This window comes from Hordeum vulgare, chromosome 5H (assembly GCF_904849725.1).
Source record: "Hordeum vulgare subsp. vulgare chromosome 5H, MorexV3_pseudomolecules_assembly, whole genome shotgun sequence".
NCBI classification, from domain to species: Eukaryota; Viridiplantae; Streptophyta; class Magnoliopsida; order Poales; family Poaceae; genus Hordeum; species Hordeum vulgare.
In genome coordinates, this window is record NC_058522.1 from 536,982,414 (window position 1) to 537,126,592 (window position 144,179).

Here is a 144,179-nt window from a genome sequence, read left to right on the forward strand (position 1 = left end):
ATCTACTCCTTTTTTTGGTGGGCACGCAAAATAATTTATTACCCAGTTCTAGAAAATGAAGAATGTTCAATTGGAAGCTCTTGAGCAGTGTCCCAACTATTTTTGTTGATCGGTAACTTGATGACTGAAGGAATGGTCCGGACCACTGCATAATTGACATTGTTGCAGTGTCGAAATCTAGCGAATGAGTCATCAGTCATCACCATGTAATAACAGACATTCTTCAATAGTGCTTGCATTAACTCTGTTCAACTCTTCATCAAGTGCACGCTCAGCTACAAAGAATGAAAGACCACAAACCACTAGATCCAACCTGTCACTGATAATGTTGTAAGTTCATCGAACTCTGACAGTGGGTAGATTGCAAGGTGAGGTACATTATGGTAACGGTATAATTTATGTAGTAATAAAATCTGACGAAACGAACAACACGGTTCATTTGTTCGGGCAAATGCATGGAGGCAGTCAAAATTTCTAAGATAACCCTGAATGAGGGGCATGAATTCTCGTGGGGGTGAATTGTGCTGTGACTAAATAACCCTGAATCATGGGCATGAATTCTCCTGGGGGTGGATGAAAATGTGATTAACATGCAGTCGGCTTAAGTAATTAAGCATCGTTAGTTCAAGTTGATAACTAGATCATGTGACTCGATGCGTTGATTTTCTTGACCAAATCATATAATCTCTGCAAAGACACTTTTTGATATTAGGACCGGATCGTAGTAATCTGTCTGGGGCAGAATGGTCAATCCAGCCATACGGTGACCTAGAAGTCACTATATCAAATATAATCTTGTGCCGGGAGTCAAAATTTGACAACGCAAAGGTCTTATAGTAGTACAAAATATTCAACCCCTTTCCATTTGCCTAGTCAAAAGTAGAACTATTGGGTAGTTATCTGCATTTGCTGCCCCTGAATACTTAGCTATCATCTTCCAAAAAAATAGGGCCCCTCGTGTTGGTCTCTTTGCTTCCAGCGATCGACGGCGGCTAAGAGATCACAAGAAACAAGGAACATAACATGCATGCATTACACGACCGACAGTGACGCAAATTTATGTAGCGTGAGCAGACCTGAAAACGGTCACATGGTTATCTCACATCTCCCTTGGCTACCCTGTTTCAGGATACTATTCATGGAAAGATATTGCCGGCCAACCTGAAAGGAACATTTCTGTCACTGGACCTCGAGGGTGATGGTTGGAATGGATCTTGGCTGCTTGACCTTGTAGATCATACCGAATTTGAGCTGGGTTGTAGAGCATGCTTCCTGGATATTCTCTCTGTCCAGGACTCGGTACAACTGTCAGTAACAATGCTCATGATGTTGTTATTATCTTGTAGCAGTTGCTCTTCTGACCTAATAGTATCCATTAGCTAGCAGCAGAACAGCATTTCTGGCTGCAAGCAAAAGAGAGAACAACATTTGTAATAAGTCAGGGATCATCACATGTACGCATGTTGCCTCATTTGACAGTATGAGCAGCACTACTATACTGCATTTGTGAGGGGTGTCTCCAATCTCTTAAATGATGTTGCTAAGAACTACAGTCTTCAATGAATTATTAGGCGCAAAAGTACATTTTCTTCTGTTGATGTTGAGTCTTTCGGCCCTGGTTTTAGCTCCCTTTTTCCTATAAGTTGGTTGGACTGAAAGGGGCTAACGGTTGACGCGCTGTACATTTTATGGACGAAATACAGGGAACTGCTATACTGAAAGGAGTGAGCAATTCAACTTCTACTGATGTATCTGTATGGTCCAGAGAGGAGATAATATGCCCATCTTTTTGACGAAATAGGTTACACAGAATTCCACAAGCATCAGAATACTTGAAGTAAAATAAAATCCGACACCGTATCAGAAGTAGTAACCAGATATCTAACACATTCGCGATTTTGCTGCGCGGTAGTCGTCTGAATAGTAATAGGATGGGACATAATTTTCTTATAAGTTCTGTTCACCAATCAGAATCTGTGAAGAAACGAGTGATAAATTTCAAAGCTCACCAAACATCATCTGCGGCCAGGATAATAACCAACGTGCTTAAAACAAACTTGTCGCCTTGGATGATCACATGATCTTTCCTTGTTTGGGTTTCATTCTGAAATCTAGCATGACAATTCCAGAGCGTCGATATCACATCCCAGAAAATAGATGACACTTGCCTCTGGTCAGTGCTACGTGTTACAAACAAAAGACATGCATTTGACCACATCCCAGAAAAACGAGTAGATCACACACGTCTCTGGTCACCGAGTATGTAAACAGAAACAGAAATTGCATCAACCCTAATCTGGTACCCATTTTTCCCAAGTGTAATCAAACTCTAATACGTTAACTAGGTATTAGCGTGGACCGGTTAAGCTGATCTACAGTGTATTAGCAGCCAAGCTGGGCAATCTAGGAACGACTCCTGCTCTTGATCCTGTCAATCAATCAATAACCCCACCAGTCACTTCTGTCGACCCATGGTTAATTATCCTTAAAAAAGGTGACAAGAGGCGGTAATATGCTGCTTCCAGGTGAGAATTCACACTAGCTAGTTTACTCAGTCATCCCAAACATAAACAACCAGACACTTTGATTAGTTCTGCCTATACAGAGATATATATATAGGATCGTGTGACTATGTCCAACACCCAGTAAAAAAAACTCACCACGGGTGGCCTTTTCTCCCGTGCCAGTTCCTGTTTTGTGTTGAGATGTGGAGCATCGATCCGATGTCGACTCTTGAGTAGAGGACAAGATCCGTTCAAAGGCGCCATTTTTCTTTCTCACTCTCTTGGAAGGTTCGAAAGGATGAGATGAAGCTTCTGCAAATAGAAAGGTGAAAGGTAAAAGATCAAAGAGTAGGAGAAATGTTCTTCCCGGTTGTTGGTGCATCAGTAATATTATTTACTGGTGGGCGTACGCGTGCGCACTGACGTATTGTATGTCCATGGGAAACAGCAGAGATTCCAAAGCTTCCAAAGATTTTAATTGGTTAACGGCACCTTCCGAGAAGAAACGAATGGGATGCCAAAGGTCATGGACTCAAATGGTCATGTGGATGTTGTCTGCATAGCCACGTAAGTCAAACGGGGCTTGTTGTTTTACTGACCACTTGCAACGTTCGACATGTCACTGCATTTTTCATTGCGTCCGGAAGGCGGGTATGATTTAGACAGACGATGTCTACAATGTTCTTTCCCTGTCAATTGTCGATAGATTGCTTAAGTATATAATCTCTAAATTTGTGAGTGTAAAGAACAGTTAAATAATTGCAGTATATAATCTTCAGATCTTCAGATCCGGTGGTTGTCGTCGACAGTGAGATGCAATCTATGAACGATAACTCGACGCAGAGGGTATGGTTGTATAGCAGCGACGGTCGGTTTCTAATCCAGATCGTGCGGCTGCTAGGATCGTGGAAAAGTGGTGGCGACGACACATGTTTGATTTCGATGATGGTGCTCCTCGACTACCAAGTCTCGAGCCGCGGGGTGAAAACCTAGGTGTGCCACAAGTTGGTTGTACCTGTCAATGGCAATATTTTTGTATTGTTACCTTATTGAAGACATTGATCGAGTATGGTCTGACTGGTTCTTCATGGTTTTCACCTAGACTCTGGCTTTTTGTGATTAGATCCGGTGACGGGGTGTTAGAACATCGTTCCCTTCTTGAAGGCGTTGCCGTTGAAGAACCTCGTTGTCCTTGTGATGTCATGAAATGGTTGGCGCGGATATGGTTATTTGTTGTAGATTGTAGATCGCGGATTTCATCACTTTGTTTTTTTTTCTTGCTTAGGCATAGCTTTGGTCTTATATGACTTTGCTATTTGCCAGCGGTCTTTTGTGTGTGCAGTTTAGTGTTGGATGTGTGCATCGTAGCTATGCAGAGGCCGGGTGTGCGCTCATTTCGATTGTACTAACTTGATACTTTATTTGAAGTAATAAAATCCCCCCCGACTGAATTTTAGGGATTTTCAGTACAAACAAAGGTGTGTTTGACTGAATTGTCTCATTAAAAGCCTGGTTGTAGTGGATCCCCCCACATCCATGAATTATGTTGTAGTGGAGACTTCAACTGCATGCTACAAGGCTATATTCTGCCCAGCTTACATGCACTTTTCCCTAACATAGTACAAACTCATGAGGTTAAACAAACACACATAATAAAAGCATGTCCACATATCATATCCCTATGAACACCTCTGAAAGATCGAGTCAACATTATCTTGAGATTCACAAAGACACCACATGCGTTTTTGTAGTCAATGGAAACGTATCCTTTCACTGAACGAATATTGCGGAAAGCTTGAAATAAATTCAGGAGAATGCGAGCACCGGTGCCATGTTTAGGACATGAACCCTGATGGGATGATTTTACCATAAAGAACATAACCATCTGAGATTGGCTCAGTTCGTCATACTACATGCACTTATTTGTGTTGGTAAAACGTTGTAATGTGACCCACGAAGAAGAAGTTGTAACAGTGCTTGAAAAGAAACATCATATGAAGGTAAGTTTTACGCAGAAATCTGCAAGGGCACACACCTGTCAAACCCTGTTCGGTTGCCTGATTGCCTCACAATTCATGAAGTAGTTGGATCTCACATGAGGGCATAGTAAGTTCTAAGTTTTAGTCGTTGAAACTTATGATTTTTCATGTGAAAATTCCTATTTTCTCGGTTGCAAGTATCATGTTTCAGAGTTGGAATTTTAAGCAATTTTCTTTGTCAGTCGCAGGTACTAAATTCCTGATTTTATCAGTCGTTTGTACTAAGTTTCAAGAGTTAAAACTTAACTATTTTTTTCCAAAGTTGGACGAAACATATTTATTTGTAAAGCCCTCGTCACCAAAAACCTATTCCGGATTTTATTGTAAAGCCCTCGTCACCAAAAACACTAATATGAAAACAGAATTTAATTTGGATTTTTTAATCAAAAGATACGGAAGATTGAAAATCGAAAGCCAAAACAAAAAGCACGGATGAGGGACTCAGCCCTCTGCACGTGCGTGTCCCAAATCATTTCCTCAATTTTACGTGGCATTTTATGAAAACGTGTACATGCAGTAATGAATGAAGCAGAAAAAATAGACCTCTTGATGGTACGTGTACTAGCACTCACCACGGATAATAATAATAAGTTACTATACTAAAGCGAAAAGGCTTTGGTTTTTCTGATTTTTTGGACTATTTTGGGAAAGTTACTGTTTAACTACGTGGCCAGTGTGACCAGCGACGGTGAACAACAACTCAAGTACCCCACACACCATAAACAGTGTTCGCAATGAACATTACCCCGATCGTGAACAGTACCTAACATTTGTATCCCTATAGCGTCGCTAATAGCATGTGTAAAGAATTGTCTCGCTAAATATCTCCATCGATGCGTTCACCTATGAGGGGAAAATAACTGATGTCATGCAGAAAAAATACCAAAAAATGGAGACTCCTTCTCCCTCGATGGTTCACCTACTCGAGAAGAATAGCCGATGTGTTGCCATCGTCTACCTCGCGTTCTCCTTCTCTGTGGCCAACCATATCGAGGCTTCAACCACAATGTTGTCACTGGAGCTACCTCCATGACGCGCCCTATCACGACAGCCTAAGCAACCAACGAGAAGAGACAACATGAAAATAAAAATGTTCGCTCGACCAACCTCTTCACTCCACTCCCTATTATATTTCTTTGACCGATTCAAAGATAAATACAAGAACATTGGCTTATCCATAGAGGGTAGTGTGTGCTAAAAAAACTATTGTAAAGTCAGTTATTCCTTACCCACCAAAATTCTCTCGAAGTATGGGGATACTACTCATCCTTTATCATAGTTTAAAAAGCACATTGGGTAGAACGTCCTGTTATCACATTAATCATTAATAGATATTCTGTTAAAAAATCTCTTTGCCAATTACTATCAATTTTTACGCACCGACAGATTTAGGGATCAAATTTCTTGCAAAAATTTAAATTTAAATTTATTAAATAAACACATATATATTCGAAACATAATGAAAGAGCACCGACTAGGAACTGGATATTAATAGGTCAGCCGGTTTGTTTAAGTTGTTAAACCGTTAATATTTGTCACTCCGTACATGGCTACACAAATTATGGAGCAGAGATAGAGTTTGTGCTCTCCTTTTTATTTTATATTCGCATGTAATACATGATGTTTTCCTGCTTATTTAGAAAAATGACGCGACCGGTTCAGCCAATAACACGTACGTGACGAAGTAGATACACATTTACAGACGTAACAGGAATTAGCTGGAAATTACCCGCTTAGGTCCTGATTGGATTGACGTTTTACAATGCCATATACCTGTAAATTATACATACCTACATTCATCGTGTATTTTTACAGACGAAAATCAACTAAGACCAACATAATACCCCTGTGAAATATATGCAGACCTTGTTTGGTATTTGTGTTTTTGAAGAGATTGGTGGGGATAATTCCCTAAGGCCTTGTTTGGTACTAGTGTATTTGAGGGAATTTGTGGGGATTATCCCGGTCAAACCCCTCAATCCCCACACATCCCATAACACCATTTGGTTCTAGTGTATTTGACATGTTTCATCCCCACATTTCCCGTCAAATCCCCAAATTATAGTGCATTTTTCTCAATACTCAATACACTACCCCTACCTAGTGTATTGGGGATTATCCCTACCAATCTCCTCAAAAACACTACTACCAAACAAGGCCTAAGGGATTGGATGAAACCCCAATCTTCATCCAATCCCTCCAAATCCGCATTTATTCCCAATACACTAGGTAGGGGTAGTGTATTGAGTATTGAGAAAAATGCACTATTATTTAAGGATTTGAGGAAAAATGTGAGGATGAAACATGTCAAATGCACTAAAACCAAATGGTATTATGGGATGTGTGAAGATTGAGGGATTTGACCGGAATAATTCTCATAAATTTCTTAAAATACACTAGTACCAAACAAGGTCGCATGTGTATAAAAATACACGGATGCCAAGCGGGGCCTTAGCCGCCGCAGAAATCACGCTTAGCCTCCATTCGTGGCTGCCGGCGTGGCATGCATGCATGCAGACGAAGCGGCGGCTAACCTGGTCCGACGTTGGCCATGGATAACGACCGTTAGGTGAGCTTGTTTTTGTGTGTGCACGCACGTTCGGGAATGCGTCCCTTTCATCTTTCAACGTTGTTCCAACATTCTTTCACTGCAAAAAAAGGGTTCCAACGTCCCCACAAGCCCGGGATTTTTGTGAAGATTTTTCTTTTGTGATGGCATAGATTGAGAAGAATAGGGATCTTTCCCCCCTTCATGAATTCGTATTTTAAATGATCCTGTGCTAGCTCAGCCATTGCGTATGGCGTTTCAGTCCAGTCCAGTCCAGACCATGTGTTGCAAGAGCATGCTGCGTTGCAGAAATACAACATGACTTCTTTGGATCGCTGGAACTGTAACTTGGCCACGAATGCAATGGGCGACGTGTCATGTTTTTTTGACCCAGGAAACGATGGCCTTGACGTTGTCGTGTGTTCTGTTACGTAAACGTGTCACATTTTCGTTCCGAAGGAAGGAAAAAAAACAGAGCCTTGTGAGAGAAATGTATGTACTCTACGCAAGTGATTCCACGGCTTTACTTGTGCGGGAGCGATGGTAGGTGCCAGCGGATTCTCTAACGAGTAGATGTTCCCTCCTATGAGAAATTTACTGCATGGATCAGTCGGCGTGGACACATATTGCGTCGACCCATTGTTTCTAATTTCCTCTAAGCTTTGTTTCAGTGCTAAATATCTCCAAATCCGGACTCTCTGTTGGCTCCAGATCTTATCTTAAAAGTGTTTCCCTTTTCAAGTATTGTGTTTCACTGCTTCATGCGCTGCGGTATGAATGTGATCCCTGGTGACATGATTGTCATGGATGATGGAGAAGGAGAATATTACGGGTAGCATCAAATTCAAAACAAAATTGCCTTTCTGATGATATTTTGCTAGCTTGTCATTTTTTTTCTAGTTTGGAAAGGGAGTCCTCCTTCAGCCTAATGTGTGCCATCTTTTGCAACAAAATTGTGATCGTGCGCACCCATGCGGATGCATGGATGATTGTTTTTCCTTTTAGAAAAAAAGACGGGCATTCACCTCACAAAGAGATGGCAATAAAAACATACTATGATGCATGGTTATCCCTTGGTATTATATCTAGTAAGTAATCAATCCACTCGTCTATTTTTTTTATGATCAAAATCATCTTACATTATGAAACGGAGGGAGTATAAGATATATGACTAACGAATCATTTGAACAATGGAGAAAAACATATTATTTTAACGGTTTAAAGTTCATCTCTTGACTAAAAAAAAGACAACCTCCTCTCGCTTATCCTCCATCTTTAAACTCAATAAAATCCAATGTCACATTCTATAAAAGAAAGCTGGCATCACATCATTGTATGTGCCTTATTCATTGATTCACATTAGAAAAAATGATTTTGATAATTCTCATAAGCAAGAAAATTCCTTAACCACAACAAAAATGAATAAATGTCTATGTTGCACTCCCTCTAAGTCAAAATATAGCACATATTAATTTTATCTTAAGACAAACTTCACAAAATTTTATCAAGTTTATACAAATAATCACCAACACGTACAATACCAAATCTACACCATTATATCCATCACTAGATAAAATTTAATCTGATACATACTCGGCATTGCAAATACTGATATATCTTCTTTAAACTTAGTCAAATTTTATAAAACGCGACTTGGAAAAATCGAATATGCAGTTATGCACTATATTTTGCTATAAATGAAGGTACCAATAGGCACAGTTTTTTTAGAGGTAATTACCCCATTGGTGCTTAAACTTGCCTCGGATTTGCACTTTAGTGCCTGAACTTGCAAAATACATCGAACTGATCTCATAACTTGGCATGAACACGCAAATACGGTTCAAATCGCATTTGTATACATCCATGACACTGATGAGGCACGTCAGCCTAGTAAGGGGACCACTGTCATTGATCAGACGACGGGAAGAAAGACGCGGGGCCTAGTTTTTTGCGGAACCCTCCTCGAATAATTTTCCTCTTACAAAAACCTTTCGGATAAAAACAACACAACTTGTATAAAATTAAAAACTGGTCAACCACGGGTTCGAACCCAGGGTGTGTCGCTCGGTTGTGGGTGTGCCTAGCCATTGGACAAAATCACATGTACATGATTGAACATATTTGCATACGGAGTACTTTAGATACTAAGTCTGATCAACATAAACGAAGAAATTTATTTCAGAAAAATAGTACTAGATCAATGATTCGAACCTGCACTCTAAGGACAAATAGCGACCACAAATACCAATCCAACGCGCAAAATGTTATATTACAAAGTATAATTTCTCTTCATAACATAATGTGCTGGTGTGGGTAAAACGACCGTGGTGCGGACCATTTTTAATGTGTTAATTTTTTCCATTTCAAAAATTTGTAAAAAGTTACATACATTATAATCTTCTGTTGTAAATAATACAGACACAATTAAAGTAAAATAAATTTATAATTTTCATATGATTTCATAAAATTAATACATAATAATTTAACAAAAATAAGCATTATTAAATTACTATAATTATGATAGTATTTTTATAAATTTAAAAGTGCTAGAATTTTAAATCAAATATTATATTAATTTCATAAAGTTACGTGTATTTTAATAAATTCTTATATATGTTTAATTTTTTTCATGTTTGTAATTCATGTAGTATTTAAAGTTTTCATGCTTTAAGAAAATGTTTGTATTGTTTTAAACTTTATATAGAATATAAAGGTTTGTGTGTTTTAAAAAAAGGATCCCAATGCGCCCTTTAATTACAGATCTTCACATGAATAATATTTGAATTATACAAACATTTTTATAATTCATAAGTATTTCAAGTTATGTGAATATGTTTTAAAATACAGTAACATGTAAAATTTTAAATCATAAATACTCTTATACTTTAGAAACATGAGACCTTTTGGTTGGAGTACTATCTGAGGTTGCTATATAACCATTGGTCGGATGTATGAGTCAGAAATCCGACACTATATTTTGCTGGATTAAATTCCTTTAATTTATGTTGTTTCACATAGTGTGTATAAAACATATGAATCCTTGTAAGACATGGCGTGTAAATGTTTGATTGGCTAGTCATGTCTGCATGTTAACTGCAAGTCACAAGTTCGAACTCCTAGCAGACCAGTTTTATTTACTTTCTCTAGGAGGGCCTACTTATAAAAAAAAATCAGGTGGTTTTCTAAAAAAACTAGGCCACATGCCCTATTTCCATACGTATACTCATTGATAGCGGGCCACATGGCACACTGGAACGTCTCGTGAGCATTGTGGATGTATATAGATGAGATTTGAACCGTATTTGCACACCTATGCCAAGTTATGTAACCAGCTCGATGTATTTTTCAAGTTCAGGCACTAAAGTAAACATTCATGGCAACTTCAAGCACCACCGGTGCATTTACCTCTTTTTTTTTAAAGCAACGGGAGCGTACTAGAATATATACTTGGTCAGAACCGACATCAATCGATCACCTTCTTGAAGATAACACATGCATACGTGTCATGGCAGTATTGCTCACATTTGCTCCGCCGTCAACAAAGGCAACATATATACATATCCTGCTGCTCTCCCTCATCGGTTCTTTTTAGTGTGTGGCAAAACGACTTTACTTTTGATCTTACCAAAAACAACATACTTTACGTTGCTTCCCTACTCCACCGGACTGTCCCCCGAAGGTTTCTTCTTTTTTCCTTGCCCAGTCCCATCTCCGTACATACGGTTTTTTCAGTTGACATGCACAAACTGGGCACAACATCATGCCAAGTCAGAGAGAGTACAGTGGATTCGTGCCTTAGCCCGGTGGTGCTTAGCACTTAAGCGCGGCATCGCATGCGTCATCACAGAGAAATTAGGGAAGAAGTCGTCCAACCAAAGATCTCGGTACCCTTGAGCCTTGAAACCCTTGACACCAACAAAACCGAATACGTTCGCATATACTCCTTTCTCTCTTGTCAGAGGACCCAGTCCGAGGTTATGTGTGAGCTCATGCCTTTTGATTATTTTCCCGTCGACCTGTTACACTCGCAGGGACTCTTCTCGATTGGGCGCCAAGTTGCATGCACTTTGCATGTTATACTAAGCTAAGTAAGCTTTCTCATTCGCACACACAGATTAACCCTCCTTTTAACAAAAAATAGTGAATTACAGAAAACATCGAATTGAAGGTTAGAGTTGCAAAAACGAAAATTCTATAGTTTTGTCAAAAATGACAAATTTCGAGGCTAAATTTTTGCAGTAAACACTAGTTGGTGACTTAGACCGATTTAAGCTTAATTATGACAGGTGGGTCGACCCGCAAAGGGTGACATGGCATAACAGCTCATGTTAGGCTTCGTTAGATGAGGAATAATCTATATTTATAAAATAGTTCCTGTAATTTTACAGTGCCACCCTTCACTAAAAATAAAAAAAGCATTCAGATCATTGGGATTTGGGAGAGCAGCACCACGTAGGCCATGGGTCACATTGCCCGCGAGGTGACACATCGTAGGACTCTTCCCCCTCCTCTCTAGTGTGTGGCGCTGCCTGCCACCATGGTTGAAGCCTCCATAGATGGGCCACTTCAGGAGCGGGTGGAGGTCATGCGGTAGGGCGGGCTTGAGGGCCTCCGGTGCTGCGGTTGAAGGGGAGGTCTTGCCGGCCAAGATGTAGGTCGCCGACCCTGTGTAGTCGTGCTCAGGTGGATAGGGGCGGCGCCTGGGTCGTGCATCGGCGGACATGGACATCGCTGGAGATGGATGGGCGTGGAGCGACACCACGGAGCGACCCACTGTTGATGGCGCTGGGCGGTTGACCTCCTCCTCTGAGCTGACATTGATGCCGAAGTCCATGTCGCCCGTGCGTGTGAGGTCGAGCGAGCTCAACAGCCAGACCGGCGAGCGCTCGGACTCGGAGATCGACCACTAGGTGGCGGATCCGGCTTGGATACGGCAGCAAGCCGGGGAAGGAGGGGCGACGGGGCGGGGAGGGAGGGCCAACGACGTGAGCAGGCCCTGACGCCGACGCCGAAGGGGTCGGTGGGAGAGGCCTGGCTTCCTGCTTATGTTTGCGCCACCGCGGAGGTAGGGTGGTTGGATGTTTCGTTTTTTAAGGAGTTTTCGTAAGAACAAAAGTCTAACAATGTTATTCCGAACCGTTACACCACGTCAACAAAAGTGGGCTCCACCTGTCATAATCATCATCAAATGGGCCAAAGCATTTGTAAGATATCAGCCTCGGAATTAGTAGTTTTTGGCATAAAATTATCGTTTATGCAACCCAACACTTAATGTCGATGATTTCTGTAATTCATTCCAGCGAAAATGCCGGGCTTGGGATGAGCTGGATCTCCGTTCTAAAGGATGAGTCCCCGATTGATGGCGGAGGCACCGATCTAGCCCACGGCGGCCTCCATCTGGAGTGTGGCGGTGTGGCGGTCGGCCGGTGACCCAGTGGCAGCCAGGGCGGCTGCGGCGGCAGATCTGGAGGTCCCCTTTCTCTTGCTGCCTCTCTCGTTGTACCAATGGTTTGCGGCTGCAGGCTCCGATGATGGTGAGACCTGGTACGTACCTTGGGTCCAAAGGAAACTTGGCCGGTTTGTCCGTCCCGATGGCGCGTCGTTAATGGGTGCTACTTTCCTTCGTGAAGGCACAGTTGAGGGCCCAACTTACCCACCCCGATCTCATGCTGGTGAAAATCTTCAATCCTCTTTGGATTTGGCGGCAGTGGTGCTGTTCGCATCGTGACCTTCCTGGAGGTATCGTCAGGGGCCTTGGAGCTCGGTTGGGAGTATTGAAGATCTACATGTGGAGGGGATGAGACCAGTGGCTGCAGGTGGTGTTCGCGAAGGAGGAGCGGCGTTGCATCTGACACGTCGACAACGGCGAGTCTCAGCGGCATGGAGCAGCGGGGTCTCGTTGTTGGGCGTGTGTTGATGGACGAGCGCAGGATGATGGTGTTGTTTGGCGTCGTTGTAGCACCGATGACAGCTAGGCCGGGTAAGGTTGATGCGTCAGTATAACTCTGAAGATAAATTGATGGCAGGTGGCAGCGGCGGCCTCTATGTTTCCGTGAGACCGGTGGGCGCCCCATACTCGACAAGTGGCTTGGTTTGGGCCTCAGGTCTTATAGGCTTGGCTGTGAGATCCGTTTGATATTAGGCCCTAACTATCAGCATCCCTTCATCAACTGAATATGAGTAACGATAGAAGTTACCTAGACGTTGGCCTCACATTCATTGTTGTATTGCTTTGTAAGGTCTTTTATGAATAATCAATAAAGTGGTTGCATGGGGTCTTCCTCCTTTAAGAAAAACTCCAGCGAAAATGCTACCCCCTGCAGGGTAACACATGCAATGCAAGCAGGGCTATAGCGAGTAACCAAGAAGCTGCGAGAGTTGGTGTGAAGAAGATTCGTCAAGATCGAGTGTGGCGAGAGAAGTCCGACCCAACGACTTGGACCGGAACTATGTCACATCCTTAACTTCTTGCAGAGCTCTCGACCGGCTCATTTATATATAGTCCTAAAACTCCAAGGCCACCAAGAGCTTCCTATATATACAGCCCATATGCGCAATACAAGGAAGAAGATCCATAGAAGCATTACTAGCAGTAGCAAGCAAGACGTATAAAGGAGAACAAAAGCAAGATCCTAAGAGGAGCTTTACGAGATAGCCTTTCTTTTGGGGTCTTAGCTAGCTAGCTAAGATTGACCGATCCAGGATGGTGGCCAAGGCCAAGATGAGCGCCATGGAGTTGGAGATGGAGAAGGCGACGAGTGACGGGGAGGTGGTGCTGGGCGGCGCCGGAGACGAGGAGGAGGAGGAGGACGTGGTGCTGCCGGGGTACCGGTTCCACCCCACCGACGAGGAGCTCGTCACCTTCTACCTCCGGCGGAAGGTGGCCAGGAAGTCCCTCAGGATCGAGGTCATCCGGGAGATGGATATCTACAAGCATGACCCGTGGGATCTCCCCAGTAAGTTATTTCTTAATTTCTCTCCATGCATCATCATGCCCCAGGGCTTGATAATCAAGTAGAGTTTCTTTTGTGGAACAAGACTTTTTATCTGATATAGTGTGACAAATCATGCAGAGGCGAGCACGGTTGGTGGGGAGAAAGAGTGGTACTTCTTCTGCCTGAGAGGGAGGAAGTACCGCAACAGCATCCGGCCCAACCGGGTCACCGGCTCCGGCTTCTGGAAGGCCACCGGCATCGACCGGCCGATCTACGGCTCCGGCTCCGGCGTATCGATCGGGCTGAAGAAGTCCCTCGTCTACTACCGCGGCAGCGCCGGCAAGGGCACCAAGACCGACTGGATGATGCACGAGTTCCGCCTCCCGCCGGCCGAAGCCGCGGCCACAAACTCCTCCCCGAGCATGCAGGAAGCCGTAAGTCGTCCACGTCCACGCGCGCATTCCATTTCCACAGAAAGTCACTGACCGTGGCACGTACGTGTGATGTTGACCCTCTGACGTATGACCTGAAAATGTGCAGGAGGTGTGGACCATCTGCAGGATCTTCAGGAGGACCATCACCTACCGGAAGCAGCAGCAGCCGTGGAGGCCGGCACCGGCGGTGTCCGCCGCCGACTCCAGCTCCAACACAGGGAGCTTCGAGTCGTCGGAGGTCAGCGACGAGTACATGAACTGCCTGCAGGCTCCCGCAGCCGCTGCTCCGTTCATCCACCAGCAGCACCAGTACGTCACTCAGACGGGCACGGTGGACAGCGGCAACGAGTTCTTCTACAGTGACACCATGCAGCACCAGCAATTTCAGGGGCAATGGAACGCTGCACCCGCCGCGCCGGTGCCCGAGCAGAAACCGCAGAATCCACCGTCGACGGCCGTCACCTTCCACCAGAATGACCATAGCCTCGCCGTCGCCGCTAACGATTTCGACAAGGTCGAGGCCTACTTGGAGGAGATCGCTAGGCTGATGGAGGTCACTGATCCTGCAGGGTTCTACGACTTTAGATCATACTGTTGATCGGCAGGGAATTGAGGGCCGAGTTACGGTCTCCTATAAATGTCATAGTTCCTCTGTGTCAAAATAAGTGTCTCAAGCTTAATACAACTTTGTATTAAAGTTAGTATAAAGTTAAGACACTTATTTTGGAACGGAAGGAGTATGTGAATAGAAAAGTCATAAAAAGTGAGATGACATGCATCTCAATTACTGTAGGAAAATAGATGTCATTTGAAATATAGGATAGTAATTTTTTCATTGAGCCAGGCTTATGTTCTTTGCCTTTTGAAATGTAGAGGTGGTTTCTATCCTGCATAGGAATAGGAATCCTTTCATACAAACAAAATGGCTCCAAAAAATCCCATGAAAATCCTAATATATACATAATTTCTATAAATATAACGGTTTTGCTAGAACTCATCTAGCTCAATTTTAGTTATGTCTCATTTATCTTTTATAGCCGTTGGATATAATAGTTGAGCAGTGCTACACGTACGACGATTCTCATCCGAATCACGTACGACCATCAAATCAAGCCGTATGTCTTTCAGTGGGTTAGCTAGCTCACGATGCGGATGCATCGTCGTACGTGCTTCGGACATGCATCGTCGTACGCAAATCATTTCCGATAATAGTTTAACACGCGCGTGTGCTTATGTGGTTGCATCTGTTTTTATTTTTCATGTAAATGAGACCGGTCCCTCCACGGCTTGGCTCCATAGGCTTCCGTGAGTTTGCCGAACCCAGAAGGGCCGGTCTTACCGCCTCACTTGCCGACGTTGGACCCGACAACTTTGGTAACACTATAAAGCTCAAGAGTAAAACACATTTTGCCTACTTATTAGTCTAGTAGAAACATTATGAGAATAGTGTTTTGGCTCTCGGCCTTCACGAAGCACGGATTTTTGAAAAATCCAAAATTTAAAAAATTTGGTTTCAAGAAAAATCATAATGAAATTGTACAACTAAACAAGGGTGTGATCGGTGTGTATGTAAAAATTCAGGCCGAAATACTTTGAGACGCGACCTGTACAAAAAAGACAAATTCATGGTCTAAATGAATGAGTAGTCATGTCTTAAAAAACCTTAAATTTGTCTTTTTTTGCACATCCCTCACTTCAACATATTTAGTCCTGAAAATTTACAAACTCGTGTATTATACCTTCATCTATCTATGTATTTTTTTCAGAATTTTTGGAAATGTTAAAATATGAATTTTCATAAAATTTGAATTTGGCATTTGGAGGCCTTCATGGAGTTTGGTCTTCAAAAGCATTTTCCGCAACATTGTAGGTTATAGCCTACTATACTATATGAGGGGTAAATTGTAAAATATGCATACCTTCCCGCCCTAGCACACTTATCCCAAATCGCATCACGCCTCCTTCCCGTCCTAGCTCACTTCCCCCATGGCCACCGGCGGCGACGGAGGCTTGGCCGATGACGGTAGGGACGACGGTGACCTCTCCATCACCCATTCTGTTGGCCGCTCCACCCTTCATTGCTCTCCCACAGTGCTCCCTGGTACGGTTGGCGTCGTTCGATCCGCCGTCGGCGGCGGATAAGAGCACGGCGATGATGGCAACATATTAAATGAAAGCTCCGACGATATTGGGGTACGGGCGGCCGGCAAATTGGCCCAGGTCTAGAAGTCCAATCCAGTGCAGAGCCACCGCTTCACTTCCGGCCTCGGCGGAGTGGAGTGAGTGTTTTCCTTCCCCATTTCATTTTCCCTTGTGATTATGCCAGTGTAATTGTACAGTTGGTGTAATTTTGTTAGTGTAGCTATATTATTTCCTCTGTTTGTATATCAATTTACGAATTAAGGTTTGTATCTCAATTTAGGAATTAGGGTTTGTAGTTCAGTTTCGGAATTAGGGTTTGTAGCTCAGTGGACTGAATGATATTTACTGTTAACTGAATTTATTGTCAAATGAGCTCAGTTGACTGAACTGGATATAATGTTGTCTGTTATCTGAATCTGATGTTCACTTTCCTGTTTGTGTGAATGATTTGTTATATCAATTTATGGAATATGATGTTAATTGAAAGTTCTCTGAACTCAACCTGCTGTTAACTGAACTTGCACTTTGGATGAAGGTGAACCATGGGATATGAGGTTTCATTTCCATGGCTGTGACAATCTGGAAAGGACCTTATGTGAATCAGATATCACATGTATCAAGATGTTAGCTATTACTGGGATAGAGGACTATGATCAAAATGATTCCATGTGCTATGTGAAGCAAGAGGGTGTACGAATGACTGTCATGCAGCTAATCAAATCTGAGAAAGATGTAGAAGAAACGCTATTACAGGTATCAAGGTAAGAAATTATTGACTGCTTTGCAAGTCAACTTTTCTTTTCGTTAACTATTATCATTAATACACCGCTTGCATGCAAGGGAGGAATGGTAATGAAGTAACCGAGTGTCATTATACCTACATAAGTACAACTATTAAACACGTTGCTAGTATGAGTAAACATTATTAATTTTTGCCTTGATTACTGTTTTTGGTCTTATATATATATTTTTTCATACTAATGGCCTTCTATAAAAGAAGAGAGTGGATTTTCAGCACCCGGGTGCCTAGACACCCTCCATGAACAGTAACACCGAAACAAATAGAAAAAAATTCGAAAAAATCTGAAACTTTGCAAGATCAAAGATGATCAAACTTTCTTGGTGCTTGCAAGTTTTCATGCAAAAAAAAATATTTAAGGAGCTCTACATAGGAAGAAAAATTAGTACTTCAAATTTTGAGCACTTTTAGCACTGAAATCTGAAACTTGTTTGTTTCTCTACATGATATTTTGTCATAAAAACTTGTAAGAACCTATAAAGTTTGACCATCTTATATGTTGCAAAGTTTTAGAATTTTATTAACAATTTTCTATTTTTTTGATTTCACTGTTCATGGAGGGAGTAGCATAAAATATTCAACGCACGTCTATTTATCCTTTCAAAAGTAGAACTATTGGGTGGTCATCTGCATTTGCTGCCCATGAATACTTAGCCAACATCTTCCAGCCTAGTTCCCACCACTATACTCGCGAAGAAATGACAAGAAACAAGCAACATAACATGCGAGCATAAAACGACTGACAGCGATGAGGATTTTAGCTTGAGCAAACCTGTAAACAGGCACATAGTTATCTCACATTTCCATTGGCCCTTGGTTCCCCTGTGGCAGGATACTGCTCATGGAAAGATACTGCACGGCAACCTGAAAGGAACAATTCTGCCACTGAACCTCGAACGCGATGGTTGGAATGGATTGTGGCTGCTTGACCTTGTCGATCGTATCGAACTTCAGCTGCCTTCCTGTGTAATGGTTGGAATCAAGAGAGAATAATCCTAAACGTTTTGAACGTTTCCATGTCATATAAGTTGTAATAATAAGTCACGGGTCATCACTGGAGCAGCATTACTACGCTGTATTTGTGAATTGTGAGTGTCTCTAATCTCAGAACTAAAGTCTTCAGTGAATTATTTGGCGCAAATGTACATTTTCTGTCTTTTCATGTTGAGTTCATTGGCCCTGATTTTTGCTTCGTTTTTCCTATAAGTTAGTTGGACGAATAGGGCCTAAAGGTTGACCCACTGTACTGTTTCATGACAAAATACAAGAAACTTATGTACTGAACGTGGTAAGCAATTCAACTTCTACTGATGTATACGTATGGTTCAGAGGGGAGGTGTGTTTCATAGAATTCCACAAGCATCAGAATATTATAAAGAAAATCTGAGTCCATCTCAGAAATAGTAACCAGATATCTAACACATTTGCGATTTTGCTACTCGGTAGTCGTCTGAAACTCTGAATAGTAATAGGCCGGGACATAATTTTTGTATAACTTCTCCCATAAAAAAAAATCTGAAGAAAAAACATATAAATTTCAAAGCTCACCAAACATCATATCTGTGGCCAGGATAAAAAGCAACGTGCTTAGAAAATAGATATGATGTTTCAGTCTGAAATGTAGCAAAACGATTCTAGAGCCTTGATATCACATCCCAAAAAATAGATGATACTTGTCTCTAGGCACTGTGCTACGTGACAGAAAAAAAAATACATTTGACCTAATCTACGCCCTTCGTTTCAAAATATTTGTCTTTTTAGATATTACACTACGAACTACATACGGATGTTTATAGACATAATTTAAAGTGTAAGTTCACTCATTTTATTATGTATGTAGTTCATAGTTGAATCTTTAAAAAGACAAATATTTAAAAATGAAGGGATAGGGCTTGACCAAAAGCTCGTAGCTCGTGAGCTTAATGGGGGCTCGATAGTTCGGCTCGTTAAGCTCGTGGCTCGCTTCTTAATGAACCGAACCAATCGTCGATTTCAGCTCATTAAGCTTAAAGAGCTTAACGAACGAGCTAACAAGTTTCACGAGTAGCTCGTTAAGCTCATTAGTAACAATACAACATATTTTTATCTTACGTGACAAAATTTACGTACCACCTCATTCCATCTATTCAATCTAATCTACTCCCTCCGTAAACTAATATAAAAGTGTTTAGATCACCGTTTTAGTTATCTAAACACTCTTATATATATTAATTTACAGAGGGAGTATATAGGAAGTAAGAAACTAGTGAATTCCTTTTGTACGTAGGCATCATCTTTTCTTCTTGAAAACCACATCTACACATTTATCATATAGATGGTCACCATCAAAATCTGTTAATGAACACTTGCAAGTGCTCACGAGCTTAACGAGTTTCAAACGAGTCGAGCCAAGCAGGGTTTTCTGCTCGTTAATCTTAACAAGCCCAACGAGTCGAACCTCAATGAGCACGAGCTTAACGATCAGAGTAGCTCGTTAATCCACCCCTATGGAGGGAGTAGCTAGCATGAAAATATCACATCCCAGAAAAATAGATAACACATGTCTCTGGTCAGTACATAATATAAACAAAAATTGCAACAAACCTAATCTGGTTCCCATTTTTTGAATGCACAGTCGAACTATAAAACGTCAACTAGGGATTAGCATGGACCGATTAAGCTAATCTACAGTGTTTTAGCAGCGCAATCTTGGAAAGACTCCTGCGCTTGATAAACTGTCACGGTCGGCCGACAGATACTGTCAAAGTGTCAATAACCCCACTAGACACTAACCTAAAAAAGGTGACAAGTGTTGCTTATTATGACAAAAACGAGGCGGTAATATGCTGCTTTCAGTTGAGAATTCACACTACCTAGTTTACTCAGTCATCACATCCATCCCAAAGTCCAGCGCTCTCGGGCCACTCGGGGGCGACCCCCCCCCCCCCCCCCCCTCCCACCACATGCGTAGCCACCTCCTCTCCCTCCCTCCCTCCCACGCCGACGCATGAGGCTGGCGTCGGGCAAGCCCGTGGCGTAGCCGAGGACTACGGCGGAGGGGCCTTTGCTGCCCCGCCTTGTGTTGGAGAGCGATTGGATCTGGGGCAGCGGTCCTCTCGACGAGGCCCTTTCGTGCTGCGGCGAGCGACGGGGTTGGTGTGGTGTTGGTTGTCTGGTCGGACTACCGACGGATCTTTAGTGGACCAGGGCATGGCGTGGCTGCTCTGGTGGCCGGCGGCGTCTGATCTGGTCGTTGTCCTCTGGCCCTAATCGGTGTGCTTCTCTCCTGTGGGTTCCTGGCGGTGCCGGTGTGGCTTGCTGGGACCCTCGCCGGCAGCCGTGGGTAAAGCTGCTGGAGGAGATCCAGATTGGGGGAAAACCCTTGGTCGGCCTCGGCCGGCTGCACCGACGATGACGCTCAAGGGCGCCGCTTTTCTTTTTGGAGACGTCGGTCTCCGTCTGCTCCTCCACTTCCCCCCTACCTGCCTATCAGGTGAAAACCCTAACTTTGGTGGGCGGCAGCGGCATCTTTGACATCCTGACCTTCCTGAAGGCGTCTCTTTGAGGGCTGGGTGGTGGTGGGTATTGTGTGGGTCCTTGACGGTTGCTGATGGTGGGCACTGCTTTGGGTGGAAACCCTAGGATCTGGTCTTCCAGATTAGACTATGGCGGTACTGCGGTGTCGTTTCTCTCTTGGAAGCATCGTTTGTGGAGCAGCGCTGGATGACAGATGCAAGAGGTGGAGGGGCTTTGTCTTGTACGGAGCTTTGGTGGAGTTTTCAAGTCATGCATGGCCGACAGGTGCTACGCTGAGTCATGTCTGGTTGGCAGGTGCTACGCACAACAGTTCTTCCAAAGTCTTCATGTCTGGACGGATGAGCACAGGGTGGTGATGTTGTTGGGGGCCGTGGTGGCGTCGACAGATGTCCGAGCTAGCAAGGAGGATACAGATCTCTCTCTTGAAGATGGGTCAATGGTCCGATGATGATGGTGGCTTCTAAAACGTGTGCAAGTGATGTGCGCTTTAGGTTTGCTACACCAACTGTTGGCCCCGATGCGTTATGTGGGTCGATTGGCGACGACACCAGTTTTAGATATGGAGAGTGAGAGCACTCCACATTATCGAGTTTGTAGGTGTGAGTGGTGACTTAGGATTATATATATTTTTTTTTTAGAAAAGGAGGATATACCCCCGCCTCTGCATCTGGACGATGCATGCAGCCATTTTATTAGTTATTCTCAAACCTTACAAAGCAATACATCAGTAAGCCTGAAGCCACCATCTTGGCAACACATGCCTCTACTCCTATCCCCATGATGAAGGTGTGCCGAATGTCTGAGCCAAATACCAAACAGACATCGCACCAAACCCTAACATCTAAAGCCGGATGCCTCAACCCAGCCACATACCGGGACTGGGTCCAAACCGGTCCGGCACACAGGCCGTCGCCGCCGTCTTCCACCAACCCATCTCCAGAGCTGGTACTGATGCATCGACCTTGTCAGGCCTACCGTCGACGCCACCACGGTGCCAGGCAGCTCCACCATCCTGCACGTATTCATCCACACGCGTCCGTCGGTGAAACTCCGCAGCACCATGCCACCGGGATCCGCCATCGGCCTTGCGGTGAATGTAACACCGCTCTTCCTCTTGTCCCCTCCAGCCAGCACTTGCTCCAAAACGATGCCCTCAGGAGGGAGAATGACACCGAAAGCGTCGTCATCGTCCGATCCGGTAGACCCAGATCTAGGGTTTCCCCCGGAACATCCCGGTCAAGTTGATGTGACCTGCAACGATGATGCCTCGAGAAGGGAACAACGTTCGAGACGCCGCCATGGTCCGCCAAGATAGCAGTCAGGCACGATTTTCACCGGAGCCTCGCGGCTGGCTGGAACTGCGCGGAGCCTCGCCATGAAGACGTACACCATCGTCGGTACTCCGGCAGAGAACCTTCATCCGCTCACCAGTCCCTTCACGCGCCGCCGGTCGGCGCAAACCCACGCCGCGACGGATCCGATCGGAGCGTTGGATCCGCAGCCACCGTCGCCACCATCTCCATACAGATCAGCCAACCCCGCCGGAAGGAGCACTGCCACCACCGCCGTCCTTCAGGGCCGCCGCTCCGTCGGACATGAAGCTTTGGCCAGCGCCGCGTAGCATAGGACCGCCGCCCTAGCTGCCGCCCTCGGACTCCCACGTGAGGTGCCCCTGCCGCCTCAGATGGGATCCCGCGACAACTACCCGCCCTGGTGCCTTCGGCACCGGGGCTGCCGCCACCACGGCCCACGCCGACGGCAGCGGCGGCAGGAGGAGGCGCGAGGGGCGGCCTGCGGTGCTAGGGTTCAGGGGACCCTAGCGTCGCCCAGGGGAGGCGACGCGAGGGGTTACCAGGAGTATAGTATTTCGGGCACCTGTGGTGACTTGGGATGGATTGATGTATATTCTTGTCAGACATTTATGAAATATAATTAATGAAAATGACTGCATTCATTGATTGATGCAGAGGCTGGGGTTTAACCTCCTTTTTAAAAAAATCTCAAACATAATTCGCAAAAAAAAAATCAAACATAAACAGTGAGTGACTTTTATTAGTTGTGCCTATACAAACAGGCATGATCGTGACTAGTATGCAGTGCAGCACCCAGTAAGAAACTCACAGCGGGCGTCCCTTTCTCCCGTGCCAGTTTTGTTTTTTGTGTTGAGAAGTGGAGTATCGATACGACATCGTATCTTGACCAGAGGACAAAGAGCCGTTCAAAGGTGTCGTTTTTGTCTCCCTCACAAGATTGAGAAGGATGACGGTGAGATGGGGCTTTCTTCTGCAAATAGACAGTCGGTGGGAGAAATGTTGTTGGTGCCGTAGTAGTGTTATTACTGGTGGATGTACTGGTGGTGATGTGTGTGTCCATGGGAAACGGTCGAATTTCCATAGCTTCCAGAGTTTTAAATTGGTTTTTTTTGGCGGGTAAAGTTTTTAATTTGTTAACGGCACCTTCCGAGAAGAAACGAATCGGGTGCCAAAGGTAGGTCATGGTCATGTGCAGTACTGGTCATATGGATGTTGTTCTGCGTGGCCATGTAAGTCAAACGGGGATGTCATGTCACTGTATTTTTCAGTTTTCACTGCGGCCTAGCATGTAAGATTTAGACGGACGATGTGGATAATATTCTTTCTTGCCAATTGTCGCTAGATTGAAGTAGTTTATTTGTCAGTGTAAATAAATGACACCGTTTAATAATTACAGTATATAATTCGATTGTGAAAATCTTACAGCTTTTTTTTACAAGTACACTATGGCCCTGTTTGGAACCATTCAGATTATATAATCCAGTTTTTATAATCTATTCTGTCTCCAAACAGGACAGCTTATAGTGTAGATTATAAAAACTAGATGGATAGATTATTAAAAACTCATAATCTACTCTATACCAGCTAAAATCAGATTATGGATTGCTAATGACCCATTATCCTTGTAAAGTTGGAGACAATTACATTCCTACCACCGCCACCCTCCTCTTTTAAAAAAAACAGAGGGCAAAAAGGGCATTATGCAATGTAAAATCTGGATTACAGTTTATATAATCTGACCTCCAAACATGTCCATCTAGATTATTTTTATAAACCAAATTATATAATCTATCTTCATAATCCAAATTATTATAATCTATTATGGTTCCAAACAGGGTCTAAATCTCGCTTTTTCGTTTTTCTATGCCAAATTTGTTAGCGTAGCACCTGTTGCGAATAACTGAAACAACGTTGTTACAATGATGTACCGGCTGATTTTAGGGATTTTCAGTAAAAATAAACAACTCAACCATCCCCTACTCTCCACCCTATTCCTTATTTTTGGGGATTTTTAGCAAAATAAACAAGTCCAACCCTCTCCCTATTGCTCTTAAATGTCACTAGGGTAACGTGTTGCCAGTGACGGAGTAGAACCAATATAGTTAGGATTTCTCTTCTATTGATCAAATCTCACAACAGAGTGATCCATACATTTTTTGCCCTGTCCCTACTTTTATATTAGGCCCCCGGGAAGGCAGGTTTGGAGATGCAAAACCAACAAACTCACATGGCTAGCGTATAACCAACCGACAACAGCAACCCGCTAGGTAGCCCCACCGATGAGCACCAAGGAAGATCAACACGACAATGAACGATCAGTCACCAGAGATGGAGAAGATGAAGACAAAAGTTATCTATTGGAGGTGGCTAACTTTAGTTCCTTCGGCGATCGGGGTCAAGGCATGGCACGCTAAATGGGAAGGGTCCCGCTAATGGCCGCCATGGGTTTATGCATGGAAGGGGCTGCGGGAAGGTCGCTCTTGTTGAATGATGTGCATCGGAGAAGAGAACAATGTCACACGCATGGCTGGCTCTCAGGATTAAGAGGAGTCGCTCAAGCAAGGCGGGCCAGCGGAAGATGGAGGGGTGTTTGACTGAATTCTCTAGTTTAAGATGTGTTTGACTGAATTCTCTAGTTAAAAATCTGAGTGGAAATCGGACCTTGTAAAAACTTTGCACAAGACACCCGGTTGGTGGTGTATGACCATGGACAGGAAAACGCTGCCGGTGTACTATACGGTTTAGCTAGTCAAGACTTATGGTGTGCACGTAGCGCTAGAAATGTTCTATCCGCGGGGGCATACGTGGATCCCCACACATCCGTGAGTTATGTTGTAGCCAACTAGCCAAATGTATGATACCCAACGTACATGCACTTATTTGTGTTGATACAAAAATACGTATTCCTTTTGTTTATAAATATAAGTCTGTTTAGATGTTTTTATGCATACTTCACACGAAACAAAATGAATGAATATGCACTCTAAAATGAATATGCATACTTCACACGGAGGGAGTAAAAGTCAAGACCTGAAGAAGCACGGTACAAGGTAGGTTTACATCATAAAAATGAACAATCTCATATAAAATAGAATATACTCCATCTGTAAAAAAATGTAATGCCTTTTTTATGCGCTATGCAAAATCAAAAAACATCTTACATTTTGATACAAAGGTAGTACTCTAGGAGTATACCTAGCTAGGGGGCCGTGTCGCTCCCTCCCCTAGTCGACATTGGTGGCGGCGGATCCTCCCATCTCTCGCCTCCTTCCACTCCGACCTTTCCCTCGACGTCACTGGTGCTCTTCATTTGGCGAGGAACAGGAGAAGACGGTGGCGGCGGAACATGCTTCATATCGCCTTGGGAGGTTGCCTGCTTGCGGTTGGGGATCATCTACGGGTGGTTACTAGGCTACCCGTCCACTCTTTCGACGGCACATCTGTGTGGCTGGCGGCCTGGGATGCACACAGCGGTGGCAGCGGTTGCCAAGCGCGGGCACGGTGTCCTAGATCGGGCAGAGCCCGAGCTGCTCACTCCGTCGTCGGGCCTGTGACAGGTGGACTTCTGCCTTAAGCGGAGGCACGGAGGCACACATTGGGTGTAGCGGCTCTGAGCGCCATGGTGGTGACCGACGCGATTTGGGTCTCTGTGAGCCATGGTCGAGCTCGTGGCCGCTGTGAGTTGGAATTCGTGTTGTTTTGTGGGCTTTTAGTGTGGTGTCGGCGGCTAGATGGACGGCGCGATGGTCAGACTATATTGGCCACAGCCAATGGCGGAGCCAGAAAATTATGATTAGGGCAATGTAGTCAAAATAGCTTGGGGAGGGCCAATCCATAGGAAAATAGGTTTTAAGCAACAAATAATCACTCATTGTACACCGTTAATTAGCAATTTAGCAGGACATCTTAGATTTTAGGGGGGCGGTGTTGGTCCCCGTGTCTCCGCCACTGGCTACAGCTTGGCCTCATCCTTCGTTGAACTAGGGAGGTTGCCCTGATTCAGATAGATTGGTGGTTGGGATACAGAGTCGGACGACCGGGTGATGATGACTGCACACTGTGGAGCAGTCGACTCCTACAGCTCCACGATGGCGCAGTAGTCACTGAAATGTCTTCGGAAGGGTTCATCTCTTCAGATGTAGTGCTTGACTTCGGTGGTGAGATGCAAAAATATGGATGATAGCCTAAAGAAGAGGGGTGTTTGTGAAGCGGCGACGAACGCACGTCGCATGTGTCTGGTAGGATCATGGAAAATGGTGGTGACAATACATGAATGACTTCGATGGTAGTGCTACTTGAGCACCTCGTCTTGAGCTCCAGGGTGAAAGCATGTGTCTGACCCAAGTGGGTTATACGTGGCAATGGCGATATTTTTTTACGTCATTACCTTGTTGAAGGTATTGCTCGGATTTGCTCAATCTGATTATTAAGGATGAAACCCTAGATTGTGGCCGTGGTGGTTGGATCTGGTGACAACGACGCTTGAGCACCGCTCCCTTCCTTAAGACGTTGTTGTTGAAAAACCTCGTCGTTCGTGTGGTGTCATTAGATGGTTGGTGCGGATATGGTCGTTGCTAACATATCGTCTTGAGATTTATGAAGTCATCGTAGACGTCTCGTCATTGACGGAAACATCTCCTCCCACTAAATACGCATCGCCAGAAATCTTAAAATAAATACGAGCAGCAGAGCTTGAACTCCGATGGATTAGAAATACGACGATCACTCTAATTAACTATTCAATCACAAATTGGTTTACATCCATAACTATAACTACTCACATCGTCCGAAATTATTTGTCGCAGAAAGGAATATATCTAAAATTAAAGAACGTATAGATATATCTATTTCTGCGACATGTAACTCAGTGTGGAGAAAGTACTTCCTCCATTCTTATATATAAGTCTTTTTAGATATTTCATTAAGGAACTATATACGGAACAAAATAAGTGAATCCATGTCTATATACGTCCGTATATATGTAGTTTTCCAATGAAACCTTTAAAAAGATTTATATTTAGAAACGGATGGATAGTTAATTACACATCGAGAAAAACGCAACCAGATGAGTCGGTAACACGCGACCAAGTACATACATACGTATGTGGATTAGCCGCGGCAGTAATCGTACTTGGCCTCCACGAAACGGTGCTTAGTCCCGTGGCTGCATGCGTGGGTGCGGACGTGGCATACATGATACTGTACATGCATGCATGCATGCAGATGAGTGGGCCTCGCATGTCTGCATTGTGGGCCCGCCCTAGCAGACGGCTGGCCTGGTCCGACGTGGGCCACAGAAAACGACCGTTAGATGAGGGAGATTCTCTCTTTTCTTTTGCGTGCTGCGCTTCGGGGATGCATCCTCGCCGTCGCTTTCAGCGTTCCGACATTCTTTCACCCCGTGTCCCGATAAAGAAGCTCCAACGTTTTCTTTCCGTGAGAGCGTGCGGCCGTTTTAGTCCAGTCCAGAGACCCTGTGCTGCAGGACTAATCTTTGTCTTTCTCATGCCCATTTGGTTACTTGGCCGCGAATGCAACCGGCGACGTGTCATGTGTTTCGCCCCAAGAAAAGATGGCCTTAACGTCCTCGTGGCTTGGGTCTTCCAGCAAGTGAACGTGTCATATTTTCCTTTTTAAAGAAAAAATTGAACCATGTGAGAGAAATGTATGTCGACCTAGACACGAGTCGTCGTCCGGCTTTGCTTGTGCGGGAGCGGTGGTAGGTGTCGGTATCGGTGGATTCGCTGACGAGCAGATGTTTCCTCCTATGAGAAATTTACTGTCTGAATCGGTGGGCGTGGATGTACTGCGTCGGTCAATTGTTTCTGATTGGCTCTAAGCTCTGTTTTAAGGGTAATAACTTCAAATCCAGACTTTGTTGACTCCTGCGATCTCATCTTAAAGGTATTCTTTTGTAAGTATTGTGTTGCCTACTGGTTCGTGCGCCGTCGTGGCAGTGAATGTTGATCCATGATGACATGATTGTTAAGATGATGAGGAAGGAGACTATAATGGGTAGCAGAAAATTCCAAATTTTTTTCCCTTACGATGATATTTTGCTTGTCATTTTTTTTCTAATTTGAAAATGGAGTCCTTCGGCCTATTCCATGTCATCTTTTGCAATAATATTATGACTGTGCACACACAAGGATGTGGATGCATTGAGGCTGGCATTTCCTTTCACAAATAAGACGTATATACACCATAATGGTCATCTCTTAGTATTATGACTAGTAAGTAATCAATGCAAGTGTCTCCCCCGCAAAAAAAAAATCAATGCACCTGTCCAAATTTGTGTAATTCTTTCCAACTACAATTATTTAAGTACAGAGGGAGTACAATACATGCAAAACCAAGATGTCGGGAGAGCCACTGGATATACACTTTCCAGTTTCGATTGGCAACATATGAGTGTGAGTGTGCCTCTGTGTTGTTCTCCCTCTATGTCAAAATATAGTGCTTATTAATTTACTCCCTCCGTTCTAAAATAAATGATTCAAATTTGCATTAACTTTAGTACAAAATTGAGTCATTTTTGAGTCACTTATTTTGAGACGGAGGGAGTATATCTTAAGCAAAGTTTATGAAATCTTACCAAGTCTACAGAAATAATCATAAAAATTTACGATACCAAATTATATATACCATTAGATTCATCATGAAATGTATTTTCATGTCACACATATTTGGTATTGTAAATTAATATTAATATATCTTCTATAAACTCGGTCCAACTTATGAAGCACTTAGGGGAAAAAACTAATGTATACTTCTATAAACTTTGTAGTAAATAGGAAGCCAGAACCGACGTTAAGCGCACCTTCTGGAAGGATATCACATAATATCATGCCATCTCTAGTTTTCTACGCGTTGCCGCAGCATTGCTCACATTTGCTCCGCCGTCAACAAAGGCAACACCCACATACATATCCTCTCCATCTTCCACGGCTCTTTTTAGTGTGAGGCAAAACGACTTACTCCAACAACCCACTTTACTTTTGATCCTAGCTACTTTAATCTACTTTGCTCCTCTACTCCGATCCACCGGAGTGCCCTCGTTGCCCGATTCACCTCCGTACCGTACGTTTCCTCAGTTGACATGCTCAAACTGAACACATCCTTTAAACCAAGTCAGAGATCAGTACAGTGGATCCGTGCCTTGGCCCTTGGCCCAGTGCAGGAAGGAAGAAGTGGTTAGCATTACTTTTTTTCCAACTTGTTATTAGCATTACTTAGCACATCGTGTGCGTCATTGCAAAGGTAGAAGTCGTGCAAACTAAGATCTCCCTCTCTCTGTCTCTAGATCTCGGGGACAAAACCGACTAACATATTCCTTTCTCTTTGTGCAGGGACTCAGTCAAGGGCTAGCTAGCTATGTGCTCATATGTATGAGCTCATGCCCTTTGATTAATCAGTTTCTCTACTAAACTATGCTGCGCACACGCGGTGACTCGATCGGCCGGGGCGTGTCCGGCTACTCTTCTTGCATGCAGTTTAACCTGTGCTTTCCCATGAGCAGAGACAAATTGAGGGTAACACATGTATGCAAGCACAGCTATAGCTAGCCAGTAAACCAGAAGCTGCTGCTGTGAAGAAAGATTCGTCAAGATCGGGTGTGGTGACAGTAGTCAAACCAAGCGATTTAGACCGGAATTATGTCACCTCCTTAACTTCTTGCAGAGCCCTCGCCTGTCGCCACCTCACCTACTTAACTCCAAGGCCACCGAGAGCTTCATATGTATATATACACAACGCATATGCGCAACACGAGAAGAAGATCCATACAAGTGTAGAAGAACTACGCAGCGAAGAAGCAGCAGCAAGTTGGACGTATAAATCAACGAGAACAAAGGCAAGATCACATCACAAGAGGAGCTTAGCTAGATAGCTAAGATTGATCGATCCGCGATGGTGCCCGAGGCGAAGATGGAGAAGGCGACGAGCGACGGGGAGGTGGTGCTGGGCGGCCCCGGAGACGAGGAGGAGGAGGAGGAGGACGTGGTGCTGCCGGGGTACCGGTTCCACCCCACCGACGAGGAGCTGGTCACCTTCTACCTCCGGCGGAAGGTGGCCAGGAAGTCGCTCAGGATCGAGGTCATCCGGGAGATGGACATCTACAAGCACGACCCATGGGATCTCCCCAGTAAGTACCAAGTACCATGTTCATTTGCATCATGCTCAGTTGCTCATGCAGATTAGTTGATCTTGTTGTTCGTAAATATGTAGTGTACTTCTCATCAGTTTCGCTAGTTTTGATGCACAAACTAGTCCATGGCGAATCAAATTTCTTTTCTGGAGCAAGCCTCTTCTTGTCTGACAGACTGTGATCATCCACTTGTAAAATCATGCAGAGGCGAGCACGGTTGGTGGTGAGAAAGAGTGGTACTTCTTCTGCCTGAGAGGAAGGAAGTACCGGAACAGCATCCGGCCTAACCGGGTCACCGGCTCCGGCTTCTGGAAGGCCACCGGCATCGACCGGCCGATCTACTCCCCAGCCGCCGCCGGCTCCGGCTCCGGCTCCGGCGTGTCCATCGGGCTGAAGAAGTCCCTCGTCTACTACCGCGGCAGCGCCGGCAAGGGCACCAAGACCGATTGGATGATGCACGAGTTCCGCCTCCCGCCGGCCGCCGCCGCTCCGGCCGCCAACGCCTCCCCGAGCATGCAGGAAGCCGTAAGTGCTGGTCGACGCGTGCATTCCATTTCCACGCAAAGTCACGGTGCCCGGTCACGTGTGACGTGACGCGGTGCAAGTGCAACGTTACTGACCCTCTGACGTGTGACCTGAAAATGCAGGAGGTGTGGACCATTTGCCGGATCTTCAGGAGGACCATCACCTACCGGAAGCAGCAGCAGCAGCCGTGGAGGCCGGCGCCGGCGATGTCCGCCGCCGACTCCAGCTCCAACACGGGGAGCTTCGGGTCGTCGGAGGTCGGCGACGAGTACATGAACTGCCTGCAGGCTCCGGCACCCGCCGCCCCATGCATCCCCCAGCAGCAGTACGTCAACCAGATGGACGCAGTAAACGGCAACAACTTCTTCTACAGGGACACCGTGCACCACCAGCAGTTCCAGGGGCAATGGAACGCTGCACCCGCCGCGCCGGCGCCGGAGGAGAAGCCACATGATACACTGTCGACGGCCGCCTCCTTCCACCAGAATGACCATAGCCACGCCGTCGCCGCCAACGAGTTCTACAAGGTGGAGGGGTACTTGGAGGAGATCGCCAGGATGATGGAGGTCACCGACACCGCAGGGTTTTACGACTACAGATCATACGGCTGATCGGCAGGGAACTGAGGGCCGAGCTCCATACGTCTTCGGAGTTGTTTCAGGGTAGACATACATAATTCGCCGACACGCTAGAACTGACGCTGTCAAGTGAGGATCTGACATGTAGGGCCCGCACCACAGAGTGCTGAGGCCTGGTCAGAAGAGCTTCGCTATGATCTGATCTAATTGATGTGTAAATCACGTGTGTCTGTGATACATAATTTGAGTTTTGTGTGTAACATAGTAATAGTGCCATATGAATATTTGCCCCAGGCGTCTGTTTAATTGAGCCAGTCATGTGTGATCATTTTTGTACCTTGTTCTGGTCACTCAGATATGCACAAGTAACTTGATGTTGCTGATTGGACAGTAAAATCGAAACAAATGAACAACAAAATAGAAACTTCGTTTTTTTTATTGTGCGCACATTCCTGTTAGTGTTTGATTTGTTCGTGAAAATCTTCATGCAAAAAGGATCTATTAAAGAGATGAAGTTCAAAGCTCTAAGAAGGCGGTGAACATTGGCACTCAACTTTGTTTAGCACGGGTCTCAATACTTGGGTTTTTGTTCATATAAACTTTTGCAGACAGCCAGAGGACACGAACATGTATATGTCTAATGTTTTTTTGTCGGATGTATATGTATAATGTTTTTCAGATTTTATTTGAGTCTGTAAAAGTATTCTTGGCAAGCAGGAGCATATGGGCCCAGGAAGCAAACTGAATATCTGCTACTTCCTCTGTTCCTAAATATAAGTCTTTTTAGAGATTTTACTACAAGACCATATACGGATGTATATAGACATACTTTAGAATATAGATTCATTCATTTTGCTTCGTATATAGTCCCCTAGTGTAATCTCTAAAAAGACTTATATTTAGAAACAGAGGGAGTAGGTAACAAGTATTCTATTTTGTGAATGCTCGATAATACGGTCACATGTTTCCATAATGAACAGAAAAAATGTAGAAGTGTTTTATTGCATGAGATTTCTTATCACTTTCAGAGTTAAGAGAGCAAAATAATCGACTTTGTGCGCATCCATTCTATCACTCCTAGAATGATCCCCCCCCCCCCTAGTCATACAAAGCTGTGCATGATCTTCACTTGCGTGCGCAATCTAAACATTTGATTGTTTGCAGTTTGTCATTTACCGAAGAAAAATGCATTCTCTAGTATGTTAAATTCTCACAAGGTGACCTAAGCGTCATTTTCAAGATTTCTTGTGCTGACCCCCCAATTTGACTCCCAGGTCGATGCTGTAATTCAATGTTCTTGACTCACTTGAAGGAATAAAAATTTACATGATGTCAAACTATCAAACTCAAGAACTCATCTTTGCTTAGGCCACTGCCACAAACAGTTAACGAAAAGGATGTACCATTCTGGGGGCCGAATGGGGCTTCCTCGAGCATGGAATTGTCGTCCATAAACTCCAAAAACTTGAATATTTACTCATATTAAATAACTACCTGTTTGGCTTAAATATTCGTCAGTGCGTTTGTATAATTGCAAAAGCAGATATGGATATTTGCAGGTTGTCTGACAAGGAGTCCATAGAGTTGTTGTTCAGTGTTCCGAATGCAAAGCTAATAGAAGGGCCTAGCAAAGAAGCATTGGACTAGAAACAGTCAAACCAAAACCTACAGAATTAGTCGCAGACAAGGATGTAAAGGCAAATTCTGGTTGAACAAAGACACCATCGAAGAGTGAAAACAATAGCTTAAGGATGGTAAGAAATAAAAAGTCCTCATCGATACGTCAGATTTATTCGCATCTTTTTTCAAGGTAAACAGAAAAGAGCGATAATTTCTCTGCTGCTTACAAAATAGGAGTAGATCATTTCTCTGTTGTGGCAGTCGTGCTTACAAAAGGTAAGACCACTAGTATCAGGAACTAAAACTGCATATCAGGAACGAAATAGAAGAAAGTACCACACAAAGACCAGAACATAACATTCTGAAGTACTAGTTAAGAATCTTGATGTCAATTATATTTGAAATCAACAATGTTGATTTGTCTTGGAACTAGGAACATTAGTCCTTTAATATAAAGCAGTTGATAGAACGATCGCTTCTAGAAGCTACATACTGGAGGACAGTAGAGGTTAACAAAACTGTGCAGAAGCCATTAGGAATGTGGCAGCAAAAAGCCAAATTACTTCGAAGCTTCATAACTCTTCGCAGACCAAGGTATCATGTAAAGGCAGCAACGCGTAGATGGTTAGATGCAGCAGTATCACTCTCCTCAGCTTCTACACCTGAAAAGTGAGATGTGTTTCCACTGGAGCATTTCCTGCCAAAATCAAACAAGAACATTACATTACATCACTGAAAGAAGGAATGATTACACACTTCAGAGATTTTTAAAAATGTTGGGCCAGATAAAACGTGATTTGATCTCAAATAGAAGAAAATACTGAACCTTTGGGAAATCTGCTTCTCTTCAGATAAAGCCTTTTCAAGCCTCTCCTCGAATGACATCGCATGCCAACTAACCTTCTGATCCTGATCATGTAATGCATTATTCCTAGGTAAGCCACTTTTACATAATAAGAAACAGAAAGTAAGAGAATGAGAAATAGACTTTACTTCTTTGTACTTATTTGTTGAGTTGGGAATGCCATTTCCATCCCACCATTTAGGGGTAAAATTATCTGGCTCTTCAGATTTCCAGTGAGCCGCAACCATTCCAATGATAGGTCTATCCTCTTCAGAACTCTTAGCAGAATTAAATGTGTCACTTGTACCGCTTTCATCTCTGATCGCCTTTCTATAACTTGGAGGCTTCAACCACTGGGACAAGCTTGGGAATTCCACATCTGAACCGCTATTTGTTGTAATCACCTTCTTTCTGCTGCTATGAACTGTTACATCAGTGGCCTGGCATTTCTCCACAAAAGATGTGCTATCACTTGTCTTGTTACACGATGATACAGAACCCTCAGAGTTCTGGAACAGGGAACATTCATCAGATATTGAAGTTTCAACCAAATCCAGACTGCCATTCTTTGCACCCTTGATATCCTCATCAGATATATTAGGCTGGCAGGGATCTTCTCTGTACACTCCACAACGTTCAAAATCTCCAGGGGAATTCAGAGCTTCGTGCAAATTATGCAAACAAGCCCTAGTACGGTTCTCGTCTGTCAACTCTTCCAAATTAGGTACTTGAGTGTTAACTGGAGTATGTATCCCAGCATTCACTTTGGAAGGAGTTGAAAAGGGTGAAGACTTGGATCCATCCAGATAGATATAATCATTACTGGCGACCGAGCATGAATCTAAGGTGGTTAACTTGATCTTACAGTCAACCACAGGCTCATTAGTCACACCGTCAGAATCTGTGCTCTTGCTCACAGGTTCAGTATCATGCTGGTTTGATGCATCGCAACCATTCCGAGAAGAGCTGTTAACAAGAAGTTAAATACCCACATTATTTAATCAACCCACATATTAAAGTGAAGAGAAAATCGCAGACTCTTCAGAAGCTGTGAACAGACTAAAGGCACTGGTATATCAGCAGATAGCATGAGGTTTGCATACCTTGTGGCATCTGGTACATAGGAGCTTTGATGAGACCCTGAAGGAGTTTGGCATTCATCAGCCTTCAGTACTTCCATTAAATTCATGTTTTCAGGCAAGGCAGTTAGCAGTGCTGAATGTGCTGCGCTCTGAAAAGCTGAATCCGTGCTTTCAGGCCCTTGAACGATTTCATTTGAAGTTTCCGACAGTGCACCACCATTTTTGGGGAAATTGGCCTGTTGGTACCATCAAAAATCAGTCGGTTACTGAGAACATATATGCAGATAATTAACAGAAATGCTCATCCTCACTTGAGTGACTAATAATGCACAAGAATAACAGTTAGCTACAAACAGCAATGTAGATTTAAGAGAAGAAAAGGCACCGATCGATTGTCATTATAAACAGAATTATAGAACATATAATAGCTGGATCTATTGAACTCGTATATCAGTGCAAAGTGCAAACAAACAACTGAACAACAGCAGGCTCACAAGTGCAATGCTGCATCTTTGTGCTGTTAATGTCAGTGTGAATCACGACGGCGCTACCGCCACAAGAATCAATTCATCATGCAGATAAAGACATAATCGCTCCTTTGTGTACTGAAAACGCCGCGTGTGTTGAAACTGATGCACATGCGTCACTAGCCAGACAAAATTCAGCTCTCAAGTGGCAAGACACAGCTCGGAATGGACTAGCAAGGAAGCAGATCTGAACGGGGCCAGATTCGCAGGACCGATCACCATACCTCCTCGCGCGTGAGCTCCGGATCCACCGTCGTCCTCTCTGCGTCCCGGTCCGACCCCGAGCTCGTGGCCTGCGATCCCTCATCTACACCGACGGCACAAAATCAGAACCTCGGGTCGAGAAGGAGAGACACAAATTCGGAAGGGAAAAAACGCGGACCTTCGCGCAGGAACACGGCGGACAGCGCGTTCCTGGACGGCGCCGCCCTCCTCTCGCCGACCTGGTCAGCAGAGACAGACAAATACGCAAAATTAACCAATTGCGGATCGAATTCCCGCACCCCCACGGCTAGCTGATCCGTGTCGCGGAACGGCGCACGCGGGCTCCGCGCGGGGCGCGACGGAAGAGGGAGGAAGAAGGAGAAAACCTTGGGGTTGGCGGACGGGGCGACGGCGGAGGAGACGAGCTGGGCGCGGGCGCGGCCGGCGCGCGGCTCGCCGCCGGCCGCGCGGAAGCAGTCGAACAGGCACCCCATCCGCGTCCTCCTCACCGCGCCTCCCTCGCCGAGCGCCGAGCCTTGGAGCCGCGGATGCGAGGTTTCATACGCCTCGCGAGGAGCCGATTGCGTGCGCGTGCGCGTGCGTGCTGCTGCAGGCCTGCGGGCGCCCAGTGGCAGGCAGGCAGAGGAGGCGAGGTTTAAGGGGGGAGGAGGGTTTCGAAATTTAAAATCGGAGCGGAGGAGGGGGGAGGGGGAAGGGGAAGGCGGAGTCAGCGGGTGGGGGTGGGGTGGGGTGGAGGCGCGGGCGGGCCGGCCCCACCCTCCCCTGCCTGACTGCCCTCCTCTGCTCCCGTGCGCGTGAGCCTTTTTTTAGGAGGCTTTTTGAATGGGGCGATTCTAGGGAGATTTTGGGGGTGATTCTGGTGGGATACACGGGTATTGATTACATTTATGGAGCACGATTTGGTTAAAAATACGATTTGGTTAAAAATAGTATAGTATTATCAACTACTTTTTTTTACTTAAATATTTGTAGTTGGAGAGAGAACTAAGGGCATGTACAATGGTTGATAAGATAGTCTTATCTTAAATCTTGCATGTAATTTAGAGATGACAAAAAAAAGAGTCTACAATGGATCATCTCTGAGTCGTATCTTCTATAATTAGTTATTCCTAAAAACATGGTGAGACATATTGTGCTAAGAGATCACCTCTTGTCTTCTCTTAAATAAGAAAAGGCAAAACCTTTTTTTTGAGTTCTCTCTCTTCCATCTCATCATTTATCTTATGTGACACTTTTAAGATAGCACCATTATATATGCCCCAATCTAGTTTTCTCCGACTACAAATATTTAGGTACAGAAAGATTAAGGGTCTTTTGTAAAAGATGCATTCCTAAAACAAAATCTTATCACGTAACCTTTCTCGTCATGTCGCGTCGGCGTGCTTCTTCGGGTTAGTGGGTGTCCGTGATTGCTTTTCCTTCTTCTTTCTTGTCAAGTCTCTAGTACCATTTTTGTTCCCTCCCATGCAAGGAGAAGGACCAGACGCCAATGACATGCCCAAACTTCCGCCCATGAGGTTGCCTATGATGTTTTCTCCAACTGGGTCGTTGTACAATAGTTTCTCTCTACAAAGCTTTTCGGCTAGGGGTTACATGTGTTGGGCTTGGGGTCACTGAACACCAAGTCACACAAGAAGATGAGACACAACATGTCTAGGATCGCTAGAGAGCTTGATGTAGGCGTCAAACGCAAAATCAACATATCCATGGCCAGCGAGAGACAACTTCCACTCACTATGATGTTGTTAGGTTTCACTCGAGAATCACTCCATTACAGAGAAATCGAGCTCAGATGCAAGGAGTTGGGGAGGAAGTACACGAGGTAGGAGAAGATAGGGGAAGGAGGGAGTCGCCTTTGCCTTTGCCAGATCCAAGCCCAGAAAAGTTTTCTGCTCCTTTCCTTGTGGGTACTTGTAGTCGGGCTTGCCCCTCGAGTGGTGCCCAACAAGGTCGGCCCATGTGCTAGTTGCATGGTGGGCTTGCTGCTTCGGGTTACATGGAAGCGGTTTGGGCTGCTATGGTAGCGCTTTTGGTCGACGCAACAGTGTTCGTATTTGGGTCGCTGACATCCCCTCCTCCTTAACAATCGGCTTGCCCCTAAGCCGGTATTCGTGCTCTTCTGGCTCCATAAAATTCACTCCTCCTGGATCCGATTGCTCGCGGGAAGAAGTTGCATGTGAAACTGACTACATTCCATGTTTTTCGTTGTTGTATGCAGTGTTCCAAAACTCCCATGAAAGTGAGTTTCCCAAGCGTGTGCAAATATTACTGCAGCAGGGCATGTACCACCGAAGAAGACCCACAAATAGCTTGCCCGCGCACTTGTATGATAAACATTTTCCCAAAACTAGGTCAATTCCCAAAGAAATTCAGTGAGGTGTGTACGCTCTGAATTACTTCTCTTAGTGGCTCTGAATCTCAGAATAAGGCTTGGTGGAATAATTAGTTGCAGCTCAATCAGAAGGAGCTTACTCCCTACCATTGGGATGCCAAAGCATATGCAACATTTGTAAGTGAATGTGTTGCACTCCCCAACATCATATTGGCTTCTCCACTTCTGACCCAAGTCAATAGCTGTTGGGGAACGTCAAGGTTTCCTGGCCATAGGCAAGTGTTGTCACTTGATAACGGGATCACATCATTAGGAGAATCATGTGATGGACAAGACCCAAATTATATACGTATCATCTTCATCGTGTCATTTTATTACTATTGTTTTCTGCGTGTCAAGTATTTGTTCCTATGACCATGAGATCATATAACTCACTAGCACCGGAGGAATACCTTATGTGCATCAAACGTCACAACGTAACTGGGTGACTATAAAGGTGTTCTACAGGTATCTCCGAAGGTGTCCGTTGAGTTAGTATGGATCAAGACTCGGATTTGTCACTCCGTGTGACGGAGAGGTATCTCGGGGCCCACTCGGTAATACAACATCACACACAAGCCTTGCAAGCAATGTGACTAAGTGTAAGTCATGGGATCTTGTATTACGAAATGAATAAAGAGACTTGCCGGTAACGAGATTGAAATAGGTATGCGGATACCGACGATCGAATCTCGGGCAAGTAGCATACCGAAGGACAAAAGGAATGACATACGGGATTATATGAATCCTTGGCACTGAGGTTCAACCGATAAGATCTTCGGAGAATATGTAGGATCCAATATGGGCATCCTGGTCTTGTTATTCGATATTGACCTAGAAGTGCCTCGGGGCATGTCTACATAGTTCTTGAACCCGCAGGGTCTGCACACTTAAGGTTCAGTGATGTTTTAGTATAGTTGAGTTATATGTGTGGTTACTGAATGTTGTTAGGAGTCCCGGATGAGATCACGGACATCACGAGGGTTTCCGGAATGGTCCAGAAACGAAGATTGATATATAGGATGGTTTCATTTGGTTACCGGAAGGTTTTCGGGCATTACCGGCATTGTACCGGGAGTGACGAATGGGTTCCGGAAGTTCACCGGGAGGGGGGCAACCCACCCGGGGGAAGCCCAATGGCCTTAGGGGTGGCGCACCAGCCCTTAGTGGGCTGGTGGGACAGGCCAAGAGGGCCTATGCGCCAAGAGAAGAAAACCAAAAGAAAGAAAAAAAGGGGAGGTGGGAAGGAAGAGAAGGACTCCACTTTCCAATACTAATTGGAGTAGGAATCCTCCTCTCCTCCTGGCGGCGCACCCTTGAGGGCTTGGCCCTCAAGGCAAGCCTCTTCCCCCTCCCTCCTATATATAGTGGTGATTTAGGGCTGATTTGAGACAACTTTTGCCACGTGCAACTCAGATCTAGACACCATAGTTCTTCCACTAGATCGTATTTCTGCGGAGCTCGGGCGGAGCCCTGCAGGAGTAGATCATCACCACCACCGGAGCGCAGTCATGCTATCGGAGAACTCATCTACTTCTCCGTCTTGCTTGCTGGATCAAGAAGGCCGAGATTATCGTCGAGCTGTACGTGTGCTGAATGCGGAGGTGTCGTCCGTTCGGCACTAGGTCGGAACCGATCGTGGGACGGATCGCGGGACGGTCCGTGGGGTGGATCGAGGGATGTGAGGACGTTCCACTACATCAACCGTGTTTCTTAATGCTTCCTGTTGTACGATCTACAAGGGTACGTAGATTCAAATCTCCTCTCGTAGATGGACATCACCATGATAGGTCTTCATGTGCGTAGGAATTTTTTTGTTTCCCATGCAACGTTCCCCAACAGTGGCATCATGAGCTAGGTTCATGCGTAGATGTTATCTTGAGTAGAATACAAAGGGTTTTGTCGACGGTGATGTTCGATTTGCTGCCCTCCTTAGTCTTTTCTCGATTCAGCGGTATTGTTGGATTGAAGCGGCCCGGACCGACATTATTCGTACGCTTACGAAAGACTAGTTTCATCGATTGACATGCAACCTCGTTGCATAAAGATGACTGGCGGGTGTCGGTTTTTTCAACTTTAGTTGAATTGGTTTTGACCGAGGCGGTCCTTCGAGAGGTTAAATAGCAATTTGCACATCTCCGTTGTGGTTTTTGCGTAAGTAAGATGCGATCATACTAGATACCCATAGCATCCACGTAAAACATGCAACAACAAATTAGAGGACGTCTAACTTGTTTTTGCAGGGTATGGTTGTGATATGATATAACCAATGACGTGATGTGATATATTGGATGTATGAGATGATCATGTTGTAATAGTTAATATCGACTTGCACGTCGATGGTACGGCAACCAGCAGGAGCCATAGGGTTGTCTTCAAACTAACGTTTGTGTTTGCAGATGTGTGTACTATATTGCTAGGATGTAACTTTAGTAGTAATAGCATAAGTAGCACGACAACCTCGATGGCGACACGTTGATGGAGATTATGATGATGGAGATCATGGTGTGGCGTCGGTGATAAGAAGATCGTGTCAGTGCTTTGGTGATGGAGATCAAGAAGCACATGATGATGGACATATCATGTCACTTATGAATTGCATGTGATGTTAATCCTTTTATGCACCTTATTTTTCTTAGAACGGCGGTAGCATTATGAGGTAATCTCTCACTAAAATTTCAAGACGAAATTGTGTTCTCCCCGACTATGCACCGTTGCGACAGTTCGTCATTTCGAGACACCGCGTGATGATCGAGTGTGATAGACTCAACGTTCACATACAACGGGTGCAAAACAGTTGCACACGCGGAACACTTGTGTTAAGTTTGACGAGCCTAGCATGTACAGACATGGCCTCGGAACACATGAGACTGAAAGGTCGAGCATGAATCGTATAGTTGATATGATTAGCATAGAGATGCTTACCACTGAACTATTCTCAACTCACGTGATGTTCGGACTTGAGTTAGTGGATTTGGATCATGTACCACTCAAATGACTAGAGAGATGTACTTTTTGAGTGGCAGTTCTTAAGTAATATGATTAATTGAACTAATTATCATGAACATAGTCAAAAGGTCTTTGTGAATTATGATGTAGGTTGCGCTATAGCTCTACTGTTTTTATATGTTCCTAGAGAAAATTTAGTTGAAAGATGATAGTAGCAACTTTGCGGACTAAGTCCGTAAAACTGAGGATTGTCCTCATTGCTGCGGAGAAGGCTTATGTCCTTAATGCACCACTCGATGTGCTGCACCTCGAGCGTCGTCAGTGGATGTTGCGAACATCTGACATACACGTTTTTGATGACTACGTGATAGTTCAGTGCACAATACTTAATAGCTTATAAGCAAGGCACCGAAGACGTTTTGAAACGTCACGGAACATAAGAGATGTTCTAAGAGATGAAATTGAGATTTCATGCTCGTGCCCTTGTTAAGAGGTATGAGACCTCGGACAAGATTATTTGTCTACAAATTAAAGGAGAAAAGCTCAAATCATTGAGCATGTTCTCAGATGGTCTGAGTACAACAATCGCTTGAATCAAGTGGGAGTTAATCTTCCAAATGAGATAGTGATGGTTCTCCAAAGTCACTGCCACTAAGCTGCTTGAGCTTCGTGATGAACTATAACATATCAAGGATAGATATGATGATCCTTGAGCGATTCGTAATGTTTGACACTACGAAAGTAGAAATCAAGAAGGAGCATCAATTGTTGATGGTTAGTAAAACCACTAGTTTCAAGAAGGGCAAGGGCTAGAAGGGATACTTCATGAAACGATAAACCAGTTGCTGCTCTAATGAAGAAACCCAAGATTGAACCCAAACCCGAGACTAAGTGCTTCTGTTATGAGGGGAACGGTCACTGAGGCAGAGCTACCCTAGATACATGGTAGATAAGAAGGCTGGCAAAGTCGACAAAAGTATATTTGATATACATGATATTGATGTGTACTTTACTAGTACTCCTAGTAGCACGAGGGTATTAGATACCGGTTCGGTTGCTAAGTGATTAGTAACACGAAATGAAAAGCTACGGAATAAACGGAGACTAGCTAAAGGCGAGGTGACGATAAGTGTTGGAAGTGTTTCCAAGATTAATGTGATCAAAACATCGCACACTCCCTCTACCATCGGGATTGGTGTTAAACCTAAATAATTGTTATTTGGTGTTTGCGTTGAGCATGAACATGATTGGATCGTGTTTATTGCAATACATTTATTCATTTAAAAGGAATAATAGTTATTCTATTTGCTTGAATAATTACCCTCAATGGTTTATTGAATCTCGATCGTAGTGTTACACATGTTCATAATATTGGTGCCAAAAGATACAAAGTAATAATGATAGTACCACTTACTTGTGGCACTGCCGCTTGAGTCATGATGGTATAAAGTGCATGAAGAAGCTCCATAGTGATGGATCTTTGTACTCACTCATTTTTGAAACGTTTGAGACATGCAAACCATACCTATTGATATAAACGCATGAAGAAACTCCATGCAGATGGATTGTTTGGATTCACTTGGTTTTGAATCACTTGAGACATGCAAAATCATACCACATGGAACAAGAAAGTGACTTGTTGGAAGCAATGCATTTTGATGTGTGTGGTCCAATGAGTGCTGAGGCACGCAGTGGATATCGTTATGTTCTTACTTCACTGAAGATTTGAGTAGATACAGGAGTATTTGCTTGATGAATCACAAAGTCTGAAATGTTGAAAAGTTCAAAGCTGTTTTAGAGTGAAGATCGTCGTGACAAGAGGATAAACTGTCTACGATATGATCATAGAGATGAATATCTGAGTTGCGAATTTTTGGTACACAGTTGAGACAATGTGGAAATTGTTTCACAATTCACGCCACCTAGAGCACCATAGTGTGATGATGTGTCTAAACGTCATAGCCACACCCTATTCGATATGGTGCATACTATGATGTCTCTTATCGAATTACCACTATCGTTTATGGGTTATGCATTAGAGACAACCGCATTCACTTTAAATAGGGCACCGCGTATTTCCGTTGAGATGACATAGTATAGATTATGGTTTGGAGAAACCTAAGCTGACGCTTCTTAAAAGTTTGGGGCTGCGACGCTTATGTGAAAAAGTTTCAGTCTGATAAGCTCGAACCCAAAGCGGATAAATGCATCTTCATAGGATATTCAAAACAGTTGGATACATCCCCTATCTCAGATCCGGGAGCAAAGTGTTTGTTTCTAGAAACGCGTCCTTTCTCGAGGAAAGGTTTCTCTCAAAATAATTGAGTGGGAGGGTGGTGGAACTTGATGAGGTTAGTGAACCGTCACTTCAACCAGTGTGTAGCAGGGCGCAGGAAGTTGTTCCTGTGGCGCCTACACCAATTGAAGTGGAAACTGATGATGGTGATCATTGAGATTCGAATTAAGTTACTACAAACCTCGTAGGTCGACAAGGTCGCGTACTGCTGTAGAGTGGTACGGTAACCTTTTCTTGGAGGTCATTTTGTTGAACAACAATGAACCTACGAGCTATGGAGAAGCGATGGTGGGCCCGGATTCGGACAAGTGGCTGGAGGCCATGAAATCCGAGAGAGGATCCATGTATGAAAGCTAAGTGTAGACTTTGGGAGAACTACTTGATGGTCGTAGGACTATTAAGTAAAGATGGATCTTTAAAAGGAAAACAGACGATGAAGGTGACTATTCACCTTTAAGAAAAGCTCGACTTGTCACTAAAAGTTTGTTGGAATTATGTTAGTAGTTGCTGCATTATTTATGAAATATTGCACATAGGATGTCAAAACATTGTTTCCTCAACGGTTTCCTTGAGGAAAGGTTATATGTGATACAATGATACGTCTCCAACGTATCTATAATTTTTGATGGTTTCATGCTATTATCTTGTCAAACTTTGGATGTTTTGCATGCCTTTTATATATTTTTTGGGACTAACTTATTAACTCAGTGCCAAGTGCCAGTTCCTGTTTTTTCCATGTTTTTGACCCCTTTCAGAGGAGGATTTTGAACGGAGTCCAAATGGAAGGAAACTGCCAAAAAGATTTTTTCCGGAACAGAAAAAGATCGGAGAGCCGAAGAATCAGGGCAGGGGCCCACCAGGGACCCCACAAGCCTTCATGGCACGGCCAGGGGGAGGCCGCAACCCCCTGGCTTGTGGGCTCCCTGAGGCCCCTTTGCCCTAGGTTTTGCGCCTATATATCCCCAAAAATTCCACAAAAAATCAGGAGATCATCGAAAGTACTTTTCCGCCGCCACAAGCTTGTGTCTCCGCAAGATCCCATCTGGAGCACGTTCTGGTGCCCTGCCAGAGGGGGGGATTCGGATACGGAGGGCTTCTTTATCAACACCATGACCTCTCCAATGATGCGTGAGTAGTTCACCATAGACCTACGGGTCCATAGTTAGTAGCTAGATGGCTTCTTCTCTCTCTTGGATCTTTAATACAAAGTTCTCCATGATCTTCATGGAGATCTATCCGATGTAATCTTCTTTTGTGGTGTGTTTGTCGAGATCCAATGAATTGTGGATTTAAGATCAGATTATCTATGAATCTTATTTGAGTTTCTTCTGATCTCTCTTATGCATGATTTCATATCCTTGTAATTCTCTTCGAGTTGTGGGTTTTGTTTGGCCAACTAGATGTATGGTTCTTGCAATGGGAGAAGTGCTTGGTTTTGGGTTCATACCGTGCGGTGACCTCACCCAGTGACAGTAGGGGTAGCGAGGCACGCATCGTGTTGTGTCCATCAAGGGTAAAAAGATGGGGGTTTCATCATTGGTTTGAGATTATCCCTCTACATCATGTCATCTTGCTTAAGGCGTTACTCTGTTCGTCATGAACTCAATACACTAGATGCATGCTGGATAGCGGTCGATGTGTGGAGTAATAGTAGTAGATGCATAAAGTATCGGTCTACCTGTCTCGGACGTGATGCCTATATGTATGATCATTGCCTTAGATATCATCATGACTTTGCGCGGTTGTATCAATTGCTCGACAGTAATTTGTTCACCCACCGTTATATTTGCTATTTTGGGAGAAGCCTCTAGTGAACACTATGGCCCCCGGGTCTACTCCACACCATATTTTCAGCCTTACACTTTTTACTTCGTTGCACTTTCCGCCTTCAGATCTCACTTTGCAAACAATCTTGAAGGGATTGACAATCCCTTTGAAGCGTTGGGTGCAAGCTCGTTTGTGTTTGTGCAGGTACTCTGGACTTGACGAGACCCTCCTACTGGATCGATACCTTGGTTCTCAAACTGAGGGAAATACTTACTGCTCCTGTGCTGCATCACCCTTTCCTCTTCAAGGGAAAAACCAACGCAAGCAAGTCTCTGTCAACGTGTCAATTTCTGGCGTTGTTGCTTGAGAAGTAGCAAGAGGAATTTCTGGCGCCGTTGCCGGGAAAGGACTTTTGTTGTCATAGCAGAAGAATTTCTGGCGCCGTTGCCGGGAAGGGAGGATCAAGTCAAGAACTCATCCAAGTAAGTGTCGCAAACTCATCTCTTGCATTTACTTTGTTTGCCAGTTGCCTCTCGTTTTCCTCTCCCCCACTTCACCAGTTTGCCTTTCCCGTTTGCCTTTTCTGTTTGCCCTTTTCTCTCGCTTGCTTTCTATTCGCTTGTGTGCTATGTGCCTTCAATATGCTTGCATCTTCGCTTGCTGAAAATCTAGTGATATGGATCCTCATCCACTTGCTAATCTCTTTAAGAGATCCAATTATGTTGATCCAATTGCTAGTGAGTTGAGTGCACTTGACTATCTTTATGGAGTTTTGCTTGAGATGCGTGAATCTGAAAACCGCGATGAAGAAATTCATGAAGTGATTCACGAGGGCTCCTTGAATGAAAAGCATGATTGCAATGGTTTCACTATAAATCCTATTAGTGTCAATCATGCTAAAATTATGCAAAACCCTAAGCTTGGGGATGCTAGTTTTGCTTTGCCCACTACTTGTTGCAATGATCATGATTGGGGTAATGATTTTTCTTATGATCTTGAAAATTTGTTTAAGCCTCATGATGAATATGATGTTTGCAATAAGATTGAAAATGGGTTTGGAGAAGTCATGACTTTCGTTGATGATAATCCCACTATTTTTGAAGAGCGTCAACTTTGCATGCATGTGGATCATGAAAAGAATATCCTTTGTGATAGCTATATTGTTGAATTTGATTATGATCCCACATGTAATTGCTATGAGAGAGAGAAATATTGTGGTAGAAACTTTCATGTTACCAAATTACCTCTCGTTATGTTGAGATTGCTATTGTCTCTTTCTTCTTTCTTGCATTTGGTAACTATTGGTTGTCTTGCCAATTTGTTTTCCTATAAAATGCCTATGCATAGGAAGTATGTTAGACTTAGATGTGATTTTCACATGCTTTATGATGCTCTCGTCGTGTTTCAATTCTTGTCTTTTGTGTGAGCATCATTGAATTATCATTGCCTAGCTAAGGGCGTTAAACAATAGCGCTTGTTGGGAGGCAACCCAATGAATTTATCTTTTTCTTTATGTTTTTTTGTGTCCACACTTTCATAATTCTGTTGTGATTGTGTTTTTGTGTTTCTTTTTGTGTTTGAGCCAAGCAAAACCTTTATGACTAGTATTGGTAATGGTTGTTTGATCCTGCTGGAAAAAGACAGAAACGTTTCGCTCACGGGATGATTTTTCATTTTTATTCAGAAATATATTTTGAGTTGATTCCTTTTTCTGCTGGTTGATATGCCTTTTGCCCAGGCAGTCGTAATTTTTCAGAATTTTTGAGGTACCATAAGTATACAAAGTATACAGATGTCTACAGACTGGTCTGTTTTTGACAGATTCTGTGTTTGTTGAGTTGGTTGCTTGTTTTGATGAAACTATGGTTAGTATTGGGGGGTACTAGCCATGGAAAAGTGAGAATACAGTAGCCCAAGACCAATATAGATAGAATTCAAGTTTGCTACAGTACCAAAAGAAGTGGTAGTTTGTTTTCTTGTGCTAATGTTATCACGAGTTTCTGTTTAAGTTTTGTGTTGTGAAGTTTTCAAGTTTTGGGTGATGTTATCATGGACAAAGAGATAAAGAGTGGAAAGAGCTCAAGCTTGGGGATGCCCAAGGCATCCCAAGCCAAATTCAAGGAAACCAAAAAGCCTAAGCTTGGGGATGCCCCGGGAAGGCATCCCCTCTTTCGTCTTCAATCCATCAGTAACATTACATGGAGCTATATTTTTATTCACCACATGATATGTGTTTTGCTTGGAGCGTCTTGTATTGTAGGAATCTTTTCTTTTTGTTGTGTCACAATCATCCTTGCTGCAAACCTTTTTGAGAGAGAGAGACATGCACTCATCGTGATTTTGCTAGAATGCTCATAGTGCTTCACTTATCTTTTGAGCTAGATACTTTTGCTCTATGTGCTTCACTTATATCTTTTAGAGCACGGCGGTGCGTGACTTGGTAGTTGGCTTATGCTATGAAAGTAGTCCCAAAGGTGATAGGTACCCAAAGAGGATGCAAAAAAACCTCCATCTTCATGTGCATTGAGTATAAAGAGAAGTCTTGGTTCCTCTCAATTAGTTTTGAGACGTGGATTTGGTAATATTAAGAGCCACGTTAGTAGGGTGTTGTGAATCTAGAAATACTTGTGTTGAAGTTAGTGATTCCCGTAGCATGCACGTATGGTGAACCGCTATGTTAGGAAGTCAGAGCATAATTGATCTATTGATTGTCATCCTTTGTGTTGAGGTCGGGACCGCGCGATGGTTAACACCTACCAACCCTTCCCCTAGGAGTATGCGTTTAGCACTTTGTTTCGATTACTAATAAAAACTTTCGCAACAAGTATGTGAGTTCTTCATGACTAATGTGAGTCCATGGTATAGATGCACTTTCACCTTCCACCATTGCTAGCCTCTCTAGTGCCGCGCAAGTCTCGTCGGTGCACAAACCCACCATATGGCTTCCTCAAAACAGCCACCATACCTACCCACTATGGCATTTTCATAGCCATTCCGAGATATATTGCCATGCAACTCCCACCGTTCCGTCTCATGACTTGTGTCGTCACTCTCATATTGCCATTGCATGATCGTAAGATAGCTAGCGAGATGTTTCAACGTCATACGCCATGCTAGATCGTTGCACATCCCGGTACACTGCCGGAGGCATTTCCTATAGAGTCATCATCATTTTGAGCTTTGAGCTGTGAGTAAATAAAAGTGTGATGATCATCATTATTAGAGCATTTTCCCATGGTGAGGAAATAAAAAAAAAGGCCAAAGAGCCCAAATATATATAAAAAAGAGAGGCCTAAGAGCCGAAAAAAGAAGAGAGAAGGGACAATGCTACTATCCTTTTCCACACTTGTGCTTCAGAATAGCACCATGTTCTTCATGATTGAGAGATTCTTGCTTTGTCACTACCATATGCTAGTGGGAATCTTCATTATATAACTTGGCTTGTATATTCCAATGATGGGCTTCCTCAAAATTGCCCTAGGTCTTCGTGAGCAAGCAAGTTGGATGCACACCCACTAGTTCTCCTTTTGAGCTTTCACATACTTATAGCTCTAGTGCATCCCTTGTATGGCAATCCCTACTCATTCACATTGATATCTATTAATGGGCATCTGCATAGCCCTTTGATACGCCGAGTCAATGTGATCATCTCCTCTTTTTTTTGTCTCACAACCACCACCACCACACTCTATTCCACTTATAGTGCTATATCCATGGCTCACACTCATGTATTGCGTGATAGTTATAAAAGGTTTGAGAAAGTAAGAGTGCGAAAACAATTACTTGGCCAATACCGGGGTTGTGCATGATTTACATTAGTTGTGTGAGGATGATGGAGCATAGCCAGACTATATGATTTTGTAGGGATAACTTTATTTGGCCTTGTTATTTTGAAAGTTCATGATTACTTGCTAGTTTGCTTGAAGTATTATTGTTTTCATGTCAATAGCAAACTATTGTTTTGAATCTTACGGATCTGAACATTCATGTCACGTGAAAGAAGTTGCAAAGGACAACTATGCTAGGTAGCATTCCACATCAAAAATTCATTCTTTATCACTTCCCTACTCGAGGACGAGCAGGAGTTAAGCTTGGGGATGCTTGATACGTCTCCAACGTATCTTACAACCAGAAGGTTTTGTCGATCCTAAGGATGCTAACAAGTATGCAAGCTCCAGCGGTCCTTCTATGGACTGGTGCAAGCATCTCGGAGTTGGAATATACGCTTTGATAAGATGATCAAAGCTTTTGGGTTCGTACAAGGTTTATGAGAAACTTGTATTTCCAAAGAAGTGAGTGGGAGGACTATAGAATTTATGATAAGTATATGTGGTTGACATATTCTTGATCGGAAGTAATGTAGAATTTCTGTGAAGCATAAAAGGTTGTTTGAAAGGAGTTTTTCAAAGGAAGACCTGTATAGAGCTATTTGAACATTGAGCATCAAGATCTATAGAGATAGATCAAAACGCTTAATAGAACTTTCAAATGAAATGCATGCCTTGACAAGTTTTTGAAGGAGTTCAAAATAGATCGGCAAAGAAGGAGTTCTTGGCTGTGTTGTAAGGTGTGAATATGAGTAAGACTCAAAAGCCCGACCACGGCAGAAGAAAGAGAAAGGATGAAGGTCGTCCCCTATGCCTTAGCCGTAGGCTCTAAAGTATGCCAAGCTGTGTACCGCACCTGATGTGTACCTTGCCATGAGTCTGTCAAGGGGTACAAAAAGGCGATCCAGGATTGAATCACTAAAACAGCGGTCAAAGTTATCCTTAGTAACTAGTGGACTAAGGAATTTTTCTCGATTATGGAGGTGATTAAAGAGTTCGTCGTAAAGGGTTACGTCGATGCAAGCTTTGACACTAATCCGTATAAACTCTGAGTAGTAAAACGGATTCGTATAGTAGAGTGGATATTTGGAGTATTTCCGAATAGCACGTAGTAGCAGCATCTATAAGATGACATAAAGATTTGTAAAGCACACGCGGACCTGAAAGATTCAGAACCATTGACTAAAACCTCTCTCACGAGCAAGACGTGATCAAACCCCAGAACTGTATGGGTGGTGGATTCGTTAAAATCACATGGTGATGTGAACTAGATTATTGACTCTAGTGCAAGTGGGAGACTGTTCGAAATATGCCCTAGAGGCAATAATAAAATAGTTATTATTATATTTCCTTGTTCATAATAATCTGAAAGGACGTGGATGTCGCCTAGAGGGGGGTGAGTAGGCGCTTTAAAATAATTACGGTTTAGGCTTGAACAAATGCGGAATGAAACTAACGTTTAATTTGTGAGGCACAAAACCTACAATAACTAGGCTCACCTATGTACACCAACAACTTATGCTAAGCAAGATAAACAACTAAGTGATAGCAAGATGTATGACAATAAACAATATGGCTATCACAAAGTAAAGTGCATAAGTAAAGGGTTCGGGTAAGAGATAACCGAGGCACGTGGAGACGATGATGTATTCCGAAGTTCACACCCTTGCGGATGCTAATCTCCGTTGGAGCGGTGTGGAGGCACAATGCTCCCCAAGATGCCACTAAGGCCATCGTAATCTCCTCACGCTCTCGCACAATGCAAGATGCCATGATTCCACTAAGGGACCCTTGATGGCGGTCACCGAACCCGTACAAATGGAAAACCTTGGGGGCGGTCACGGACACCCGTACAAATTGCTCGGGGCAATCTCCACAACCTAATTGGAGACACCGACGCTTGCCCGGAGCTTCACACCACAATGATTGAGCTCCGAGACACCACCAAGCTTCTAGGACGCCAAAGCATCCACGAAGAACAATATCTAGGGTACTAAGTACCAAAGGTAATAAGCTTCTCAACTTCTCACTTCCACGTATCACCGTGGAGAACTCAAACCGATGCAACTAATGCAATGGCAAGAACACACGAAGTGGTCAAGTCCCTCACACTCAAATCCCTCCACAACAACAAAAGCTATGGAGAAATATGAGAGGAAGAACAAGGAGCTCACAAATAACTCCAAGATCTAGATCCAAGGGGTTCCCCTCACATAGAGGAGAAAGTGATTGGTGGAGATGTGGATCTAGATCTCCTCTCTCTTTTCCCTCAAGAACAAGCAAGAATCATTGGAGGGATTGAGAGTTAGCAAGATCTAAGAAGGTCAACAATGGGGGAAGAACACGAGCTCAACGGATGGATAAAGCCAAGGGGGAAGAAGACCCCCTTTATATAGTGGGGGAAGGAATAAGACGGTTACCCCCACTTACAGCCCGAGCCCAGCGGTACTACCGCTGGCTGCAGCGGTACTACCGTTGACCCTCCAGCGGTACTACCACTCGTTGCAGCGGTACTACCGCTGCGCCCATGGTAGTGCAAAGATACTACCGGGCCAACCACCGCCAAGAAAGTCTTCGCAAAAAGTCCGACGTAGTACAGCCGCAAAGATGATGGTACTAAAGTCCTGGAGCGGTACTACCGCTGACCAGGGGAGGTACTGATACGTCTCAAACGTATCTATAATTTTTGATGGTTTCATGTTGTTATCTTGTCATCTTTGGATGTTTTATGTACCTTTTATATCTTTTTGGGACTAACTTATTAATTCAGTGCCAAGTGCCAGTTCCTGTTTTTTCTGTGTTTTTGGCTCTTTTCAGATCTGATTTTGGAACGGAGTCCAAACGGAATAAAATCCCTGAAATGATTTTTTCCCGAACGAAAGAAGATTAGGGGGCTTGTGGGCCTAGCTAGGAGGGCTACAGGGAGGCCACAAGCCCCCCATCCGCCACCAGGGGCGGCGGTGGGCAGGCTAGTGGCCTCCCTCGCGCCCCCTGACCTAGATCCTTCGCCTATATATTCCCTAAAATACAAAAAAAATCAGGGGATCCACGAAAATACTTTTCCGCCGCCGCAAGCTTCCGTTTCCGCGAGATCTCATCTGGAGACCCTTCCCGGTGCCCTGCCGGAGGGGAGTTTGGAGTTGGAGGGCTTCTACATCAACATCATCGCCCCTCCAATGACTCGTGAGTAGTTCACTTCAGACCTACGGGTCCGTAGTTAGTAGCTAGATAGCTTCTTCTCTCTCTTGGATCTTCAATACAAAGTTCTCCATGATCTTCATGGAGATCTATCCGATGTAATCTTGTTTGGTGGTGTGTTTGTCGAGATCCGATGAATTGTGGATTTGTGATCAGATTATCTGTGATATATATTTGAGTCTTTGCTGATTTCTTATTTGCATGATTTGATATCCTTGTAAGTCTCTCCGAGTCTTGGGTTTTGTTTGGCCAACTAGATCTATGATTCTTGCAATGCGAGAAGTGCTTGGTTTTGGGTTCTTACCGTGTGGTGACCTTTCTGAGTGACAGTAGGGGCAGCAAGGCACACATCGTGTAGTTGCCATCAAGGGTAACAAGGTGGGCTCTTTCGTAGATATGAGATTGTCCATCTACATCATGTCATCTTGCTTAAGGCGTTACTCTGTTCTTTTGGACTTAATACACTAGATGCATGCTGGATAGCGGTCGACGTGTGGAGTAATAGTAGTAGATGCAGAAAGTATCGGTCTACATGTTTTGGACGTGATGCCTATAGATATAATCATTGCCATAGATGACGTCACGACTTTGTGCGGTTCTATCAATTGCTCGACAGTAATTTGTTCACCCACAGTCTACTTGCTTTCATGAGAGAAGCCACTAGTAAACACTACGGCCCCTCAGTCTATTCACACCTATCGTTTCCACTTTCGCTTTTACTTTGCTTTGTTACTTTGTTGCTTTCAGTTCTCACTTGGCGAACAATCTATAAGGGATTGACAACCCCTTCATAACGTTGGGAGCAAGCTTTTTGTGTTTGTGCAGGCACTTGTGATACTCCTTCACTGGATCGATACCTTGGTTCTCAAAACTGAGGGAAATACTTACCACCGCTGCGCTACATCACCCTTTCCGCTTCGAGGGAACACCAACGCAAGGCTCTAAGGCCACGGGGGAAATTCTTTGCATATTTGCCTAGGAAGTCCCTTAAGGCATAGCCGTAGCAGAAGGATTCCTGGTGCCGTCAACACACCTATTTCTGGCGCTGTTGGAAGGTCTTTTGTTGTAGTAGTAGAAGTATTTCTGGCGCCGTTGCCGGGGAAGGAGAGATCTATCCAAGTAGGTCTCACAAACTCATCTCCTGCATTTACTTTTTTGCCAGTTGCCTCTCGTTTTCCTCTCCCCCACTTCACATTTGCCGTTTTCATTTGCCTTTCTCCTTTGCCGTTTTCTTTTGCCTTTTGCCTTTTTGCCGTTTTTCTTGCTTGCTTGTGTGCTTGTTTGTTTGTTGAAGTCATCATGGCTGAAAACACCAAACTTTGCGACTTCTCGAGTACCAATAATAATGATTTTATTAGTACTCCGATTGCTCCCGCCACTAGTACGGAATCGTATGAAATCAACGCAGCTTTGCTGAATCTTGTTATGAAAGAGCAATTCTCTGGCCTTCCTAGTGAAGATTCCGCATCCCATCTCAATACCTTCATTGAGCTTGGTGATATGCAAAAGAAAAGAGATGTGGATAATGACGTGATTAAGTTGAAACTTTTTCCTTTCTCGTTGCGAGATCGCGCAAAAACTTGGTTTTCTTCTTTGCCTAAAAATAGTATCGATTCTTGGGATAAGTGGAAAGATGCTTACATATCCAAGTATTTTCCGTCGGCTAAGATCATCTCCTTACGTAACGATATCATGAATTTCAAGCAACTTGATCATGAACATGTTGCACAATCTTGATAGAGGATGAAGCTTATGATTAGAAATTGTCGCACTCATGGCTTGAGTTTGTGGATGATTATACAAATCTTTTACGCTGGCTTTAATTTCGCTTCTCGCAATATCTTGGACTCCGCCTCAGGTGTAACGTTCATGGAAATCACGTTAGGAGACGCTACAAAACTCCTAGACAATATCATGACCAACTAATCTCAGTGGCACACTGAAAGGTCACCTGCTAGCAAAAAGGTACACACTATAGAAGAGATTAACTCGCTTAGTGCTAAGATGGACGAGTTGATGAATTTGGTTGCTAGTAGAAATGCTACTGTAGATCCTAATGATATGCCACTATCTTCTTTGATTGAGAGTAGCAACGCTAGTTTAGACGTGAATTTTGTTGGTAGGAACAATTTTGGCAACAACAATGCTTTTAGAGGAAACTATGTTCCTTGGCCTTTTCCTAGTAACTCCTCTAACAATTATGGCAATTCCTACAGCAACACTTATGGAAATCACAACAAATTACCCTCTGATTTAGAGAGTAATATCAAAGAGTTCATCAACTCTCAAAAGGTTTTCAATGCGTCCATAGAGGAAAAACTACTCAAAATTGACGATTTGGCTAAGAGCGTTGATAGGATGTCTTGTGATATTGATGCTTTGAAAGTTAGATGTGCTCCTCCCAAGGTCAACTTGGATGAAACTTTGAAAGCTATGCGTGTCTCCATGAATGAGAGCAAAGAAAGAACCGCCCAAATTCGCGCTAGGCATGAATGGTTTAAAAGGGCGCGTTCTAGTGATGCAAATAACGAAGATCTTTGATGGGGTTATAGTCCCAGGGTAGGGTCATAGGCCTGCCCTATAGGTCCTACCCAAGGACTACCCTTCACAGAGGGCAAGGCCCTTAGACAGTTCCGACTGAACTAAGGACCCCCTCATCATCCAGTCGGTGACGAGCATTCGGAGCGTATTTATCGTACCGACTGAATTCCACTCTGTACATCGTAACCTCCCGGGAGGGCAACGGTCGTACATTTTCATACACCATTATTAGCATTTAAGACATACATTACCTGTAACGTATGCATTTATTCGCCACTACTCCACCCCTGTCCACCGGACCGTTGTGAAGGGCAGCGCACTCTATATAAGCCGCCCTTCCCCACTAGTGCAGGGGTTGGCATTTACTGTAATCCTATATTCCACTCGACACTAAGCTCCCACGAGCACTGAGACGTAGGGATTTTACCTCCTCCGCAGAGGGGCCTGAACTCATACAACCTCGCCGTAGCTAAGGCTCTGTCCATCCTTTCGTACCCTACACATCTACTGTCAGACTTACACCACGACAGTTGGCGCCCACCGTGGGGCAGGCGTCTAAGCAACTTCCGGCGAGTTTGCGGCTTCATCTTTTCATCATGTCGTCCGCCGGAGATTTATGCATGGGTCGGGAGATCCTCTTCGGCGCACTCTCCTTCGTCGTCGACGATTCGGCATGGCTTCGGGATGCGTCTCTCGACGTGAAGGCGCTCCCCAGTCGCGGGGCTACGCACTTCCGTTCCGGTTCCCGCGGCGTCCTTCTTCTCCAGTAGTCGGCCCCGGTGTCGACCTTCGCCCCCGTCACGCGCCGCATCAAGCGGTCCCGTCGTCCGTGGCTCCAGCGTTGGGTGCGACACGCCCAGGCACGCCAGAACGCGTCCTCTCAAGTGGCGGTCCTCGAGTCGGTTGTGGTCGTGCCACCGTCCCAGTGCTTGGACTCAGTTCCGACTGAGTTGCCTTCCGAGTACTTGGGTCGCGGGCCTGCAGCCGAAGTTCTCATGGCAAATTCCCATGAAAGTCCCCACCGGACTGGCCGGAACGAGCACGAGGTCGGCGAATCGTCCGGCGATCGCCGTCAACACCACCGTTCTGCTAGTCGACGCACTCGTTAGTGCAACGTCGAGGTGTTCTGTACACCCGTCCTCAACCTGGCTGCCGCTGCCAAGATAGCCGATTCCCTCCAACCGACTGATTCGGAGGCTGGTAGAGGAATCGAGCAGATCCGTGCCCTGTTGCACACGGCGCAGCAACAGAATTCGGCGGTCTCCCAGTCGCACAACAGGATCCACAACAGTTCTGTTCACGCGAACACGCATCGGTCGGTTTACAGCCCCCACTCTCATCAGCGACGCGGAGGGGGCAGCCGTTCCACGAATCCCGAAGATCGTCGCCGTTCACGCACCCCTCCGCGGGGTGGGCCTTACGGGCCTTGACATCATGATGATCAGCGTTTAGTCGGTGACACGTATGATCCAAGGCCTGACGCAAGAGGGCACATCACCCAGAGGAAGGTCGACAGGAGTCGAGCCCACCGTGATGGTCACGATAGAGACCGTCCGAGTGGAAGCAGGACCATCGTCTCTGGCCCCGAGTGCTTCAGTCGGGCCATCCGTTCAGCTGACATCCCTCCCAACTTCCGATTGGCGACGGGGATCAGCAAGTTCACAGGAGAATCCAAGCCAGAAACATGGCTGGACGACTACCAAGTGGCGGTCTAGATCGGTGGCGGAGATGACTAGGTCGCCATGAAACATCTCCCCCTGATGCTCGACGGCTCGGCACGAGCGTGGCTGAATCAGTTGGCTCCATCAAGCATCTACAACTAGGCAGATTTGTCCCGAGTGTTCATCAGGACCTTCGAGGGCACGTGCAAATGCCCTGCTGGTCTCGTGGAGCTCCAGCACTGCGTCCAGAAGCAGAATGAGCCCCTGCGCGATTTCATCTAGCGCTGGACGACCCTCTACCACACGGTGGAGAACGTCACTGAGCATCAAGTAGTCTGCGCCTTCAAGGCAGGCGTGCGGTACAGAGATCTGTACCTGAAGTTCGGTCGGACAGGCGACATCTCCATGAGCAAGATGATGGAGATAGCCACACGCTATGCAAATGGCGAAGAAGAAGACCGTATACGAAGCGGCAAGCACAAGGCAGTCGCCGACGGAGATGGGAACAGCAATCGGAAGCAAAAGCAGAAAGCTCCGTCCACTCCGCAGGCAGAGGCAGCTGCCGTTACAAATGCCAAGTTCAAGGGCAAGGGGAAAGCTCAGTATACCCCCAAGAAGAAGCAGTTCGGGAACTCCATCCTGGATCAGCCATGTCCGATCCACACGAAGATGGATGAAGAAGGCAACGCCATATTCCCGAAACACACCACTCGGCAATGTCGCCTCCTGATCCAAGGGTTCGACGAAGGGAGCCGAGTGAAAAGGACAACGAGCAGGATGATGAGGACAAGGAGGATCTGTTCCCCCAAGTCCACGCAACATTAATGATTTTTGCTGACGTGGAAAGCAAGAGTCGACTGAAGCTGGTGAACAGGGAGGTGAACATGGCCACCCCGACCAACCCCACGTTCCTTAAATGGTCTCAGACTGCGATCACCTTTGATCAGTCGGATCATCCAGCACACATACCCACCCCGGGGAGGCAGGCTCTGGTAGTCGACCCGGTGGTGGAAGGAGTCCGACTGCGCAAAGTCCTCATGGATGGCGGCAGCGGCTTGAACATCATGTACGCTGACACTCTCAAGGGGATGGGCATTCCGATGTCCAAACTTAGCGAGAGCAGCATGCAATTCCATGGAGTCGTTCCAGGACGAAAGGCCAGGTCACTCGGTCAGATCGCGTTAGATGTCGTTTTCGGCTCCGACAAGAACTTCCGCAAGGAAAACCTGACATTCGAGGTGGTGGACTTCCAGAGTGCATACCATGCGATTCTGGGCCATCCGGCGTATGCACGTTTCATGGCCCGTCCATGTTACATGTATTTGAAGCTGAAGATGCCGGGTCCCAAAGGTGTGATCACCATCACAGGAAATCGACAACCGGCCGAAGAGTGTCTGCAGCAGGGGTCGCGGATTGCCGATCAGCAGATGGCTATCCTCGAGCTGGATGAGTACAAGAAGACGGCCGACCCCGCTGACTTGATGTGTTCGAAGAAGCCAGCTTCAGAGTCCGCATTCCAGTCGGCGGGCGACACGAAGAAAGTCAGCATCCACCCGACGGACGACACCGCCGCCCCGACGAACATCTCCACCACCCCTGATCCAAAATAGGAAGCCGAGCTCATCCAATTCCTCCGTGAGAACTGGGACATTTTCGCATGGAAGCCCGCTGACATGCCAGGTGTACCCAGGGAGTTGGCTGAGCACCGACTGCATGTGGATCCTACCGCTCGGCCCGTCCGAGAACGCCTGCGTCGGTCCGCCGCGCACAAAAGGAAGGCAATCGGAGAGGAGGTGGCTAAACTTTTGGCAGCCAACTTCATTCGCGAGGTACACCACTCCGAGTGGCTCGCCAATGTTGTCATGGTGCCCAAGAAGGACAAGTCCCTCCGTATGTGCACCGACTTCAAGCATCTCAATAAGGTCTGCCCGAAAGATCATTTCCCGCTCCCCCGCATTGATCAAATTGTCGATTCGACTGCGGGTTGCGAGCGTTTATCATTCCTTGATGCCTATTCGGGCTATCATCAGATCCGTCTGTATGGTCCCGATGAAATAAAAACAGCCTTCATCACCCCATTCGGGTGTTTCTGCTACATCACTATGCCATTCGGTTTGAAGAATGTAGGAGCAACTTTTATGCGCATGATCCAGAAATGCCTCCTTGACCAGATCGGTCGAAATGTGGAGGCATATATGGACGATATCTTAGTCAAGTCACGCAAAGGTTCCGACCTGCTGACTGACTTGGCAGAAACATTCGCCAACCTTCGTAGGTACGATATCAAGCTCAACCCTGCCAAGTGTTCATTCGGTGTTCCCAGCGGAAAGTTACTCGGTTTCTTCGTTTCCGAACGAGGAATCGATGTCAACCCCAAAAGGATCGGGACCATCGTCCGAATGGAGTAGCCGGTTAGAATACATGATGTTCAAAGGCTCACAGGTTGCCTAGCGGCTTTGAGCAGGTTTATCGCTCGACTCGGCGAGAAGGCATTACCTCTGTACCGACTCATGAAGAAATCAGATACTTTCGAGTGGACAGACAAAGCCCAGATTGCATTCGACGACCTCAAAGCCCTGCTTTCCACCCAGCCGGTTCTTACTGCCCCGCTCAGTAAAGAACCCCTTCTTCTGTACATCGCGGCTACAAATCAAGTCGTCAGCACTGTTCTTACAGTCGAACGTGAAGAAGAAGGCAAAGCGTACAAGGTTCAGCGGCCAGTATATTATGTCTCTGAAGTCCTGACTCCTTCCAAGTAGAGGTATCCCCATTATCAAAAGCTTATTTATGGGATCTACATGACTGCAAAGAAGGTGGCTCACTATTTCCAAGACCACTCGGTGTCTGTCGTTTCTGATGCTCTGTTGTCGGAAATCCTCCACAATCGAGACGCATCAGGCCGAGTGGCGAAGTGGGCTATGGAGATGTTATACTGCGACATCAAGTTTGAAGCCAAGAAGGCTATAAAGTCTCAAGCCCTGGCTGACTTCATAGCAGAATGGGTAGAATAACAGCAACCGACTCACATCTACTCGGCTCATTGGACTATGTTCTTCGACGGGTCCAAGATGTTGAATGGCTCCGGCGCTGGCGTAGTGATCATATCGCCGAAAGGTGATAATCTTAAGTACGTGTTGCAGATACATTTCGATTCCTCCAACAATGAGGCAGAGTATGAAGCTCTCCTTTACGGATTGCGCATGGCCATCACACTCGGCGTCCGTCGCCTGATGGTCTATGGCGATTCAGATTTGGTGGTTAATCAAGTGATGAAGGAGTGGGATGTCAGGAACCCCACCATGACTGCATACTGCAACGCAGTAAGGAAGCTCGAGAAGAAGTTTGAAGGTCTGGAACTTCACCATGTTCCGCGACTGAAGAACCAAGCAGCTGATGAGTTGGCAAAACTCGGATCCACTCGGAGACCAGTCCCGAGTGATGTCTGCCTCGAACACCTACATCTCCCTTCGGTGAAAGAAGACCCCTTTACAGAGGAACCGGTACAACCGAAGAGCTCAACAGATCCGACTGAAGTCGAGGTCCCCGTTGTGGTTGATTTGATCATGGAGATTCTTGCTATCATCCCTGATTGGACTGTGCCATTCATTGCATACATCCTGAGGCAAGAATTACCAGAGGACGAAGTCCAAGCGAGGAAGATCGTCCGCAGGTCGAAGTCCTTCACCGTCATTGATGGCTAGTTGTACAAGGAAAGTGTTTCAGGAGTCCTTTAGCGATGCATCTCCCCTGAGGAGGGACAGTTAATCCTGGAAGAAATTCACTCGGGAACTTGCGGCCATCATGCCTCCTCAAGAGCAATCGTCGCCAAAGCATTCAGAGCTGGCTTCTTCTGGTTGTAGGCGAATGAAATGGCAAAGGATATGGTCGACCGATGCGAAGGCTGTCAGTTCTATTCGAACAAGTACCACAAGCCAACATCTGCGTTGAAAACAATCCCTCTTGTTTGGCCGTTCGCAGTGTGGGGACTAGATACAGTCGGTCCATTCAGAACATGCCAAGGGGGATTCACTCATCTATTGGTGGCAGTCGACAAGTTCACCAAGTGGATTGAAGCCAAGCCCATCAAGAAGCTCGACGCCCTTACGGCCATCAAATTTGTCAGAGACATCATCTCCAGATTCGGAGTCCCGCACAGCATAATCACTGACAATAGCACAAACTTCGACTCGGACAGATTCAAAGGTTTTTGCACAGGCCAAGGTATCCGAGTGGATTTTGCATCTGTGGCGCACCCTCAAACCAACGGGCAAGCACAGCGGGCGAACGGACTTATTCTTCAAGGATTGAAGCCTCGACTCCTGCGAGAAGTTGGACATGCCGTCGGCGCGTGGGTCACCGAGCTGCCTTCGGTGTTGTGGGGCCTCCACACAACTCCGAATAGATCTACAGGGCGATCCCCGTTCTTCCTCGTTTATGGAGCAGAGGCAGTCCTTCCGAGCGACTTGCTTTACAACTCTCCACGAGTCGAACTCTTCTCCGAAGCCGAAGCGGAGCATGCCAGGCAAGACGGAGTAGATCTACTAGAAGAAGAGCGCGAGATGGCACTGACTCGCTCAACAATTTATCAACAAGATCTGCGGCGTTTTCACGCGCGGCACGTCAGGAGTCACACATTCCAAGCAGGTGACCTGGTGCTCCGAGTGGACCAGCAGAGGCGTCATAAGTTGGCTCCCGCCTGGGAAGGACCCTTCACCATCTCTAAGGTGCTGAACAACGGAGCATATCGACTCTACAACCTCGACAGGGAAATGGATGAGCCGCGAGCATGGAACGGAGATCTCCTGAAGCGCTTTTTCACGTGACCGTCGACGGAGGCAATGTAAAGAACAAGTATCATTGAAGTAATACAAAGCAGACTAATTTTTTGCAGGTCCAAGATTCTTCCGCGTTTGCAGACGCCGGTCTAAAAAAATCTCTCCGAGTGAGCGCTAACAGCCGCACTCGGGGACTTAGCTGCGATCCAGAATCGCCTAAGTCAAAAAATCTCTCCGAGTGTGCGCTAACAACCGCACTCGGGGACTTAGCTGCGATCCAGAATCGCCTAAGTCAAAAATTCTCTCCGAGTGTGCGCTAACAGCCGCACTCGGGGACTTAGCTGCGATCCAGAATCGCCTAAGTCAAAAATTCTCTCCGAGTGTGTGCTAACAGCCGCACTCGGGGACTTAGCTGCGATCCAGAATCGCGTAAGTCAAAAAATCTCTCCGAGTGTGCGCTAACAGCCGCACTCGGGGACTTAGTTGCGATCCAGAATCGCCTAAGTCAAAAATTCTCTCCGAGTGTGCGCTAACAGCCGCACTCGGGGACTTAGCTGCGATCCAGAATCGCCTAAGTCAAAAAATTCTCTCCGAGTGTGCGCTAACAGCCGCACTCGGGGACTTAGCTGCGATCCAGAATCGCCTAAGTCAAAAATTCTTCCCGAGTGTGCGCTAACAGCCGCACTCGGGGACTTAGCTGCGATCCAGAATCGCCTAAGTCAAAAAGTTCTCTCGGAGTGTGCGCTAACAGCCGCACTCGGGGACTTAGCTGCGATCCAGAATAGCCTAAGTAAAAAAGCTTCCTTCGAGTGTATCCTCGAGATGCACTCGGAGGCTTAGCAAACCCTCATTGAGGCCCATGTGGATGTCAAGACAACTGACAACTACATGAGTATCAACTCGCTCCGAGTGCGCACGAGATGCCGCACTCGAAGACTTAGCTGCGATCCAGAATCGCCTAAGTAAAAAAGCTTCCTTCGAGTGTATCCTCGAGATCCACTCGGAGGCTTAGCAGACCCTCATTGAGGCTCATGTGGATGTCAAGACAACTGACAACTACATGAGTATCAACTCGCTCCGAGTGCGCACGAGATGCCGCACTCGGGGACTTAGCTGCGATCCAGAATCGCCTAAGTAAAAAGCTTCCTTCGAGTGTATCCTCGAGATCCACTCCAAGGCTTAGAAGACCCTCATTGAGGCTCATGTGGATGTGAAGACAACTGACAATTACATGCTCCGCATGTTTGCCATTGGCTTCACCAAGAAATGCCAAACAAAAACCACGAGCTCAAATCGTGTCAGAAAATAAACTTGGCAAAAGAACAGCAAAATATTCGATTCGAATTCAACGTTGGATCTACGATAGTCGGCTCGGTGTGGATCAAGCTTACCCACACCGAACCCCGAATGTGACGGCCAACAGCAGTGGCCCAAGTTTGATACAGATACCACTCGGCATACCGAGGTAAAGTTTTTCAAGCGTCATCAGGATTGGCACCAGGACTGGCAGGCTCCACAAAGGTCTCAAGATCGATCCCGTCCGAGATACGAGTGGCTGTCTCGAGGAAGGTCTCCATGAAATCTTCGAATCGAAGCTTCTTGGTGTTGGCGACCTGCAACGCCTTCAGCTTTTCTTTGCGAGCTTCCTTGCAGTGCCCTCGGAACAGCGATAGCGCCACGTCTGCACCACAACGCGCGGCAGACTTCTTCCATGCCTGCACTCTGTTCGGGACGTCCTCCAGCCGAGTCATCAACCCTTTTATTTCCTGCCGAGAATCGTCTTCGGGCCACAGCTCCTTGTCGATCCGGCCGATGACTTCTCTAAGACGGCTGATGAAAGACCCCACTCTGCCAAGGCGAATATGTGCTCGGAGCATGTCCCGATTTGCTTCATCGCCAAGTGGAACATTCGGAACAACCGACCGTTCAATGTCGGCTGCTTTAGCCTCAGCGTCCAGACAAAAATCTTCAAAGAAAAGAAGGGCAGAAAGTAAGCGCAGAATGAATTACAAAGTCAAGAAGCACTCGGCAAGAAGCTTACCGCCGAGCAGTGCAATCATCTTCCTTGCCCAGTCGTTGACATACTTCTCCTGCGAAATGCATCGACGGTTCATCACCTTCATTTGACCCATCAGTTCACTTCTTTGTTTGCCCATTTTCTCAATTTCGGCCACCAATGCCTTGTTGGTCTCCCGGGACTCCTCCAGAGACTTCTCTCGGTCAGCAAGTGCCCCCTTCACACCAGCCAAGTCATTCACAGCCGCCTCCAATTCCGCAGCAAGCTGAACCTTTTCCGCCTTCAGAGTTTTGTACGCGGATCCCATTCTGCAAGTCTTCTGCCAAATCAGCCCAAAGGAAAGCTCAGACACATTCAACAAGGAAAACAAACAAAGTTCTTCAGACCCCTACCGATGCAAGCACTCGACAGCGGTCTCGGGGACTACACCCAGTGGGTTCACTAAGAGTGACCCCACTGGCATGAAGCTCGAACAGGCCGGCCCTATTGAGCTACATGACGAACAGGCAAATCTACGAGAATGCTATAACCCGACCTGAGTAACACTACTCTCGGGGACTACATCCACTCGATGCACTTCGAGTGCCCCCACTGGTAATATTCAGGCACACCAGCTCGGACCTGCTCACACAACGGGAAATACGTATAAAGACAATGGCCGGTGCAAGCACTCAACAGCAGTCTCGGGGACTACACCCACTGGGTTCACTATGAGTGAACCCACTGCAAAATAATCCTACTGTATCCGAGTATGTCACTTGGACACCCAGTGGGTTACAAGAGGGAAGTAAAAACTTACTAGCACACTTACTCGGATATCGTATCGGAGCTCCAAGCTTCTCTTGTACAAAGACGCGATGGAGTCGTACGCTCCCTTGGCATCACCCACCATCAACTCCACCTGCACCATGGCCTCCTTGGCGGCTCCCACTTGGTCTTCCGGGAGGTGTCGGGCGTCATACTGGACTATCGACAAGCCTGACGCAACAGAAGACTCCTTGGGCATCCCAAGTCCCGCTCCAGTCGGTTCCGCCGCGAGGGACACCGCCTCAGTCGACGGCATCGGCTCGGTCGACGGCGCGTCCACGGTGGGAGCAGCAGCAGATGGAACAACCTCAAGGATAGGCGCCAAAGTTGGCCCTGATCCCCTTTGGTCGTCCTCTTCCAGATGAATCACCTCTGAAGGAAGCTCGGCTGAACAACATGAGGTTGCAGAAAAAGGGCAAGATTAAAGACATCACTCGCGAAACAATAATACAAACCCTCGGAGTCGTCACAACGTACCTTGCTCAGATGTGGCAACGTTATCCGCATCCATGGGATCATCGTCCTGGCGCGGCAGAGAGGTGGCAGAGGTGGCAGCTCTATCGAGTAAAATCCACTCGACCGATAAGCATGAGTTCAGTCAAATATCGAATGAAGATGGGAGAACAAGACACTTACGTTGAGGCAACTGGAGCGATCCTCATCCGAGGCAAAGCTTTCTGAGGCTTGGGCCCACTCGGTTTGGCCACCTTGGACGGTTGGTCCGTAGGCTCGGCAGCAGCGTTCCTGGTCCTCTTCACGCTCCGAGCACTCAGAGCCACGGGAGGAGGTTGCGGGGCACTCGGAGCCACGGGAGAAGCAGGCGGAGCACTCGGAGCTGCTGGAGGAGCCGGCGGAGCTGCGGGTTCGTGACGGCGCTTAGTTCGAGGCTCTAATGGTGGAGGTGGCGAGCTCTGCTCCCCCAGCCTCCCCCTCCTCCTCTTCAGACTCCTCCTCCGTCTCCCCACTGTCGGAGACGTACTTGGCGCTATCCATGCTGCCCTCCTGGCTGTCCTCCTCTTCCTCAGCAGGATTCCCGTTCGAGACGGGAGAATACCAGTTGGTCCATTCCTGCACAAAATACAGTCGACAACGTCAGACACCAAGCGGCGACACAAGAAAAGCGATAAATCTAAGAAGATTGAAAGCACTCGACAAGATGCGCTCACCTCATTCGGAGGAGGGTTGTCGGCGCGGAAGGGCCTCACTCGCCGGGCTCCTTGGGGGTTGTCGCATGCGCCTGTGATGCCGCGGACCCACGCTGTCACCGTCTCCCCGGTCACGCACTCTGGGTGAGTCCGAGTGGAATCCTCAGGCCCCACATAGTGCCACATGGCGTGGTGTCGGGCTTGCAGCGGCTGGATGCGCCGACCCAGAAAGGTCTCCAGCAAGTCCGTGCCAGTGACTCCCTTGCGGACGACGGTTATCAGCGCGTCGACCAGAGGCTGGATCTGAATCTTTTCCAACTTGGAGAGCGCAAGTTGTCTGGGAGGAGCCGGACGGTCTAGGCTAAAGGGCGGCAACCCAGTCGCAGCATTCGGACAAGCTATGTCCTGGCAGTAGAACCAGGTCGACTGCCAGTTCCTAACTGACTCGGACAACTGGAGAGGGGGGGGGGGTAGCTACTCTTCGTTTTCTTTTGGAAGCCTAAGCCCCCGCAGAGCTGGAGGAGATGGGTTTTATCGTCCGACTGGCTAAGATTTTTGACAGTCTGAGACCTAGCGGAGAAGATATACTTAAAGAGCCCCCAATGGGGGGCACATCCAATAAAGCACTCGCACAGAGTGATGAATGCGGCCAGATGAGCTATCGCGTTGGGAGGAAAATGATGGAGCTGCGCCCCGAAGTGATTCATAATACCTCTAAAAAAGGGGTGGGGAGGCAGGGAGAAGCCCCTGTACACGTGGCTGAGTAGCAAGACACGCTCTCCCTCCTGCGGCGACGGCTCCGTCTCGCCCTCCGCCGGCAATCTCCACGACTTGTTGGCAACCATGCCTTGCTCCACCAGCTCCAGCAGGTCGTTCGTCGTCACCGTGGAGGGGAGGAAATCCCCCTGGATCCAACCCGCCGGTAGTGCTCGCTGTCGCCGCTGAGCAGGAGCCGCCTTCTTCTTCTTCTTCTTCTTCTGCGACTCAAGCTTGCTCGTCTGTCCCTTCGTCATGGTGAAGGCAGCAGATCCGCAGAGGAGGAGAGGAAGGAGGAGGCTTGGAACGCACAGTAAGCTACGGGAGAAGCGGGGCGAGTGCGAGTAACAAGGGCAGCGCAACAAGAAACCCCCGCCGGAGAGGCTTAAATAAGGTTTCGACTGGGTCACTAATAGGTGGCCCCGAAATCTTATCCCCCGACCGGCTGCTGCGATATTAGTGGAGAAGATAAAGGCGCGGTAATCGAGGCGGCAGAAACTACTCGATGACGATGTCGACATCCCCGCTGAGCGCGCGGCAACCGAAATTTGAAGATCCCAGAAAATCCGCCCGCTGTCAGTTTGACCGGTCACATCGAAAGATTCCACGGAAGCACTCGGTCCCTGACGGTTCGTTTCACTGATATATTCACTCGGATCACTGGTCGAAAGGATAAAATGGACCGAGGCTAACAACGCCAAAGTCACATCCGTACCAGTCGGATCCGTACTCCAGGTACCACTTCCTTGCTCCAACCCCGATCCATTCGGGGACTAATGATGGGGTTATAGTCCCAGGGTAGGGTCATAGGCCTTCCCTATAGGTCCTACCCAAGGACTACCCTTCACAGAGGGCAAGGCCCTTAGACAGTTCCGACTGAACTAAGGACCCCCCATCATCCAGTCGGTGATGAGCATTCGGAGCGTATTTATCGTACCGACTGAATTCCACTCTGTACATCGTAACCTCCCGGGAGGGCAACGGTTGTACGTTTTCATACACCATAATTAGCATTTAAGACATACGTTACCTGTAACGTATGCATTTATTCGCCACTACTCCACCCCTGTCCACCGGACCGTTGTGAAGGGCAGCGCACTCTATATAAGCCGCCCTTCCCCACTGGTGCAGGGGTTGGCATTTACTGTAATCATATATTCCACTCGACACTAAAGCTCCCAAGAGCACTGAGACGTAGGGCTTTTACCTCCACCGCAGAGGGGCATGAACTCCTACAACCTTGGCGTAGCTAAGGCTCTGCCCATCCTTTCGTACCCTACACATCTACTGTCAGACTTACACCACGACAATCTTAAAGTCTAAGCTTGGGGATACCCCGGGAAGGCATCCCCTCTCTCGTCTTCAATCCATCGGTAACGTTACTTGGAGCTATATTTTTATTCACCACATGTTATGTGTTTTTGCTTGGAGCGTCTTGTATCGTAGGAGTCTTTTATTTTTGTTGTGTCACAATCATCCTTGCTGCACACCTAGAGAGAGAGACATGCACTCACCGTGATTTTCCCGAGCTTCACTTATATCTTTTGGTAGACAATTCAGCTCACATGTGCTTCACTTATATCTTTTGAGCTAGATACTTTTTCTCTATGTGCTTCACTTATATCTTTTAGAGCGCAGCGGTGCGTGGCTTGGTAGTTCATCTATGCTTTGAAAGTAGTCTCAAAAAGGGGTATTTATCCAAATGGATACGAAAACTTCCACCTTCATGTGCATTGAATAGTTAGAGAAGTTTGATTCATCTCAATTAGTTTTGAGTTGTGGTTTTGGTAATACTGAAGTCATGCTAGTAAGGTGTTGTGGATCTAGAAATACAGGTGTTGAAGTTAGTGATTCCCGTAGCATGCACGTATGGTGAACCGCTATGTGACGAAATCTGAGCATGATTAGTCTATTGATTGTCATCCTTTGCGTGGCGGTCGGGATCGCGCAATGGTTTATACCTACCAACCCTTCCCCTAGGAGTATGCGTTGAATGCTTTGTTTCGATTACTAATAAAACTTTTGCAACAAGTATATGAGTTCTTCATGACTAATGTTGAGTCCATGGTTTAGATGCACTTTCACCTTCCACCATCACTATCTTCTTAGTGACGTGCAACTTTCGCCGGTGCACAAAACCCACCATTAGCCTCCCTCAAAACAGCCACCATACCTACCTACTATGGCTTTTTCAAAGTCATTCCGAGATATATTTCCATGCAACTACCACCATGACATGTGCCATCACGTCTACATTGCCATTGCATGATCATAAGATAGCTAGCATGATATTTCCATTAATGTCTATGCCATGCTAGATCATTGCCACGGTACACTACCGAAGGCATTCCATATAGAGTAATCGTTGCTCTAAGTTTTGAGTTGAAAGTGTGATGATCATCATTGATGGAGCATTGTCCCATGTGAGGAAATAAAAGAGGCCAAATAAGCCCACCAAAATAAAAAAATAAAAAAAGAGGCCAAAGAGCCCACCAAAAAAATAAAAATAAAAAAATGAGAGAAAAAGAGAGAAGGGACAATGTTACCACTTTTCCACACTTGTGCATATTAAGCACCATAATCTTCATGATTGAGAGTCTCTCGTTTTGTCACCACCATATAGCTAGTGGGAAATTTTCATTATATAACTTGGCTTGTATATTCCAATGATAGGCTTCCTCAAAATTGCCTTAGGTCTTCGTGAGCAAGCAAGTTGGATGCACACCCACTAGTTTTCTTTAAGAGCTTTCACATACTCTTAGCTCTAGTGCATCATTTGTATGGCAATCCCTACTCATTCACATTGATCTCTGTTGATGAGCATCTCCACGGCTCATTGATATGCCTAGTTAATGTGATTATCTTCTCCTTTTTTGTCTTGCAACCTCCACCACACTCCACACCATCTATAGTCCTAAAACCATTGCTCACGCTCATGTATTGCGTGAAAGTTGAAAAGGTTTGAGAAAGTAAAGGTGTGAAACAATTACTTGGCCAATACCGGGGTTGTGCATGATTTAAATTCGTTGTGCAATGATGATAAAGCATAGCCAGACTATGGATTCATGATTACCTTGCTAGTTTGCTTGAATTATTACTGTTTCCACGTCAATAGCAAACTATTATTGAATCTAATGGATCTGAACATTCACGTCACATAAGAGGAGTTACAAAGGACATCTATGCTACGTAGCATGAAAGCATCAAAAATTCATTCTTTATCACTTCCCTACTCGAGGACGAGCAGGAGTTAAGCTTGGGGTTGCTTGATACTTCTCAAACGTATCTATAATTTTTTATGGATTCATGCTGTTATCTTGTCATCTTTGGATGTTTTATGTACCTTTTATATCTTTTTTGGGACTAACTTATTAATTCAGTACCAAGTGCCAGTTCCTGTTTTTTTGTGTGTTTTTGGCTCTTTTCAGATCTGATTTTGGAACGGAGTCCAAACGGAATAAAATCCTCGAAATGATTTTTTTCCCGAACAAAAGGAGATCAATGGGCTTGTGGGCCAAGCCAGGAGGGCTACAGGGAGCCCACAAGCCCCCCATCCGCCTCCAGGGCGGGCGGCGGTGGGCAGGCTTATGGCCTCCCTGGCGCCCCCTGACCTAGATCCTTCGCCTATATATTCCCTAAAATACAGGAAAAAAATCAGGGGATCCACGAAAATACTTTTCCGCCGCCGCAAGCTTCCGTTTCCGCGAGATCTCATCTGGAGACCCTTCCCGGTGTCCTACCGGAGGGAGTTTGGAGTTGGAGGGCTTCTACATCAACATCATCGCCCCTCCAATGACTCATGAGTAGTTCACTTCAGACCTACGGGTCCGTAGTTAGTAGCTAGATGGCTTCTTCTCTCTCTTGGATCTTCAATACAAAGTTCTCCATGATCTTCATGGAGATCTATCCGATGTAATTTTGTTTGGCGGTGTGTTTGTCGAGATCCGATGAATTGTGGATTTGTGATCAGATTATCTATGATATATATTTGAGTCTTTGCTGATTTCTTATTTGCATGATTTGATATCCTTGTAAGTCTCTCTGAGTCTTGGGTTTTGTTTGGCCAACTAGATCTATGATTCTTGCAATGGGAGACGTGCTTGGTTTTGGGTTCTTACCGTGTGGTGACCTTTCCCAGTGACAGTAGGGGCAGCAAGGCACACATCGTGTAGTTGCCATCAAGGGTCACAAGGTGGGCTCTGTCGTAGATATGAGATTGTCCATCTACATAATGTCATCTTGCTTAAGGCGTTACTCTGTTCTTTTGGACTTAATACACTAGATGCATGCTGGATAGCGGTCGATGTGTGGAGTAATAGTAGTAGATGCAGAAACTATCGATCTACTTGTTTTGCATGTGATGCCTATAGATATAATCATTGACATAGATGTGTTGGAATTATGCCCTAGAGGCAATAATAAATATAGTTATTATTATAATTCCTGTATCAAGATAATCGTTTATTATCCATGCTATAATTGTATTGAATGAAGACTCATTTACGTGTGTGATTACATAGACAAAACACTGTCCCTAGCAAGCCTCTAGTTGGCTAGCCAGTTGATCAAAGATAGTCAGTGTCTTCTGATTATAAACAAGGTGTTGTTACTTGATAACTGGATCACGTCATTAGGAGAATCACGTGATGGACTAGACCCAAACTAATAGACGTAGCATGTTGATCGTGTCATTTTGTTGCTACTGTTTTCTGCGTGTCAAGTATTTGTTCCTATGACCATGAGATCATATAACTCACTAACACCGGAGGAATACTTTGTGTGTATCAAACGTCGCAACGTAACTGGGTGACTATAAAGATGCTCTACAGGTATCTCCGAAGGTGTTCGTTGAGTTAGTATGGATCGAGACTGGGATTTGTCACTCCGTGTGACGGAGAGGTATCGCGGGGCCCACTCAGTAATACAACATCACACACAAGCCTTGCAAGCAATGTGACTTAGTGTAAGTTGCGGATCTTGTATTATGGAACGAGTAAAGAGACTTGCCGGTAAACGAGATTGAAATAGGTATACGGATACTGACGATCGAATCTCGGGCAAGTAACATACCGAAGGACAAAGGGAATGACATACGGGATTATATGAATCCTTGGCACTGAGGTTCAAACGTTAAGATCTTCGTAGAATATGTAGGATCCAATATGGGCATCCAGGTCCCGCTATTGGATATTGACCGAGGAGTCTCTCGGGTCATGTCTACATAGTTCTCGAACCCGCAGGGTCTGCACACTTAAGGTTCGACATTGTTTTATGCGTATTTGAGTTATATGGTTGGTTACCGGATGTTCTTCGGAGTCCCGGATGAGATCACGGACATCACGAGGGTTTCCGGAATGGTCCGGAAACGAAGATTGATATATAGGATGACCTCATTTGATTACCGGAAGGTTTTCGGAGTTGCCGGGAATGTACCGGGAATGACGAATGGGTTCCGGGAGTTCACCGGGGGGGGGGGCAACCCGCCCCGGGGAAGCCCATAGGCATTGCGGGTGGCGCACCAGCCCTTAGTGGGCTGGTGGGACTGCCCAAAGGAGCCCTATGCGCCATAGGAATAAAAATCAAAGAGAAAAGAAAAAAAAAGAGGAGGTGGGAAAAGGGGGAAGGACTCCTCCTTCCAAACCTAGTTGGACTCGGTTTGGAAGGGGAGGGCTGCCCCCCTTGGCTTGGACGAAGCCCTTAGGGGTCCTTGGACCCCAAGGCAAGGCTCCCCCTCTTCCCCCTATATATACGGAGGTTTTAGGGCTGATTTGACACAACTTTGCCTCGGCAGCCCGACCACATATCTCCACGGTTTTATCTCTAGATCGCGTTTCTGCGGAGCTCGGGCGGAGCCCTGCTGAGACGAGATCATCACCAACCTCCGGAGCGCCGTCACGCTGCTGGAGAACTCTTCTACCTCTCTGTCTATCTTGCTGGATCAAGAAGGCCGAGATCATCGTCGAGCTGTACGTGTGCTGAACGCAGAGGTGCCGTCCGTTCGGAACTAGATCGTGGGACTGATCGCGGGACGGTTCGCGGGGCGGATCGAGGGACGTGAGGACGTTCCACTACATCAACCGCCTTCACTAACGCTTCTGCTGTACGGTCTACAAGGGTACGTAGATCACACATCCCCTCTCGTAGATGGACATCACCATCATAGGTCTTCGTGTGCGTAGGAAATTTTTTGTTTCCCATGCGACGTTCCCCAACAAGATGACGTCACGACTTTGCGCGGTTATATCAATTGCTCGACAGTAATTTGTTCACCCACCGTCTACTTTCTTTCATGAGAGAAGCCACTAGTAAACACTACGGCCCCCGGGTCTATTCATACCTATCGTTTCCACTTTCGCTTTTACTTTGCTTTGTTACTTTGTTGCTTTCAATTCTCACTTGGCGAACAATCTATAAGGGATTGACAACCCCTTCATAGCGCTGGGAGCAAGCTTTTTGTGTTTGTGCACGCACTTGTGATACTCCTTCACTGGATCGATACCTTGGTTCTCAAAACTGAGGGAAATACTTACCACCGCTGCGCTACATCACCCTTTCTGCTTCGAGGGAACACCAACGCAAGGCTCCAAGGCCACGGGGGAAATCCTTTGCATATTTTCCTAGGAAGTCCCTTAAGGCGTAGCCGTAGCAGAAGGATTCCTGGTGCCGTCAACACACCTATTTCTGGCGCCGTTGGAAGGTCTTTTGTTGCAGTAGCAGAAGTATTTCTAGCGCCGTTGCCGGGGAAGGAGAGATCTATCCATGTAGGTCTCACAAACTCATCTCCTGCATTTACTTTTTTGCCAGTTGCCTCTCGTTTTCCTCTCCCCCACTTCACATTTGCCGTTTTCATTTGCCTTTCTCCTTTGCCGTTTTCTTTTGCCTTTTGCCTTTTTGCCATTTTCCTTTGCCGGTTTTCTTGCTTGCTTGTGTGCTTGTTTGTTTGTTGAAGTCATCATGGCTGAAAACACCAAACTTTGCGACTTCTCGAGTACCAATAATAATGATTTTATTAGTACTCCGATTGCTCCCGCCACTAGTGCGGAATCGTATGAAATCAACGCAGCTTTGTTGAATCTTGTTATGAAATAGCGATTCTCTGGCCTTCCTAGTGAAGATGCCGCATCCCATCTCAATACCTTCATTGAGCTTTGTGATATGCAAAAGAAAAGAGATGTGGATAATGACGTGATTAAGTTAAAACTTTTTCCTTTCTCGTTGCGAGATCGCGCAAAAACTTGGTTTTCTTCTTTGCCTAAAAATAGTATCGATTCTTGGGATAAGTGCGAGTATGCTTACATATCCAAGTATTTTCCGCCGGTTAAGATCATCTCCTTATGTAACGATATCATGAATATCAAGCAAATTGATCATGAACACGTTGCACAATCTTGGGAGAGGATGAAGCTTATGATTAGAAATTGTCCCACTCATGGCTTGAGTTTGTGGATGATTATACAAATCTTTTACGCTGGCTTGAATTTCGCTTCTCGCAATATCTTGGATTCCGCCTCAGGTGTAACGTTCATGGAAATAACGTTAGGAGACGCCACAAAACTCCTAGACAATATCATGACCAACTACTCTCAGTGGCACACTGAAAGGTCACCTGCTAGCAAAAAGGTATACGCTATAGAAGAGATTAACTGGCTTAGTTCTAAGATGGACGAGTTGATGAATTTGGTTGCTAGTAGAAATGCTACTGTGGATCCTAATGACATGCCACTATCTTCTTTGATTGAGAGTAGCAACACTAGTTTGGACGTGAATCTTGTTGGTAGGAACAATTTTGGCAACAACAATGCTTTTAGAGGAAACTATGTTCCTAGGCCTTTTCCTAGTAACTTCTCTAACAATTATGGCAATTCCTACAACAACACTTATGGAAATCACAACAAATTACCCTCTGATTTAGAGAGTAATATCAAAGAGTTCATCAACTCTCAAAAGGTTTTCAATGCGTCCATAGAGGAAAAACTACTCAAAATTGACGATTTGGCTAAGAGCGTTGATAGGATGTCTTGTGATATTGATGCTTTGAAAGTTAGATGCGCTCCTCCCAAGGTCAACTTGGATGAAACTTTGAAAGCTATGCGTGTCTCCATGAATGAGAGCAAAGAAAGAACCGCCCAAATTCGCGCTAGGCATGAATGGTTTAAAAGGGCGCGTCTAGTGATGCAAATCACGAAGATCTTAAAGTGCTTAGTGTGTCTCCTCTTGAATATTTTTTTTTGCGTGTCAAACCTATTGATGGAGGGGCTGGATATGAATCCACTTTGGTTTAAAAATGCCCCAATGATTCGGAGTCCACCCATCTTTATGAAAAAGGTGTGGAGAGTGGAGTAGAAGAAATCAAAATTTTGGGTAGTAATGAAACTTACACTTTGGATTTCAAGGAATTCAATTATGATAATTGCTCCTTGTTTGGATGCATTTCTTTGATGCAATCCATTGGAAACTCTCCACATGCTTATATCCAAAGCAAAGCCTTTACCGCGCATATCGTAGATGCTATGATGAAATCTCTTGAAGAGAAGCTCGAATTAGAAGTCTCTATACCTAGAAAACTTCATGATGAGTGGGAACCTACTATCAAAATCAAGATCAAAAACTATGAGTGCAATGCTTTATGTGATTTGGGTGCTAGTGTTTCCACGATTCCAAAGTCTTTGTGTGATATTCTTGGTTTTCATGAGATTGAAGAGTGTTCTCTTAATTTGCATCTTGCGGATTCTACTGTCAAGAAACCCATGGGAAGGATCGATGATGTTCTTATTGTTGCAAATAAGAACTATGTACCCGTGGATTTCATTGTACTTGACATAGATTGCAATCCTTCATGTCCCATTATTCTTGGTAGACCTTTCCTAAGGACTATTGGTGCCATCATCGATATGAAGGAAGGGAATATTAGATTAAAATTTCCTTTAAAGAAGGGCATGGAGCACTTTCTTAGAAAGAAAATAAGATTGCCTTATGAATCTATGATGAGGGCTATGTTGGAATTATGCCCTAGAGGCAATAATAAATATAGTTATTATTATAATTCCTGTATCAAGATAATCGTTTATTATCCATGCTATAATTGTATTGAATGAAGACTCATTTACATGTGTGGATACATAGACAAAACACTGTCCCTAGCAAGCCTCTAGTTGGCTAGCCAGTTGATCAAAGATAGTCAGTGTCTTCTGATTATGAACAAGGTGTTGTTGCTTGATAACTGGATCACGTCATTAGGAGAATCACGTGATGGACTAGACCCAAACTAATAGACGTAGCATGTTGATCGTGTCATTTTGTTGCTACTGTTTTCTGCGTGTCAAGTATTTGTTCCTATGACCATGAGATCATATAACTCACTAACACCGGAGGAATACTTTGTGTGTATCAAACGTCGCAACGTAACTGGGTGACTATAAAGATGCTCTACAGGTATCTCCGAAGGTGTTCGTTGAGTTAGTATGGATCGAGACTGGGATTTGTCACTCCGTGTGACGGAGAGGTATCGCGGGGCCCACTCAGTAATACAACATCACACACAAGCCTTGCAAGCAATGTGACTTAGTGTAAGTTGCGGATCTTGTATTAGGGAACGAGTAAAGAGACTTGCCGGTAAACGAGATTGAAATAGGTATACGGATACTGACGATCGAATCTCGGGCAAGTAACATACCGAAGGACAAAGGGAATGACATACGGGATTATATGAATCCTTGGCACTGAGGTTCAAACGTTAAGATCTTCGTAGAATATGTAGGATCCAATATGGGCATCCAGGTCCCGCTATTGGATATTGACCGAGGAGTCTCTCGGGTCATGTCTACATAGTTCTCGAACCCGCAGGGTCTGCACACTTAAGGTTCGACGTTGTTTTATGCGTATTTGAGTTATATGGTTGGTTACCGGATGTTGTTCGGAGTCCCGGATGAGATCACGGACATCACGAGGGTTTCCGGAATGGTCCGGAAACGAAGATTGATATATAGGATGACCTCATTTGATTACCGGAAGGTTTTCGGAGTTACCGGGAATGTACCGGGAATGACGAATGGGTTCTGGGAGTTCACCGGGGGGGCAACCCACCCCGGAGAAGCCCATAGGCCTTGAGGGTGGCGCACCAGCCCTTAGTGGGCTGGTGGGACAGCCCAAAAGGGCCCTATGCGCATTGGAAGAAAAATCAAAGAGAAAAAAAAGAGGAGGTGGGAAAGGAAAGGGGGACTCCAACCCCCTTGGGGCTCCTTGAGCCCCAAGGCAAGGTCCCCTCTCTCCCACCTATATATACGGAGGTTTTAGGGCTGATTTGAGACGACTTTTCCACGGCAGCCCGACCACATACCTCCATGGTTTTTCCTCTAGATCGCGTTTCTGCGGAGCTCGGGCGGAGCCCTGCTGAGACGAGATCATCACCAACCTCCGGAGCGCCGTCACGCTGCCGGAGAGCTCTTCTACCTCTCCGTCTCTCTTGCTGGATCAAGAAGGCCGAGATCATCGTCGAGCTGTACGTGTGCTGAACGCGGAGGTGTCGTCCGTTCGGTACTAGATTGTGGGACTGATCGCGGGATTGTTCGCGGGGCGGATCGAGGGACGTGAGGATGTTCCACTACATCAACCGCGTTCACTAACGCTTCTGTTGTACGGTCTACAAGGGTACGTAGATCACTCATCCCCTCTCGTAGATGGACATCACCATGATAGGTCTTCGTGCGCGTAGGAAATTTTTTGTTTCCCATGCGACGTTCCCCAACAGGCTACTTATGGTTTGAGCACCAAAGATGACTATACGTGATTCCATCACCTTTTGCCTAGCTAAGGGCGTTAAACAAAAGCGCTTGTTGGGAGGCAACCCAACGAATCTATCCTTTTTCTTTCTATTTTGTGTTTTCCACACTTTCATAATTCTGTTATGATTGTGTTTTTTGTGTTTCTTTTTGCGTTTGTGCCAAGCAAAACCGTTATGATTAGTCTCGGGGATGATCGTTTGGTCATGCTGGAAAAGACAGAAACTTTCTGCTCACGAAAAGAATTTTATTTTTTTTCTGTGAAAGCTTTTGAGTTGATTCTTTCTGCTGCTGATTGCTACGCAAATTATTCAGACTGTCGTAATTTTTCAGAATTTTTGAAGTACCAGAAGTATATGAAATATACAGATTTGTACAGACTGGTCTGCTGTTATCAGATTTTGTTTTTGTTATGTTGGTTGCTTATTTTGATGAAACTATGGATAGTATCGGGGGGGGGTATTAGCCATGGAAGATTGAAAATACAGTAATCCAACATCAGCATAAGTAGAATTTAAGTTTGCTACAGTACCTAAGGAAGTGGTGGTTTGCTTTCTCATACTAATGTTATCACGAGTTTCTGTTTAAGTTTCGTGTTGTGAAGTTTTCAAGTTTTGAGTGAAGTTCCTATGGACAAAGAGATAAAGAGTGGCAAGAGCTCAAGCTTGGGGATTCCGAAGGCACCCCAAGAGATTCAAGGATGCCGGAAATGCCTAAGCTTGGGGATGCCCCGGGAAGGCATCCCCTCTCTCGTCTTCAATCCATCGGTAACGTTACTTGGGGCTATATTTTTATTCACCACATGTTATGTGTTTTTGCTTGGAGCGTCTTGTATCGTAGGAGTCTTCTATTTTTGTTGTGTCACAATCATCCTTGCTGCACACCTAGAGAGAGAGACATGCACTCACCGTGATTTTGTCGAGCTTCACTTATATCTTTTGGTAGACAATTCAGCTCACATGTGCTTCACTTATATCTTTTGAGCTAGATACTTTTGCTCTATGTGCTTCACTTATATCTTTTAGAGCGCATCGGTGCGTGGCTTGGTAGTTGATATATGCTTTGAAAGTAGTCTCAAAAAGGGGTAGTTATCCAAATGGATACGAAAACTTTCACCTTCATGTGCATTGAATAGTTAGAGAAGTTTGATTCATCTCAATTAGTTTTGAGTTGTGGTTTTGGTAATATTGAAGTCATGCTAGTAAGGTGTTGTGGATCCAGAAATACTTGTGTTGAAGTTAGTGATTCCCATAGCATGCACGTGTGGTGAACCGCTATGTGATGAAATCTGAGCATGATTAGTCTATTGATTGTCATCCTTTGCGTGGCGGTCGGGATCGCGCGATGGTTTATACCTACCAACCCTTCCCCTAGGAGTATGCGTTGAATGCTTTGTTTCGGTTACCAATAAAACTTTTGCAACAAGTATATGAGTTCTTCATGACTAATTTTGAGTCCATGGTTTAGATGCACTTTCACCTTCCACCATCACTATCTTCTTAGTGCCGTGCAACTTTCGCCGGTGCACAAAACCCACCATTAGCCTCCCTCAAAACAGCCACCATACCTACCTACTATGGCTTTTCCAAAGTAATTCCGAGATATATTGCCATGCAACTACCACCATGACATGTGCCATCACGTCTACATTGCCATTGCATGATCATAAGATAGCTAGCATGATGTTTCCATTAATGTCTATGCCATGCTAGATCATTGCCACGGTACACTACCGAAGGCATTCCATATAGAGTCATCGTTGCTCTAAGTTTTGAGTTGAAAGTGTGATGATCATCATTGATGGAGCATTGTCCCATGTGAGGAAATAAAAGAGGCCAAATAAGCCCACCAAAAAAAAATTAAAGAGGCCAAAGAGCCCATCAAAAAAATAAAAATAAAAAAAATGAGAGAAAAAGAGAGAAGGGACAATGTTACCACTTTTCCACACTTGTGCATATTAAGCACCATGATATTCATGATTGAGAGTCTCTCGTTTTGTCACTACCATATAGCTAGTGGGAAATTTTCATTATATAACTTGGCTTGTATATTCCAATGATAGGCTTCCTCAAAATTGCCTTAGGTCTTCGTGAGCAAGCAAGTTGGATGCACACCCACTAGTTTTTCTTTAAGAGCTTTCACATACTCTTAGCTCTAGTGCATCATTTGTATGGCAATCCCTACTCATTCACATTGATATCTATTGATGAACATCTCCAGGGCTCATTGATATGCTTAGTTAATGTGATTATCTTCTCCTTTTTTGTCTTGCAACCTCCACCACACTCCACACCATCTATAGTGCTAAAACCATGGCTCACGCTTATGTATTGCGTGAAAGTTGAAAAGGTTTGAGAAAGTAAAGGTGTGAAACAATTACTTGGCCAATACCGGGGTTGTGCATGATTTAAATTCGTTGTGCAATGATGATAGAGCATAGCCAGACTATATGCTTTTGTAGGGATAACTTTCTTTTGGCCTTGTTATTTTGAAAGTTCATGATTACCTTGCTAGTTTTCTTGAATTATTATTGTTTCCACGTCAATAGCAAACTATTGTTTTGAATCTAATGGATCTGAACATTCACGTCACATAAGAGGAGTTACAAAGGACATCTATGCTAGGTAGCATGAAAGCATCAAAATTCATTCTTTATCACTTCCCTACTCGAGGACGAGCAGGAGTTAAGCTTGGGGATGCTTGATATGTCTCAAACGTATCTATAATTTTTGATGGTTTCATGCTGTTATCTTCTCATCTTTGGATGTTTTATGTATCTTTTATATCTTTTTTGGGACTAACTTATTAATTCAGTGCCAAGTGTCAGTTCCTGTTTTTTTGTGTTTCTGGCTCTTTTCAGATCTGATTTTGGAACGGAGTCCAAACGGAATAAAATCCCTGAAATGATTTTTTCCCGAACGAAAGAAGATCAAGGGGCTTGTGGGCCAAGCCAGGAGGTCTACATGGAGCCCACAAGCCCCCCATTTGCCACCAGGGCGGGAGGCGGTGGGCAGGCTTGTGGCCTCCCTGGCGCCCCCCTGACCTAGATCCTTCGCCTATATATTACCTAAAATACAGAACAAAATCAGGGGATCCATGAAAATACTTTTCCGCCGCTGCAAGCTTCCGTTTCCGCGAGATCTAATCTAGAGACCCTTCCCAGTGCCCTGCCGGAGGGGAGTTTGGAGTTGGAGGGCTTCTACGTACATCAACATCATCGCCCCTCCAATGACTCGTGAGTAGTTCACTTCAGACCTACGGGTCTGTAGTTAGTAGCTAGATGGCTTCTTCTCTCTCTTGGATCTTCAATACAAAGTTCTCCATGATCTTCATGGAGATCTCTCCGATGTAATCTTCTTTGGCGGTGTGTTTGTCGAGATCCGATGAATTGTGGATTTGTGATCAGATTATCTATGATATATATTTGAGTCTTTGCTGATTTCTTATTTGCATGATTTGATATCCTTGTAAGTCTCTCCGAGTCTTGGGTTTTGTTTGGCCAACTAAATCTATGATTTTTGCAATGGGAGAAGTGCTTGGTTTTGGGATCTTACCATGTGGTGACCTTTCCGAGTGACAGTAGGGGCAGCAAGGCACACATCATGTAGTTGCCATCAAGGGTAACAAGGTGGGCTCTGTCGTAGATATGAGATTGTCCATCTACATCATGTCATCTTGCTTAAGGTGTTACCCTGTTCTTTTGGACTTAATACACTAGATGCATGCTGGATAGCGGTCGACGTGTGGAGTAATAGTAGTAGATGCAGAAAGTATCGGTCTACATGTTTTGGACGTGATGCCTATAGATATAATCATTGCCATAGATGACGTCACGACTTTGCGCGATCCTATCAATTCCTCGACAGTAATTTGTTCACCCACCGTCTACTTGCTTTCATGAGAGAAGCCACTAGTAAACACTACGGCCCCCGCGTATATTCACACCTATCATTTCCACTTTCGCTTTTACTTTGCTTTTTTACTTTGTTGCTTTCAGTTCTCACTTGGCGAACAATCTATAAGGGATTGACAGCCCCTTCATAGCGTTGGGAGCAAGCTTTCTGTGTTTGTGTAGGCACTTGTGATACTCCTTCACTGGATCGATACCTTGGTTCTCAAAACTGAGGGAAATACTTACCACCGCTGCGCTACATCACCCTTTCCGCTTCGAGGGAACACCAACGCAAGGCTCCAAGGCCACGGGGGAAATCCTTTGCATATTTGCCTAGGAAGTCCCTTAAGGCGTAGCCGTAGCGAAAGGATTCCTGGTGCCGTCAACACACCTATTTCTGGCGCCGTTGGAAGGTCTTTTGTTCCAGTAGCAAGAAGTATTTCTGGCGCTGTTGCCAGGGAAGGATAGATCTATCCAAGTAGTTCTCACAAACTCATCTCCTGCATTTACTTTTTTCCCAGTTGCCTCTCGTTTTCCTCTCCCCCACTTCACATTTGCCGTTTTCATTTGTCTTTCTCCTTTGCAGTTTTCTTTTGCCTTTTGCCTTTTTGCCGTTTTCCTTTGCCGGTTTTCTTGCTTGCTTGTGTGCTTGTTTGTTTGTTGAAGTCATCATGGCTGAAAACACCAAACTTTGCGACTTCTCGAGTACCAATAATAATGATTTTACTAGTACTCCGATTGCTCCCGTCACTAGTGCGGAATCGTATGAAATCAACGCAGCTTTGCTGAATCTTGTTATGAAAGAGCAATTCTCTGGCCTTCCTAGTGAAGATGCCGCATCCCATCTCAATACCTTCATTGAGCTTTGTGATATGCAAAAGAAAAGAGATGTGGATAATGACGTGATTAAGTTGAAACTTTTTCCTTTCTCGTTGCGAGATCGCGCAAAAACTTGGTTTTCTTCTTTGCCTAAAAATAGTATCGATTCTTGGGATAAGTGCAAAGATGCTTACATATCCAAGTATTTTCCGCCGGCTAAGATCATCTCCTTACGTAACGATATCATGAATTTCAAGCAACTTGATCATGAACACGTTGCACAATCTTGGGAGAGGATGAAGCTTATGATTAGAAATTGTCCCACTCATGGCTTGAGTTTGTGGATGATTATACAAATCTTTTACGCTGGCTTGAATTTCGCTTCTCGCAATATCTTGGACTCCGCCTCAGGTGGAACGTTCATGGAAATCACATTAGGAGACGCTACAAAACTCCTAGACAATATCATGACCAACTACTCTCAGTGGCACACTGAAAGGTCACCTGCTAGCAAAAAGGTACACGCTATAGAAGAGATTAACTCGCTTAGTGCTAAGATGGACGAGTTGATGAATTTGGTTGCTAGTAGAAATGCTACTGTAGATCCTAATGACATGCCACTATCTTTTTTGATTGAGAGTAGCAATGTTAGTTTGGACGTGAATTTTGTTGGTAGGAACAATTTTGGCAACCACAATGCTTTTAGAGGAAACTATGTTCCTAGGCCTTTTCCTAGTAACTCCTCTAACAATTATGGCAATTCCTACAACAACACTTATGGAAATCACAACAAATTACCCTCTGATTTAGAGATTAATATCAAAGAGTTCATCAACTCTCAAAAGGTTTTCAATGCGTCCATAGAGGAAAAACTACTCAAAATTGACAATTTGGCTAAGAGCGTTGATAGGATGTCTTGTGATATTGATGCTTTGAAAGTTAGATGCGCTCCTCCCAAGGTCAACTTGGATGAAACTTTGAATGCTATGCGTGTCTCCATGAATGAGAGCAAAGAAAGAACCGCCCAAATTCGCGCTAGGCATGAATGGTTTAAAAGGGCGCGTTCTAGTGATGCAAATCACGAAGATCTTAAAGTGCTTGGTGTGTCTCCTCTTGAATCTTTGTTTTCGCGTGTCTAACCTATTGATGGAGGGGCTGGATATGAATCCACTTTGGTACTTGTGATAATCCTTCACTGGATCGATACCTTGGTTCTCAAAACTGAGGGTAATACTTACCACCGCTGCGCTACATCACCCTTTCCGCTTCGAGTGAACACCAACGCAAGGCTCCAAGGCCACGGGGGAAATCCTTTGCATATTTGCCTAGGAAGTCCCTTAAGGCGTAGCCGTAGCAGAAGGATTCCTGGTGCCGTCAACGCACCTATTTCTGGCGCCGTTGGAAGGTCTTTTGTTGCAGTAGCAGAAGTATTTCTGGCGCCGTTGCCGGGGAAGGAGAGATCTATCCAAGTAGGTCTCACAAACTCATCTCCTGCATTTACTTTTTTGCCAGTTGCCTCTCGTTTTCCTCTCCCCCACTTCACATTTGCCGTTTTCATTTGCCTTTCTCCTTTGCCGTTTTCTTTTGCCTTTTGCCTTTTTGCCGTTTTCTTTGCCGGTTTTCTTGCTTGCTTGTGTGCTTGTTTGTTTGTTGAAGTCATCATGGCTGAAAACACCAAACTTTGCGACTTCTCGAGTACCAATAATAATGATTTTATTAGTACTCCGATTGCTCCCGCCACTAGTGCGGAATCGTATGAAATCAACACAGCTTTGCTGAATCTTGTTATGAAAGAGCAATTCTCTGGCCTTCCTAGTGAAGATGCCACATCCCATCTCAATACCTTCATTGAGCTTTGTGATATGCAAAAGAAAAGAGATGTGGATAATGACCTGATTAACGAGAAACTTTTTCCTTTCACGTTGCGAGATCGCCCAAAAACTTGGTTTTCTTCTTTGCCTAAAAATAGTATCGATTCTTGGGATAAGTGCAAAGATACTTACATATCCAAGTATTTCCCGCCGGCTAAGATCATCTCCTTACGTAACGATATCATGAATTTCAAGCAACTTGATCATGAACATGTTGCACAATCTTGGGAGAGGATGAAGCTTATGATTAGAAATTGTCCCACTCATGGCTTGAGTTTATGGATGATTATACAAATCTTTTACGCTGGCTTGAAATTCGCTTCTCGCAATATCTTGGACTCCGCCTCAGGTGGAACGTTCATGGAAATCACATTAGGAGACGCTACAAAACTCCTACACAATATCATGACCAACTACTCTCAGTGGCACACTGAAAGGTCACCTGCTAGCAAAAGGGTACACGCTATAGAAGAGATTAACTCGCTTAGTGCTAAGATGGACGAGTTGATGAATTTGGTTGCTAGTAGAAATGCTACTGTAGATCCTAATGATATGCCACTATCTTCTTTGATTGAGAGTAGCAACGCTAGTTTGGACGTGAATTTTGTTGGTAGGAACAATTTTGGCAACAACAATGCTTTTAGAGGAAACTATGTTCCTAGGCTTTTTCCTAGTAACTCCTCTAACAATTATGGCAATTCCTACAACAACACTTATGGAAATCACAACAAATTACCCTCTGATTCAGAGATTAATATCAAAGAGTTCATCAACTCTCAAAAGGTTTTCAATGCGTCCATAGAGGAAAAACTACTCAAAATTGACGATTTGGCTAAGAGCGTTGATAGGATGTCTTGTGATATTGATGCTTTGAAAGTTAGATGCGCTCCTCCCAAGGTAAACTTGGATGAAACTTTGAAAGCTATGCGTGTCTCCATGAATGAGAGCAAAGAAAGAACCGCCCAAATTCGCGCTAGGCATGAATGGTTTAAAAGGGCGCGTTCTAGTGATGCAAATCACGAAGATCTTAAAGTGCTTAGTGTTTCTCCTCTTGAATCTTTGCTTTCGTGTGTCAAACCTATTGATGGAGGGGCTGGATATGAATCCACTTTTGTACTTGTGATACTCCTTCACTGGATCGATACCTTGGTTCTCAAAACTGAGGGTAATACTTACCACCGCTGCGCTACATCACCCTTTCCGCTTCGAGGGAACACCAACGCAAGGCTCCAAGGCCACGGGGGAAATCCTTTGCATATTTGCCTAGGAAGTCCCTTAAGGCGTAGCCGTAGCGGAAGGATTCCTGGTGCCGTCAACGCACCTATTTCTGGCGCCGTTGGAAGGTCTTTTGTTGCAGTAGCAGAAGTATTTCTGGCGCCGTTGCCGGGGAAGGAGAGATCTATCCCAGTAGGTCTCACAAACTCATCTCGTGCATTTACTGTTTTGCCAGTTGCCTCTCGTTTTCCTCGCCCCCACTTCACATTTGCCGTTTTCATTTGCCTTTCTCCTTTGTCGTTTTCTTTTGCCTTTTGCCTTTTTGCCGTTTTCCTTTGCCGGTTTTCTTGCTTGCTTGTGTGCTTGTTTGTTTGTTGAAGTCATCATGGCTGAAAACTCCAAACTTTGCGACATCTCGAGTACCAATAATAATGATTTTATTAGTACTCCGATTGCTCCCGCCACTAGTGCGGAATCGTATGAAATCAACACAGCTTTGCTTAATCTTGTTATGAAAGAGCAATTCTCTGGCCTTCCTAGTGAAGATGTCGCATCCCATCTCAATACCTTCATTGAGCTTTGTGATATGCAAAAGAAAAGAGATGTGGATAATGACGTGATTAAGTAGAAACTTTTTCCTTTCTTGTTGCGAGATCGCCCAAAAACTTGGTTTTCTTCTTTGCCTAAAAATAGTATCGATTCTTGGGATAAGTGCAAAGATGCTTACATATCCAAGTATTTTCCGCCGGCTAAGATCATCTCCTTACGTAACGATATCATGAATTTCAAGCAACTTGATCATGAACACGTTGCACAATCTTGGGAGAGGATGAAGCTTAGGATTAGAAATTGTCCCACTCATGGCTTGAGTTTGTGGATGATTATACAAATCTTTTACGCTGGCTTGAAATTCACTTCTCGCAATATCTTGGACTCCGCCTCAGGTGGAACGTTCATGGAAATCACATTAGGAGACGCTACAAAACTCCTACACAATATCATGACCAACTACTCTCAGTGGCACACTGAAAGGTCACCTGCTAGCAAAAAGGTACACGCTATAGAAGAGATTAACTCGCTTAGTGCTAAGATGGACGAGTTGATGAATTTGGTTGCTAGTAGAAATGCTACTGTAGATCCTAATGACATGCCACTATCTTTTTTGATTGAGAGTAGCAATGTTAGTTTGGACGTGAATTTTGTTGGTAGGAACAATTTTGGCAACCACAATGCTTTTAGAGGAAACTATGTTCCTAGGCCTTTTCCTAGTAACTCCTCTAACAATTATGGCAATTCCTACAACAACACTTATGGAAATCACAACAAATTACCCTCTTATTTAGAGAGTAATATCAAAGAGTTCATCAACTCTCAAAAGGTTTTCAATGCGTCCATAGAGGAAAAATTACTCAAAATTGACGATTTGGCTAAGAGCGTTGATAGGATGTCTTGTGATGTTGATGCTTTGAAAGTTAGATGCGCTCCTCCCAAGGTCAACTTGGATGAAACTTTGAAAGCTATGCGTGTCTCCATGAATGAGAGCAAAGAAAGAACCGCCCAAATTCGCGCTAGGCATGAATGGTTTAAAAGGGCGCATTCTAGTGATGCAAATCACGAAGATCTTAAAGTGTTTGGTGTGTCTCCTCTTGAATCTTTGTTTTCGCGTGTCAAACCTATTGATGGAGGGGCTGGATATGAATCCACTTTGGTACTTGTGATACTCCTTCACTGGATCGATACCTTGGTTCTCAAAACTGAGGGTAATACTTACCACCGCTGCGCTACATCACCCTTTCCGCTTCGAGGGAACACCAACGCAAGGCTCCAAGGCCACGGGGTAAAACCTTTGCATATTTGCCTAGGAAGTCCCTTAAGGCATAGCCGTAGCAGAAGGATTCCTGGTGCCGTCAACACACCTATTTCTGGAGCCGTTGGAAGGTCTTTTGTTGCAGTAGCAGAAGTATTTCTGGCGCCGTTGCCGGGGAAGGAGAGATCTATCCAAGTAGGTCTCACAAACTCATCTCCTGCATTTACTTTTTTGCCAGTTGCCTCTCGTTTTCCTCTCCCCCACTTCACATTTGCCGTTTTCATTTGCCTTTCTCCTTTGCCGTTTTCTTTTGCCTTTTGCCTTTTTGCCGTTTTCCTTTGCCGGTTTTCTTGCTTGCTTGTGTGTTTGTTTGTTTGTTGAAGTCATCATGGCTGAAAACTCCAAACTTTGCGACTTCTCGAGTACCAATAATAATGATTTTATTAGTACTCCGATTGCTCCCGCCACTAGTGCGGAATCGTATGAAATCAACGCAGCTTTGCTGAATCTTGTTATGAAAGAGCAATTCTCTGGCCTTCCTAGTGAAGATGCCGCATCCCATCTCAATACCTTCATTGAGCTTTGTGATATGCAAAAGAAAAGAGACGTGGATAATGACATGATTAAGTAGAAACTTTTTCCTTTCTTGTTGCGAGATCGCCCAAAAACTTGGTTTTCTTCTTTGCCTAAAAATAGTATCAATTCTTGGGATAAGTGCAAAGATGCTTACATATCCAAGTATTTTCCGCCGGCTAAGATCATCTCCTTACGTAACGATATCATGAATTTCAAGCAACTTGATCATGAACACGTTGCACAATCTTGGGAGAGGATGAAGCTTATGATTAGAAATTGTCCCACTCATGGCTTGAGTTTGTGGATGATTATACAAATCTTTTACGCTGGCTTTAAATTCACTTCTCGCAATATCTTGGACTCCGCCTCAGGTGGAACGTTCATGGAAATCACATTAGGAGACGCTAAAAAACTCCTAGACAATATCATGACCAACTACTCTCAGTGGCACACTGAAAGGTCACCTGCTAGCAAAAAGGTACACGCTATAGAAGAGATTAACTCGCTTAGTGCTAAGATGGACGAGTTGATGAATTTGGTTGCTAGTAGAAATGCTACTGTAGATCCTAATGACATGCCACTATCTTTTTGGATTGAGAGTAGCAATGTTAGTTTGGACGTGAATTTTGTTGGTAGGAACAATTTTGGCAACCACAATGCTTTTAGAGGAAACTATGTTCCTAGGCCTTTTCCTAGTAACTCCTCTAACAATTATGGCAATTCCTACAACAACACTTATGGAAATCACAACAAATTACCCTCTGATTTAGAGAGTAATATCAAAGAGTTCATCAACTCTCAAAAGGTTTTCAATGCGTCCATAGAGGAAAAATTACTCAAAACTGACGATTTGGCTAAGAGCGTTGATAGGATGTCTTGTGATGTTGATGCTTTGAAAGTTAGATGCGCTCCTCCCAAGGTCAACTTGGATGAAACTTTGAAAGCTATGCGTGTCTCCATGAATGAGAGCAAAGAAAGAACCGCCCAAATTCGCGCTAGGCATGAATGGTTTAAAAGGGCGCGTTCTAGTGATGCAAATCACGAAGATCTGAAAGTGTTTGGTGTGTCTCCTCTTGAATCTTTGTTTTCGCATGTCAAACCTATTGATGGAGGGGCTGGATATGAATCCACTTTGGTACTTGTGATACTCCTTCACTGGATCGATACCTTGGTTCTCAAAACTGAGGGTAATACTTACCACCGCTGCGCTACATCACCCTTTCCGCTTCGAGGGAACACCAACGCAAGGCTCCAAGGCCACGGGGTAAATCCTTTGCATATTTGCCTAGAAAGTCCCTTAAGGCGTAGCCGTAGCAGAAGGATTCCTGGTGCCGTCAACACACCTATTTCTGGCGCCGTTGGAAGGTCTTTTGTTGCAGTAGCAGAAGTATTTCTGGCGCCGTTGCCGGGGAAGGAGAGATCTATCCAAGTAGGTCTCACAAACTCATCTCCTGCATTTACTTTTTTGCCAGTTGCCTCTCGTTTTCCTCTCCCCCACTTCACATTTGTCGTTTTCATTTGCCTTTCTCCTTTGTCGTTTTCTTTTGCCTTTTGCCTTTTTGCCGTTTTCCTTTGCCGGTTTTCTTGCTTGCTTGTGTGCTTGTTTGTTTGTTGAAGTCATCATGGCTGAAAACACCAAACTTTGCGACTTCTCGAGTACCAATAATAATGATTTTATTAGTACTTCGATTGCTCCCGCCACTAGTGCGGAATCGTATGAAATCAACACAGCTTTGCTGAATCTTGTTATGAAAGAACAATTCTCTGGCCTTCCTAGTGAAGATGTCGCATCCCATCTCAATACCTTCATTGAGCTTTGTGATATGCAAAAGAAAAGAGATGTGGATAATGACGTGATTAAGTTGAAACTTTTTCCTTTCTTGTTGCGAGATCGCGCAAAAACTTGGTTTTCTTCTTTGCCTAAAAATAGCATCGATTCTTGGGATAAGTGCAAAGATGCTTACATATCCAAGTATTTTCCGCCAGTTAAGATCATCTCCTTATGTAACGATATCATGAATTTCAAGCAACTTGATCATGAACACGTTGCACAATCTTGGGAGAGGATGAACCTTATGATTAGAAATTGTCCCACTCATGGCTTGAGTTTGTGGATGATTATACAAATCTTTTATGTTGGCTTGAAATTCGCTTCTCGCAATATCTTGGACTCCGCCTCATGTGGAACGTTCATGGAAATCATGTTAGGAGACGCTACAAAACTCCTAGATAATATCATGACCAACTACTCTCAGTGGCACACTTAAAGGTCACCTGCTAGCAAAAAGGTACATGCTATAGAAGAGATTAACTTGCTTAGTGCTAAGATGGACGAGTTGATGAATTTGGTTGCTAGTAGAAATGCTACTATAGATCCTAATGACATGCCACTATCTTTTTTGATTGAGAGTAGCAACGCTAGTTTGGACGTGAATTTGGTTGGTAGGAACAATTTTGGCAACAACAATGCTTTTAGAGGAAACTATGTTCCTAGGCCTTTTCCTAGTAACTTCTACAAAAACACTTATGGAAATCACAACAAATTACCCTCTGATTTAGAGAGTAATGTCAAAGAGTTTATCAACTCTCAAAAGGTTTTCAATGCGTCCATAGAGGAAAAACTACTCAAAATTGACGATTTGGCTAAGAGCGTTGATAGGATGTCTTGTGATGTTGATGCTTTGAAAGTTAGATGCGCCCCTCCCAAGGTAAACTTGGATGAAACTTTGAAAGCTATGCGTGTCTCCATGAATGAGAGCAAAGAAAGAACCGCCCAAATTCGCGCTAGGCATGAATGGTTTAAAAGGGCGCGTTCTAGTGATGCAAATCACGAAGATCTTAAAGTGCCTCGTGTGTATCCTCTTGAATCTTTGTTTTCGCGTGTCAAACCTATTGATGGAGGGGCTGGATATGAATCCACTTTGGTACTTGTGATACTCCTTCACTGGATCGATACCTTGGTTCTCAAAACTGAGGGTAATACTTAGCACCGCTGCGCTACATCATCCTTTCCGCTTCGAGGGAACACCAACGCAAGGCTCCAAGGCCACGGGGGAAATCCTTTGCATATTTTCCTAGCAAGTCCCTTAAGGCGTAGCCGTAGCAGAAGGATTCCTGGTGCCGTCAACACACCTACTTCTGGCGCCGTTGGAAGGTCTTTTGTTGTAGTAGCAGAAGTATTTCTGGCGCGTTGCCGGGGAAGGAGAGATCTATCAAGTAGGTCTCACAGACTCATCTCCTGCATTTACTTTTTTGCCAGTTGCCTCCCATTTTCCTCTCCCCCACTTCACATTTGCCGTTTTCATTTGCCTTTCTCCTTTGCCGTTTTCTTTTGCCTTTTGCCTTTTTGCCGTTTTCCTTTGCCGGTTTTCTTGCTTGCTTGTGTGTTTGTTTGTTTGTTGAAGTCATCATGGCTGAAAACACCAAACTTTGCAACTTCTCGAGTACCAATAATAATGATTTTATTAGTACTTCGATTGCTCCCGCCACTAGTGCGGAATCGTATGAAATCAACGCAGCTTTGATGAATCTTGTTATGAAAGAACAATTCTCTGGCCTTCCTAGTGAAGATGTCGCATCCCATCTCAATACCTTCATTGAGCTTTGTGATATGCAAAAGAAAAGAGATGTGGATAATGACGTGATTAAGTTGAAACTTTTTCCTTTCTCGTTGCGAGATCGCGCAAAAACTTGATTTTCTTCTTTGCCTAAAAACAGTATCGATTCTTGGGATAAGTGCAAAGATGCTTACATATCCAAGTATTTTCCGCCGGCTAAGATCATCTCCTTACGTAACGATATCATGAATTTCAAGCAACTTGATCATGAACACGTTGCACAATCTTGGGAGAGGATGAAGCTTATGATTAGAAATTGTCCCACTCATGGCTTGAGTTTGTGGATGATTATACAAATCTTTTACGCTGGCTTGAAATTCACTTCTCGCAATATCTTGGACTCTGCCTTAGGTGGAACGTTCATGGAAATCACATTAGGAGACGCTACAAAACTCCTAGACAATATCATGACCAACTACTCTCAGTGGCACACTGAAAGGTCACCTGCTAGCAAAAAGGTACACGCTATAGAAGAGATTAACTCGCTTAGTGCTAAGATGGACGAGTTGATGAATTTGGTTGCTAGTAGAAATGCTACTGTACATCCTAATGACATGCCACTATCTTTTTTGATTGAGAGTAGCAACGCTAGTTTGGACGTGAATTTTGTTGGTAGGAACAATTTTGGCAACAACAATGCTTTTAGAGGAAACTATGTTCCTAGGCCTTTTCCTAGTAACTCCTACAAAAACACTTATGGAAATCACAACAAATTACCCTCTGATTTAGAGAGTAATATCAAAGAGTTCATCAAGTCTCAAAAGGTTTTCAATGCGTCCATAGAGGAAAAACTACTCAAAATTGACGATTTGGCTAAGAGCGTTGATAGGATGTGTTGTGATATTGATGCTTTGAAAGTTAGATGCGCTCCTCCCAAGGTCAACTTGGATGAAACTTTGAAAGCTATGCGTGTCTCCATGAATGAGAGCAAAGAAAGAACCGCCCAAATTCGCGCTAGTCATGAATGGTTTAAAAGGGCGCGTTCTAGTGATGCAAATCACGAAGATCTTAAAGTGCCTGGTGTGTATCCTCTTGAATCTTGGTTTTCGCGTGTCAAACCTATTGATGGAGGGGCTGGATATGAATCCACTTTGGTACTTGTGATACTCCTTCACTGGATCGATACCTTGGTTCTCAAAACTGAGGGTAATACTTACCACCGCTGCGCTACATCATCCTTTCCGCTTCGAGGGAACACCAACGCAAGGCTCCAAGGCCATGGGGGATATCCTTTGCATATTTGCCTAGGAAGTACCTTAAGGCGTAGCCGTAGCAAAAGGATTCCTGGTGCCTTCAACACACCTATTTCTGGCGCCGTTGGAAGGTCTTTTGTTGTAGTAGCAGAAGTACTACAACTGGGACAGCGGTACTACCGCCAGCTCTAGCGGTACTACTGCTAGGGCCAGCGGTACTACCGCGAGGGCCAGCGGTACTACCGCTGACCATTGAAACAGTCATAACTTTCGCATACGAGCTCCGAATCGAGCAAACCCAAGCTTGTTGGATTTAGGACGACAGGAAATCTTAAGACCATGCAGATATGAAAATGCCAATGATATAGAGATGTGAGACCTCTATGAATGAAGAACCGGCAAAAACTCCAACATCGAAAACATCATAGTAGATGCATATGGACTCCGTTTTCGATGAACTCGAGCTTGTCATGAAGATGACCATAAGCTCTAAAAACTCACAAAGAGAAACACCAAATAAGAACCAAGAAGTATGATGCAAGTATGCAAATGGTTTGAGCTCTCAACGAACGATACGATCAAGCTACTCACTTGAGAGCCCCCCTTCACAATACAACATTCTATCCTAAAACAGAAAACCTATCAAGGGCAAACCTATACCTTGCACCTCGACCTCTTGAGCTAGATGATGATGATCTTGGCTTCCTCAAGATGGACCACCTTTCTTGATTTTGTTGGCTTTATGAAGGCTAGTTGATTGCTCCCCCATACTCACTATGGGTGAGCCACTCTTCAGCATATCTTCACAAGTCCATTGCCACCACAATGGACCGCAAGCTTCAAGCATGATATATTCGTGCTGATTCACTTGAACTTGCACACCGCAATCTTGATGACGATCACCACTTGACGTCATCCTTCATGGGTTGTATGAGATCTTTCTTTTGACGCAAGCCCATGGAAACACACCATACCATGGGATCACTTGATCCCTCTCGGTACATCTTGTACGCTTTGTGTGTTGATCATCTTGATTTACTCTTTGACTGAGATCTTGATCAACCTTGTGTCTCTATGACCATTCTTTGGATAATACCTTGAATACCATCTTGGTCATCATATAAACTCCTTGAACCCAATAGATGGACTTCAAGAAGTGCCTATGGACAAATCGTATAAATATAACTTAAGGCAACCATTAGTCCATAGGAATTATCATCAATTACCAAAACCACATATGGAAATATATGCTCTAACATAATCGTTTATTTTCCATGCTATAATTGTATTGATTGGAAACTCAAATACAGGTGTGGATACATAGACAACACACTGTCCCTAGCTAGTGAGCCTCTAGTTGACTAGTTCGTTGATCAAAGACGGTCAAGGTTTCCTGGCCATAGGCAAGTGTTGTCACTTGATAACGGGATCACATCATTAGGAGAATCATGTGATGGACAAGACCCAAATTATATACGTAGCATATTGATCGTGTCATTTTATTGCAATTGTTTTCTGCGTGTCAAGTATTTGTTCCTATGACCATGAGATCATATAACTCACTGGCACCGGAGGAATACCTTGTGTGCATCAAACGTCACAACGTAACTGGGTGGCTATAAAGGTGCTCTACAGGTATCTCCGAAGGTGTCCGTTGAGTTAGTATGGATCAAGACTGGGATTTGTCACTTCGTGTGACGGAGAGGTATCTCGGGGCCCACTCGGTAATACAACATCATACACAAGCCTTGCAAACAATGTGACTAAGTGTAAGTCACGGGATCTTGTATTACGGAACGAGTAAAGAGACTTTCCTGTAACGAGATTGAAATAGGTATGCGGATACCGACGATCGAATCTCGGGCAAGTAACATACCGAAGGACAAAAGGAATGACATACGGGATTATATGAATCCTTGGCACTGACGTTCAACCGATAAGATCTTCGGAGAATATGTAGGATCCAATATGGGCATCCAGGTCCCGCTATTCGATATTGATCGAGGAGTGCCTCGGGGCATGTCTACATAGTTCTCGAACCCGCAGGGTCTGCACACTTAAGGTTCGATGATGTTTTAGTATAGTTGAGTTATATGTGTGGTTACCGAATGTTGTTCTGAGTCCCGGATGAGATCACAGACATCACGAGGGTTTCCAGAATAGTCCGGAAACGAAGATTGATATATAGGATGGTTTCATTTGGTTACCAGAAGGTTTTCGGGCATTACCGACATTGTACCGGGAGTGACGAATGAGTTCCGAAAGTTCATCGGGAGGGGGGCAACCCACCCAGGGGAAGCCCAATGGCCTTAGGGGTGGCGCACCAGCCCTTAGTGGGCTGGTGGGACAGTCCAAGAAGGCCTATGCGCCAAGAGAAGAAAACCAAAATAAAGAAAAAAATGGGAGGTGGGAAGGAAGAGAAGGACTCCACTTTCCAATCCTAATTGGAGTAGGAATCCTCCTCTCCTCCTGGCCGGGGCACCCTTGAGGGCTTGGCCCTCAAGGCAAGCCTCCTCCCCCTCCCTCCTATATATAGTGGTGATTTAGGGCTGATTTGAGACAACTTTTGCCACGTGCAACTCAGATCTAGACACCATAGTTCTTCCTCTAGGTCGTATTTCTACGGAGTTCGGGCGGAGCCCTGCAGGAGTAGATCATCACCACCACCGGAGAACTCATCTACTTCTCTGTCTTGCTTGTTGTATCAAGAAGGCCGAGATCATCGTCGAGCTGTACGTGTGCTGAACGCGGACGTGCCGTCCGTTTGGCACTAGATCGGAACGGATCGTGGGACGGATCGCGGGACGGTTCGTAGGACGGTTCGTGGGGTGGATCGAGGGACGTGAGGACGTTCCACTACTTCAACCGCGTTTCTTAACGCTTCCTGCTGTACGATCTACAAGGGTACGTAGATCCAAATCTCCTCTCGTAGATAGACATCACCATGATAGGTCTTCATGTGCGTAGGAATTTTTTTGTTTCCCATGCAACGTTCACCAACATATCCTTGATCAACTGGCTAGCCAACTAGAGGCTTGCTAGGGACATTGCTTTGTCTATGTATCCACACATGTATCTAAGTTTTCATTCAATACAATTATAGCATGGCTAATAAACGATTATCTTGTAACAGGAAATATAATTATAACTATTTTATCATTGCTTTTAGGGCATATTTCCAACAATAGCTGCCCAGCAGAACGCACCAACAGATGAACAACCACCATGTAAAGGTTTCTAGAGAAATATGCATTGGAATAGGAGTCAATACTATCTTCAAGGAAATTAGGATTCAACCGTCCCCACTCATACGTGAACTAATTGCCACCAACTTGTAGGTTGCTCCTATGTTGTTGACCATTTGTCTTGTGTAACAACAGAACAAAATGCAATGACTCCTATGAGAAGGCAAGAAACTGCAACAACAGGTTTGTAACAGTTGCACTTGAGGATGAAAATCCAGTGAGATTGATATCAGTAGTGAGTGGTAGATGAGCGAGATAGATAGTAAAATCAACGCACTCCATGTTTGCCATTCCACTAGCATTGGGTAGTACATCATGCTGAAAACAACTGAAGGGTTCCTGGAGTGAAAACAAATCACAATAATAAACTCGAAGAGAGACCACACATCTGAGCGGGACACAACAATCCCATAACTAAACCATGAAACCTCATGTGGCTAACCTAAATATAAGTTTTTTAAGATGTTTCACTAGAAGACTACATACGGATGTATATAGACATATTTTAGAATATAGATTCATTCATTTTGCTCCGTATGTAGTCATTTAATGAAATCCCTAAAAAGACTTATATTATGGAACGGAGGGAGTATATCAGAACATGGCTCCCCAGCGTAGCAGACATCTGAACAATACATTAAAGTCGACCATGGTCTTGGTCTGAAATAGTATCCTGTGTATCTCATACGCGAACGAAATGAGTTCTGTTGTGCACTTTGCAAACACCACCAGAATTCTCTCATGAGATTTGGATCACTAGACCTAGAGGTACTAGACTGAGATTCCACTTTTCGTAGCGCTGACCATAATTGCAGTGTGTGACAATTGCTTGAAAATGACAAGCACAGTAGTTTCAGGTGCACACTTTGGCAACATCTCAAGGATCCCATCAGAGAATTTGGAACACCATCAAAATGATGCATCACATAAATAATTTTAGGGCATGTGTACCTCAGTTGTGCGCCTTCATGCAAACAATCAAACGACGGACATGGGTATGGTCTCGACATACAAGAAATCAGATAATTTGTGTGTATAGCAAATGTTCCATGGCAATAAATCCACTCAACCTCTATCACATTGAAACATGCAAAGATACTTCTCAAAGATAGCAGGGCATGTACCACCGAAGAAGACCCACAAATAGCTTACCCGCGCACTTGTATGATAAACATTTTCCCAAAACTGGGTCAATTCCCAAAGAAATTCAGTGAGGTGTCTACGCTCTGAATTACTTCTCTTAGAGCATGTCTAGTAGAACCCTCAAACCCTCAAACCCTTAAAGCAGTTTTAAGGGTTGAGAAGTGCCAGTTTTTGGCACTTTTAAGGGTTAAAAAACAGGGGCAAAGACTAGAACCCTCAAACCCAACCCTTAAACTGCTTTAAGGGTTGGATTTGAGGGTTCTAGTCTTTGCCTCAACCGCAACCTTTAAAACTGTCATTTCATATATCACACATTTCATCACATTTCATCATATGACATAGCACAAATTCATTAATCTCTTTGTATCTTCCTTGTTTGGTGTCCGAAGATACTGCTCACCATACAACCGGATGACCAACTTGGCAAACCTACAGGCGGACTCCGTGGTTGTATCTTGCCCAATGCGAAGATACTCGTCGGTATAATCCGCGGGTATGCCATAAGCGAGTACCCGCATTGCTGCCGATATCTTTTGATATGCACTAAACCCCATGATACCGGCGGCGGATCTACGATGTTTAAAGTAATAGGAGGCAGCCTCACAATCGGTGACAATCTTCACAAAAAAACTACGACACATTTGGTACCTTCTGCGGAAGAGACGAGGAGGGTATGTAGGTACCTCCGCAAAGTACTCTTGCATCAAATGCCCGTGTCCGAGAGCGCGGTTCCGGTAGATGGTGAGTCGCCCCATCTTCGACCCTCTCCTCTGATCCATAAGCTTCACGCGGTCTTCAAACGCTTGCACGTCGACGAGGAGACTCATTATCTCGACGTCGTCGTCTTGCAACAACTCCTCAATGTCCGAATCGTCGGATGACGACCAATCCGACGAATCGGACAATGAGTCCATGTCGTCGTTGTTCACCTCCATCTACATACCGAGTGGCAACAATTGTGAGTGCCAATGAAGCAAAAATTAAAAACTGAAAAATAAAAAAAAATCTCAACTTTGGGAGCCGGGTGCCGGCGTCGAGCGGGGCAGGGACGCGTTGGGGGCCGGCGTCGAGCGGGGCGGGGACGTGTCGGGGGCCGGCGTCGAGCAGGGCGGGGACGCGGGCGGGCAGCCGAGGTGGGGCGCGGGCGGGCCGGGCGACCGGGGCGGGGCGCGGAGGGGCGGCCGGTCGGGGCGGGGCGCGGAGGGGCGGGGGGTGGGCGGCGTCGATGCGGAGGGGCGGGGCGCGGAGGGGCGGCGGGCGGCGGGGGCGCGGAGGGCCGGCGGGCTGGCGGCGGCAGCGGCGTGATCAGGGGAGGGCGCGGCGCGGGGATGAAACTTCCCTCCCGCGCGAGGGTGGAAGAGGAGTGCGGGTTGGGGCGTGTTTTTCCTCCCGACCCTCACTTCTACAGGTTGGGAAAATGTTTGAGGGTTGGACCTCTAATTTTTTTTACGGGTTTGAGGGTTTAGGGGTTCTAGTCTACGGCTTTTTTCGACGAAAACTGTAAAAAAACAGTTATTTTTAGGGGTTTGAGGGTTTGAGGGCTCTACTAGACTTGCTCTTAGTGCATCTGAATCCTGGAATAAGGCTTGGTGGAATAATTAGTTGCAGCTCAAGCAGAAGGAGCTTACTCCCTGCCATTGGGATGCCAAAGCATATGCAACATTTGTAAGTGAATGTGTTGCACTCCCCAACATCATATTGGCTTCTCCACTTCTGACCCAAGTCTATAGCTGCCCAGCAGAATGCACCAACAGATAAACAACCACCATGTAAAGGTTTCTAGAGAAATATGCATTGGAATAGGAGTCAATACTATCTTCAAGGAAATTAGGATTCAACCGTCCCCACTCATACGTGAACTAATTGCCACTAACTTATAGGTTGCTTCGATGTTGCTGACCATCTGTCTTGTGTAACAACAGAAAAAAATGCAATGACTCCTATGGGAAGGCAAGAAACTGCAACAACAGGTTTGTAACAGTTGCACTTGAGGATGAAAATCCAGTGAGATTGATATCAGTAGCGAGTGGTAGATGAGTGAGATAGATAGTAAAATCAACGCACTCCACGTTTGCCATTCCACTAGCATTGGGTAGTACATCATGCTGAAAACAAGTGAAGGGTTCCTCGAGTGAAAACAAATCACAACAATAAACTCGAAGAGAGACCACACATTTGAGCGGGACACAACAATCCCATAACTAAACCATGAAACCTCATGTGGCTAACTGTGTATATAAAAAATGGCTCCCCAGCGTAGCAGACATCTGAAAAATACATAAAAGTCGACCATGGTCTTGGTTTGGAAGAGTATCCCGTGTATCTCATTCGCGAACGAAATGGGTTGTGTTGTGCACTTTTCAAACACAACCAGAATTCTCTCATGAGATTTGGATCACTAGACCCAGAGGTGCTAGACTGAGATTCCACTTTTGGTAGCTCTAACCATAATTGCAGTGTGTGACAATTGCTTGAAAATGACGAGCACAGTAGTTTCAGGTGCACACTTTGGTGACATCTCAAGGATCCCACCAGAGAATTTGGAACATCATCAAAATGATGCATCACATAAATAATTTTAGGCCATGTGTACCTCAGTTGCGCGCCTTCATGCAAACAATCAAACGACGGACATGGGTATGGTCTCGACATACAAGAAATCAGATAATTTGTGTGTATAGCAAATGTTCCATGGCAATAAATCCACTCGACCTCTATCACATTGAAACATGCAAAGATACTTCTCAAAGATAGCAGGGCATGTACCACCGAAGAAGACCCACAAATAGCTTACCCGCGCACTTGTATGATAAACATTTTCCCAAAACTGGGTCAATTCCCAAAGAAATTCAGTGAGGTGTCTACGCTCTGAATTACTTCTCTTAGAGCATGTCTAGTAGAACCCTCAAACCCTCAAACCCTTAAAGCAGTTTTAAGGGTTGAGAAGTGCCAGTTTTTGGCAATTTTAAGGGTTAAAAAACAGGGGTAAAGACTAGAACCCTCAAACCCAACCCTTAAACTACTTTAAGGGTTGGATTTGAGGGTTCTAGTCTTTGCCTCAACCGCAACCTTTAAAACTGTCATTTCATATATCACACATTTCATCACATTTCATCATATGACATAGCACAAATTCCATTAATCTCTTTGTATCTTCCTTGTTTGGTGTCCGAAGATACTGCTCACCATAAAACCGGATGACCAACTTGGCAAACCTACTGGCGGACTCCGTGGTTGTATCTTGCCCAATGCGAAGATACTCGTCGGTATAATCCGCGGGTATGCCATAAGCGAGTAGCTGCATTGCCGCCGATATCTTTTGATATGTTCTAAACCCCATGATACCGGCGGTGGATCTACAATGTTTAAAGTAATAGGAGGCAGCCTCACAATCGGTGACAATCTTCACAAAAAAACTACGACACATTTGGTACCTTCTGCGGAAGAGACGAGGAGGGTCTATAGGTACCTCCGCAAAGTACTCTTGCATCAAATGCCCGTGTCCGAGAGCGCGGTTCCGGTAGATGGTGAGTCGCCCCATCTTCGACCCTCTCCTCTGATCCATAAGCTTCACGCGGTCTTCAAACGCTTGCACGTCGACGAGGAGGCTCATCATCTCGACGTCGTCGTCTTGCAACAACTCCTCAATGTCCGAATCGTCGGATGACGACCAATCCGACGAATCGGACAACGAGTCCATGTCGTCGTTGTTCACCTCCATCTACATACCGAGTGGCAACAATTGTGAGTGCCAATGAAGCAAAAATTAAAAACTAAAAAAAAATCTCAACTTCGGGAGCCGGGGGCCGACGTTGAGCGGGGCGGGGACGCATTGGGGGCCGGCGTCGTGCAGGGCGGGGACGCGTCGGGGGCCCGCGTTGAGCAGGGCGGGGACGCGGGCGGGCGGCGTCCGGGGCGGGGCGCGGAGGGGCGGCGGGCGGGCGGCCGGGGCGGGGCGAGGAGGGGCGGGGGGGGGGGGGGTGGGCGGCGTCGATGCGGAGGGGCGGGGCGCGGAGGGGCGGCGGGCGGGCGGCGGGCGTCGGGGGCGCGGAGGGGCGGCGGGCTGGCGACGGCGGCGGCGTGATCGGGGGAGGGCGCGGCGCGGGGATGAAACTTCCCTCCCGCGCGAGGGTGGAAGAGGAGTGCGGGTTGGGGCGAGTTTTTCCTCCCAACCCTCACTTCTACAGGTTGGGAAAATGTTTGAGGGTTGGACCTCTAGTTTTTTTTACGGGTTTGAGGGTTTAGGGGTTCTAGTCTACGGCCTTTTTTCGACGAAAACTGTAAAAAAACAGTTATTTTTAGGGGTTTGAGGGTTTGAGGGCTCTACTAGACTTGCTCTTAGTACATCTGAATCCTGGAATAAGGCTTGGTGGAATAATTAGTTGCAGCTCAAGCAGAAGGAGCTTACTCCCTGCCATTGGGATGCCAAAGCATATGCAACATTTGTAAGTGAATGTGTTGCACTCCCCAACATCATATTGGCTTCTCCACTTCTGACCCAAGTCAATAGCTGCCCAGCGGAATGCACCAACAGATGAACAACCACCATGTAAATGTTTCTAGAGAAATATGCATTGGAATAGGAGTCAATACTATCTTCAAGGAAATTAGGATTCAACCGTCCCCACTCATACGTGAACTAATTGCCACCAACTTGTAGGTTGCTTCTATGTTGCTGACCATCTGTCACGCACTCCACGTTTGCCATTCCACTAGCATTGGGTAGTACAGCATGCTGAAAACAACTGAAGGGTTCCTCGAGTGAAAACCAATCACAACAATAAACTCGAAGAGAGACCACACATTTGAGCGGGACACAACAATCCCATAACTAAACCATGAAACCTTATGTGGCTAACTGTGTATATAAAAAATGGCTCCCCAGCGTAGCAGACATCTGAACAATACATTAAAGTCGACCATGGTCTTGGTTTGAAAGAGTATCCCGCTTATCTCATACGCGAACAAAATGGGTTGTGTTGTGCACTTTTCAAACACCATCAGAATTCTCTCATGAGATTTGGATCACTAGACCCAAAGGTGCTAGACTGAGATTCCACTTTTGGTAGCTCTAACCATAATTGCAGTGTGTGACAATTGCTTGAAAATGACGAGCACAGTAGTTTCAGGTGCACACTTTGGTGACACCTCAAGGATCCCACCAGAGAATTTGGAACATCATCAAAATGATGCATCACATAAATAATTTTAGGCCATGTGTACCTCAGTTGCGCGCCTTCATGCAAACAATCAAACGACGGACATGGGTATGGTCTCGACATACAAGAAATCAGATAATTTGTGTGTATAGCAAATGTTCCATGGCAATAAATCCACTCGATCTCTATCACATTGAAACATGCAAAGATACTAAATACCTATCATTGCATCGCTTTCAGTAGGCGTCTCCTAATGCTTTTGACCTCTGCATTATGTTTCGTGCGGTCCGGTGGATACCAAGAATCACTGAATGGCAATGAACTAGCCCAACAGTGTACCCTAGAACTTGAGGTGGCTCGTGATGTTTACTTGGGAGCTGCAACTCTTTACCAATTAGCTCACTGTCCACCCACAAGATGCCCAAGCAGCGCATGGTACTCTTGAATTCTAGATGCTCCACAGTACTATCAATTTTAACCACATATAATTTTTGAATTTCACCCACGGAGGCCACAAATTCAGATATATCATGATAGATCTTCGGTCTATCGTACAAGAGGAAACCCATGGAATGGTCAGATTGTGTATTGCTTGCAAATTGTTCAGACCAGCTAAGACTGTGCATATCTTCTCGAATATTGGCAACCATGAATATCTCAACAAGGAATTCCTATAGTTCACATAGAACCTAGATACTAGAACTTTGCTCCTCTCATAGACAATTTTTTGTAACTCCATGAAGTGGACCCATATAAGTGCAGGGGGAAACATCCATTTTTGAAATTCTGACTGAGCATTTGCCCAAGATTCTTCAGTTGCACGTGTAATAGACTCCCAACATTTCACTAAATTTTGGATGCACTATGTAGAATCCTGCAACGAAAGTGAATTGAATTGTTCCAGGTACACGGATGAAGGCCTCGGATGAGAAATCACTAGCAGGGCTCCGTCTCGAGAAAAACTTTGATCATCAATGCACTCCCAAAAGCTTGCCTGATCACGTGGGCGCCACTGTTGTAGATACTCAATGTGCCAACAGTACCAAAGTATCCCAGTAGGACATGACACAAACCAGGAACTTCCCGCTGTAGCTTCTAAATATGCCGACTGTGAATGATACACAAACGAGTACCACGACGTCGGGTGTAGCAGCTGACCTTGTTACTCGATTCCCATATCATGTTTCATGGTCATCTCCGGTGAATGGATAATGTCGATGGAGAGCGCTGCCTGCAATGATATGAACTGTGTGACCTCTGTGTAGTTGATGATGACCGCGTGCTCGGGGTGGACGGTGGTGGCGGCATCTTGGGCCTCCTCGACATTGGTGATGGCATCAACCTCGGTCGAGCCAGTCGTCGAACAGGTTGTCAGGGATAACCCCGCGGTGTAATCCGGCTTGAAGTAGGACCCAACTGGGATTTGGAGACTCATTGGCGACTCATCAGTGACCTGGTGGGCGGCTCATACATGACCCTGCAGGCGACTCAGACAAACGACAAAGGCCCAAAGTCCGGCGTGCACCCCGACATAAGGCGGTTCATAGAGAGGCCAGGAGGCCGGCTCACAAGAAAAGGCCCAAGAAGAGGAAACACTCCCTCACAAAGGAAACAAGACCCGTATTAGGATTCAAGAGAGACTAGTCCTAGTCCTACTCATAGTAGGACTCTACATGTAAATCTACCCCTTCCACCTATATAAGGAGGGGTAAGACGCTTTAAGAGGGACAGTTTCACAAGTTAGATTGAGCCATGACAGGTTCAAGTCATTAGAGATAGACATATTAGACACCCTCGAGATTAGAGGTAGCGATTCCGCACCCTTGTAATCGAGATCATCGTCGTCATCAATGAAACACAAGCATGACGTAGGCTTTTACCTCCACCGAAGGGACCGAACCTGGGTAAACTCGCGTCTCTCGATTTCAACCGACCCCTCTCGAGCCGTCACATAGCTGCGATGGCCCCATACCTAAGTCTTTGCACGAGGACATATGCCGTGATAAAACCACGACATAGATCATGGGCGTCGGGGCGATGGAGTCTAGGATGCACTATGGGGGCCAGAGAGAATATATGATGTGTGTGGCATCCCTGAGTTTTTCTTTTAGCCTTCCTTAATGTCGTGTAATGTTCTCGGACCCGTGTATTTGCGTCCTTAGCATGGCTGGTAGAGAGCGAGAGCTCTCCTTTTGCTTGTGTTTTTATTTTTCTTTTTACCTTTTTAGTCTTGTATCTCAAACCTGATATTGTGGCTTCTTTATGAGTAATGGAGCCGGGGAGCTCCTCCGTGTTGTTCTATTTTTTTAAGGATTTATGACTATTTTTTTCTTCTGTTTTTTCTTCCTTTTCTTTTCCTTTTACCTTTTCTGTTTAAATCCATGATTTTTTGCATTCGTGAAATTTTATAAAATTCCAATTTTTTTATAAAAATAAATTCATGAACATTTTTTGAAAATTGTGAACACTTTTCAAATTCACTAACATATTCCCAAATTCGTGAATAATATTCCAATCCACGAACATTATTTGGATTTGTGATTTTTTTTCAAATCGGTGATTTGCTAAATTCATGAACAATCTTGAAATCCATGAACATATTTTGAATTCGTTTTATTATTTTTTAAACCCACAAGCATTTTTTATTCATGAACTTTTTTAAATCACCAATTTTCAAATCCACAAATGTTTTCTGGATTGGCGGACACTTTTTTGATTTCACAAACATTTAATCTGCAAGCTTTTTGAATCCCTAATTTTTTTTATCAAATACACAAGCATTGTCTTGAATTTACATCCATTTGTTAAATTTCACAAACAATTTTTTAAATTCATGAATATTGTTTCAAATACGTGAACATCTTTTGAACCACAAATATTTTTCAAATGCAAGGTTTTTCTAAATTTGTGAACATTTTTTTGGAATACTTTCCATTTGATTGAGTTTATTTTTTAAATTTATCAACATTTTTCCCATGCAAGAATTTTAGGAAATGAAAATAAAACCATTGAAAATAAAAAAAGAAGGAAGTGAAAAAAGGGAACAAAAGGGGAAAGAAAGTCACCGTACGCTCCCATACTCGCTGGGAGATCCACTTCCTGGGCCAGGCCCGTGTGGCAGCCAGCGATGCGAGCGATACACAGTAGCACCCCAGCCGATCCCTTCGCCCCTCCCACGCATCTCCCGACCGCCTCCGCCCCCCGCCGCCCGCCGCCGCCCGCTCCCGGCTCCCGCCTCTCGCTGTCCGGCTGCTTCCGCGCGAGCGCGAGCTCGACCACGCCGTTCCCCTACTGCGCGCAGCAGTAGTCCCTGCCGGCATCCCCCCGTGGCCTCCACGCAGCCGCCGGGTCGCTACCGCTCTCGCTGACTCGTGCAGGCACCGCGCAGGGGCTGCTGGCCGCTGCCTACTGCTCGGCTTTGGACAGGGGAAGCCCGGAGCCGTATCCCCACAGGGTATTTTTTTAATAGTTTTTGGTAATTCCCACAGGGTAATTTCTAATTTCTAGGTTCTGAACTGATGCATGACATTCTAAATAAAGGATACATGGTGCATTGAAATTATTGATATGCGTTGGATTTACTCAAGTTGACGTACTTTGTTACCAGCTTCATTTCGTGTTGCAGAAATGGGAGATGAAAGTTTTGATGCTCTTTTGTATCCCCATACTATATTTTGTGCTCACATTTTATCCGTTTTGTTAGATTGTAACAATTGAGTTTAAATTTTATATTTACTGTCCAATCGAGTCGTATGTTATATACTTTCGATTTTTGTTATAGGCCTTTCTCTAATTCTGCTCTGCCACTGATCTCCTTCAGTTTTGATTCTTATGCGAGCATGTGAGGTATTACGGTATTTGTGACTTGAACTTGTAAAATCTTGACTTATTTGTTGTTTCTCGTGAGTGGTTGGCAGATGAATACATATGTGGGAATGTGAGTCTGCTTGCAAATAGTTCTCTACTATGTCAGAATAGAATAGTGGTACCAAGGTTTATTCATTTAGTGGTATTTTCTGTTTTGAATAGAAACTGGTTAATATGAGAGATAGGGCAATTTAACCGTTTGCACATGAAGGAAAGGGTAAAAGATCCATTACATTGGACCAAAGGGCATATCATCAAATCACCCATTCTCCCATCCGCTGAGTTTCTGATACCAAATTTGAATTTTGTTTTTATCTCCATTCAGTTTATTGCAGAGTTACTTGCTACATGATATCCTATACTAAACTAATCCAGACATTGTTTGATCTGGTTCTTCTTCCGTGCAGGCCACAGAAGATCAATCTCTGTTGAGTAAATAGGAATTTGGGCCTGTGATTCTGTGGTGCGGGTGCAGTTCCAGAACCTTGTGGGTCCAGCTGAACTCCCTATGCCCCACATTTAGTCTGCCCCTGCATGGACCGGTGCAGGATCTGGTGGCCGCGCCAGCAACATCAGTCTGAATTGGAGTCCGTCTCTGCCAGATATCTCCTTTTTGGATGGCTCTTCCCCCATGCGGGGTCACTCGACATTGTTGTCGCGGCGTTCGTCTCCGAGGGAGAGATCTTGCGGTCTTTCCCCAACCTCGACACTTTCCAGGTCGGTCATGGCAGCAAATAGTATAAATGGTGCTGTTAAATGTACTTTGCTATATTATTCCATTTATATGGAGGGTGTGACAGTGGCCAGTGTGATCCATTTTTTTATACTTACGATTATGAAGAATTTTGTTGTTTTAGGGCGAACTAACTCTCACTTAAGAAGGCAAACTTTTTGAGGTTGTTCTGCCCGTTCATTGCAGCATAATAAACTACGTTGCAGAAAAGTGTATGGCATGCCACACTTGGCAGAAGTGTAGTAGCCACTAGACCTATTTTGTTTGTTGTAAAGCATTAATTGATTTTTTTACATGATTGACTTTTAGCTGCACTGCTTGTACACTGTTAGAGTCAGTGAGATACACACTTAGCTTCTTTATTTGAAGCCCCTTCCCAATTGAAAAAATATGCTGGAGCTGTGTGCCGCTTCATGGTCAAGCAGACTGAACCAGTCCCTGAATTATTTTTGATTAACTAAGGCTTCGGTTTAGGAGTTTACCGAGTTAAAATCTTCAGGAACCAAAGGGGTACTTTTTGTAGTTATGGCCTTATCCTGGAATTACCTCACCCTGCTGGTTTGTGTTTCGCTAGTTGAAAACTTGAAATGCATTACCTAATCTAACAAGTTTGTGTCTGGTTAGCAAATGGAATGAACTCATTCGGGGACTAAATGGACATAATCTTCCTGCATGTGCCAGAGCCCAGAGGCAAGATATTAGCGGGACTTGTTGGTAGGGGATGTTTCACAAAGATTTTCGTATGACCCTCTTCCATCCCTTGAAATCTGTGGATGACGCCATTAGCTGAATCTAGTATATGTGTGTTCCATAAACTGAACAACCCATGAAGAGATAATGATCATATACATGTTATGGTCAGGCGGTTGAATTGGTTTCTTGTAACATCTCCATTGTCCTGAATGCACTTTATATGTCTGAAAGGCTCCGAATATTTGAACCAAATATTTTTATTATTCAAAACAGCCGACTTGGAAACGTTGAGGACAAATAGGCTGGATGTTTTCTGCACATCCCTACTATATGTATACAATATGATGGCTTTTCCTTTACATGTACTGATTAGTCTTTTGTGGTGGGCTATTTATAATCCTTAATCTTACATTTTACTTAGATTCTTATCGCAGCATCACATGTTTTGGTACCAAGACTGTTGTTTGATCACCGCAATCTTCCATTCAGATACTATAAAAATTAGAGACATACATTATGAGTATGCATCACATGCTTGATACCAGGACCATTGCTTGATTATGAATAACTGTTTTTAGTTGCTTTTTTATTGATGGCTGCATTGCTGAATGTTTTCTCTCTTGGTAGACTGCTATCCTTTCCTCAAATAAAACGATGCCAACAGTGCTTCAAGAATCTGCAGCATTTACCATCCTTGGGGATTGTGTTGTACATCTTCCAAGAGATTTTGAAGGCTGCTGTGTTAAGCAAAAATATCACCTGTTGCGGGCTCAAGTTGTTCAGGCAGAGCATGCTGACACAAACCAAGACAGTTCTATTGCATTGGGTGGATCATTGGGAAGCGAAGATCAAGACCAAAGTGAGAATAATGGAAAATGGGAATGTGATTGTAGTGTATTAGACGGTTTTCTGGATAAGTGCAAGAAGTCAGTAGTGAAACGTGGCGACTGGGTGCACTTCTGCTGTAAGCCTGAAAAGAGCTTGAAAAGCAATCTGAATCAAATTCCAGTGCTTCATCATTTGTATCTTGATGACCAGAAGGTTGAAATTAATCATTGCCACGTATGTAAGTCAACTCTAACTTCTGACATCCTTGTGGCAATCGTAGTTTGGATCATTTTAGTTTATTTCCTTCAGTGCTGTTCAATTGTTTTACTGTGATCAGTTACTTCAATACTATTCAATTTATGTAGGTCATACTTTATGATGTTCCTGTTGCTGGTAGAAACCATTTCTCCCTGGGCGAGGATGCACCTTATAGGATGAAGTCCCCCTTCAAAAGGCCAAATTGGATAAATAATCTGCAAAAGAAACGACCATTTCTTGATTTGGTATGTGCCTTGATGCTTTTACATGTTATTACAGTTTAATTTGAACAACTAGATAATTTGGTCTACATTTATGTTTGAAGGATCCGATTGTGTTGGCGCTTAATTGTTCAAATTCAGCTAGATTGTCAGTTGCTTGGAAAACTACTAATAACAGCTCTGCGGCTCATTTCTTGTTTGCAACTGTGTAAGCATCATCTTTTATCTATTTTCTCTGATGGACACTGTTTTCTTCTTCTTCTTTTGTCCTGACTGCTGGTTGTTTATTCAGGATTGATGCCTTAGTTCAAGTGGCACAACATTTCACAGGAATAATTTTGGCTTCAGTATCAACTATTATCTACATCTTCATTCAGCTGTTCCGAAAATGTTTGAGCCATGTCTCTGAGCACTTTATATTACAAAAGGTTTTCAGACACTCATGGAAAAACATGCATCTCCGTTGTTCCCAAATTCTTTATTGGCCGATTTTCCTCCAAGATACTTCCCTAAGGTAAACTTGGGATGCCTATGGTGCTGCTTAATTCTACCATTATAACTTAAGTTACCATTGACTAGTTATCTTTTCTAGATATGTCAAATGGTGTTGCCAAGCTCACTTGGTTTCCTTGCTTTATGATAGCTGATGACTGTATTTTATTTCATTTTGTTGGTTCATTTAACCTTGATGTAAGGAACCTTTGTGCTTCCCCAATATTAAAAGTTGAGATTAGATATATTAGCTGTTAAATAGTGATGATAAAATAAATTATTGTTAACACTAAGCTTTTATTGAGCTATCTTTGGTATATTATTTGAGTATGTTACTGCTTATACTCTTCAGCTCCTATGTGAATGTCGAATATGCACACAAAGCTGCAATCCAGAAGCATGCTTTATGGTCAAATATTATCATGGATCTTCTGATGGGTTTCATCCTTGGAGCAGCACTATTGTTGAACATGGAGACTATTTGCTCTTGGATTTTTGCTCTTCTTCACTACATGACAGATGCTGTCTTGAGATCTGGTTGTGTGTGGCTGATGGGTGTTCCAGCAGGCTTTAAGCTGAATACTGAGTTAGCAGAGCTTCTAGGCATGATTTCTTTGAATGCAATCCAAATTTATTCTACCCTTTGGTTCATGGTGGGAGGCTTCCTTAGGCATATAATTCAAGGCCTTGCATTTTCTGGAATTATTTTAGGTTTCACGGTTCCTGTTTCAATCTTCATTGACATTATCCAGCTTGCGACATTGCATGTTACCATGCTTCAGTGGTTAATCTCCTTAATATATTCAAGGCAGATTCAGACAGTGACATCATTGTGGCGTCTTTTCAGGTAAACATGTTAGTATGTTGATGGATAAATGCACCTATGATCATATGAACTTTTTGTGTTTAATTACTTTACAATATAAGAAATCTCGAAAAGAATTCATCGCACTAGAACTACATGTTGTGCATGTAAAGTTTTTGCAAAAATATGGTCATATATGTGCATCGTCCACAGAAGACAACAAATCACACTTGTAGCACAAAACATTAGTCATACATTTATGCATTTTGTACAGTGACACCATCGCCATGTTTTTATACCAAATTTCACATGTATATGTGATGAAACTGTTATTTTACTATGAACATTTTGCTTATTTAAAAAAATTATGCATGTGTACTATTTGAGTGATGGGTTCATGTGGTTTCATGAATGCACTGCACAGATTCTGCTTCCTTCACTCATATGGCATTTTTGAAGTATAAAAATAGCTTGTTTGCAACGTAAACCTGATTGTGGTGTTGAATGACTAGTGTCAGATAATTAGTTAACTAATGATGTATAGTTACCATATTTTGTTATAAATTATTACTGTAGTCAGATTGTCAGATATCTAATGTTTAGAAGAAAGTTATCGAGCCAGATCCCTTGTAGATAGAGAGTAGAAGCTAATAGGAAGTTGATTAGTCTTATGGTGGAAATCTAGCATTTAGAAATATGTTGGAGAGCCAAACTCTTTTAGAGAGACGACACAGAAGCGCTAATTATTATCCCCATAACATCTCGATCATAAACTTTGGATCATGTTCATTTCTCATCTTCTTGCTTCATTGCTGTTATTATTTTGATGAAAGTAAATGTTGTGAATTAATCAGTTGTGGCAATATAAATGAATGTTTGGCAATTAGCAACTAAACTCCCAATTTCTTTTGTTTCTTCGTTAGATTTTTTTGCTGTACATTTCTTGTAGACTTACTGATATGTGTTTGTATTATTAACAGAGGGCGCAAGTGGAATCCTCTTAGGCAGAGATTAGATAGCTATGACTACACGGTTGAACAACATGTGGTTGGTTCGCTGTTGTTTACACCAGTCTTGCTTCTTCTACCCACAGCTTCTATATTCTACATATTTTTCTCTATCTTGAGCAGCACAATCATCTGTTTGTGTATAGTGTTGGAAACTGCAATATGTATAATCCACTCTACTCCTTATGCTGCGGTAATTCTATGGGTGACAAGGAGGCAAAGATTTCCTGCTGGATTAATGTTCCTTCCTATGTCATCGTCATCTGTATCTACTGATGATGATGCTCTATCAGTTGAATATCATTCAACCAGTTTATCTGGCGAAAGGAAAACAGACGAACTCATCCATGTACATTCAGTACCACTAGTTTCAGAACTTAACTGTAACTATAACACCCTCGGTAAGTTGTCTCTTCACATTTTTATTGTATACATATTTCTTATGCTCATACCCTACTTATTTGTTGTTGTAGTATTACTATAGAAGTTAGCACTCTGTTCAATTTTTTGTTCAATCACTTTTTGTAATCATTTCCTTCTGAACATGTGTGGGCGCCAGGCCTGTTGTGTTGTTATTTTTTCTAACGCCAGCCGAGTTTTTTGTAACATAAATGATGCTAACTGCAGGACAAGTAATCGGGCCACATTACCAGAAAGTTTTCAACGGGATCGCTCTCCCCTTCTGCAAACAACTGGCACATGGAATCCTTAGGGGCACAAGGTTGCTAGTTATCTCGTTGTTTAGGTTTATTCCTTCTATGGCATTCGTGACACCATCTTCTTTTTTATGCCAGGATACCTACAACACTGCATCTGCCCTCTTCTCCACTGCCCTGGATGCATATTGGCATTAGAGAATACTGGATGCTTTGCCGTCGCGCGACCAAGTGGGGAAGGAATTAAAAGTTCTCCGCTTATGATTAACTATTAGTCGCTCAGAGAATTTTTCTTAGTTGCCACCGTTTTGTAGTGGATGTTTTGCTTTAGTTGCCTAACACAGTAACAATTGTTGGTAGTTGCCAAGATGTTGCGTCCTGGACTGCTTTTGTAGTACTGATACCATTTGGAGTTGAGGAATCGACACGTAGGGAAAATTAATGTGTTTGTTACAAGCATACAAGTTCTTCACATTCACGTAAATGCGTTGCGACCAAAATAGATGTGGTGGTGCACTCTCAGCGAGTAGGGTGGCATGACTCAGTACTTAAGTTTGGTGGTTGGTGTTATTTAGAGTTTGTTAGAACCTGTTCATGGTGGTGAAAATCTCAGATCGGTGTGATGGCCCGCTAGTAGAATTAAGGGAAATCACAGATCGGAATGTAACTTGGGATTGGAGAACGGGAACAACAGGAAAGAAATTATGGGATATGGAGAGGGTAGGTTGATAGTTCACATAATTCTCATTTCCTTCCAGGGGATGGCATCCAGCCTCTTTTAAACACACACCCACACACTTACAAGCGGGACCCCTGGTCCATAGACCACACACTACTACACCTGTCAGCTCACTCCATTGGTTCTTTATGTGGACCCCTCTAGATCACCGCCTTCGTTATTGACACACCGAAATTTATTGGTCATGAAGGCTTGACAATCAGGCTATCAATCTACCCTCTTGCATGATATATCTTTCTGATGCCTTTCAAACCCAAGTCTACGCATTTTCTCCTCCTTGAAACAAAAAAGGCAACACATTTTTCCTTGAATGTGTCGAGCCTAAACTTGTTTTACTCAGCTATAATTCGAGGAACTCTTTGTCATCTACTTTTTTTAATGGTTTTTCTCATCTACTTGGAACTCTTCATTGTATTCTCTTATCATACATACATTGGGTCAAGTATAAAATTGTATCACATATATAGGAGGTGCCCATGTATTAGAATGTGTGAGAGGAGAAGATATATGTGAAGCAGAACCAATGAAAAGAGATGGTCGTGCAGTACACTGGTAGTTTAATGCGCAACATTTCACATAATGAGTAGTGGTTGGTGCTGAGCTCGGCTTAATGGATGGCTTTGGTTTTTTTCTTCTATTTATTACGTTCTTTGGGTGGTGTCTAAGATTTTCAAATGAAGGATACTGAAACCTCACGAGTGAGAGGCGCAATAGCTCTGCAGCCGTTGCTCCCCTCGATTTTTTTTGTTTACTTTGTTCATAATTGGAGAGGTAGCACGACAACATTAGATGTATGATAAGAGGGGGAAACAAATTAATTCTCGCCATGTGCCTTTCGTCGTATTTTTTCTTTTGCCAATATCCAACAGCTTAACGTAGTAATCGTTTCAGATGTATGATAAGAGGGGGAAACAAATTAATAACATGAACACATGACTCTTCAACGCACAAGCTAGATCACTGCAGCTAGCTATTTGGTACATATCGAGAGATATTTTGCTACTTCGCTTATTTGTTCCTTCTCATGTTGTGTCACGGAAAAAAGAGTAAATAGCATAAAACTATTAGTTTACAGGCTAGGGTTTTAAAAAACAATCGGTTTTTAATTTTTTCCAGATAACTACCAAATGTGTGGTCGGCTGTTTCGACTAGCGATTTAATCGCTTTCCTGACAGAATGGGCCCACCCGTCAGGCCACGTGGCCCAGCGCGGCGCGGCGCAGCAGTTAACAGCCGTTATCCCGACCGGTCCGGTCGGAACTGGGTAATAAATAACCCTCCGGTTGGGTCGCTCGGTCCCTGCCCGCTCAGTCCCATTCTCCCACTCCCCTGCTCTCCCCTTCTCCCACTCCCCTGCTCGAGTACAAGCTCGCCGCCGCTGGCCGTCTCCGAGGTCTGCTGCCGTTGACCTCCTTCCCGCCATGACTTCCTGGAATAACGAGGAAACGAGCTTCGACGAGGATTGCGAGGCCATCAACATGGACATGGGAATTTTTGTAAGTTTATTCCTTGCCACCTAAGGTTAGGGTTAGAGTTAAATGCTAGGCTAATGCCATGGATCTTGCATAGTTTAGGGTTATTGTTATGTCTGTAATATGGATCTTGATTAGGTAGGGTGGGTGTTGGTTGTAGGATTGAGTTAACTTAGGGTTCATCTTTGTACAGTGTAGGGTTGTTGCTGATTTGAGAATTTATGTAGTGTTTAGGGTTAATACACAGCTCAAATATATTGTGCTTTTGAGTGGTGATTGAAACCAGTGTTGTTGGTGTTTTTTTAGTTGCAGGAGGAACCATGCACCATTGTGGAGACCGTTTTCTGTGGCCAACTTGAGCTTTTTGAACCCAAATGCATTATGCACCACATGAGGCCTCTTAAGTGTGTGGATTTTGAAGGCACTTTAACAGGAAGGCATTTCTATGGCTGCCCAGTCTAGGTATGATTCAACAGTTTAAGTGCAACTTCCAAATTGTAACTTGTATTATTGTGGTTATGTAATTAATTCTTAGAAAATTCTAAGCTAATCATCATAGTGAAATAACTTATATTATTTATAAATGCAGGAAAATGGTGTGAATTGTGGTGTTGTAGAGTGGGTTGATGGGCCTTGGCCTCCTGTTCTTCACATATGTCTGTCCAAGCTATGGGTAATGTTCCATGAGTGGAGCTATGGAAGGACACTTGACAAGGAGCAGTTTGAGAAGCAGTTGGCCAAGCTTAAGGCTGAAAATGACAAGCTTTCCATGGAGTACATCAAGCTTGTTGAAGATGTATCCAAGATGTTTGATTGGCAGGATGGTATGGTGGACAAGAAGGTGTATCAGAAACAGGTGGAGGAAGAAGACTTTGTGAAGAAGAAGAAGGAGGTAGAGGAGAAAGCTAGGTTGGAGGTGTAGATGGAAAAGCTTAAACTTGCAAAGGAGAAGAGGTGCATTTTTCACAGACAATCTAACATTATCAGGAACACTAGGAAGGCTATGAAGGATGTTGAGGTTGATAGAGATCTTCTTAAGAAGGAGAAGGAAAAGCTAGAGCAAGTTGTTGTTGAGATGCTGAAAGATGGGTATGTCAGCAAGGAGAAATTAGAGCAAATCAAGGACATCCTTGAGTCATGAAGTGGTGTGAAATGGTGGTGAAGTACATCCAAGGCCTATATAAATGTGGCCTAACTGTCTCAAATGATTATATGGGGTGTACATTTTGGGGGAATGTGAAGTTAACCTAGGGTTTGTCATTGCATTTGAACTTTAGTGTCTTGTGTAAGAACCATATTTGTTATGTTCTTAAGTATGTTGTAACGGATCTCCAATGCTATGGTATTAAGTGTTTTAATGGATCTTCTATGCTATGGTTTTTAGTAAGTTCTATCATTAATCTTCTATGTTATCTAGAGTGGTATTGGGCTTAGTGGGTCACTAGTCTGTGAGCAAATGAAAATCCCCTAGGCCTACAAAAACCCAACCCCTCCACCACTGTCAATAAAAAAACCACCCACCCCGACCACCCTTTCACAGTCACTCCAATAGCCGCCACCCATATCAAACCCTAGATATGGATTCTGACATGGGAGATGTCACCGAGGAAGAGGAGAGGCCGTGGAGTTGAGGCCTCCACGAGCACATTAGAGGAGGAGGAGGAGGAGGAGGCACATGCAGAGGGCACAGGAGGCCGCCCAAGATAAACATGAGCTTGAGTATAACCGCCGGCTCTCCCATAAGGTGCTGGAGAAATGCAATGATGAAGAGCTTGAACTTGTTTTCCCTCGTGGCAAGGGAATGAGCTTCATGCAGATCATTAGTTGGGCGAGGAGAAGAGCAGTCATGGCTGCTCATCCAGCTACTAGGGCTAAGTGGGTGATACGTATCCAACGTATCTACTTTTCCAAACTCTTTTGCCCTTGTTTTGGACTCTAATTTGCATGATTTGAATGGAAGTAACTCGGACTGACGTTGTTTTCAGTTGCCTTCGTGTTATTTTTGTGCAGAAATAAAAGTTCTCGGATTAACCTAAAAATTTACGAAGAATATTTCTGGAATTAATAAAAAATACCGGCGAAAGAATCTACCGGAGGGGGCCAACCCCAGGCCACAAGCCTGCAGGGCGCGACCCCCTAGGCCGCGCCCCTCGCTTGTGGGGCCCCTGTTGCTCCACCGACCTCGTTTCCACTCCTATATATTCCTATCCGGGGAGAAAAAAAATCAGAGAGAAGAGTTCATTGCGTTTTATGATACAGAGCCGCCGCTACCTCCTGTTCTTCCTCGGGAGGGCAGATCTGGAGTCTGATTTGGGCTCCGGAGAGGGGCAATCGATGCCGTCATCATCACCAACCATCCTTCATCACCAATTTCATGATGCTCTCCATCGTTTGTGAGTAATTCCATCGTAGGCTTGGTGGACGGCGATGGGTTGGATGAGATCTATCATGTAATCGACTTAGTTTTGTTAGGGTTTGATCCCTAATATCCATTATGTTACGAGATTGATGTTGCTATGACTTTGCTATGCTTAATGCTTGTCACTAGGGATGGAGTGCCATGATTTCAGATCTGAACCTATTATGTTTTCATGAATATATATGTGTTCTTGATCCTATCTTGCAAGTTATAGACACCTATTACGAGTTATGATCCGCATCCCCCAGGTTGACAATAACTGGGATTCTTTCCGGTGATTAACGTAGTTTGAAGAGTTCATGTATTCACTAATTGTTAATGCTTTGGTCCGGTTCTCTATTAAAAGAAGGCCTTAATATTCCTTAGTTTCCATTAGGACCCCGCTGCCACAAGAGGGTAGGACAAAAGATGTCATGCAATTTCTTTTCCATAAGCACGTATGACTATATATGGAATACATGCCTACATTACATTGATGAATTGGAGCTAGTTCTGTATCACCCTATGTTATGACTATTACATGATGAATGTCATCCGACATAATTATCCCTCACTGATCCATTGCCTACAAACTTTTCACATATTGATCTTTGCTAAGTTAATTTTCCGTTGCTTTTGCTACAATCACTACAAAACTGCTACTGTTACATTGGCCACCGTTACCGTTAGTTCCATACTACTTTGCTGCAGATATTAAGTCATTCAGGTGTGGTTGAATTGACAACTCAGCTGTTAATACTCAAGAATATTCTTTGGCTCCCCTTGAGTCGAATCAATAAATTTGGGTTGAATACTCTACCCTCGAAAACTGTTGCCATCCCCTATACTTGTGGGTTATCAAGACCTTTTTCTGGCGCCGTTGCCGGGGAGCATAGATTTATTCTCTGAGTCACTTGGAATTGATATCTATTGATCACAATGAAGAATCCGAAGGATGCTAAAACCAAGATCTACCCCTCAACTACCAGGGCAGGTAAGGAACTACCATCTAGTTCTACACTTGATTCACCGTCTGTTATGAGTAAATTTGTGACACCACCACCTGCTACTGAATCTGATATGTCGCAAGTAATTGACGATGCTACTTCTGCTATGCATGATGCTTATGATGATACTTTGCTTGATACTACTGTGCCACTTGGTGAATTTCTTGATGAACAAATTGCTAGAGTGAATGCTGAAACTGATAATATTGCTGAATCTGATGAAACTGAACACTATGATTCACCTGCTAGACCTAGCTCTTCTAGATATGAATTGCCTAATATACCTGAGGGTTATGTTATGGAAGGGGAAGTAGCTAGGGACTTTCTTGCTTGTAAGGATAGAGATGATCTTAAGAAATTGCTATGCAAGTGGAAGGAAAAATCTTTGAATGCTAGAATGCAATATGATCCCAAGTTTGCTACTTCACCTATTTGTGTTACTGATAAGAATTATGAATTCTCTGTCGATCCTGAGTTAATTACTTTGGTAGAATCTGATCGTTTTCATGGTTATAAATCGGAAACTATTGTGGCACACCTCACTAAATTGAATGATATAGCCACCCTATTTACTCATGAGGAAAAAATTCGTTATTACTATATTCTTAAGCTGTTTCTGTTCTCATTAAAGGGTGATGGTAAGATATGGTTTAATTCTCTTGCTCCTGGTTATGTGCGTAGTCCCTAGGATATGATTTACTACTTCTCTGAAAAATATTTTATTGCCCATAAGAAACAAGCTGCCTTGCAAGAAATATTTAATTTTGTGCAAATTGAAGAAGAGAGTCTCCCACAAGCTTGGGGGAGGCTTACCCGGTTACTTAATGCTTTTCCTGTCACCCTCTCAAGAAAAATGAAATACTTGATATCTTTTATAATGGACTAACCGATGCTTCTAGGGACCACCTAGATAGTTGTGCTGGTTGAATAATATATTGAGCAATGATAATGATTGGACTATTCCCTAACCACCTCCAAAACCAACCCCGAAGAAAAGAGGTATTCTATTCCTTAGTTATGAAGATATGCAAGATGCAAAGAAATCTATGAAAGAAAAAGGTATTAAAGCTGAAGATGTTAAGAATCTACCACCTATTGAAGAAATACATGGTCTTGATAACCCGACACATGTAGTAGAGGTAAATTCTCTTTGTAGATTTGATGGAGGTGACATTCCCTATAATAAATATTCTAGCCAATGCTTGGATGAATTTCATAATTTTCTTGTTAAACAAGAAAATTTCAATGCTTATGTTAGTAGACAATTGAAGCACAATGCTTACACGCTTGATCGCTTGGGTGATTATATGAGTAGAACTGTCAATGATCTTAGGCTTATTAGTAAACATGCTTCCATGGTAACTACCCAAGTAGAACAGGTACTTAAGGCACAAAATGATTTGCTCAATGAGATGATTAGCAAGAACAATGATCATTCTGTTAGAGTTGTGACTAGGGGTGGTAGAATGACTCATGAACCTTTGTATCCTGAGGGACATTCTAAGATAATTGAGCAAGATTCTCAGAGAGTTAATATTGACGTACCTGGTCCTTCTAATAAAAATAAAAATAATGATGATAGGACTTTGCATGCTGCTAGTGAACCTGATATAGAGTCACATGAAAGCGCAAATGACATCTCTATTTCTGATGCTGAGACATAATCTGGTAATGAACATGAACCTAGTGATAATATTAATGATGATGTTCATGTCAATGCTCAACCTAGTAATGACAATGATGTGGAGATTGAACCTGTTGTTGATCTTGATAACCCACAACCTAAGAATAAGAGATACGATAAAAGAGATTTTGTTGCTAGGAAGCATGGTAGAGAAAGAGAACCATGGGTTCAAAAACCCATGCCATTTCCTCCTAAACCATCCAAGAAAAAGGATGATGAGGATTTTGAGCACTTTGCTGAAATGCCGAGACCTTTTTTCTTACATATGCGCTTAACTGATATTCTAAAAATGTCTCCTTATGCTAAGTACATGAAAGATATTGTTACTAATAAAAGAAAGATACTTGAAGCTGAGATCTCCACCATGCTTGCTAATTACACTTTTAAGGGTGGAATACCAAAGAAATGAGGAGATCCCGGGGTACCTACTATACCATGCTCTATTAAAGGAAATTATGTTAAAACTGCTTTATGTGACCTTGGAGTTGGTGTAAGTGTTATGACGTTCTCTTTATATCGTAGACTTGACTTGAATAAGTTGACACCTACTAAAATCTCTCTGCAAATGGCTGATAAATCAGCTACTTTACCTATCAGTATTTGTGAGGATGTGCCTGTTGTGGTTGCAAACATTACTATCCTAATGGACTTTGTTATTCTTGATATTCCCGAGGACGACAGTTTGTCGATCATCCTTGGTAGACCCTTTCTGAATACTTTATGGGCTGTTATTGATCGCAACAAAGGCAATGTCACTTTTCATGTTAATGGTAATGAGCATACTGTACACTTTCTGAAGAAACAATCTCAAGTTCATAGCATCAACTCCATTGAAAAAATTCCGACATTCATTATTGGAGACTTTGAATTCCCTCTTCCTACCGCCAAAAAGAGATATGATATACTTATTGTTGGGGACATGCATATCCCGATTGAGGTAACCTAGTGTTATTCGAAAGTTCTCCGGTTCCATGTCATTCGAAAAACGTTTGTCAATAAGACTTGATTAACCTTATTGATGGATTCTTTTTGACGGGCATGAGATGGATGAATTTAGAAAGCACAACCTTCTGTACCCAACTTTTACTTTCTATTCCTTAGTCTCAATTTAGTAAATAGTTAGTATGTGACAGCCCGATGCCGACGTTCCAGAAGGTTCCCCCTTTATTCCGTTTTCGTCGTGTGTCTATTTTTATTTGTTGCATCATCATCGCATCATGCACATCATCTGCATTGCATCGGCATCTTCGTTGCCGCCAGTTTTCAAAACTTGCATCCGCTAGTAGTTGCCGGTTCTCGTTGTTGTCCGTTCTGAGTCCGGCGGCACACGCACGCGTCCGCGGCACCGTCGAAACCCTGTTTTTAAAGTGTGCATAAAACTTTCTCCGATTGGGCTGGAATTTGTCGTGCGGTATTATTTATTTATAGCTAGGCCGCGTGCTGAATTTCGTCGGGATCGGAGACCGTCTGGTACCCGAACGGTCGACCGTAGCGGCACCGTATTCGGGCTACCGTCGGACGTGTGTCGGTGTTTTAAAATTCGTGCCGCGCCGTCCGTTCTCCCTATCGTCTCCGGATATCCACTCTACACGGCCACGTAACCGTTCCCGCGTTCGGAATCGTCCGAATCCGACCCCGCGGTTGGATCCGGAACGCGATTCCGGCGAGCCCGGGTCAGGCCCGCCCGAAGCCCATCTGGGCCTGAGCGCCGCCGCGCCTCCCTGCCTCCCGAAGCGTGTCGCCGCCGTCGCATCCCCACGCCGCCCCTCGCCCTAGCGCGCCGCCTCGCTGCCCCCTCGGCCTCCGCGCTGTCCCCGGCCGCCTCCCGCCGCCGGCCGTACCCCGGTCGCCGGAGCGAGCTGCTGCTGCAGCCAGCCGGACCGCGGCCAGGTCCTGCAGCAGCTCGAAGTGCCGCCCCGCCGTCGTTTGCCGCCATGGTCGCCCGCAGCTCCCCCCCAACGGCCGGATCCCGCCGCCTTCGGTCCTCCCGTGGTGTCGAGCCCTGCCGGGAACCGCCAGCCGACGCGGTCTACGTGCGTGGCCGGCTCCCTGCTCGCGCACGAGGAGCACGACGCTCCGTCGCCGTCCTGGGCCTCCCCCGCGGAGCGGCCCAGCAGTAACTGCCACGTGGCCCAGGAGCCTCCCGCGGCCCAGCGCGTCCCCAGGCCCAGGAGTCCCTCGGCCTCCAGCTCCCTCCAAGCCGGCCCATCTCCAGGCAGGCCCGAGGTGAGCAACTCCGTTTCCCCTCGCCCACAGCGCCTTTTATTTATCTTGCGCTCAATGCCATGTGTAGATTTGGCCCGTTAGCCTTTTTCTTATTTTTGCGATATAATTAAAATTTCAGAGATATACGTATATTAAAACGTTCGTAGTTTTTAATCCGTAAGTCGGATCGCGATGAATTATATATGTATTTGGTGTAGAATTTCGCCTAGTATCCGTTTTCGTAACTTGCATATTTGTTTGACGTGATGTAGCGTGCCATATGCCTAGAAACGTGTGCTGTCTTTATTGTTTCGTCCCGTAGATATTTTTTCGCGCGTGCCCGGACTGCCCGTATACCGTAGACTAAATGTTCATGCTTTAGGGACCATTATTCCATGTATTTTAGTGCAGTCATTGGTATTTTTACGTGTAGGGATTTGCCGCTAGTGTATTTTCCCGTATATAGGTTATTTTCCCGCATTTTCGTGTGGTATTATTTTGTTGCGCAACCCCACATATCTTATATGTTTTCGGGGTAGAAAAATCCATGGGATTTTTCTGTACAATTAGTTTTAGCTTTTGAGTAAGTTAGTTCGCGCGATATTTAGCCGCGATGCCCTTTTGTTTATTTCGTAGGATTTATTCCGTGCCTCGTTTGAATTAGTTGTCAACTAGGGAGTTGATCTTGGATGTTTTGTTTATCCCCTGCTATTTCTGGTTGCAATAGAAATGCATGTTTAGGTGTTGTTTGCTTGCTCTCAAGTTGCTAGAAATAGTGCTGTTTTAGAGGAGCTGAAATATTTCTAAGTCTGGAATCTGTTATATTTTGTTGCTGTCTTGTCTTGCTTGAATCTTGTGATCTGTAGCTCTTTTGAGGTTGGTCCAATGGAGTTAGTTGTACCCCTTGTGTTTCTCTGGCATGTTGTAAAGTTTCATGCCATTTGGAGTCCCGTAGCTATAGGTTTTGCTGCTGTCAATATTGCTTCAGATCGAAAACTGCACTTTCATGAGGTGCAATTTTTACTAAGTCTGAAATAGTGTGTGGGAAGCCATTTTGTGACTTCTTTCCCTAGTGTTCCTTGCTGCCATGCTAGTTGTTGTGAGTTGTTTGTAGTAGTGCTTCTTGCCCTCTTCCGTGCCATGCCTTGCTTGAGCATATCGGAGTTGTGTAGCCGTAGTTGTGGGGCGTAGAAAATGGTATGTGACTGAATTTGGTAGATTGTAGTGATTTCTTGTTTTGCCCGTAGTTTTTGAACCGTAGCTCCGGTTTGATCGTGTCCTACATGAATCTAGCTTAGAATCTCGTGTAGTTTCCTTTTCTCTTGCTGGTGGTATGTTTTTGAAGTGCTCGTAGCCGTCGTTGCACACATATTGCATTCATGCCATCATATCTTGCGGTGCTTGTAACTTTTGATCCGTAGCTCCGTTGGAGATGTTCTTTATGTGTAGATTGCTTGTCTCGACGCGTAGAATCATGTGAACCCATTTGTTTTGCTGTATAACAACTAATTAAATGTGTTAATTCAGATCTGGACAGAATTGTAAATTAACATGTGAGGTCGTGTCGGAGATGCTATATGTCGTTTCCGACCTCATTTATAATGTCTAGATAGGTAGTTTAATTTCCACTTCACCTCTTGCATGTTTTACAACATTAATATTGCCGTGTAAATGACCGGGAGTGAACTAAATAATTAAATGTGGAGTTTCGTCAATATGCATCTCGTGGCTTATTGACTTCACTTAACGTGTAGTGTTTGATTGTGTGAATTTTCATGCCGTGACTTGCATGTATTCAGCTGCTCATGCATCATATGTGTTGTGCATCGTGTGGTGAATTCCGTGTGTTGATTTGTGTTTCCGGTTTGCTTCGTCTCGATAGAGTTCCGAAGCGTGTCGGATGTGAGGACCCGCTCGACTATGTCGGTTCGTCTACTTCACGGAGGCATTCTTCTTCCAAGCGGGATCTCAGGCAAGATGATCATTTCCCCAGATACCATTACTATCATTTCCATGCTAGTTTTACCGTCTCTATCGTTATGTCTCATTGCCTACCACATGTTAAATATCAGCCTCTCAACAATGCCATGAAACCTTCAACCTGTTCGACCTAGCAAACCACTGATTGGCTATGTTACTGCTTGTTTAACCCTGTTGATAGCGTTGCTAGTTGCAGGTGCAGTTGCTTCCATGTGAAAACATGGGTTCCTTGTTATATCACCATATTAAATGCTATTTAATTTAATGCACCTATATACTTGGTAAAAGGTGGAAGGCTCGGCCTTTCTAGCCTGGTGTTTTGTTCCACCTTTGCCCCCTTAGTTTCGGCTACCGGTGTTATGTTCCATAATCGAGCGCTCCTAACACGATCGGGGTTGTTATGGGGACCCCCTTGATAATTCGTTTTAGATTAAAGCTGGTCTGGCAAGGCCCAACATTGGTACTACATTTGCCCAACATAATAATTCTGTTAAATTGAATTGCATAGGGAGTTAGCGCTACCCGAGGAGAAATTCTACATAATACAGGGGGGCCAGTGCTGTTGGTGCTGGTCCAAAACTAGAGCCGTTTGCGGGGCCAACCCGGGGCAACTCGGGAGATTTCTATCAGGCCACCGTACGCTGTGCTTATCCGTCGTGTCCTGAGAACGAGACACGCGGCTCCTATCGGGATCGTCGACACGCCGGGCGGCCTTGCTGGATTAGTTTTACCTTAGACGAGATATCTTGTGCATCGGGATTCCAGTGATACTTTGGGTAATCTCAGAGTTGAGGTTTTCCACTAGGGAATCCGACGAGATCACGAGCTTCGTGATTGAGGATTTCTATGCGGCTTGTGGTAATTTGTGATGGACTAGTTGGAGCACCCCTGCAGGGTTAAATCTTTTCGGAAAGCCGTGGCCGCGGTTATGTGGCAACGTGGGAGCTTTGTTTAACACTGGTTCTAGATAACTTGAATTTTATTTAATTAAAATATGCCAACTGTGTGCGTAACCGTGACAGTCTCTTTCGAGAGTTCTTTCTCTGATCGAGGACACGGTGGGGTTATGTCTGGCGTAGGTAGGTGTTCAAGATCATTCATTTGATCGTCAGTAGTTCACGTCCGTTATGAGTAGATCTTTCCCCTCTTATTTCTTGTACTCGTAAGTTAGCCACCAAATATATGCTTAGTCGCTGCTGCAACCTCACCACTTAACCATGCCTCACCCATTAAGCTTTGCTAGTCTTGATACCTTTGGAAATGAGATTGCTGAGTCCCCTGTGGCTCACAGATTACTACAACACCAGTTGCAGGTATATGTAGAGGTTACTTGACGCGAGCGCGTTGATTGTTCATTTGGAGTTGCTTCTTCTTCTTCTTCTACTTCATCGATCTAGGATGGGTTCCAGGCCGGAAGCCTGGGATAGCAAGGATGGACGTCGTTCTTGTTTTGTCGTTTGTTTTCGTCCGTAGTCGGACCCTGCTCTTACTCTTGATGGTTATGTAATGTAGTGATGTGACTCTGATGTAGCTTGTGGCGAGTGTAAGCCAACTCTCTATATATCTCATCCTTTCAGTACATGTACTTGTAACGATATCCATTCTTGCGACACGACGAGATGCGCTTCTATCCCTGACGAGACCCTCGTGCCAAATTGAGGATAGGGTCGCATCTTGGGCGTGATAAGTTGGTATCAGAGCCGTACCTACCTAGGAGCCCCCTTGATTGATCGAACTTGGCCGAGCCGAGTCTAGTGAAAAAATACTTTGAGTCTACTTATATATCGGAGAGTAGGATTCTTTTTTCTCCTCTTCTATGCTCTCGTGAGGAATCTTGACGTAATAATTTATTATACTCCTCTTCTCACTCAATTTTTTTAGTTTCACGCGGATATTCTTGGGATCTATATGATGCCGATGTGACGGAGTTCTGTCTTGGTGCCTCCTATCTGCTTAAGTTTCAGGGGAGTTGAGCTCCAGGGGATTCTTGAGCACATCGTTATCATTCAGATTTCTTAGTATTTCAGAATGAAGGATGTTTGTAATTGCTTCAATACTAGTAGTAGCGAGATAACCCCGATGTCCCCAGTACTGGTGCAGATTGTTCGGGAGTACTGCCATACTTTGTATCGTTGTGATCACGAGGGTCTGTAGTAGATGAAGGTCCGAGATTCTGGTTGTGTGTTGACGGATGTGATACAGGTGATGGGTTAGTATAGGAGTTGTGTGTTATTACTCCTTGTATCCGTGTACCAGATTGCATGACCAGATATTTCGGGAATTCATAGGTGGGAATTCAAGTAGTTACTTATAGGACAATCTTCCAACAAATGCATGATGTTAGGTTGGGGTTCGACATCTAGTGGATTCGTTTGTTCACGGTCGACTTACAGCGGTACACGTTGTGTCTTAAAGAGTCCTTGTAGCTTGCTACGACTCGGGGATACTTCGTATGTCGGGTGCACTGCCTTGCACTTGATGGCTAATGTAAATCGAGCCCGTGCGATCCTGTCCACGAAAATATCGAACGAAATCTTTCTCATGAGTTTGTTCTGGCTAATTGCAAGCCGCACCCTTTGTTTTGTTGGAATATGGTAATTCAGTTGCTTCGATGTCAAGTGGTGATTTCAGATCTTTCCAAGAGGTGTTCTCATATTTTTATGTGAGAATGCAAATCCTGTTGCTCAATCAGTTGTCTTATCAATTTTTGTCAACCGGAGTCGCCATATCAATTCTTTTTCAACCGGTGTGTTTCTCTCCAAGTGGATTCAATCCTCTCCAATTTTTGCAAGATCATTCTCTCATCTTATTCCGGAGTTCATCTCATCCGTCCCAAGTTGTCTTTGTTTTCCCCCGCCCTCCCGCCCTTTTTCTTCAGTGATTGGATTTCATCCAACTGCATTTCATTTCAGTGATGCTTCCGCCATCTCTTCTTTCTTTCGTAACCGGTGATTCATCGTGAAGATTCTCAGGAGCTTCGTGTCATATTCGTTCATTCTTGTCATCCTTACTGGTGAATTTAATTCAGCTATCCGTGTTCATCATATCCTTTTCATCCTTGTAAATTCTTCCTATGTTGGAGATTCTTATCAACATATCCTGTTATTCATTCATCTTTTTCTATCAGGTGTGTTGAAGATATCTCGGAGTTTCTTGTTTCAGATCTTTAATTATTTCGAGGTGCTCAACCTCATCTAGTTCTCTTCATACCGGTGCAATATCCCTCTTTCTAGCAATCTTTTCAACGGTGGTTTCTTTGAGTGGGCCCATAACCCACAGGTTTTTCCCAGGATCTTTCCTGACTCTTTTAATTCTTTCCTGGAGATCTCTAATTCTTTCAACTAGGACGTAAGTATGATTTCCATCAGTCATATTACTTCTTCAAGATCTATTTGAATTAATTCTCATAGTTGGCTCAACATTTCATTCTTCTTTATTCCGGAGTGTCTCATTAATTCTTGGTGTGTTCCTCGTCATCATTCTCAGCTTGCTATTCGAAGGAGTGTTTCTATCAAATCTTGCTCCATTCTTGTGAAGATTGTCATCTCAGCTTGGTGTCATCATCTTATTTATTCCAATCTTGAGTAATCCCTTTTCTTGCTATTCGGTGCATTTCTAAGTTGTTTTTATTTCTCGTTCCTCCGAAGGCCATCATTTTAGAAGATTCTTCGTTCTCAGCTTTCAGCTTTCATCCTCAAATCTTCCTAATTGTTGCCTCTTCGTTCGTCTCTCGATTATCCGGTGCCTTGTTCAAGTTTTCTCTCAGGTGGCTTATGATCTCTTCATTCTCTTGTATCTCCATTAATTCGTGGTGTTCCCATGTAATTATGAATTCTTACCGGTGCTTCCTTCAATTTTTGCCTCAAGTGGTGCTTTTCTCTCTGTTTCTCCAAGATTCATTTCTAGTAGAATAAGTGATATGCTAAATCCGTTGCTTGTCATCAGTTTAACTTGATGAAGGATGAGCATAACATAATTCTTATTCTTGTTCTTCCTTCTTCCAAGAGATTTCAATTATTCTTCCGGAGTGGCTCATGATATCAATTCTTTTCTCAGGTGCTTATCTTTCTTTTCCGGAGGTCCAAGTTCTATCAAGTTTCTCTCCGTGAGGCTTCATCTAAATCTTGGCAAGGCCATAATCTTATTCTTTTCTACCTTCATATCGTTGCATCATTCATACGGAGGTCCTTCATGGTGGTTCATCAAGGTTTCAATCCATTCTCAAGTGTTCTTCAAGATTCTTGCTGGAGTACCTCAAGTATTCTTTCTCTTGCATCTCCAGTGCATTTGTTCTTCTGTTATCCTTTGAGGTGGTATATAGCATTCTTGTTAGTGTAGGAGCCTTGAAGAGACTTCCATTCAAGAATGAGATAATTAAACCCACCAATTTTATGATCATGAGATATTTTCAACCCAGGATTTCTTCATTGAGCTATCTTGGTTTGGATTTCACCTAAAGCTTTTCCTATGGATTGTGCTGTCATGGTGCTTGTCATTAATCAGAGTTCTCGATGTATCCTCTTGGTGTAAGAAATTGTTCATATCTTGCTTCTCCCAATCAGTCCTTGTTTCTTTTAGTGGTTGGTTGTCACCTCATATTTGTTGAGATGATTTTAATAAGCCCACTTCTATCTTGTTCCTTTTGTTGTTGTTTTTCCAACAACTTCATCCAATTCTTCTTGCAAGGGTGCTTGTCAAGTTCATTGGAGTTAGTAGTTGTCATTCTTTCTTCATTCTCTTCTTCCGTATGAGCTAGTTCATATTCTCTTCTTCCGGAGGCCTTGTGTTATTTCTCTTTTGGGTCAATCTTGTTGTTCTACCAAGATCATGGTGTTCCCTTGCTGTACTTAGTTGTTTGTTATAAATATTGTCTATTTCTTCCACCTTTTCGAATTTTTTGTCCCATTTTCCTACCGAAGTGCTGCCGAAATTTTCCGTGAATTCTTGCTTCTCTCCCATATCATTCCTCATCTCTTTGCAACCTTCAAGGATCGTTGGTTTCACTCGTTTGTCAAAGAAGCGACTAAATTTTACCTCTTGCTTTCTCATCCTCTCCCACTTCCATTCTTGGATCTCGGGGCGAGATCCTCTTGTAGTGTAGGAGAGTTGTGACAGCCCGATGCCGACATTCCAGAAGGTTCCCCCCTTTATTCCGTTTTCGTCGTGTGTCTATTTTTATTTGTTGCATCATCATCGCATCATGCACATCATCTGCATTGCATCGGCATCTCCGTTGCCGCCAGTTTTCAAAACTTGCATCCGCTAGTAGTTGCCGGTTCTCGTCGTTGTCCATTGTGAGTCCGGCGACACACGCGCGCGTCCGTGGCACCGTCGAAACCCCGTTTTTAAAGTGTGCGTAAAACTTTCTCCGATTGGGCTGGAATTTGTCGTGCGGTATTATTTATTTATAGCTAGGCCACCTGTCGAATTTCGTTGCAATCGGAGACCGTCTGGTACCCGAACGGCCGACCGTAGCGGCACCGTATTCGGGCTACCGTCGGACGTCTGTCGGTGTTTTAAAATTCGTGCCGCGCCGCCCGTTCTCCCTCTCGTCTCCGGATATCCACTCTACACGGCCACGTAACCATTCCCGCGTTCGGAATCGTCCGAATCCGACCCCGCGGTTGGATCCGGAACGCGATTCCGGTTAAACCTAGCCCCTCTTTTCTCTATAAATACCCCCGGTGCATTTTAGACAGCCCCCACTCTCTCCTCCTCGATTTCCGTGCAATCCACCAAACCCTAGCGCTCTCCAACCTCCTCTCTCCCCCCAGCCGTCGGGCCCGCCGAGCCCGGGTCAGGCCCGCCCGAAGCCCATCTGGGCCTGAGCGCCGCCGCGCCTCCCTGCCTCCCGAAGCGTGTCGCCGCCGTCGCATCCCCACGCCGCCCCTCGCCCTAGCGCGCCGCCTCGCTGCCCCCTCGGCCTCCGCGCTGTCCCCGGCCGCCTCCCGCCGCCGGCCGTACCCCGGTCGCCGGAGCGAGCTGCTGCTGCAGCCAGCCGGACCGCGGCCAGGTCCTGCAGCAGCTCGAAGTGCCGCCCCGCCGTCGTTTGCCGCCATGGTCGCCCGCAGCTCCCCCCCAACGGCCGGATCCCGCCGCCTTCGGTCCTCCCGTGGTGTCGAGCCCTGCCGGGAACCGCCAGCCGACGCGGTCTACGTGCGTGGCCGGCTCCCTGCTCGCGCACGAGGAGCACGACGCTCCGTCGCCGTCCTGGGCCTCCCCCGCGGAGCGGCCGAGCAGTAACTGCCACGTGGCCCAGGAGCCTCCCGCGGCCCAGCGCCTCCCCAGGCCCAGGAGTCCCTCGGCCTCCAGCTCCCTCCAAGCCGACCTATCTCCAGGCAGGCCCGAGGTGAGCAGCTCCTTTTCCCCTCGCCCCCAGCGCCTTTTATTTATCTTGCGGTCAATGCCATGTGTAGATTGGGCCCGTTAGCCTATTTCTTATTTTTGCGATATAATTAAAATTCCAGAGATATACGTATATTAAAACGTTCGTAGTTTTTAATCCGTAAGTCGGATCGCGATGAATTATATATGTATTTGGTGTAGAATTTCGCGTAGTATCCGTTTTCGTAACTTGCATATTTGTTTGACGTAATGTAGCGTGCCATATGCCTAGAAACGTGTGCTGTCTTTATTGTTTCGTCCCGTAGATATTGTTTCGCGCGTGCCCGGACTACCCGTATACCGTAGATTAAATGTCCATGTTTTAGGGACCATTATTCCATGCATTTTAGTGCAGTTATTGATATTTTTACGTGTAGGGATTTGTCGCTAGTGTATTTTCCCGTATATAGGTTATTTTCCCGCATTTTCGTGTGGTATTATTTTGTTGTGCAACCCCACATATCTTTTATGTTTTCGGGGTAGAAAAATCCATGGGATTTTTTTGTGCAATTAGTTTTAGCTTTTGAGTAAGTTAGTTCGCGCGATATTTAGCCGCGATGCCCTTTTGTTTATTTCGTAGGATTTATTCCGTGCCTCGTTTGAATTAGTTGTCAACTAGGGAGTTGATCTTGGATGTTTTGTTTAGCCCCTGGTATTTTTGGTTGCAATAAAAATGCATGTTTAGGTGTTGTTTGCTTGCTCTCCAGTTGCTAGAAATAGTGCTGTTTTAGAGGAGCTGAAACATTTCTAAGTCTGGAATCTGTTATATTTTGTTGCTGTCTTGTCTTGCTTGCATGTTGTGATCTGTAGCTCTTTTGAGGTTGGTCCAATGGAGTTAGTTGTACCCCTTGTGTTTCTCTGGCATGCTGTAAAGTTTCATGCCATTTGGAGTCCTGTATCTATAGGTTTTGCTGCTGTCAATATTGCTTCAGATCGAAAACTGCACTTTCATGAGGTGCAATTTTCACTAAGTCTGAAATAGTGTGTGGGAAGCCATTTTTTGACTTCTTTCCCTAGTGTTCCTTGCTGCCATGCTAGTTGTTGTGAGTTGTTTGTAGTAGTGCTTCTTGCCCTCTTCCGTGCCATGCCTTGCTTGAGCATATCGGAGTTGTGTAGCCGTAGTTGTGGGGCGTAGAAAATGCTATGTGATTGAATTTGACAGATAGTAGTGATTTCTTGTTTTGCCCGTAGTTTTTGAACCGTAGCTCCGGTTTGATCGTGTCCTACATGAATCTTGCTTAGAATCTCGTGTAGTTTCATTTTCTCTTGCTGGTGGTATGTTTTTGAAGTGCTCGTAGCCGTCGTTGCACGCATATTGCATTCATGCCACCATATCTTGCAGTGCTTGTAAATTTTGATCCGTAGCTCCGTTGGAGATGTTCTTTATGTGTAGATTGCTTGTCTCGACGCGTAGAATCACGTGAACCCATTTGTTTTGCTGTATAACAACTAATTAAATGTGTTAATTCAGATCTGGACAGAATTGTAAATTAACATGTGAGGTCGTCCCGGAGATGCTATATGTCGTTTCCGACCTCATTTAAAATGTCTAGATAGGTAGTTTAATTTCCGCTTCACCTCTTGCATGTTTGACAACATTAATATTGCCGTGTAAATAACCGGGAGTGAACTAAATAATTAAATGTGGAGTTTCGTCAATAGGCATCTCGTGGCTTATTGAACTTCACTTAACGTGTAGTGTTTGTTGTGTGAATTGTCATGCCGTGACTTGCATGTATTCAGCTGCTCATGCATCATATGTGTTGTGCATCGTGTGGTGAATTCCGTGTGTTGATTTGTGTTTCCGGTTTGCTTCGTCTCGATAGAGTTTCGAAGCGTGTCGGATGTGAGGACCCGCTCGACTACGTCGGTTCGTCTACTTCACGGAGGCATTCTTCTTCCAAGCGGGATCTCAGGCGAGATGATCATTTCCCCAGATACCATAACTATCATTGCCATGCTAGTTTTACCGTCTCTATCGTTATGTCTCGTTGCCTACCACATGTTAAATATCAGCCTCTCAACAATGCCATGAAACCTTCAATCTGTTCGACCTAGCAAACCACTGATTGGCTATATTACTGCTTGCTTAACCCTGTTGATAGCGTTGCTAGTTGCAGGTGCAGTTGCTTCCATGTGAAAACATGCGTTCCTTGTTATATCACCATATTAAATGCTATTTAATTTAATGCACCTATATACTTGGTAAAAGGTGGAAGGCTCGGCCTTTCTAGCCTAGTGTTTTGTTCCACCTTTGCCCCCTTAGTTTCGGCTACCGGTGTTATGTTCCATAATCGAGCGCTCCTAACACGATCGGGGTTGTTATGGGGACCCCTTTGATAATTCGTTTTAGATTAAAGCTGGTCTGGGAAGGCCCAACATTGGTACTACATTTGCCCAACATAATAATTCTGTTAAATTGAATTGCATAGGGAGTTAGCGCTACCCGAGGAGAAATTCTACATAATACAGGGGGGCCAGTGCTGTTGGTGCTGGTCCAAAACTAGAGCCGTTTGCGGGGCCAACCCAGGGCAACTCGAGAGATTTCTATCAGGCCACCGTACGCTGTGCTTATCCGTCGTGTCCTGAGAACAAGATACGCGGCTCCTATCGGGATCGTCGACACGCCGGGCGGCCTTGCTGGATTAGTTTTACCTTTGACGAGATATCTTGTGCATCGGGATTCCGGTGATACTTTGGGTAATCTCAGAGTTGAGGTTTTCCACTAGGGAATCCGACGAGATCGCGAGCTTCGTGATTGAGGATTTCTATGCGGCTTGTGGTAATTTGTGATGGACTAGTTGGAGCACCCCTGCAGGGTTAAATCTTTTCGGAAAGCCGTGCCCGCGGTTATGTGGCAACATGGAAGCTTTGTTTAACACTGGTTCTAGATAACTTGAAGTTAATTTAATTAAAATATGCCAACTGTGTGCGTAACCGTGACTGTCTCTTTCGAGAGTTCTTTCTCCGATCGAGGACACGGTGGGGTTATGTCTGGCGTAGGTAGGTGTTCAAGATCATTCATTTGATCGTCAGTAGTTCACGTCCGTTATGCGTAGATCTTTCCCCTCTTATTTCTTGTACTCGTAAGTTAGCCACCAAATATATGCTTAGTCGCTGCTGCGACCTCACCACTTAACCATGCCTCACCCATTAAGCTTTGCTAGTCTTGATACCTTTTGAAATGAGATTGCTGAGTCCCCTGTGGCTCACAGATTACTACAACACCAGTTGCAGGTACATGTAGAGGTTACTTGACACGAGCGCGTTGATTGTTCATTTGGAGTTGCTTCTTCGTCTTCTTCTACTTCATCGATCTAGGATGGGTTCCAGGCCGGCAGCCTAGGATAGCAAGGATGGACGTCGTTCTTCTTTTGTCGTTTGTTTTCGTCCGTAGTCGGACCCTGCTCTTACTCTTGATGGTTATGTAATGTACTGATGTGACTCTGATGTAGCTTGTGGCGAGTGTAAGCCAACTCTCTATATATCTCATCCTTTCAGTACATGTACTTGTAACGATATCCATTCTTCCGACACGACGAGATGTACTTCTATCCCTGACGAGACCCTCGTGCCAAATTGAGGATAGGGTCGCATGTTGGGCGTGACATAGTATTTCTCTGTTTTCTATTTTATTCGTGCAATAGCCTAAGCTTGGGGGAGTACGTATTTCTCACTCACATTACATTCATGTTCACACACACATTCCAGTTGTCGGTGTTCATACTTTTTCATTGTACCATCCATGGTTGTTTATTTCTTCTTTTTGTTTTCTTCTTGTGTGTGTTTCATTAACCTTGAGAAAATCCAAAAAAATTAGTTCTAGCTTTACCTTCTAGTTTGTTTAGTTGTAGGGTTAAAAGAAAACCCAAAACATTTTTTTTCTTCTTTTGCTTGTTGGGGGCTTTCCCATGTAAATAGTTTTTCTTCCTTCTTTGGGTCGTGAGGAGAAGACCATGATGACATGCCGAGTGGCTATCATATTCATTATCGTTTATCTATCAGAGAGTCCATACTACCTTGTCTTCTCCTTTGAGTTATTGCTTTCAGATTCCAGCTTAGTCTAATGCACATGCACTATTATTATTATTTTTCACACCGTTCGATCGTGCAAGTGAAAGGCAATAATGACGATATATGATGAAGCGACGGAGATGGAGAAAAGCTGATATGAACTCGATCTATTTTGTTTTTGTAAATATGATTAGCTCATCGTTCTGGATTCAGCTCATTATGAATTGAACATGTTTGCAACGACAATTAGAGATTATAGTTACTTATGCCATGCTTAATTAGCTAGGAGTGAATAATGGTTTGTCTTGAGTGCCAACATACATATTAAAATGGTTGTGATGTAGTATGATAGAATGGTATCCTCCTCCGAATGATTCGAGTGGCTTGACTTGGCACATGTTCACGCATGTAGTTGAAGCAAAACCAACATAGCCTCCACGATGTTTATATTCACGGTGATTTATATCCTACCCATGCTTGCACACAATGTTGGTTAATCTCAAAGCATGTTTATGACTGTTGTCGCTCTCTAGTTGGTCCCTTCCCAGCCTCTTGCTAGCCTCCACTTGTACTAAGGGGAATACTGCTTGTGCATCCATTTCCATAAGCTCAAAGTTGTTCCATATGAGTCCATCATACCTACCTATATGCGGTATTCACGTGCTATCCCAAGTAAATTTTCACATGCCATAATCCAAACCTTCAAATAAATATTCTGTTTCGTATGCCTGAATCGCTCATGTAGTGACTAGGGGCTATCAGTATCTTCCATGCTAGGTGGGTTATTCTTAAGATATGTGTTGATTCACTAGCATTCACGAGAAAGTGGCTGGTAATCGGGATGCCCAGTTCCATGCTCAAAAGTCAAATCAAATTTAATGAAACAAAACTCCCCCAAGATTGTTGTTCGTATGGACGGTACCTGTGGATTCGGCCCGCCGTGGAATGTGATTGATTGGTGGAGGGGGAGATAAAATTTACTATTATGTTTGGGAACCGCCTATAATGTATTTAGCATGGAAGATATTGATAACTCTTAGTTGTTATGTTGACAATGAAAGCATACCACCCAAAATTTTGATTCATCCCTGTTTTAAAAGCTCGAGCTCTTGCACCTATGCAAATCAACGCTTCCCTTTGCGAAGTGCCTATCTATTTTACTTTACTGTTGAGTCATCCTCTTCTTATAAAAAGGCACCAGTTAGAGAGCACCCCCGTCGTCTGTACTCGATCTATTTTACCATGAATTACAATGTCTAGTCAGTCCTTGTTATTCGGAGGTGCTCTGCATTTATGTTTTGCGGTCTCAGAAAGGGCTAGCGAGATACCCGTTTATCATATTGTATTATGATTGTCTTGATAAAATTGTTGTCATCCGAGATTTATTATTATTGCTCGCTAGTTGATTATGCCATTGATATGAGTAAATATGAGACCTAAATATTATTGTGAATGTGGTTAGTCTATAATCTGAGTTGAAAATCTGAACATAAGTTAGATATATTTACAACAACAAAACCAACCAGAGTTTGTAAAAGTTTTTCTTTATCACTTTCAGTTTATCAACTAAATTGCTTGAGGGCAAGCAAAGGTTTAAGCTTGGGGGAGTTGATACGTCTCCAACGTATCTACTTTTCCAAACTCTTTTGCCCTTGTTTTGGACTCTAATTTGCATGATTTGAATGGAACTAACCCGGACTGACGCTGTTTTCAGCAGAATTGCCTTGGTGTTTTTTTTGCAGAAATAGAAGTTCTCGGATTGACCTGAAAATTTACGGAGATTATTTCTGGAATTAATAAAAAATACTGGTGAAAGAATCTACCAGAGGGGGGTCACCCCCAGGCCACAAGCCTGCAGGGCGCGACCCCCCTAGACCGCGCCCCTAGCTTGTGGGGCCCCTGTTGCTCCATCGACCTCATTTCCACTCCTATATATTCCTACCCGTGGAGAAAATATTCAGAGAAAATAGTTCATCGCGTTTTATGATACAAAGCCGCCGCCACCTCCTGTTCTTCCTCGGGAGGGAAAATCTGGAGTCTGATTTGGGCTCCGGAGAGGGGAAATCGACGCCGTCGTCATCACCAACCATCCTTCATCACCAATTTCATGATGCTCTCCATTGTTTGTGAGTAATTACATCGTAGGCTTGCTAAACTGTGATGGATTGGATGAGATCTATCATGTAATCGAGTTAGTTTTGTTAGGGTTTGATCCCTAGTATCCATGATGTTCTGAGATTGATGTTGCTATGACTTTGCTATGCTTAATGCTTGTCACTAGGGCCCGAGTACCATGATTTCAGATCTGAACCTATTATGTTTTCATGAATATATATGTATTCTTGATCCTCTCTTGCAATTTATATACACCTATTACGAGTTATGATCTGCATCCCCCAGGGTGACAATAACTGGGATTCTTTTCGGTGATTACCGTAGTTTGAGGAGTTCATGTATTCACTAAGTGTTAATGCTTTGGTCTGGTTCTCTATTAAAAGGAGGCCTTAATATCCCTTAGTTTCCATTAGGACCCCGCTGCCACGGGAGGGTAGGACAAAAGATGTCATGCAATTTCTTTTCCATAAGCACGCATGACTATATATGGAATACATGCCTACATTACATTGATGAATTGGATCTAGTTCTGTATCACCCTATGTTATGACTGTTGCATGATGAATGCCATCCGACATAATTATCTCTCACTGATCCATTGCCTACGAACTTTTGACATATTTATCTTTGCTAAGTTATTTTTCCGTTGTTATTGTTACAATCACTACAAATCTGCTACTATTACGTTTGCCACCGTTACCGTTACTTCCATACTACTTTGCTACTAAATATTTTGCTGCAGATATTAAGTCTTTCAGGTGCGGTTGAATTGAGAACTCAGCTGCTAATACCCGAGAATATTCTTTGGCCCCCCTTCAGTCGAATCAATAAATTTGGATTGAATACTCTACCCTCGGAAACTTTTGCGATCCCCTATACTTATGGGTTATCAGTGGGCTCGTTTCTTCGAGCATTATGATTGATCAATGTATATCTATCTATCTATCTATCTATCTATCTATCTATGTGTCTATCTATCTATTTGTAAGTGGTGTTCTTTGTAAGATTTGGATGGGAATCAATATCTATGCTACTCTGAATAAACACAATATTAAATGACTGAATATCTGTGAAACCACACAAGATAAACCACAGAAGAAAGTATAGTTATTACAAACTATAGCAGTTCAACCTGGACAACATACATCCATATTTGTCATTTTTCTCACTGACATAAACACAACCATAGCAATTAAACTCAAGTTCAGACAGAGACATGCTAGTTACCACTTGCACAAAAATAGTCCTTCGGCCTCCCACTTGGCTTCGTGATCCTCTTTGACCGAGCCTGGACAATAGTTGAATTTGATTGCCTTGGTTGGTGTGATTTCCCATATGCATGTCTCCATTTTCTCTCTGATTTTCTGAAACTTGATCATCAACTTTGTTGTTATGCCCTCCAACATAGTCCTGGTTGGCTTGTTCCTAACATCCAATATTATCCTGTTGAACAATTCACTAAGGTTGTTTACAACCAGGTCAGTTTTGCAAACAGTATCCATTTTATATCTTGCCCAGGTATGGTCTAGTATATGTGACAACCACTGCCAAGCCTCAAAACTTTCTTTCTTCCAATTTTCCATGCCTTTATCATAACCATGCTTAGTGAAGGAATAGGTAGCCTGATCTAAGTATTTCTTGAGTTCCTCCCCTCTAAAACGAGCAGATTGGATGCTGGCATATATATATATATATATATATATATATATATATATATATATATATATATATATATATATGTCTAAGACAAAACCTCTGTGGGGAGTCAGGAAATACATCATTGATTGCATTCAACAATCCCTGTTAAGTATGATGGTAAGTTTAAAGTGTGGTCATAAGTATAGGAGCACATACCTTTTACCTCTCACACATAATTTGGCATTTGCCAAACTTGTTCCCATTTCCAATAATAGTTCTTAGCTGTGTGAGAAACCACGTCCAACTGTCTGTCTCTTCCTTGTCAACAACACCAAAGGCTATGGGGAATATGTTGTTGTTCCCATCCCTCCCTGTAGCTGCTAATATCTTTTGTCCAGTGCTGAGCTTGATGAAGCAACCATCTAGACGTGAAGATGTGATCATGTTAGTTGTAAATAACATGAATGCAACAATATTAGATCTATGTGTATGAATCAATACCTATAAATGGCTTGCAACCATTTAGGAAGCCCTCCTTGCATGCAAACACGCAGTAGAACATGTAGTGGAACCTGGGGGTAGGAGCTGGATTTTCTAGGTGATCTTGTGTTGTCACTAAGCATCTACTGCCTAGGTTAGTATCTAGCACACAGTGCAGATATTCCCTTAGTCTGTGATATTGGAGTTTATGATCTCCTTTAACAACTTCATCTGCTTGCTTCCTTGTCTTATATGCCAAGCTTTTAGGCACATGAACACCATTTTTTTTCTTTGTGTATGTCATAATTGTCTCAACACCAGCTGCATGGTTTCATCCTCAAAAACCTTGGCAACCCAATTGACTAACCATGGTGCTCTCTCCACTTGCCCCACAAGTGCGATCCAAGTTCATCTTCTTGATGCTGAAAGTTTCCTCATGAGCTATCCTAGAGGCCACTATGTAGAACTCACAACCTTGCTTTCTATTAGAGCACCAAGCAATAACCCTAGTTGGTTCATTTTCATGATACTCAAAATTTCTAAGTGTCCTTACATGGAAATTTCGAAGTGCTTCTCTAAACTCCATAACATTTTGGAAGCACAAATGCATTGAAAACTTCTCATGTGTGTCAGGTAGTGATGGATCATACCATCTCCTCTCCTTCTTCTTCTTCAACCTTCTCTTCCTACTAGAAGGCAACCTTGGAAGTTCTTCTTCATCACTAAGGCCAAAATTAGCTGGAAAGTAGTATCCATCAGGTCCAACCACAAAATCTTCAAACATGTTGTGTTCAGTCTCACTTTGTGACTTGCTAGTTGGGCCTGGTTTTCTGACATGCTTAATCTTCATTGCTCCTTCCTTTGGAACAACTGAAGGTTCTTCATGTTCAGAAAGGATTTGGTCCTCCTCCCAAAACTCAGAAGGTTCTGAGTTACCTCCACAATAGTGCTTTGCAGTATGTTCCTCTTCCCTCTGCTTATGGCTTGTCCCTGTACTAGCCTCTTCTTTGCCCCTAGACCAAGCCTTGTATGATAGTTCCACCCTCTGTAATCACCCGTGAAAAACACAAAATTTGAAGAAGATTTGTCCATCTCATCTTCATCTTCATCTTTTTCTTCCACTACATTTTCCCTTTTTGAAATTACAGCTCTGTTGTGTGTTAAGATAGGGATCCTCACGGATAAATGATGACAAAGTTGAACTATAGGCTAGATGGAGGACACCTTCTGGAGAAACAATGTAAACAACTGGCTCAGACAAGATGTGATCCATATTAACATCTACTAGGCTTGGATCAGTAGTTTTCTCACAGTGATGTTCAGGAGCTTCCTATCAATGAATAAGTCAAGCATTTCCTCTACTTTCTCATCACTATCCAGGACCTCCACCGCCTCCAAGCCCTTTCCCTCTTCCTTAACACAAGTCAAAAATGGATCCAATCCATACCCCTCCAACTCAATCAATGCTAATAAGGTCAGATAACTAATATCTGAAACTAAAAACTTTCTCTCCATATTCTAGAAAATGTAGCCTCACCTCCCAAACCACATCATTTAAGGTGTAGGAGATTAAATAGACAAACCAAAAAGAAAATTTATTATAAAGGAATTGAAACTTAAAACAACTACTTACTATAATTTAAAACTCTGAACATTTCTAAAAAATATGCACTAGCATGCCAACAAACAAATAAATCTGCCCAGTTCCTATACTGCACTATCTTAATAAGTCACTATCATTGTCTAACCCTAATTTATAATTTTCCTAATAGATCAATCTCATCTTCTAACCCTAATTTATAAATTTAAACAAAATTGTATGAATGGTACTGAAATTACTTACCTCACTCCACCAAACGACGACGCCCACCTGTGGCCCCCCTCTGGATCCGCGTGGATGCAATTCGCCACTGCCATTGCCGTGCGGTATGCCGGATCTAGGTGGACCTCGGGCTATGATGGATGCAGCGATCGCTGCATCAGGAAGCTTCAGTTGCATAGCCATTTATCTACCTCTGAATGTCGATCGCTCTCCTCGCCGGCGCTAGTGATGCCTTGGCCCAGACGCACACCACCGACGACATCTCGCTGAGGCACCACCATCGCACCTAGGTCAGAGAGCGGGGGAGGGGAGGGGGGGAGAGAGAGAGAGGGAGGGCTGCCCGACCGACTACTTTCGTTCCGACCGGATCGGTCAAGGTAAAGACAGTTATCTGCTGTGCTGTCCGCGCGCTGGGCCAGGTGGCGTGACGTGTGGGCCCATTCTGTAAGGAAAGTGGTTAAATCACTTGTCACTATGGTTTTGGGTTTTTTGAAATAGCCGACCACACGTTTTGTAGTTATCTGAGAAATTTCTACCGGAGCGTGTGATAACCCACAAGTGTAGGGGATCGCAACAGTCTTCACGGGTAAGATAACCCAATTTATTGATTCGACACAAGGGGAGCCAAAGAATATTTATACGCTTTAACAGTTGAGTTGTCAATTCAACCGCACCTGTAAGATACTTGCTTGGCAACAAAATATTAGTAGCAACAGTGATATGGAAGTGATGGTGGCAATGGAAATAATAATGGCAAAGCAACGAAAGTAAAACAACAAAATTAAAGCAACTTGTGACCAGCAGGATTAAAATACTGTAGGCTAGGGAGATGGATGGTTGGTCATGGATGAGAGATATCATGTATTTAAGTTGGGGCAAGGCACATAGGAAAGTAATGATCATCTAGGAAAATATCAAACATTAGGCATGTATCCCAAGGTAGTCGTGCGTGCTTGCAATAAGAACTTGCACAACATCTTTTGTCCTACCATCTCGCTACCAACGGGGCCAAAAGGAACTTATGGAGATTAAGGCGCTCCTGTCAAAGAGCACCGAGACAAAGCATTAACAATCAATGGATACATGGAATCCTCAAATCATAGTCTATCCCCTTTGGTGTCCCAAGCTATCACCATTGGGATCGTCGGTTCCGGACTATAATAGGTGCATACTACTCATAGATATGATCTTAGAACACAAATATATTCATGAAAACATAAGGTATTCATATGTGAAATCATGGCATCCGGGCCCAAAGTGACAAGCATTAAGAGTAACAAGTAGTAGCAAAGATGATAAACACCATAGTAGATGATAGGCAACATGCCCCAACAATTTGACGAACTATTACATGATCTAACTCATCCAATACCTACCATCCCCTTCACCTACAACAGGGAATTACTGACACATGACGGGGAAGCCATGGAAGGGTGATGGAGTGGTGATGGTGATGACGATGGCGACGATTTCCCCTCTTCGGAGGCCAAGGCAGTCTCAAGATTAGCTCTCCCGGAGAAGAACTAAGGGTGGCGGCGACTCCACGTCGAGAACTTGCAAAACGACATCTGTTCTGGGATTTCTCCGTCACGGGTAAAAATAGGAGCCAAGGTAGGGCACTAGAGGAGGTGGGCCCACCCAGGCGCCCCCTTGCGCGGCCACGGGGCAGGCCGCACTACCAGGTCGCCTGGAGGCCTGGTGGCCCCCTCCGGCCCATCTTCTGGCCAAGGGTTCCTCCTGATGCGTGGATTTTCTGTATTTTTTTTGGAATTTTCCAGGACACCTAAAAATCCATTTTTCTACAGACAAGGAAACCATACAGGCACCTCTGCTGAAAACAGCGTCAGTCCGGGTTAGTTTCATTCAAATCATGCAAGAGTGAAGCCAAAACAATAGCAAAAGTGTTTGGAAAAGTCAATACATTTGAGACGTATCAACTCCCCGAAGCTTAGAATATTGCTTGTCCTCAAGCAATTCAGTTCAACGAACTGGACGCGACAAAGAAAACTTTGACAAACTCTTTTGCTTCATTAGATGTATATAAGCATGTACTACGAACAAGTCCAAGAAGTATGGAAACAATGCTACAATGACAATGCACGAAGCAATCCTTCGATCATGTGAAGAGTTTCAAACAACTAAGAATGAATAATATGCAACTGAAAATCATGACGAGATCACAATGCACATGACTTGGACATACTAGAGTGGTATCTCGCTAGCCCCCATGAGTGAAGAAAAACATAAATGTAGACGCTCCTTCGGAGTCTTAAAGGAGACTAGAAATAAATATTTCAGAATAGGTAATATCACAATCATGCAAAAGACAATGCGGTACTTTGGGACAATCCACATTACACTTAGAATGACAATTATGCTCTCTATAGTTGGTGCCTTTTTTATAAGAATATGATGACTCAACAGTAAAGTAAAATAGATAGGCCCTTCGCAGAGGGAAGCATTGATTTGCAGAGGTGCCATAACTTGAGCTTTTAAAACAGAGATGAATCAAAATTTTGGGTGGTATGCTTTCATTGTCAACATAACCACTAAGAGATCTCAATATCTTCCATGCTAAATACATTATAGGCGGTTTCCCAAACAGAATAGTAAAGTTTTTACTCCTCCTCCACCAATTGATCACACTCCACGGCGGACCGAATCCACGGGTACCGTCCATACAAACAACAATCCTAGGGGAGTTTTGTTTCATTAAATTTGATTTGACTTTTGATCATGGAACTGGGCATCCCGGTTACAAGCCACTTTCTCGTGAATGATAGTGAATCAACACATATCTTGAGAATAACCCACTTAGCATGGAAGATACTGATAGCCCCTAGTCGCTACATGAGCGATTTGGGCATACAAAACAAAATATTTATTTGAAGATTTAGAGTATGGCACATGCAAATTTAGTTAGGACGGCACATAAATACCGCATATAGGTAGGTATGGTGGACTCATATGGCGCAACTGGTTTCAAGGATTTTGGATGCAGAAGCAGTTAGTCCCCTTAGTACAGGCGAAGGCTAGCAGAAGATGGGGAAGCGACCAACTAGAGAGCAATAACGGTCATAATCATGGAGAGCGACAAAGCAACATTGAATCGGGCATGAAAGTGATATAACTATTCTAAAATAAAAAGATCATCAAGGCTTGATAGACTTCTAGTCATAAACATGTGTAAGCATGTGCCAAGTCAATCCAAAAACTCTCCAAAGGGAAATACCACTTCAATATGCCAAACCATGAACAATGCAATGCATGCAAATCATTTCAATAACACATTATGCACTCCAACCATTTGAGACTAGTCACAAACAAACAATGAACTACTAGGAAAGCATTGTAAACATAGCACTATGTCACTACAAGCTAGTCTCTAGATCATAAGTACATGCATATGTACAAAAGTAGAAACAAATAGAGTTCATACCGATTTTCCTTGTTACATCCCTTCTGTCGATCTTCATCATTATTGCGCCGTCGCTTGCATGATCGAACGTAGAAAGATGTAATTGCAACCATGGACGTGAGCTGAACTCTGCAAACAAAACAGACTAAAGAGAGAAAGGAAATATTTTTGGGTTTTCCAAAGGTTAAATGAAAGCAAAAGAAAAGAGAAATATTTTTGTTGTTTTCGCAAAGAAAGAACAAAGAAGAACAAGCAAAAACTCCGATAAGATTAAAACGGAAACCAGAGATGATACAATTAAAGGGGAGAAGGGTACGTATTCCCCCAAGCTTAGGCTTTTGGCCTAAGTTGGGCTGGGCTACTGCAGGCTCGAGGAGCTCCCTCCAGCTCCGGCGTGGTACTGGTAGCTCCAAGAATCGTACGGGGCCTCGGGTGCGTAGACTCATGCCCGACTGTGCTCCCAAGAAGAAGACTCCTCTTCCTTGGGATCAATCCCCTCCATGGGGTTGTGGAACTGCTGGTGGATCACGAACTCGTCCACCTCAATCGCGGTGAAGGACCATCTGTTCCTGCTAGTATAATCAAACAAAAGTGGTGCAGGAAGACGGATCTCGCGAGTAGTCAACTCGCCAAACCTCTTAATATAAACAAGGTTACCAAACTCAGAAGTCCTAGTAACAAACTCATGCCTCTTCATAGCGGTAAGATCAAAGCTTATAAATGAAAAATGCGTATCATCCGTGCGTACAGTGCGCTTGAGGTGCTCGAGGATAAGCGTGGCATAAATGCTACCAAAGTCAGGCACTTTGCCGCTGTTAGCGACGAGGCGACGAGCAATCAAAGCACCAATATTATATGTGTTATCTCCTAAGAGGGCGGCTACCAAGATAGCAAGATCTGGAGCCGAAATGTTGCTCGTGTTGTCACGAGCTAATACCCCTCGAGAAATATAGTATGCGAAATACCTGATGTGGGGAAAGAAGATGCTAGAAATCTTCCCCCGGTGAATGTCTTGCGGATCCTTGATGCAAAGGGAAGCGAATAGGGATTTCAGCTCGTAGGTCTGAACTTTCATTTTGGTTGTCTTCCCGACATTCCACACACCTATAACGTCACAAAATTCTGCCAAAGACATGGTAAAGACATCCTCATATAATATGAATTCAATCATGGAAGTTTTATCATTATATCTAAACCAGTTGACAAAATAATAGGTGAGCTTTGGATATTGTGGCACACGTCGTGTTACGAGACGTGTCAAACCTGCGGCTGCACAGAGGTTATCAAACTCATCCTTAATACCTGCCGCCGCAAGGAAATCTGAACACGGGTATGCCATGGCACGTGTCGTGTCCGTCTCGTGGAGCAACTCATGTGGCATGATATTATCATTGTAACTTGTCCTCACAGTAGAAGGTGAAGTTGCAACTCTAGTTCGTCTATCGGTAGGCTCGGGTCTCTTCTTCCCAAGCCATCCTTTTTATTTTCCAAATAAACTAATTTCTGAAATTTTTGGTGCATCACAAAAATGAAGGTTTAAGCAAAATGAGTTGCAACAAACTATTCTACTCACTTCCCTGATGCATAAACTTGCGCAAAAACTTCATAAATAAATTTCTAAACATGCATGCAAGCTCATATGAACAACACCCAGAACTCCTAAATACTCACAAATAAGACTACGAATTAAAATTCTAATTAGAAGGGTGGAGGAGTCACATACCAAGGAGCAAATGCTCAAATTCTCAATGCAAATGATGGACTGTAGAGAGAGATCGAAGTTTTCCACCAAGAACAGAAACAACTCGAGCTCTAGGAGAAAAATCGGGATTTTTGAAGTGAGAGAGAGAGAAGGGAGGAAGAAGTACCTGGAAAGGGGACCAGGTGGGCCCAGGCGACCTGTGGGCGCGGCCACGGGCCAGGCCGCGCCACCTGGCCACCTGGACCAGGGGTGGCCCCCCTGGTTGGCCCCAGGTACCCCCGTGTCTCTTTTTCGATGGAAATTTTTATTATAATTTTTCTGGAATTTTTCTAACAACTTCTCTTTTGAAAAAAATTCGAA

The 144,179-nt window shown here is 44.3% G+C and overlaps 4 protein-coding genes across 4 annotated transcripts; 3 read left to right on the forward strand and 1 right to left on the reverse strand.

Moving 5' to 3' along the window:
* Positions 1 to 13,677: 13,677 nt before the first annotated feature.
* On the forward strand, positions 13,678 to 15,058 carry LOC123452482 (transcription factor JUNGBRUNNEN 1-like). The gene is made up of 3 exons (XM_045129136.1): positions 13,678 to 14,047; positions 14,165 to 14,460; positions 14,567 to 15,058. Exons 1-3 carry the CDS (start codon positions 13,795 to 13,797, stop codon positions 15,056 to 15,058), a joined length of 1,041 nt encoding a protein of 346 aa, XP_044985071.1. The 5' UTR covers positions 13,678 to 13,794.
* Positions 15,059 to 30,011: 14,953 nt separating this feature from the next.
* On the forward strand, positions 30,012 to 31,870 carry LOC123452481 (transcription factor JUNGBRUNNEN 1-like). The gene is made up of 3 exons (XM_045129135.1): positions 30,012 to 30,373; positions 30,582 to 30,901; positions 31,024 to 31,870. The coding sequence occupies exons 1-3, from the start codon at positions 30,139 to 30,141 to the stop codon at positions 31,510 to 31,512; spliced, it is 1,044 nt and encodes a 347-aa protein (XP_044985070.1). The 5' UTR covers positions 30,012 to 30,138; the 3' UTR covers positions 31,513 to 31,870.
* Positions 31,871 to 33,466: 1,596 nt separating this feature from the next.
* On the reverse strand, positions 33,467 to 96,978 carry LOC123397178 (protein JASON-like). The gene is made up of 8 exons (XM_045091827.1): positions 96,727 to 96,978; positions 36,143 to 36,577; positions 35,935 to 35,995; positions 35,777 to 35,859; positions 35,047 to 35,261; positions 34,093 to 34,909; positions 33,926 to 34,008; positions 33,467 to 33,796 (listed from the first exon to the last, which is right to left on the reverse strand). Exons 1-8 carry the CDS (start codon positions 96,976 to 96,978, stop codon positions 33,697 to 33,699), a joined length of 2,046 nt encoding a protein of 681 aa, XP_044947762.1. The 3' UTR covers positions 33,467 to 33,696.
* Positions 96,979 to 104,434: 7,456 nt separating this feature from the next.
* Positions 104,435 to 111,221, forward strand: LOC123452483 (phosphatidylinositol N-acetylglucosaminyltransferase subunit GPI1). Its single transcript, XM_045129137.1, has 10 exons — positions 104,435 to 104,656; positions 105,477 to 105,786; positions 107,123 to 107,557; positions 107,689 to 107,826; positions 107,907 to 108,010; positions 108,095 to 108,316; positions 108,647 to 109,141; positions 110,080 to 110,507; positions 110,734 to 110,827; positions 110,901 to 111,221. Exons 2-10 carry the CDS (start codon positions 105,604 to 105,606, stop codon positions 111,007 to 111,009), a joined length of 2,208 nt encoding a protein of 735 aa, XP_044985072.1. The 5' UTR covers positions 104,435 to 104,656; positions 105,477 to 105,603; the 3' UTR covers positions 111,010 to 111,221.
* Positions 111,222 to 144,179: the final 32,958 nt, after the last annotated feature.

What these genes read in the sequence shown, in the direction of transcription:
- LOC123397178 (XM_045091827.1), bottom strand. Translation starts at nt 96,978, where the DNA reads ATGGAGGTGAACAACGACGACATGGACTCATTGTCCGATTCGTCGGAT. An exon ending in TGCAAGAGTACTTTGCGGAG is followed by an intron (nt 36,578 to 96,726) that starts GTACCTACATAC and finishes TCCTAAAAAAAG; the next exon opens with GCTCACGCGCACGGGAGCAG. An exon ending in CCCCGTCCGCCAACCCCAAG is followed by an intron (nt 35,996 to 36,142) that starts GTTTTCTCCTTC and finishes TCTGCTGACCAG; the next exon opens with GTCGGCGAGAGGAGGGCGGC.
- LOC123452481 (XM_045129135.1), top strand. Translation starts at nt 30,139, where the DNA reads ATGGTGCCCGAGGCGAAGATGGAGAAGGCGACGAGCGACGGGGAGGTG. An exon ending in CGACCCATGGGATCTCCCCA is followed by an intron (nt 30,374 to 30,581) that starts GTAAGTACCAAG and finishes AAAATCATGCAG; the next exon opens with AGGCGAGCACGGTTGGTGGT. An exon ending in CCCCGAGCATGCAGGAAGCC is followed by an intron (nt 30,902 to 31,023) that starts GTAAGTGCTGGT and finishes CTGAAAATGCAG; the next exon opens with GAGGTGTGGACCATTTGCCG.
- LOC123452482 (XM_045129136.1), top strand. Translation starts at nt 13,795, where the DNA reads ATGGTGGCCAAGGCCAAGATGAGCGCCATGGAGTTGGAGATGGAGAAG. An exon ending in TGACCCGTGGGATCTCCCCA is followed by an intron (nt 14,048 to 14,164) that starts GTAAGTTATTTC and finishes CAAATCATGCAG; the next exon opens with AGGCGAGCACGGTTGGTGGG. An exon ending in CCCCGAGCATGCAGGAAGCC is followed by an intron (nt 14,461 to 14,566) that starts GTAAGTCGTCCA and finishes GAAAATGTGCAG; the next exon opens with GAGGTGTGGACCATCTGCAG.
- LOC123452483 (XM_045129137.1), top strand. Translation starts at nt 105,604, where the DNA reads ATGGACCGGTGCAGGATCTGGTGGCCGCGCCAGCAACATCAGTCTGAA. An exon ending in CTCCAAGATACTTCCCTAAG is followed by an intron (nt 108,317 to 108,646) that starts GTAAACTTGGGA and finishes TATACTCTTCAG; the next exon opens with CTCCTATGTGAATGTCGAAT. An exon ending in CTGTAACTATAACACCCTCG is followed by an intron (nt 110,508 to 110,733) that starts GTAAGTTGTCTC and finishes TGCTAACTGCAG; the next exon opens with GACAAGTAATCGGGCCACAT.